This window comes from Phaseolus vulgaris, chromosome 1 (assembly GCF_000499845.2).
Source record: "Phaseolus vulgaris cultivar G19833 chromosome 1, P. vulgaris v2.0, whole genome shotgun sequence".
Lineage (NCBI taxonomy): Eukaryota > Viridiplantae > Streptophyta > Magnoliopsida > Fabales > Fabaceae > Phaseolus > Phaseolus vulgaris.
Window position 1 is genome coordinate 48,265,640 of NC_023759.2, and position 143,464 is coordinate 48,409,103.

At 30.6% G+C, this 143,464-nt stretch overlaps 15 protein-coding genes and 1 non-coding gene across 36 annotated transcripts; 11 read left to right on the top strand and 5 right to left on the bottom strand.

The window, feature by feature from the left end:
• Nucleotides 1–1,945: 1,945 nt before the first annotated feature.
• On the top strand, nt 1,946–4,686 carry LOC137814940 (zinc finger protein 4-like). Of its 5 annotated transcripts, none has more exons than XM_068617904.1 (3): nt 1,946–2,207; nt 3,262–3,407; nt 3,602–4,686. In XM_068617904.1, the coding sequence occupies exon 3, from the start codon at nt 3,706–3,708 to the stop codon at nt 4,474–4,476; it is 771 nt and encodes a 256-aa protein (XP_068474005.1). In that variant the 5' UTR covers nt 1,946–2,207; nt 3,262–3,407; nt 3,602–3,705; the 3' UTR covers nt 4,477–4,686. The 5 variants fall into 5 exon arrangements, with proteins under 5 accessions (XP_068474005.1, XP_068474009.1, XP_068474006.1 ...); XM_068617908.1 differs by having other exon boundaries at nt 2,002–2,567; XM_068617907.1 differs by having other exon boundaries at nt 2,028–2,207; nt 3,266–3,407.
• A 1,680-nt stretch (nt 4,687–6,366) lies between these two features.
• On the top strand, nt 6,367–8,221 carry LOC137814944 (U-box domain-containing protein 21-like). The gene has a single exon (XM_068617912.1). The coding sequence runs from the start codon at nt 6,702–6,704 to the stop codon at nt 8,040–8,042; it is 1,341 nt and encodes a 446-aa protein (XP_068474013.1). The 5' UTR covers nt 6,367–6,701; the 3' UTR covers nt 8,043–8,221.
• A 1,144-nt stretch (nt 8,222–9,365) lies between these two features.
• LOC137814945 (agamous-like MADS-box protein AGL80) lies at nt 9,366–10,743 on the bottom strand. The gene has a single exon (XM_068617913.1). It carries the CDS (start codon nt 10,344–10,346, stop codon nt 9,633–9,635), a length of 714 nt encoding a protein of 237 aa, XP_068474014.1. The 5' UTR covers nt 10,347–10,743; the 3' UTR covers nt 9,366–9,632.
• A 2,036-nt stretch (nt 10,744–12,779) lies between these two features.
• LOC137814946 (nicastrin) lies at nt 12,780–20,297 on the top strand. The gene is made up of 16 exons (XM_068617914.1): nt 12,780–13,111; nt 13,204–13,317; nt 13,462–13,576; nt 13,783–13,865; nt 13,965–14,041; nt 14,465–14,542; nt 15,285–15,356; nt 15,449–15,522; nt 15,981–16,113; nt 16,232–16,303; nt 17,246–17,365; nt 17,523–17,594; nt 17,766–17,906; nt 18,602–18,686; nt 18,797–19,238; nt 19,734–20,297. Exons 1-16 carry the CDS (start codon nt 13,045–13,047, stop codon nt 19,996–19,998), a joined length of 2,010 nt encoding a protein of 669 aa, XP_068474015.1. The 5' UTR covers nt 12,780–13,044; the 3' UTR covers nt 19,999–20,297.
• Nucleotides 20,298–20,894: 597 nt separating this feature from the next.
• Nucleotides 20,895–26,551, bottom strand: LOC137814948 (protein GAMETE EXPRESSED 1-like). Of its 4 annotated transcripts, XR_011081699.1 has the most exons (11): nt 25,973–26,143; nt 25,074–25,591; nt 24,406–24,993; nt 24,203–24,329; nt 23,940–24,126; nt 23,715–23,862; nt 23,018–23,639; nt 21,974–22,063; nt 21,811–21,876; nt 21,430–21,558; nt 20,895–21,355 (listed from the first exon to the last, which is right to left on the bottom strand). XR_011081699.1 is itself a non-coding variant. In XM_068617917.1 (7 exons), the coding sequence occupies exons 2-7, from the start codon at nt 25,547–25,549 to the stop codon at nt 23,387–23,389; spliced, it is 1,779 nt and encodes a 592-aa protein (XP_068474018.1). In that variant the 5' UTR covers nt 25,550–25,591; nt 26,417–26,551; the 3' UTR covers nt 22,856–23,386. The 4 variants fall into 4 exon arrangements, 3 of the variants coding, with proteins under 3 accessions (XP_068474018.1, XP_068474016.1, XP_068474017.1); XM_068617917.1 differs by lacking the exons at nt 20,895–21,355; nt 21,430–21,558; nt 21,811–21,876; nt 21,974–22,063; nt 25,973–26,143 and adding an exon at nt 26,417–26,551 and having other exon boundaries at nt 22,856–23,639; XM_068617915.1 differs by lacking the exons at nt 20,895–21,355; nt 21,430–21,558; nt 21,811–21,876; nt 21,974–22,063 and having other exon boundaries at nt 22,856–23,639.
• Nucleotides 26,552–30,015: 3,464 nt separating this feature from the next.
• Nucleotides 30,016–32,006, top strand: LOC137814941 (signal peptidase complex subunit 3B-like). The gene is made up of 6 exons (XM_068617909.1): nt 30,016–30,211; nt 30,296–30,343; nt 30,719–30,781; nt 31,280–31,333; nt 31,565–31,651; nt 31,741–32,006. The coding sequence occupies exons 1-6, from the start codon at nt 30,086–30,088 to the stop codon at nt 31,864–31,866; spliced, it is 504 nt and encodes a 167-aa protein (XP_068474010.1). The 5' UTR covers nt 30,016–30,085; the 3' UTR covers nt 31,867–32,006.
• A 2,072-nt stretch (nt 32,007–34,078) lies between these two features.
• On the top strand, nt 34,079–40,476 carry LOC137814949 (NADH dehydrogenase [ubiquinone] iron-sulfur protein 1, mitochondrial). The gene is made up of 5 exons (XM_068617919.1): nt 34,079–34,729; nt 35,567–35,813; nt 36,428–36,722; nt 38,412–38,786; nt 39,329–40,476. The coding sequence occupies exons 1-5, from the start codon at nt 34,306–34,308 to the stop codon at nt 40,226–40,228; spliced, it is 2,241 nt and encodes a 746-aa protein (XP_068474020.1). The 5' UTR covers nt 34,079–34,305; the 3' UTR covers nt 40,229–40,476.
• A 544-nt stretch (nt 40,477–41,020) lies between these two features.
• On the bottom strand, nt 41,021–43,111 carry LOC137814950 (uncharacterized). 11 transcript variants are annotated; one of them, XR_011081701.1, is made up of 3 exons: nt 42,806–43,111; nt 42,162–42,269; nt 41,021–41,847 (listed from the first exon to the last, which is right to left on the bottom strand). XR_011081701.1 is itself a non-coding variant. In XM_068617925.1 (3 exons), exon 3 carries the CDS (start codon nt 41,708–41,710, stop codon nt 41,297–41,299), a length of 414 nt encoding a protein of 137 aa, XP_068474026.1. In that variant the 5' UTR covers nt 41,711–41,768; nt 42,162–42,281; nt 42,549–42,790; the 3' UTR covers nt 41,021–41,296. The 11 variants fall into 11 exon arrangements, 7 of the variants coding, with proteins under 7 accessions (XP_068474026.1, XP_068474023.1, XP_068474021.1 ...); XR_011081700.1 differs by having other exon boundaries at nt 41,021–41,850; nt 42,162–42,281; XR_011081703.1 differs by having other exon boundaries at nt 41,021–41,768; nt 42,806–42,907.
• A 669-nt stretch (nt 43,112–43,780) lies between these two features.
• Nucleotides 43,781–43,852, bottom strand: TRNAT-CGU (transfer RNA threonine (anticodon CGU)). The gene has a single exon. It is a non-coding gene; the product is annotated as a tRNA-Thr (tRNA).
• Nucleotides 43,853–53,603: 9,751 nt separating this feature from the next.
• On the top strand, nt 53,604–55,526 carry LOC137814953 (aspartic proteinase PCS1). Its single transcript, XM_068617931.1, has one exon. The coding sequence runs from the start codon at nt 53,842–53,844 to the stop codon at nt 55,180–55,182; it is 1,341 nt and encodes a 446-aa protein (XP_068474032.1). The 5' UTR covers nt 53,604–53,841; the 3' UTR covers nt 55,183–55,526.
• Nucleotides 55,527–62,440: 6,914 nt separating this feature from the next.
• LOC137814951 (uncharacterized) lies at nt 62,441–76,095 on the top strand. 4 transcript variants are annotated; one of them, XM_068617927.1, is made up of 19 exons: nt 62,489–62,741; nt 63,026–63,049; nt 63,704–63,802; nt 65,075–65,262; nt 65,346–65,450; nt 66,984–67,084; nt 68,212–68,290; nt 68,911–68,922; nt 69,072–69,137; nt 70,457–70,525; nt 70,649–70,705; nt 72,798–72,875; nt 73,688–73,785; nt 73,856–73,901; nt 74,052–74,179; nt 74,583–74,691; nt 74,780–74,842; nt 74,954–75,016; nt 75,692–76,095. In XM_068617927.1, exons 1-19 carry the CDS (start codon nt 62,609–62,611, stop codon nt 75,791–75,793), a joined length of 1,620 nt encoding a protein of 539 aa, XP_068474028.1. In that variant the 5' UTR covers nt 62,489–62,608; the 3' UTR covers nt 75,794–76,095. The 4 variants fall into 4 exon arrangements, with proteins under 4 accessions (XP_068474029.1, XP_068474030.1, XP_068474028.1 ...); XM_068617930.1 differs by having other exon boundaries at nt 62,632–62,741; nt 63,704–63,798; XM_068617928.1 differs by lacking the exon at nt 63,026–63,049 and having other exon boundaries at nt 62,441–62,741.
• Nucleotides 76,096–76,864: 769 nt separating this feature from the next.
• Nucleotides 76,865–77,335, top strand: LOC137816106 (uncharacterized). The gene has a single exon (XM_068619200.1). It carries the CDS (start codon nt 76,865–76,867, stop codon nt 77,333–77,335), a length of 471 nt encoding a protein of 156 aa, XP_068475301.1.
• Nucleotides 77,336–78,817: 1,482 nt separating this feature from the next.
• Nucleotides 78,818–82,893, bottom strand: LOC137814954 (glutamine synthetase PR-1). Its single transcript, XM_068617932.1, has 12 exons — nt 82,365–82,893; nt 81,493–81,532; nt 81,295–81,398; nt 81,123–81,171; nt 80,750–80,856; nt 80,575–80,662; nt 80,322–80,450; nt 80,111–80,185; nt 79,976–80,029; nt 79,796–79,833; nt 79,548–79,707; nt 78,818–79,256 (listed from the first exon to the last, which is right to left on the bottom strand). The coding sequence occupies exons 1-12, from the start codon at nt 82,436–82,438 to the stop codon at nt 79,104–79,106; spliced, it is 1,071 nt and encodes a 356-aa protein (XP_068474033.1). The 5' UTR covers nt 82,439–82,893; the 3' UTR covers nt 78,818–79,103.
• A 13,281-nt stretch (nt 82,894–96,174) lies between these two features.
• Nucleotides 96,175–102,753, top strand: LOC137814942 (uncharacterized). The gene is made up of 12 exons (XM_068617910.1): nt 96,175–96,617; nt 96,849–97,052; nt 97,531–97,676; nt 97,773–98,041; nt 98,420–98,517; nt 99,117–99,264; nt 99,340–99,779; nt 100,303–100,817; nt 100,911–100,971; nt 101,091–101,369; nt 101,780–102,041; nt 102,246–102,753. The coding sequence occupies exons 1-12, from the start codon at nt 96,240–96,242 to the stop codon at nt 102,557–102,559; spliced, it is 3,114 nt and encodes a 1,037-aa protein (XP_068474011.1). The 5' UTR covers nt 96,175–96,239; the 3' UTR covers nt 102,560–102,753.
• An 18,710-nt stretch (nt 102,754–121,463) lies between these two features.
• LOC137814955 (nudix hydrolase 18, mitochondrial-like) lies at nt 121,464–123,342 on the top strand. Its single transcript, XM_068617933.1, has 5 exons — nt 121,464–121,789; nt 122,185–122,296; nt 122,413–122,496; nt 122,592–122,720; nt 122,812–123,342. The coding sequence occupies exons 1-5, from the start codon at nt 121,692–121,694 to the stop codon at nt 122,968–122,970; spliced, it is 582 nt and encodes a 193-aa protein (XP_068474034.1). The 5' UTR covers nt 121,464–121,691; the 3' UTR covers nt 122,971–123,342.
• Nucleotides 123,343–127,744: 4,402 nt separating this feature from the next.
• On the top strand, nt 127,745–131,023 carry LOC137814943 (plasmodesmata-located protein 7-like). Its single transcript, XM_068617911.1, has 4 exons — nt 127,745–127,945; nt 129,149–130,140; nt 130,359–130,472; nt 130,561–131,023. Exons 2-4 carry the CDS (start codon nt 129,411–129,413, stop codon nt 130,566–130,568), a joined length of 852 nt encoding a protein of 283 aa, XP_068474012.1. The 5' UTR covers nt 127,745–127,945; nt 129,149–129,410; the 3' UTR covers nt 130,569–131,023.
• The last annotated feature ends 12,441 nt before the right edge of the window (nt 131,024–143,464 follow it).

The following is a 143,464-nucleotide window of genomic DNA, read 5'->3' on the forward strand; positions in this document are numbered from 1 at the left end:
GCTCACAGAAGTTTTTGAGTGCAAAACAAAATCAATAGAATATTTGCTTTGAATTTTTAATCAATTATACTATACCAACTATGCACCGTGTTGCTCCTTTAAAGATTACAATGAAGAACAAAATCCTATCACCCAATAAAGTTATACCACACAATAATCTTAAAACCATACCTTCAATGATAAAAAAAATACGTTAATTTACATCACTAATGTATCACGTCAATTTATATTGCAACAACTTTACGAATACATTATCAATTACAAAGACGTCGATATAAAAATCTTGATTACTGTTTCCAAATACAAATATCAAGTTTTGGATTTTTTTTATAATGAGAATTTTCGAAAACATGGTATTATAAAACAATTTTCTTCAAGAGCTAAACTACAATAGTGTCAAAATTTTCACTTTGTATACATTAGTTATTAACTAACATTATTTTTTTTTTACTTTTGCTTAGTCAATGTTATGTTTGGCTATGAGTGAAGTCTCTAGTCTGGATCACAATGACTAATGTTATCATTTTTTACAGTTTAAGTTGGGTAGAACGTCTAAATCTGTTGATGATGTTTGGGTAGTGCTGGATTATAGTAGTGAGTGAGATTTGGAAGCATATGAATAAAATTTAAAGGTGGTGTGGTTGATGTCTCATAAATTTTGCTCTTGCCTAGTCAAAGATTTGGTCATGGGTCACATCCAAGACATCTTCATATTTTTTCTCTTATTCTATTTGATGTCTTGATTCTTTGTTTTGTATAAGGTTAGTTAATTGATGTGTTTTTGTTTCTTTGTTGTTCTCACGAGCTTGCTTTTATTGGTTGGAGGCTTGTTGGTTATGTTAGAGGAAAGTTTATTAGTACGTTTTAATTTTGTATAAGGGTTGGACCGTTTCTGAAATGGTTTATATTAATTTATTCTTTATTGTTGATAAAAAAAATTTACATTATATATGACTAAAATAATTACTTTTAACAACTACATATAGACTCATATTTCAGTAAATAATTCTCCTTCTAATGTAAGTTATCAAACAACCATGAACGTTTTGTGTTTGAAGAGAAAGGAAAGAAAAGATGTGATTGGTTCCATGACGTATGTAAAAGGGGTAAAAAGATGAAGCAGGTTGATTGAACATAGTATGGGGAAGAAATGAGAAGAAGCTTTGTTCCCACCAAAGATTCTCTTGTCTCTCTTTTTGTTTCTCTCTCTTGCCCACTCCAAAAGTGGTTCAGATAAGTCCACAATGCATGGGGTAGAAACTCCTTTCTTCATACTTTCATTTCATACTTTTTTTTATCTTTTTATCAATAAAAATAAATAAATAAATAAATAAATATGTTAATTCTAATTTAGAGTTTATCCTTATACAAAATTAAAAAAATGTATATTGTTTGTAGTTTTATATGAAGAGTCATAATACATTTTTTATGGTAGTTTGAAAACTTAAATTAAAAAAATAATTATTTATTAAAATATGAATCCATGTGAATTTTTTTTTATAAATTAGTATCTTTATACTTGCGAAAGTAACATTTTTTTTTCTATTCAGTATTATCTTAACTATCCAAAACTTCAGCATTCTTTTTCTCTCCAAAACACATGCTAGAATTAGATATAATTATTACAATGTTATGAATAATATATTTCTTCTCTAAATTCTCAATATAAATGTATATTCACACTAGAGTCAACATTATTGGGTAGATTAAAATAAATGGACAGATTAGATACCATCATAATAGAAGATTTAATAATTTATCTAAAATTAAAATTAGTTCAACAAATCTTGTAGAAGAAAAAACTATGAATCCATTATACTCTTTTAAAATTTGTTTTTTCCCACTACCTTTTGTTCTGATTTCTCCGTCTCCCAATCCACCAGTCCCATCTTACCTTTGTTTTCCCATAATTAAACACCCACAATCTCACTGTCTCTGTTTACTCTTTTTTATTATTATTCCTTTTCACTTAAATTGCTTTTTAATGTTAGAACATAAAGCCTCTTAGCTCTCACTCTACCATCCCTCTATTAGTGTTTAAGGAACATGAAAACCACATAGATTTGTTTTTGTCTTCTCATAATCAACCACTCCAAGAGAAGCAACAAGGGAGATGCACCATACATGTCTTCAATTTCAAAGCAGTTTTCATTGGTGATCTTGGAAGCAAGCTACTTTCACTTCATCTTCAAACTTACTTGAGAGAGGTTATGTGATGTTTGCTACTTCTCTTCTTGCTTTCGTTTTCTGCTTGTTTCTTGGTCTCTTTCTTGGTTTCTGAACAAGTTTCAATCACTGGAAAGACCACATGTTTTATGGATCCTAGTATCCTACCTTCAAACGTTGCATCAACCCTTCTGTGCTCTACTTTTGCCTTGTTTACCCCATCACCAAATTCTAAACTGACTTTCCTTTCAGTATATACTATTACAAGTAATTCTTATTTCCCTCCAAGAATTGGCATTGAAGAAAATGAAACAAGTATCTGCTTGCAACTCTGACTTGGGATATGCACAAGTTGTTATTCCTCAATTTTTTATATTTTGGTTTTTCTTAACAATAACATGGTAGCTACTCACTCACCCTATCTTTTACTGTCTTAATGTTACTCATCGGTGATTTGGTTCTTGAAAATCTGCACATAGAAAATCTTTAATAAAAAATCCAGATTGATATCAGATCATAACTGAGGAGCTTGTTACTAATTAAGTAATAGGCATTTGATTTTATGGATTCATGATAGTGCTCAGTACAAGGTGAATATAAATTCACTATTTATTGGTCAACTTATAGTTCATGACATGTCTCCTATCTACCTTATTCCATATTTTCACATACTTACAAAGAAGTGGGCCAGATAATAAACATATGCAGGCAAGATTCAATCAGGAACAGTTCCTTGCATGAAGAGTTCATGGGAATTTCCAAAATAAACTAGTTATAAGTATCTAGTTCAACTTTAAATTTCAATCATACATTTAGGATTCTTGTTTTATTGGCTTTTTCTTTCTTAGAAGAGCCACAAAGAGCAGAATAGGCTAGGGATAGATAGCTCTATCAACTGAGGGAGACTACAAAAAGAAAAAAAAAGGAAAAAGAATCTGGTTTTGTAGATTTTCATCAAATCATAGATGAGTCCCATTTGTTAGTAAGAAGATGAGGTACCAGGGGATTTTATTGTACATTTCTGTGTTCAACCAATATACCAAAAATTTCGAATCATGATGCATGATGTTAGTACCTGCTTCTTTTACTATTTAGGTAGGCCAGCATAACGCAAAACGAAGTGTCCAGTACAAATGCTTTTTAGCAGAAAGTAGACTTATCAAGGCACTTGAATCACAAAACATGCCATCATTTCCATGTCAATGAAAATGTGTATCTGTGCCAGGCTGCCACCACTAAGCGTACGTTCTCCACAAAGAAAAAATAAAGCATAGCATGTTTGTTTCTCTCCCCATAGTGGATAACTAATAATCTTCCGCAGGATCAAAAAACCAACATACACGGATGAGCACTTTTATCTGCTTATTGTCAAACTGAGTCAAGAATTCAGAATTTCATTTTATGAGGCTTACTAGCTGTTGGATTTTCATTGCAGGACCAATCAATTATTTCACTGCAAACTCTTAAATGGATCTTATTGTGAGGGTGGATTGTTTCACTTGTTTGGTCAACTAGTTTGGAACTTAGCTCTGCTAAATCATGAAACAACACTTTGATCTTGAACTGGTGGCCTCAGCAGAATATGAATCTGAAGTTAACAGCCAGGTTGCTTCCAACATATCTATTCAAGAAACCTATGCAGGTCCTTGCAGTGACAACCTCACCAACTCTTCCCATGTCACAAAACCAATAGAACTTCATCTCCATTCAGATGCTATCTCCCTTGACTTAACTCTCAACTTCAACAACAATGAGTTGGTGGTTGCAGATTCATCAGGACTCTCATCCTCAAGCACTGCTAGCGAGAGCAACAACGATCCTCCCCCTCAAACCATGCCACGGGTCTTCTCTTGCAACTACTGTAACCGCAAGTTTTTCAGCTCTCAGGCTCTTGGAGGCCACCAAAATGCGCACAAGAGAGAAAGAACATTAGCAAAGAGAGCCTTGCGCATGGGGTTTTTCTCTGAGAGGTATGCCAGTCTAGCATCTCTCCCTCTTCACGGTTCTTTCAGGTCCTTAGGGATAAAGACACACTCTTCACTGCACCACGGCTTTTCACCAACAATGAGGCCTCCTGAGATGAAAAGCAGTGCAAGATTTGAGCAAGGATATATTGGTCTTCCAATGTTCTTGGAGGAGGATGAGGCAGAACTCTTGTGGCAAGGTAGTTACCATCAGGTTCCCTATAAGGGAGGCCATACTCATCAGAATTTCACACTCAGTGGAAGCTCTAATTTGAGTTTTATTGGGGTGAATCATCCACCGGCTGACATAGAGAACTCAACACCTGAGTTGACATTGAAACTTTGAAGCCATATTCCTGTACAGTAGGACATGCATGAAGGCAATGGTGTCAGATTCATCACTTTCATTATCAAACTTGCTGATCTCATGTAATTTTGTTCTCAGGTTTTCGTCTTACAAAATCTTAGTTTGCTGTTTTTCTCTGTATAATTACTGTGAGGACAAGTTTCCAGGTTCTGTGTTTTCCAAATAAATCATGTTTATTTTCTACAGTAAGTTTCTGACCTTCAACCGTGATTTCTGTATCATTTTTCACGTAATGAACTATTTTGCTTCTTCAATCATAAGAAAAACAATTTGAGACTTATAAATCTATATCTTCTAATTAAATATTCCTAGAGATGTCCAACACATCCCCGAGAACCGAAACAAAGTCAACTTCAAATCAAATTTTTACATTCACAAGGGTGTGAGAGTTACACTAAAGAAAACATGTATCAAAGATTCTTCTACAAGGATGCACCCAAGGGTGTGAGGGAACCATTAAAAGATAAAATGAATTAGAGGTTCTTTCAGAAGGGTGTGGATACACTATTGAGTGTGAGAGGCTAACTAAAAGGAAAAATGTATAAAAGATTATCCTAATGGTGTAGATAGGCCCAAGAGTGTAATAACAGATGCACTGAAAAAGAAAATACATCAAAAGTTCTTTCATAATAAAGATGTGGAAATGGTCATAAGGGTGGGAGACTATGTGAAAATCATAAATTCTACCGCATGATGATTATACTTTGTTAATAAAAAATAGGTTTAATTACCTTTTCCGTCCCTATATTTATAGTCAATAGTCAATTTGGTACAGTGATTTTTTAAAAATTCAATTTGGTCCTTAAGTTTTTTAAAATGTATTCAAAATTGTTCTTTCGGTTAAATATCACCAAACGGCGTTAAGTGGTGCTTATGTGGCAGACACGTGTAAGTTACGTGGATTGTGCTTACATTACCTTGGTGAATACTGAATTAGGGTTTAGGTTATTCAAATTGGGGATTTCGAATTTCTAATTTAGGGTTTCTGATATGAGGATTGCTCCCCTGGTTGGATTCTGTGGTGCGCTTCCCTGCTTCGATTCCATTCGGAGGTGTGCTCCCCTCATTCGATTCTGTGGTGCGATCGTGAGTAACGATGGTGAGTTGCATTCCCATGGTCGATTTGGAGGAGCAATTATATGTGCGGTCCAAAGGTGGTGAAGGGGAGCGATTGCGATCCATTGTGGTTGCTCTTTTATAAGGTTAGTAATTTTTGACTTAGTTTCATAGTGGTTCTGTTTTTTATTTCACTCGCACCACAGAATCGAATGAGGAGAGCACACCTCCGAATGGAATCAATCGAAGCAGGGAAGCGCACCACAAAATCTAACCAAGGGAGCAATCTTCGTATTAGAAACCCTAAATCAGAAATTCGAAATCCTCAATTTGAATAACCTAAACCCTAATTCAGTATTCACCAAAGTAATGTAAGCACAATCCACGTAACTTACACGTGTCTGCCACATAAGCATCACTTAACGCCGTTTGGTAATATTTAACAAAAATGATATTTTGAATACATTTTAAAAAACTTAGGGACCAAATTGAATTTTTTAAAAACTACTGTACCAAATTGACTATTAGCTATAAATATAGGGACGAAAAAGGTAATTAAACCTAAAAAATATTTCTGGAATAATATTAATTTTTGGGAAATAAAATATCTATAGATAAAAATAGGTTAATTAAGTTGATTTTGAAGGTAATTTGATAAATTTATATATAGAAAAGTTGCTGCGCCTACACGGCTACTATAACGCGCTACAGCGTTGGCACAACGCGCAGTGCTACACCAGAAAATTCTCTGTTCTGAATCTAATCTACTTTCAGCTACTATAATATCCTACAACTACTACTTTGTTAAGAGCGTTTAAATCACACTTCTCCTTCAATCCCAACCTTACCCTCACACGCCTTCAAACTTTCAACGGTCAACGTGGAAAAGCTCTCTGACACACCAAATATATAGAATAGATTATTATTTGAGTTGAATTGATTTGAAACATTCGTGGTTGAACCACGCATCTCACCTAGCTAGCTTTGACCCGTGTGCCACCTTTATGACCCTTCCTTATCTCACACCCTCCTCCACGTATATATACCAACCACACAACCTCCTTTTTGTTCATATCAAATTCTAATTCACACCAAACCAAGGAAACAGAGAAACAACTTGCTTTGTTTGTAGTAAGATCATCATCAAAATGGTGTTGTCTTGGACTAGAAGAAACGTTTTCCGTCGTGCCAAGAAGGAGAAGGGACAGATTCAAGGTGATGGTTGTGGTGGTGAGTTGGAGGTGGAGGTTGTCATCCCCAACCACTTTCGGTGTCCGGTGAGTTTGGAGTTGATGACGGACCCGGTCACTTTATCGACCGGCATCACCTACGACAGGGTCAGCATTGAGAAGTGGATTGAGGGAGGGAACAAGACCTGCCCCGTCACCAACCAGGTGCTCACAACCTTTGACACCATCCCCAACCATGTCATTCGTAGGATGATTCAGGATTGGTGTGTTGAAAACAGCTCTTATGGGTTTCAGAGGATCCCCACTCCTCGGATTCCTCTCTCCAGCTACGACGTTTCTCAGACATGTACGAGGATCTTGTCGGCTTCTCAGCGTGGGGATGATAAAAAGTGCCAGGAGTTGGTTGGGAAGATTAAGGTTTGGGGGAGAGATGAGAGGAACAAGAGGTTCATAATTGGGAATCATTCTGGAACTGATGCTGGCAATAGTCCCGATGCAGTTCTTGCATATGCCTTTGATTGTTTCTCAAGGGGTGACTCTTTTGACAAGCATGTGGTTGTTTTGGAGGAGATTTTGGAGGTGCTCACATGGATGATCCCACTTGGGGAAGAGGGTGTGTCTAAATTGAGTTCAAAGGCTTCATTGAATTGCATGGTCTGGTTTCTAGAGGGGAAAGACCTTGCATCAAGGCAAAGTGCTGCTTTGTTGCTCAGGCAAGTGTGTGTTCAAGAATTGGCCAAAGTTGGAAAAATTGTTGAAGCTTTGGTTACTATGATCAGGGAGCCTATTGGGAGTGCTTCCACCAAGGCTTGTTTGACAACAATTTTTAACTTGGTGTCATCTGCTGAGAACAGAGGGGAAATTGCTCAAAAATTTGTGGAATTGGATTTGGTTTCACTTTTGCTAGAGGCTATTGTTGATGGAGAGAAAGGGGTGTGTGAGAAGGCACTTGGGGTGTTGGATTGCATTTGTGATATCCAGAAGGGTAAGGAGGTTGTTAAAAACAATGCTCTTACTTTGCCTCTTGTCGTTAAGAAGCTTTTGAGGGTGTCACCATTGGCTTCAAGTTTTGCTGTCTCTATTCTTAAGAAGAATTCTGACAAGAAGGAGGAAGAGGCTCTGATTGAGGCAGTTCAACTTGGAGCTTTTCAAAAGCTCTTGGTTTTGCTGCAGGTTGGTTGTGATGAGAGAACAAAGGAGAATGCTACAGAGTTGTTGAAACTGTTGAACGGTTATAGGAACAAAGCCAAGTGCACTGACTCATCATCGGATTTCAAGTATCTTAAGAAGTCATTCTGATTTTATTCAAACATAATTCTTTGATGTAAAAAGATACACACACAAACAAAGCATAGAAATTGTAGGCTCAAACATTCAATTGATTCTTTCAGTTCATTCTTTGGAAAATTGATTCCATGTAATTAGTTAGAATACAATAATCATTATTGTGGCAAATACAATTGTGTCATTGTGTTTCATATGGTGTATTGCATTTTTTCCGATTGATTCTGAAGCAACTTCCATAAAACCAACAAGCAATTGAAAAAAAGAATAATCAAATGTACAAAAAGACGCAGTGATGAGAAAAATTACACCATTCAATGACACTGCTAAAGCCAATTCAAGCATCTTTATGCTAAAACATGTTGATAGTATTTAGGGTAAAACTAAAAAGTACTTCACTCTTCAAATTACTAGGCTAGTTGAGCTTTTCACTCTTGTATATTAAAACATGAACATTACACTGTAATTTGACATCATTTGTTTGCAGCTACTTATATATGAACATTTCATGATTGTTTCCTGATGCTACTTATATCCATCCTTTGCAAAATGAGCACCAGTCATAGAAGAAGTCCAAATTAAAATATACTCAGCACTCTATTTACATACTGAACCATGTTTTCAAATAGCACCAACGAGAAACATCCCCTTGCTTACATGAAAACTGAGTCCTTGCATATGAATTTGAACTGCATGAGAAAATTATCCCCAGGTATATAGAAGCTTGTCCTTCCTACACATCAGATCCCTCACATGCTTACCAAGGTGTCATTTCTTTTTTGTCTGAGCAATGCTTTCTCACTTCACAAGGTTCCAATTGGTAGAAGACTGAGAACTACCCTGCCTCGTAAAGTTCCTGATACAAGAGTTTATACTATCACAAACTTCCTCTGAAACTTAAAAGTTTTGCAATATAATATGGAAGAATAATAGTTAAGAGGCATGCTGAAAATAAACAAATGAAGGAAATTTGTCATAGTCCTTGGGACATTATGAGGCCAAAAATACCTTGACTTGGGACATGATTTCTATTATAGCGGAGGTGGTGGTGATGATTAAGAGTGGAAGTAATGATGGTGTGGTCACAATCCTAGTTATGATGCATGAAATCTTTTTTTTAAATAAAGAACATCCCACTGTGAAACAAAAATATTCCAATAAAGTTTGCATCCAAGCACACCAATCATGTGCTTTATATCAGTGGCATCATATCTCAAACAACCAGCACTTACTATTACTTTCAAGCTACCTATTTCTGTATTTCAATTTTAGATTCTGCTAAACAAGTAAAGTGTATTCATATTATGAAAGGTGATGAAATTTTTTCAAGAACATGATAAGAAACTATAAATTAATTTATGGGATAAAGTAATTTACAACTTTTCTGAAATAGGTTTACACATCGGAAGGTAAACATGCTTCCTTTTCTAAATAATAATTTTAGTGAATACCAAATCTTCAAAATAAACAGCCACACCAGAAGGTGTTTATTCTATTTAACAACCCTTTTTGACCATGATTCCCTGGTCACTTATTCTCATGCCCAGACACATATAAAGTGAATGGCAATGATAGCAAGACATCAAACCAAGCACGTGACATCCTTCAATGGAAAAATGGGTTTGGCCAAAAGCCATTTTGGTGATTAACATCTCCAAAAGGCATAGTCTCATTCCCACCACCACCACCACTATTCATCAAATTCATAAACCAGTTCTGTTTGTGCATGAGATCCATGTTGATGTCAAATCCCTGACCATTATGACTCCCTTGTCCCTTGTCTTCAATCTTGGCAACAACATCAGTCACCGCTGGTGCTGCAACTTGGGTTTGACTCTGAGTATTCTTAGTCAACACCTCAATCCTCCTGTTGATGTCCTTCAAATTTTGATCAATCAGCCATGCCAGATCATTCAAATCAACCATGCTTATATTGTGCATAATTTTACCAGCACTGAGGTACTGAAACATGAGCTGAGTCATCTCTTTTTCCCTATTATCCTTCCTTTGTTTCTTCAACTGGTCTTTGGCCTTTAGGATTCTCTGCCTCAGAAAACTCTCTTGGTTCACCATCTTCTTGCTTTGCTCCAATTCAGGCATTCTTCTGAACTTGGCAAGCACCCTTTGGACCCCCATTGGGGATGGCCAAACCTCGGGTTGAGGATCATAAGGACTATAAACTATAGCACATGCATCAATCCCACAGAGGGTGCTAAGTTCACTCACCTTCTTCATTAGACCCTTCTTCCTCTTCTTGAACGTTGCCTTCCTAGCTGAGTCATTGGCTATGAATGCCAACTTCACCTTCTTTCTAGTCATGCTGCTGATGAGAAGACAGTTAGAACTATATGAAACTTGAAAACGTTGTTGTTGTGGTTCCCTTGTTCTAGCATTCTCATCTTTATATAGATCACTTTGTCGTAACCAATTTTATTTTGTGTTGAGTCACTGTTCGCAACATTGACATGGACCATTCAATACCAAATATATGTTACCAAATAGGAGATGTTGAGTTTAAGTGCCTTTCCATCAATGGAGGATACAGAATTTATTTCTTACTAAGATATTCGAACGGAATAATAAGTGATGCAAGTGTGCAATTTAATGGCTAGAATCGGAATGCATTGGAAAAACATATTCTCAGTCAATACAGTAGTAATGTAATTAATAATTCAAAAATCTTAAATTCATTGTCATATATTTTTACAAGGCAATATCAGTTAGTTAGATGCCACAGTTCTTGTTTATAGAATCAAAATTATGACATCATTAAATCACTTTATCCCTATGATATTTCTATTACAGAAAATACCTTTATCTGATTAACTGTCATTAATCACTATTATTGCTATGCCTTGGGCAAAGGGGCAGATCTTCATCAATTATGCATGAGAATATGAAATTATACACGAGTTAAAATATTGGAGAAAAAAAATACTGAAGATATAATATTTTTGATAGTATATAAATAGATATCGATTAAAAATAAGAAGTTTTCATATTATATAAGTAAAATCTTATCTTATAAATTAATTTTTATAAGATTGAGTTAAATTTATAATTCACTGTTTAATATAATTTTTTTAATATATCATACAGATCTAACATAAAATTAAGCCTCAAGTATTAATAATTGTTTTAAAAAGGTTGAGACATATCCTAAAAACACCTATATCAAATTTAACTAGATTATGCTTAAGTAAATATGATATATTTTTAGTCGTATTAATAATCATCTTTTGGCTATAATTTTAATACAGCTTTATGTACGAAAATATTTTATTTAATCTAACATTCATTCGTGGTTACCTTTCCCGAATGAATCATAAACAAAAAACATTACCAACGTATATAATATTAAATTTAGTATGAAAAAATGGATTCAACAATAGAACACAACACATGAAATTGTATATTTAAAATTATTATTTATTATTTTGATTTTAATAAGTTAATTTTAATAAACTAAAAAAAAAAATAGTGATGAATCCATCAAAATGTAAACCTATCTTACCATCAAATCCTTAATTACTTTTATTATTTATGAAAATATATAATAAAAGGCATAAAAACCAATTTGGTCCACCATGGGCCAAGATTATTTGAACTAGTAAAAATTCAAATTATATTAAGTGAAATTCTTTTTACACCCAACATTTTTAACCTGCACTCTACATATTTTTTAAATTTCCAAAAACACCCTTCATTTTTTAAAATATGAAAATCTAAAATTGGAAAAAATACATTCCTACAACTTTATAGTTTCTCTGACACTCATAGTTCATACGAAAATCTTATTTTGTTTTTAAAAAATACATTTTGAATTGAATTATAGAATCTGTAATATATTGTTGGATATGCAAATACCTTACAAATTTTACAATTCAAATTTTTTTTTTTCTATTTAATATCCCAAATTACAAATTTATAAGATATTTCTGAATTCGAAAATACTTTTTAAATTTTGTAATTCAATTTTTTTTTTAAAATACATTTTAAATTATAGAATATATATTGTATTTCTGATAAAAAATACCTTTTAAATTCTATAATTTAGAATATATTCTTTTAATTGTATAATTAATTGATATTTTGATCCAATTTTTCTTTATGAATTATAAATTTAAAATATTTTTTTCTTAAAAAAACACATTCTAGTTACACTTACAATTATTTAAATATAAATATATTTAACATGTAACTGTACTTGAAAATATTTAAAATTACAATAACTCATTTAAAAATAGTTATAGAAACAAAATCATACATAAGGAGTAAAAACAAAAAGAACCAAAGTTTTATTTAATCTATTATTTTTACGAATGATTATGCATAAAAAGCAATTAGTATATAAAATAAGTTTAAATGTTATCTGATGTGAATTTAATTTTTGTCATTGAACAACAAAGTAAAATATATATCACTTCTTGGTGTAATTATCACCGTCACAGATATAATTAAATTATAATCTAATTTGTCTTGAACATCACTCCTCGTATTTAATTTATCTCACTAATTAGTCAATCCTAATAGCTCATAGATAATTAAGATAATCATTAATAAAATTATCATATATAATGCTTTGTAATTAAACGATAACACGACGATTTGTAATAAGAGGACAGCTTAAAAAGTGAATATTCTATTTCTTTTATAAAATATTTCTTTTATAAAATATGTGAAATATGTATCTACAAATTAAATTATTGTGTAAACTATATACTATAAATAATATGTGCAACCAGTTAGAACAAAAATCACGAAATAAATTTATAATTTTGTATTGGATTTTGATGAAGTGGTAGAACCAAGTACCTAGCACAAAGCAGTTGTCCTTTGGAAGCAGAATCTAAACCGTACGTTGCTTCATTGCTACTGATCTCTCTGAATTCTGAGAATGCAACCAATTCCAAATCAGAGAAAGGAAGCTGAGAAGACGGCATAGAAGAAAATCCACACTCTCTGCACCCGCTAATGCACCAGCTCATGCACCATTCTCACTAGGGTTTATTCATCCATGGCGCTGCTCGTTCTCTCTCTCTGCCTCCTCCTCTTCACCTTCCACCTTCCCTTCCGCTCATCTGGTACCTCGTTGACTTCACTCTTCGATTCACGATATTGTCACTAAGCGTCGTTTGAACTGTCATTTCTCACTGATCGCGTTTTCTTTCCGCAGGACAATCGAGCTCCATGGAATCAGTTCCCGATCTTCAGAACACTATGTATGCTTCCATCGAAGGATATCCTTGCGTGCGGCTTCTGAATCTCTCTGGAAACATCGGTTGTTCTAGTGAGTCACGCTCTGCATTCTCTCTCATTCGCGTTTTTTTATTATTAACTGCGATTTAGGGATTAATTGCGAGTTAAATATAAACGATGACGATGTTTGCTGTGCCGGTGAATTTTCCTTGCTTTATTGTTTTCGAATTGTTAGATCCTGGACGGGATAAGGTTGTGGCTCCTATTGTACGGTTCGAAAATGTTGACAAAATAGCTGAGCCGTCTGCTATACTGGTGTCACTTGAGGAGTTTCCAATTCTCTTTACTAGGTATCATAATTCAACGTTTCTGTTTCAGGAGGTGCTGTAATTTATTGCATTTTAGTTTTAACTGTAGTTGCGAAATCTTTGTAACTTCGCGAAGAAATGTTATCCGTGCTTAGTTATTTTTAAGTGACGCTGGTTGTTATTACTCTATATTCACTTGTGATTAGTCAAATTGTGCTTGTTTTCTGAATACGTATTTTCCCTTTCAGAATATCAGATGACTCTAGATTTGCTAGTAAAGTCAGCGGTGTACTTGTGGAACCAAGTACTGATTTGCAGAATAAGTTAAATGGTAGAAATCATTGATTTGCTCCTCGTTTGTTTTCAAACAAGGATAGACTGATCCTTGTTTATAGAGCTGTCAGTGATACTTTTTTTCTGTCATGTTTAGGATTTTCTCCCGATCAAAAGTTTCCACAAGGTCAATTTGCGCCTTACCATAATACCGGCTATGAATGGAATCCAATTGTAAGATATGAGCTGCCCTTTTTCATCAAGTTTATTGGCATATTTATAGCTCATGACATCATCATTATTTGTCCTTTCTTTTTTATCCTTGCTTGTTACCAATAATCATTTTCCAACTTTGATTTGATCATGCAAATTAGGTTTTTATGAAGTTCTTAATTTTAATGGATATACATTGTTAAAACCTAGTGTCATAGAGCTATTATTTAGTAAGTAAATAAATAGACCAAAAATGCCTTGAATTATGTTCTGAAGCATATATATATTAGATGAATTCAAAAGATCTGTGGTGGAATTTTATCAATTATTTGTTGGATATTAGCTAATCCTATTGCTTTTACAGTCTTGAGACATCAGATTCAATTTTTTAGAATGATTAATATCTTTATGTTTTTATTTTTATTTTTGGCTCAACTTGTGCAGGGTTCGGGTATTATGTGGAAATCCTACAGTTTTCCTGTGTTTTTACTCACTGAAAGTGGGTCAAAGACTCTTAAAGAGGTACTGCTTGGTTCTCTCATGCTCTTATACTTGCAAAAGTACTGGTGATGATTCATTGTACTTTGAGAATGTAGTGAGTCAGTTAATTGATCCATATCGTTGTCAAACTCGAGAGTCTGCACAAACTTGTTTAGATTCCGAAGACAAAAATTGTAAAATCGTATAAGATTACAGCATATTAAAAATTGTTGATGACATATATGCATAAGATAATACTTTTAATATATAACAACAATTCAACATTTTAACTTCATAATATAGCAAAGTGGTAAACGACCTAAAGTATGATAATATGTCATGAGTAAATTAATGAAAACATAAATTCCTAAAGTGCCAACCTTTAAGAAAGGAGCCAACTTCAAAGCATTTGAATCTTAATAAAACAATCATTGTGGGGGCAACAATTATATTTGATTTCAAACTTAATTACTTGCTTTTTTATTTGAGATTTCATGCAAGTTTATCCAAAAAAAAAGATTGATGAGTTAACTTGTTATCTGTACCTAGGATCTTAAACTCATAAAAGTAGTTAACTTGAGAATTTGACCCGTACAGCCAACTGCCCCTAGGAAAAAACTTGGTTGTATATATATATATATATATAGTAACCTACACAAATCTTCACAATTTTTTGTGGTATTGTTAATTCCATTGCCATTAATTTTGTAGTGAACTGATGAATTCTGTTATTTCTTGTATGTAAAACTTAATTTGATTGATTCTCTCTTTACTGTTTGTACAGTTTGTAACAAAGAATGAGGACAAAAAGAAAGCTTATACTTCTAATGTGGCTGAGTTTGATCTGGTGATGCAGGTGTTATTCAGATTCTTGTAAAAAAATGTTTTATCCATCTTATGAAGAAAAATGTTTCATTATTTACTTTTTTTTTTGTTACCTTCAATTAGACGGTGAAATCTGGGACACTTGATTCAAAGTCTTGTTTAAAAGAAGAAACTTGCCTTCCTTTAGGTGGATACAGGTGAAGTTTCTTGGACTCTACTTTATAGTGATACTAAATTAGATTCGTAGTTAATCAGGCAACACAGTCAAGACACCAAATTTTCAGATTTTTCCCTGAAAATTTCTCTTGTAGTCTTGAAAGTAATCCTTTTATCTGTGTAGAATATTGGCATATATAAAATATGATCAGCTTTGAGTTTATATTGATGTAAGAAAGGCTTATTTATGTACTGTACTGGATAAAGAATGCAGTAAATTGCCCATGTGAATATGGTGTCCATTATTAGATTAGATAAATTGATTCTATCTTTGAAAAGAAAATATTTAGCCTCACATTGTTCCCGTAGTGGAAATGGACTGTCCCGGATCCATATGAAGAATATTTTAACATCCTTCACTTCTCATTTTTGCTGATAAAATTATAATTTTACTGTTATATTCGTTGTTAATTTTGTGTATGTTTCGTATGGAAGGCAGTGTCTGGTCATCTCTTCCTCCGATCAACACTTCTTCCTTACAACAGTCTAAGCCCATTTTATTGACAGTGGCCTCCATGGATTCTGCTTCATTTTTTCGGGACAAAAGCCTTGGGGCAGACTCCCCTATTTCTGTGAGTGAAAGTGCATCTACTAAATTCTCTCCATTTCTTCTGGCCACATTTTGTGTTTCTTTATGATATGTGCTTGTCCTTAAATCAAATTATAGTCTAATGTATTGGATACGGACAGGGTTTAATTGCATTACTAGCGGCTGTTGATGCACTTTCTCATTTGGACGGTCTTGGTGACCTTAGTAAACAGGTGTGTTCGGGATGGTCCATGGATATTAACTTTTTTTTTTAATTTAAGTTTTTTGGTCATGTAAATCTATCCTCAATTTGTTCATATTATCATTTAGCTTTCAGTTTATCTAACTTTTTTTGTGTCTTCAGTGTTTGGATGGAAAAAATTTAGAGAACAATTAATTTTTTAGATAATTTAATATGCGTTATTGAAAATTATTTTCTTTCAATATGGTATTTTAAAAGAAATTGAAATTCTATAATTTTTTTATGAGTATTTGGATTACTTAAACTTGTAAAAGTTTGAAATTCCACCTACAAGATAGGAATTTAAAATTCTTTATGTTCTCTCTTCTATATTCTTCTCTTACATTAAATATTTAAAATGAACTGATGTTTAACATTAAAATTTCAATTTATACTGGTAGAAATCGAATGAACCTATCCAAAATTTGAAATTTAAGAAATTTGAACTGATTTATCCAAACAAATCATTTACAAAGTATAGGAATTTAAACCAAAGCAATTCAATTTCAAAGCATTTCAAAATCTCTAAAATTGTAAAATCCCTCATTTAAGCACACCCCAAGATCTTCGTGGTGGATATTATCCTGATAGGTCAATATCTTAATTACTGGTTATCTTCTCGGGGTATGGGAGATAATTATCCACTATCCTTCCCTTTTGTTATGAGATTTTAATTATTTGTGGAAGTGCACTAATTCACTAATGGCAGGAAACTTACTGTGGCTATCATACCAGGGTGTGGGTATATAAACGAGTAATTGTATGAGGTTTATCATACATAGAAGCATTATGGTTCCTATTGTTTGGTGCTTTATGCTTTTCAACTTCCAGGGTTGCTTTTTAAAATCTGTTAATGCTCTAAAACCAAGTACTTTACTGACATATTTCCCCTAGTCTACACTTGATTGCTGATAAATTCTTGAACTCAATGCAGCTTGTTTTCGCAGTTTTCACTGGAGAGGCATGGGGTTATCTTGGAAGTAGGAGATTTTTGGTAGAACTTGACTTGCACTCAGATGCTGTTCATGGTCTTAATCAGGGATTAATCGAATCGGTATTTCCAATCTTCCTTGTAAATATGACTGCTGGGAAGTATTGGTGGGGATCTCCTGTGTCACATTTAAATCTATAGGCCAGACTTTTTATAAATGCTTCTTCTTGATTATTTTTTCTGCTAATAACCTTACACTTTCCTGAATGGTATTTCACAGGTCATTGAAATTGGTTCTGTTGGAAAGGGTCTCAGTGAAGGTGTTAACAAATTTTTTGCTCATACAGAAGGGGTGAGTAATCTTGATTGATATTTCAACTATGTGCACATTCATTGCTTTTATTATAAATTTTGAAATATTAGTTGGATAGTGTGTATTGTTACATAGTTTCTGTGTATGCACTACCAGAATTAGAGAAATATGCCAAATCTGCTTATGACTAACACTTCATCATCAATGCAGGATTCTTCTGCCACAAATCAGACATTGGCTGCCTTGAAACGTGCACAGGAATCACTGTTATCTGAAAACGTAAAGATAGCATCTGCAAGTTCTTCAAATCCTGGGATACCTCCATCATCTTTAATGTCCTTTTTGGAAAAGGTACAGGATAGATAATACAACTTTTTTCCTGCCCCCTCCCCTAAATAATTATATTATGAAAAAAGTACAGCAATAGCTATCAGAAAATTAATAAATGGTAAACAACTCATAAGGTAAGGACATGGTCAGTTGGTTGAAGTTATTAAATAGTGTTTCAGAAGTTCTAAGGAGCCTTCTTGATCTCGTGATTCTTATTTATGCTATCTTACATTAGAGATCATAAAGTTTCATCAAGTCACCTTTTTCTATACATAACAGTCATATTCCAAGATACTTGCACATTTTCTTTAAATTAATTTGATATAAAGCTCATGAACTGTCCTTATTTGGGTATACAGATTCTCAGTATAATAGTGTACATAATATTAGAAATGTGAACATCACATCTTGAGTAGTACCGATGCTCAAAGAGCGGGTTGACAAATTGCAATAACATGCTCTAATAATAAAGGTTATAAAAACTGACTACTTCAATAAGTTACGTGAAAGATGTAGTTGACCCAATGTGCCATATTTGTATAAGCGTAATTCATTTTTTTTATGGATAATTCTCACATCATTCATATTGGCAGAATTTGACTGCTTTTTTGAAAATATTTTGTTGAATAACTTCTTTTTGTATATTGGCATATAATTCAAAAAATCTCGGTGGTCATTGGTCTTTTTCTTCTTTTTCCCCCTCCTCTTTTGATCAGAATCCTGCAATCTCTGGTGTTGTTCTTGAAGATTTTGACTCTGTCTTTGTCAACAAGTTCTACCACAGTCACCTTGATGACTTATGTGAGCCAGTCAATGCTCTTGACATTATTTCCTTTTACTTGCTCGATTGTCCTACATTTTGATGGCTGCCTCATGTCACATGCATTCTTATTTTTGTATGATTGATGCAGCAAATGTAAATTCGTCAGCTGTAGTTGCTGCTGCTTCTCTTGTTGCTCGAACCCTTTACATACTCGCTAGTGAAATTGAAGATGTTCAAGATCCAACTTTGGCTGCTATAAATGTCAATGTCTCACTTGTTGAACAACTTATGGGTTGCTTGTTGGACTGTGATCCTGGTCTCTCTTGTGAATTGGTGAAGAAATATATTTCACCCTTGTCAACCTGTCCAAGCCATTATGTTGGTGTTATCTTGGATGAACCTTCATCTACACCATATACAGGATATATCAATGATGTTCCCAGGTTCATTTGGAATTTTCTGGCTGACAGAACTTCTATCCCTAGGGAGACTAACAGCTCAGGTTGTCAACATGGTTGTAATGGTAAAGATGAAGTTTGCATCAAAGTAGAGACTGATGGAAAGGGAGTTTGTGCTCTCTCCACAACAAGGTATCTTCCCTCTCAAAGGCTATGTTTGATTCAACATTTGGATGTTTTAGCTTATAAACTCCTCTAAAACTAAAACTTTTGTTTGTTTGTTCCACTTTAAGTATTTCTTGATGATAGAGAACGAAAGCCTAAGCCACTGATGTGTGTAACTCATTTTTGGAAGTTACTCCACTTGCTTTTGACACCTTCAAGCTAGGTACTAACATGTTCACACACATGCATAATCACCACACTAGGTATTAATATAGATTTGTCTAGTCGTTTTGTACTCCAATGGGATGGTGTCATTCGCTTTTGTCATCATGTTCTAAATCTATACCATATGTAAACTTTACATCACAATTGGCACCATGAAGTATGTACATATGGTGTACGTAATTTGGGATCTGCAGTTAATTCATATGGGGGGTTTCACCGTGCATGTAATGCGCCCTCTCTTGGTGGCTTTACATGTGAATAAATGGGTAAATGGATGTGATGTTTAATCTTTTACAGGTATGTTCCAGCATACTCAACACGGCTAAAATTTGAATCAGGAGTGTGGAATGTTTTGTCTCCTAATTCCTCTGAAAAAATGGGGATTGTGGACCCTGTCTGGACTGAGAGCAACTGGAATTCAATAGGTATGCGGGTCTACACAGTCCAAAATGCTGCTTATGATCGGTTTGTTCTATTTGGGGGCATCACTTTGACAGTCTTCTCATACCTTGCAATAGCAACTGCAAGAACCTTTTTTTCCAAAGCAATGAAGAGGGATTGACATTTTACTTCAGGGATCTGACTAGTAGTAAATTGTGAAACTAGGTTAAAAATATTATATAGGGGATTGGGGGGAGGGGTCCTTTGATAGACAAATGATCCATTTTTGAAGAATTTTCAAGGATGTGCATTATTTGGGGCCGCATTCTTGTGCTCATGAATTCTATTTCAGAAATTTCTCTATTACACGATCATTTTTGTCAATTGTAGGTAAGTGTGTAAGCAAATATAATGAAAATAGTCTAAATTAGCTGGTGCTGTAAATGCCTAGTCAGTACTATACCATTTTTATTTGGTTAATATTTTCACTTTTATTATCATTGACAGATGGTTCTAATTTATTTGTGGTCATCTAGAATCATCGAAGGGTTTAAAATGTTTAATTGACGAGTAGTGAAACAATAGTTTCTTGTTGACGATCAACATTGTTTTTTTTTTTCTATTATTTGAATTAGGATTTACTTTTGTAACGTGTTGTGTAAGATCAACTTGATAGCTTTGCATCTAAAATTCCATTGCACCAGAAACGTAATAGCATCAAGCAAAATGTTTTATTTGAACTAATCAGTAGGCAAGTTGGTGTTTAGACAGAAGTACCATGGACTATGTTATTGCCATTTGATGTTAAATGGGATGAAATATTTTAATAATTCGATTAAGAGTTGAAGTTTCATTTAATCCTTCGTTGGCACAATTTGGTGAAGTTATTAGAAGTTTGGAACTTTTAACATTTCGTGCTATAATGCAATTAAAGGGGATGCTATTTTTTCTTCCAGCAATTAAAGTCTAAATCTACCAATTTGATAACTGAATACATAATTAAATTTATATTTAGAAAATTAATTAATAAGTATTTAGAATTATAGCAATTTGAATTAATATTACTCGATTCTTATTAGTGACCTGTCTAAGAATATATTAAAATAAAATAATATCAGGTTTTTCTTTTACAAATCTTTCAAGAATTGTTCACATTCTTGAGATCATTTTGTTTTGATCAACTCTCCTATCACAAACCTCCATTTCAATTTATATAAGCTTCCACGAACCGGGCTTCCCACGTTTCTTTTGGTCCTTTTCTTCATAACTAGCAAGAGCATAATCACCAGGATATAAAACATGGTCCAGATGAGTCTTGATGCTAAATATTGTGTTGTTCGTACCAAAATCTGTACACAAGCAACTTCAGCATCTGAGTGATATTTTGTGTCTCCAAAGGTAACCTCAGACCACATCAAGCCTTTAACAAGTAATCTATTCTTAAAGGTTGAATAATTGATCAATTACATACTTCAAACTCGAAGGGAATAACACCCTCGCAATACATCATGAGTTGGGAGTGGAAATTGAGGCAACTTCTGCATCACATAAGAAAATATAAATTTAACACAGGTTATTCACCAATAGTAAAATTTAATTAACTATTAATCACCTGAAAAGGCACAACCCCCATAAGATGGGCAAACAGAACTGAGGAAGCCCATACGCACCTGCAGCCATAATTACCAGAGGCGCTTGATAAATTAATTTGAAGAAGGCGACCCATATCTCCCAAGAAAGCCTTCAGATATCAACCACATTTTCCATTAATGTAAATTTGGACTTAAGCTATTGAACAATATCCATAAAAACAACTAGTTGTTTGTTCTTCTCGTTATTTAAAGGATTCTCTTTGTTTAGGAACAGGTACTACCACATATCACGTCAACACCTCCCTAACACCAACACGCATCATAATCACACCAAACCTTTAAATACAGTTCTAAAAAAAACCGTACACAAACTATATGGAACTTAATGACAAAGGCAATACCTTCCACTTGAGACCTTCAATTGGTTCCCAAGAATCCGTATCAGGTCTATAACCCTTCCAATGAACCTAAAAAGCAATATCAATGGGAACAAACTTAGCTGACAGCTAAAAGAAGTTACAATTACATCCTGAGAAGAAGAAAAACTAGTGGCAAGAAGACTACCTTAAAGTATAACTCTTGCTCATATATCCCTCGATTGGATGATGATTTTGAGCAAGTTCGTGGAGAAATCTTGGACAAGGAAGTGACCACCTAATTTAGAAGAATGTTATCCATTGATTTGGAGAGAGGCAGTCCAGTGAACAACGTTAAAACAAAATATATGATTTCTGTTCTCACAACTATGATGACAATTAAGCAAGGAAAGCAATCAAAAGGTTTCGAAAAGGGTAACTACAAGTGTATAAGGATGGACGCACATGCTATAAAATCATCGGATACTCCCAAGTGGTGGGATCATAGTCAAACATCCAAGAAGTATTCAAAAAGATCATAGTCAAACATAAAAGGTTCTCCTGGAAAAGGAGTTTTGTTCAAGAAGAACTCCAACTCCTGGAAAAGAAGAATGTTTGTATCTTGTATACTTCTCCAGAGTATGTAGGGTATGCATATATGCATCCCATTCAAATATATTGTGATAATAAAGCTAGACGACATTGCTTACAATTCTGACCAATATGACCATATGAAACATGTAGAGGTTGATAAAAATATTTTGGAATTGTCAAATAAGATCAGTTGGCATATATTCTTACTGAAGTTGTGACAAACCATGTTTTTGGGTGATTATTAAACAAGTTGAGAATGTGCATTCTTTTACCAAACTAGGGAGGGAGTGTGGAGATAGAGATATTTGATTAGTTAAGTTATAGGTTTATCCTTAATTATGTACAAAGATCCTTAATTTAGTCCTAATTTGTAGGAGTAAGTAAAATACTATAAGAAATATTTGAAAAGGAAGTGAATAATAGATTCTCCAAAGAAATAGAGAAAAAAAGAGGGTGCCAGAGAAAGAATTAAGTAAATCAAAGTAAGGAATTCGGTGCATGAACTTTTTTACTTTTGAGATAAATTATTTGATTTAACAAAATCGAAAGAACTAACATAATCATGGGTGCAGGTATGCCAGCATACCAAAATGGTCACATAATGAAAATGTGTTTCCACTGAAGCAACTATCTTGCACTGAGGCAGCAATAGGTTTACCTCAAACTAAAGTAACTTGGAATTCTCCACCTTTGCTCTTCTCGCTTCCAAATTTTGCATCACATAAACATCAATGTCATGCATCTCTTTGTGAGCAAACACACTACCAAAAATCAATTTAGCACACTGGTGGCACCTATTTTAGTACCACTCTAAAGGAAGTACTTTCCCATAAACATCTCAACCAGCCACCCTTCCCCTAGTCTCAAATCTTAACCTAAATCAAAATTTACAAGAATCTTTGCAAAAACCTTTACATACACTAGTACACAGATAGTCCAGAATCATGAAATAAATTAATGGAATAAAGTGATGTTCACTGGTGGACTTCAAAGTTCTAATTACTAAATTAGTATGGAGTGGTTACAATCAATGAAAACGACTGCGAGAGCGTAGGTTATAATTTTTCATAGCTGTGATTGAATCCTCTGCAACTTCTTCTGAAGGTATGTAATCAGGATCATCAAAGCAATTCACATCATCGGGTAAATCAGCATCTACCCATTCAGACCAATCCTCGTAATCAGTATCCACGTCCCATGACAATTCCTTTTGTTTTTGCAGGGTGTTAACCTTATTTATTAGAGTTAACAACATTTGATGGTTCAAAGTTTCATAGTTCCTGCATGATTAACAAACAATTCTGAGATATAAAGTTTATATCCAAAATAGCATTTTTTAATGTTTGTCAACTTACTTGTATGTGCAAATGGCATGTAACAGTTGAACTGAAGCAGCTACCATGAATAATAATCTGGCCACATTTATTATCCAGGTTTGGTGCTCAATGTTGTCACTGGTTAAACGAATAATGAGCACTTCCAGAAAGAAAGTTGCAAAAAGCTCTGTAAACAACCAATACTATTTAGTCAAAAATATATAATTTGAGGTTTATAAACTCATAGCACTAGTCGGTACATACCAATATATAGGAACGGTCTCATATTGTATGTTTGCTTCGTACTAGTCAACATGAAGATGACGAAGATTGATATGGAATAAACAAAGAAAGCTTTGATCATTCTTGATTCAAGTAACAAGGCATTTTGCAAAGCAAAAATCCTGTCTAAGACAACAAACATGGAAGCCTGCTTTGATTCAAAAGATTCCTGTAAAGTAGAAATAGAAGTTTTGGTTAAAAATTCATTAAGTACAAAAATAAGTAGTCTACAAGAAAATGCAAACCTGAGAAGACAATATTGATTTTGAATTTTCCATCAAACGATCATGAAATCCTTGAATCTGTTCCTGACGCTGAACAAGCTCTTCATGTTGCCTATGCCCATATTCAGCAAAATACTGTAGTGTTTTCCTGCAAAATACACCAAGGAGCTAAACTTTTTCGGAATATAATCTATGTTCAAATTTATAAGAGTTAACTTGTCTACCTGCTCTCTTCTAGTGCTTTGGATTGAAACTCAATTAACGAGTTTAGGGACTCAAGTGATGTGGATTGCCCCTCTAAAAGTTGTTGTTGCTTATCTAAGGAAAGCCCAGCCATATTCCCAATATCTTCAGCTTTGCTTTGCAGGGTGTTCATCCTTGATGACATGGCATCTCCGACTTTAATTACCTCATTCTCTATCTCAATGGCTTCATCCCTTAACTTTTCAATTTCTTTTCCCAAATAATTATAAGATTCTTTGAGCATTGTTACCCCATCGTCCAAACTTCTCTTCATATCCTCTTGACCTTCTTGTAACTGTGATTGTGATAGTGCAATTTTTGTAGTCTGCTCGTAAACATTCTGTGAATGAATTAACACAGAATCTATGTGACCTTCTAGATTTCTAGCATTTTCAGCTACTTTTTGAGTGCGACTACCAATTAAATCAAGAGAACCATGAATCCGTTTAGAGTCTTGTAATAGAAGTTCTGATTTCTCTTCAATGTTATCTAACTTGTCCTCAACATACTGGGCTGAACTTTTTAATTCAGTCACAAGTCTCTCCGTTTCATGTTTGAATGCATATGCCCTATAAAAGTGTACAAAACATTAGTCAAGTTGAGACACACACATAAAAAATATGAATTGGGAAAAGGAACTGCACTTAACTGCAACTGATAACAAATGGTGTTGGTTTCAAGGTAGAATTCAAGGTAAACCTTATGGGCAAGGTCATCTAAGGTTCTCAAGCATGAAGCAATAGAAGCTTTGGGGTCACAGTGGGGAAAAGGAGATCTTCCAGAATCCCTCTGAAAGCAATCACTTAGGTGCCAAGCTAATCTAGACCTTTTCTCATCAACAGACAAGATCTCAGAACAACCAGCAAAAAGATGTTGATACGCATTTTGCCAACAAGAGTTTGAGCTAATCATTTTCTTCTGAGCATTATCTATTAATTTCACTCCCTTTTGATCGTTGAAGGCCTCAATGGAGAACTCGGCACTAGAACCTCTAAAATTGCCTCCATTGGAATAGGTCCTGTCACTTGAAGGAGTCTCCTTTGATGATGAAAACCATCCCCACGACTCACTTCTTAGCAAGAATGAGAACAAAATAATAACCAGAAGAGGACTCCCACCACCCATAGGAAAATATAATCACAGAATTTATGTCCTAGTTTCGCAACCCTGCATCACAAAACAACATAAGATAATCAACTTTTGCTACCAAAAACAATTACGAAATTCAGAATATTGAAATAAATTGATAAACTAAGACATTCCTTTGACAAGGAAATAAAGGGTGTAAGGCTACACTATGAATTATGACAGTTGGTTCTAATATAATCTACTCCTAATTATATTCAATTTTGTTTTAATTGCAAAATTGGTATTTTTCCTATCCTTTTCTTCTTGGACAACACCTATTTGTTGCATGCCACTTGTTTGTATGAAGACAAAAAGAAGCAAAGTTTGGATAGTATCGAAACTCTTAATTAACAACATTAGTTCGGCTTTCTATGCCAAAACCACCCTAACCTTGAAAACTTTCGGTTCAGAATCTCAAACCTATACAGTGAACGATTGATTAAATCCTATCTTGGCTTTGCTATCAATTCCTTCTGTTTCCTACTTTCACAATTAAATTGAGAAACAGAGAGAGAGAGAGAGAGAATGAAAATTTATATGGAAAGTGTAATTGTGCAGATCCTCTATTCTCTACAAGTTGAGTGTGACTATAATTTGGGCTATGGTTGAAAGTGATATATAAGGAAAGAGAAACTTGGGATGCAAGAAATATAAAGTCGGCACAAAGCAAAGTGAACCAGGAAACTTTCCTTTTATTCAAACAACAAATCACAAAAGAACAAACAATTTCAGATAATTCATTGTTTTACAACTTCACATCATGAAAGGGACCGGTTGTATCAATATAATAAGTTGAAAGCAACAAAAAGTAAAATTAATCAAAAGCAGCATATATTATGTTATTCTCAAACAAATGGGACAAACCTGAAGGTGGAAATGGTGCTTTTGGTGTTTGCAAGATTGTGAAAATGAAAAGTTATAAATAAAGCTTATGTAGGAGAAGAAACCATTGGACACAACTCTTTCACGCTCTGCAGTTAAGGAGGCACTAACAGTTACAATGATTCTTAAGGAGGAATCTCTATCTTATCACACTTCAAAATTTCAACACACTACTTTCACCAGAAAATTTTTAATAGAATTTCAAGACATGATTTTTCTGAATTTTGCTAAAAAAAAAGTTTGAGTTATATATATAAAACTCAAATTTTTTTTTGCAAAATTCTTAAAATTTTTTCCTGATGAAAGTAGTATATATATATATATACATATATATATATATATATTATTGAGTTATTTTAAAGGAGTGTATAATTTTATTGAATTTTGTAATAAAATGTTTATAGTTAAATTATTGAACTACTTGTAAAACTTAACAAATATTAACTTTGACTAGGCTGTGCGTAAAGATTTGGAAACCCAAATCAAATAAAGGAATATGTTTAATGCGATGTTTATGAAGTAAATTCTTGAATTCATATAATTTTAAAGCAAAATTTCATATTTTAACAAAAAAATAGAATTGTCATAGTTTAACAAAAATTAACAAATGACAATTAGAGAGTAAATACCTATTTATTTTCTAAAATAAGAAGATTCCATAAAAAAATTAAGTGAAGATGTGTAATTAAAAATTCAGTGAAATCAAAAGACTTTAAAGAGTTATTTAAATTAAATTAACTTTTAGTATCGAAATAGTTTTCCACTTGTAGTAATCTTATTACCATTGATTTGAGAAATAAAGTTTATTTATTAACATTTACTAATAGGTAGGACAAACTTATCATGAATATTGATGTAATTATTGATAACTTAATTTTTTTTTAAAAGAGACAAATGCTTCCTTTTCTGATAATAATTGTTGATGGATAAAATAATACAACATATCGACACAACTTGACTTTGGATTGGAAGAATGTTGTGAGTTTTTATGCTGATGTTTAATTTGGTGACAGTTTTTATCCATTCATGTTTTTATAAATGTTGTTAGCAAAAACCAATAACAGTGTTGGTAATCTCCCAATGGAATCATATAATGGGCATATAAAGGCTATTGGCTCTGAATTATGAGCAATCAAATCAACACTGACTAAATGCATCCAATAAACTATCTTAACACAATATTTAATTCTTATAAATATCATGATTAAAAATTCATCCAATAATTACGTAAATATTTAATTAAATATACATAAAATAAAATTTTACATAATTTATAATTAAAAATTATAAAATAGAAATAATCCAACATTTTAAAAGCAAAGATAAAAATTATAGTTTTAAGTTTTTTTACTTGAGTGAAACTTCTCTTATGTGAGCGAGATTGAACTAAAAAGCATCCAAAATTTCATATAGGTCTCATCTCAGCGAGATTTTTTCTCGTTTGAACAAGAATTATCTCGCTCGTATGTAAAAAAAAATTATGCATAATTCTTTTACCTGTTATATTTTTTAACTAAAATTCCATTCAACTTATAATTTTATAAATCTACACATTCAATTGAGAGTTTTCACTCATATATGTTCTCTAAATCAATCATCATCTAAAATCAAACAACCAATTTTTATCAAACATCACATCTCATGTAATTCAACAAACTATTCAAATACAATTCAACTCATTTATATTACCATTCTAGCACTTTCAATAACTTATTCACTCTAAAATCAATATATAATATTCAAAAATAACCATTTCAGACAATATATTATCTTACTCTTAAAAAAAGACATTCCTACGAGCAAAAGTGGAACTGGTAACCACGTCACCCCACATCCGGATCTTATACCTTAGGATTCTATTGAAAATTTGAACTAATTTCTCTTACCTGAACTTGAGCAAATGCTCACTAGGAGCTCCAAACCTACCAAAAGCTCAATGGTAACTTGCACCAGAGTTCTGATAAAAAATCTAACTATATAATTATGACCCTGAAGTTAAAGGAGTCGCATGCAAAGCATATGCAGAGAAGAACAAAAATGAACTTACTCTACTAAATAGTCTAATGCCGGACTCCGATTGTCAAATTGATGAACAAGAAGATCAGAATCTTAAAAAAAAAACAAACAAAAAAAGGAAAAATGAGTTTTTAGAAAAATGATGATTCTTTTAAAATAAAACCTGAATAACTGAATTTCTATTTACATACTCTTTTAACTTTAATAATAAAATATTTAGTTGTTATTCTAATTGTATCACTCCTCCCTTAAAACTATTTGATCCTTATAACACAAACGGAAAGATATGGCATTGTTCACATAATTTCTTGCCAAACATAAATCTATACTATATATATTTGGATAGAACACAAACAAAGATAAATGACACGGTGTTGTAAAAAATAAATAAACAAAATTTATCAAAACAAGAAAATGGATATGTGACACGAAAACAAAAGATGTATATGGCTGGTTGTATTCAAGATATTTTTCCAACACTTGGTTTTTTCTTTGATTATATTTGTCATTAGGATAAATAGCCTTTTTTGAAACCCTAATTTACATTTTTTTTCTGATTTTTTTCCTCTCGAAAACCTACACCCAAAGACTTTTGATCCACGTTTTGCTTTCTTCAAACACCAATCCACACTTTCTCTAATTTTTCTCCTCTGCAGAAACCTACACCCATAGACTTCTGATACACTTTGTCTTTCTAAAATACTAATTCACACTTTCTCTAGTTTTTCTCATATGCATAAACTATGTACTTTTCTGTCTACTCACATTTTGCCAATCATGCTATAAGAACCTAAATGTTTCTTTCTATCTCAAATCATACTACTTATAAGATAAATAAAAACAACCTACAGTAAAATTGTAAAAACTATTTGTATTTGTTTTTATAATTTTCTTTTATGAAATTTTTTATTTATTTAATAATATCTTTTATTTTAATACCTATCTATAATAGAAACAAAGAGAGGATACATTATTTTTTTAACTTTCTTTGGTATCTTCTTTTAGTTAAATAATTATAATCTCTAACAAATAAAAATAATAATTTATTTACTGTTGGAGATCTCACATCGATTAGAGATAATGACATTTTATTGTATATAAGTGGGTGCAAATCTCACCCCATGAGGCGGTTTTATGGGGTTGAGTTAGACTTAAAGTTAACTTCATAACATGATCTCAAAGCCATTTTCGAGTCTATAGTATTTGTTGGCACTCTTGGCGTGAGGGGTGTCTTGACTAGAGATAAGGTTTTATGGGGTTAGTTAAGCTTAAAACTCACTTTGTAATATTTACTTATTTAATATATATATATATAATAAAAAAATAAATACACTGAAATAATTAGTAATAAAAAAAATCATTAATCTTTTTCCGTCTCCAATTTCAATTATAAGCAACATTTTTAACTAGTGACTAAAATATAATTCAACTTTAACTATTTTGATCTGATTAAAGAAATAATTTTCAATTAACTGAAATTCCATTTTATTCTTGATATTAAAAATTCCAATAAAATATATTAATTAATAAATAAATATATTTTTTAAAATTGATTAACTGAGCCCATTGAGCCCAATGCGCAGCCTCCTCCTACAATAATCCCTTCACTCCCCTGTTTCTGGCTACACAGTGAAAATGCATTCACTGGGGTACAGAACGAACGCGTTGCTCACCTTCGCCGTCACCGTTCTGGCTCTTATGTGCGGCATGGCCTCTCTCTCCGACAACCTTAATTTCCCCTCTCCCTCTGCCCAAGTCAAGGTCTCTTCTCTTTCGATTTTCATTTCTTCTTTAGGGATCCATCTATGCCTTTTACTCACTCACTCACTCTATCTATCTATCTAGGTCTTGAACATAAACTGGTTCAAGAAACAGCCCAACGCCAATGACCAGGTAACTTATTCATCTTTCTTTCTCCTATTTTGAATTTCACATTTATGATATCATGTGAACATATCGTCGTGTGTTTGAATGAGCGATTACAAAATTGATTTTGAATGAAATCATTAAATTTTATTTTGGTTAAAATTGACTTTGAAGTTGTGACATTTTTGTTTGGATGTTTTATTTTATTGTGAAAACAAGTTTGTAGCAAGACTCGGTATAATTTTTTGATCAATGCAAAAGCTACCTAAAGTTAATTAATTATGGATCCAGAATTGGAGAATTCAAAGTGAAACAGCTTGCATGTAATCCCTTTCGCTGATATTCAAATATCATCTTTAGTCGTTATTTAATCTGAATGTGGAAGCCTTTCAATTTTTGTAGGTCAGCATGACATTGAATATATCAGCAGATTTGCAGTCCCTTTTTACATGGAACACAAAACAGGTTCTTCCCTTTAATTTTGATTTTTCATTCTAATTTTTTGTCTTTTCACCCTTTGCCTCTCAAAAGTAAGAAGGATGTTCTTCGTTGGTAGGAGCTAAAATGAAAATTGATAATGTTTTCATGTCTTGTCATGTTATCAACTTTGCCCCCCGTGTTTTGGTTCAATTTATTCTTGAAAAGAAACCCCTCTGAGAGAGAGCTTTTAGAGAAAATAAACATCATTTCTTGAACATAAATCCTTACGAAATGTGTGTTTGTTTTCTTTTCTATGCCTCCCAGCATAATGCGTGTCTTAATGTTTAAATTGTCTTGTCTATTATTATATCATGTTTCATTTTTGTGTGTACAAAGTTGTATTTCTATGGAAACCTTGGATCTGCTTTATTTTAATTACCCATTATATTCTTATTTCTCACAAGTTATTATTCTAAATATTTTGGAAGCTAGAATTTCAGGGTTGTCCAGGACTTAGTTTTGTTTCATTTTGTATGGTTGCAGGTTTTTGTTTTTCTTGCTGCTGAGTATGAAACACCTAAGAATTCCTTGAATCAGGTAACAGCTGATTTGTTGGTTTGTATCTACAGTTGAAATATAATTATTTCTATTATAAGTTTTTCAGCTCCTTTTTATAAAGGGAAAAAACAAAAGGAGACATAATAATGTTTATTGATTTTGTTTATATTATTCATGTCACTCGGATGCCTTGCCTTGCTGTTTATCTCCCCTCTTGGGTATATGTTGTGTCATGAATGTTGCTTAGGTTCTTGAAATTCCCTTTTACAGATATCTCTGTGGGATGCTATCATTCCCTCTAAAGAGCATGCCAAGTTTTGGATTCATACATCAAATAAGTACCGCTTCATTGACCAGGTACACAAATCTAAGCATGTTGTATGACTAATTTATGATTTGCTTCAGATTTCGCTTTGCCTTAATGTTCTTATTTTTTTCATGTTTAGGGAAGCAATTTGCGTGGCAAAGAATATAATCTGACTATGCATTGGCATGTTATGCCTAAGACTGGCAAAATGTTTGCAGATAAAATAGTTATGCCAGGTCACAGATTGCCAGAGGAATATAGATGATGTCTTGTGATGTTATTTATGTAGCTGTAACTCTAACCCTTTCTATGACGGTTAGTTCAAAGAAAATAATCATGAAGTTTGTGTTTTGGAAAGTGAAATCAATAGCATTTGAATGAATACCCAAACATTAGAAGTTTGAATTTAGTCTTCAATTGTCTCTTGATCTCATCCTTTTCAATTCCTCCTGAAAGAAGAGAGGATATTTATCTAGAGTTTGCTTGAAAATTTTGAAATTGTTAATCAATTAAAAGCGATGCCTCACTATCTTGAGGAAAAAAAAATAACTTTATTGAGGTAGCTTTTGCAGGGCAGTTGAAAATTTATATTAAGATTTACAACTTTTGAAAATAAAAGCATACAAACATAAATACCATTTCGATTGATAATCATTTTTATAAAATTACTTGCATCCAAAATTAATATTAACGTTGCACTGATTCAATCTGTAACCTATATTTTGGGTGTTATTTATTGAGATAAAATCTGAATTGTCTAGATTTTGTTGAATGATTTTGATTTTGCTGGTTGATCCATGAATTCACTTAATTGGGATGGATAATACATATAACTTGAATTGAGTGACTAAAATCTTTTGACACTATGATCTGTTATATGAGATAGATAATTAATTATAATCAATTGTTATATCATTGGAAAAAAAATTGTTAATAATTGGCACGAATTCTTTAAAAATGAAGTAATAATTATTGCTATATAATTTGCGAATGTATTTTAAAATTGAATATTATTTTGATGAATAGTATAGAGTGCACTTAGTAATCATAGGAGTGTACGAAGAAAAAGCTTTAGTTGATTCATGATTTTGTTGAGTGGGCTATTAATGGGCCTGTTTCTTTCCCACCCTAATAAATTTCTGACAGTTTCTTCATGCATCCCTACATTTTTCTTCTGCACCCCACTATGTTTTGCAAAGATCAAACTGTCCCTATTATTTTTTAAAAACTCTAAAATGCACTTGAACTGTATTTATTTTTTTACTTTATGGATTATGGAATCCAGAAATTTTTTGGATTGACCATTTCTGTAAAATTTTGGATCCACCAATCCGTAATTCAAAATATGTATTTCACATTAAAAAAAAAAGACATTCTGAATCCACCAATCTGTAACAAAATTAGGCTTCCGGATTCAGCAATCCATAAATCAATAATTTATGCAAAAATTGTTTCCAGAACATCCCTCATCCGAAAAAAAAATATCCAGTTTCGGATTGAAGAATCCATAACACACTCTCAGATCCTTTTTCAAATAAGAGGTCAAGACCAGTTTCAAAATTTAGAAAATTGTGGGGTGCAGGAAGAAAAACGTAGGGGTGCAGGAAAAAGAACCCTAAATTTCTTCCTTCACCCCATCATGGCAAATTCTTTCTGCACCATATCAATTTTAACCTCCACCATATCAATTTTTTAAATTTTCAAAACTACCCTCCTACACCATATCAATTTTTTAAATTTCTAAAATTACCCTCCTGCACCATATCAATTTTAACCTCCACTATATCAATTTTTTAAATTTTCAAAACCATCCTTATTCCAAAATAATAATTATAATTGAGAAATAAAAAAATACATGCTGGAAAAAAAATTCTGAACACAAAACTAAAAATACATTCTGGATAAAAAATTTCAGAATTCAAAAATATGTTCTGAAAATTGAAATCCAAAATATTTCAAATAAAAGTTTCAAAAATAATTTTTCTCATTTTTGTGTAAGGTTATTTTCGTCATTTAAGAAGGATATTTTTGTCATTTTCTAGAGCTGATTGGATGCATGCTGAAATTGATATGGTGGAGGGAGAAATTGCCCCCATCATTTTTCAAAGAAGTTTTGTTTTTTTAAAAAATAACTTCTCTTTCTGAAATATTTGCACAACATATTTTCCGAAACACATTTTATTATATCTGAATTTTTTAATCTGGAAATAAAAAAATTATTCCAGAAAAGACATTTCGTAATTATTTTTTGTCTTTTGGATTTTCTATTTCATAAATATTTTTTACTTACAAAACTCTTATTCTGGACTGAACCTCTATTTCAGAATCACATAAAACTGTAAGAAGATAATTTCGGTATTTTAGAGAATGTAGGGGTGCAAGAAAAAAAATGTAAAGGTGCAGGAAGAAACTCCCCCAAGATTGGAATCGGAAGTCCTCAAAGCAGTTTTCATTCATTTTCAACCATTTATTATTTTTCGGGTCGGGTAAAACCAAAACCGAGTATCGGACCACTATACCCACCCAAATCTGAAAACCATTCCCTTCTCTTCACCAACAAACTCACTCACATCGCAGCTTCAAAAACCGAAGATTCCTTCAACGATCTGCGACCCTCGCGTGTTGCATCCCCATCTCCCACTCCAAGCAAAGCCATTATCTATCGAAGCAAAGAGAAAGCGAATCAGAAAATAAAAAAGAGAAAATGGGGTTTGGTTTGTTAGCTTCGAAGACCCTCAGACCCACCTCCAGGTTCCTCCTCTCTTCCCAAAACCCCACCATCTTCCTCCGAACCATCGTCTCCAAGCCTCCGCTTCGCAATCCCGAGGCCTCCGCCGCACAGCCAGAGCAGCCGCCGCCCGTCGATCTTCCGCCGCGGACCCCGCTCGCCGGCGCGCGCGTTCACTTCGCGAACCCCGATGATGCCATCGAGGTCTTCGTGGACGGTTACCCCGTCAAAATCCCCAAGGGAATGACCGTTCTCCAGGCCTGCGAGGTCGCCGGCGTCGACATCCCGCGATTCTGCTACCATAGCAGACTCTCCATCGCTGGCAATTGTCGCATGTGCCTTGTCGAGGTCGAGAAATCGCCCAAACCTGTCGCCTCTTGCGCCATGCCCGCTCTTCCTGGTTAGCTTATACCGTTTATGTTAGAGTGATGATTTCGGTGTCTCTTTTATGATTATCTTGTATGGTGATGATTTAGATCGTTAGATTTTGATATTGTTGGTGATTTGGGTGATTCTGTGTGTCGTGACTTATTTTCATTTGATTATTTGAGTCTGGTTTCCGTAGGATAGAGTTTTAGATGAGCATTCTCGAACTTAGTTGTTGAGTTTCAGGTTACTTGGTGTTGTTCAGTTTTCTAATTCGTCGGAATAGTTGTCATCTTTTATCGGTTGATGTTATATGAAAATTATAATTTGTGATGATGGTGATGCTCGAGAAATTCGATTGAGTTATATTGAATACATCATTTAGTCACCAGCTGACATATATGCATTCTGTAATAGAGTTTAATTTATATGCAGACCTTTAAAGTTTTATAGATAGTTAATCAGTCAGAAATTCTGATTAGATGACTTTTAAGGTAGTTATTGTAAAATTCAACAAACTTGTCCTACATGACATTTTATTGCTCATTTTGCAGTTTTTTATATGATGTAGTTTGTGCACAATTTCGTTAGTTTAGTTTTTCTCTCTTTTTCCTTATCTGCACTATAGCATATTATTATTTTTTAAATGTCAGAGACATTTGTTGAAAAAAATCATAATTTGCCATTCGGTTTTGCTTGTGGTATCTTCATTTTCTTTATCAGATATTACTTTGTATTCATTTAATATTCATATACAGTCATATACACAAAAAACAGATAAGCATCCTTGGATTTTGTTTAATGAAGTTTTTAACCAGTTGCTATGATTCTTGTTAAAGATGTAGTCTAATAAGATAAGATGTTCATTTAGGGATGAAAATTAAGACTGACACACCTGTGGCAAAGAAGGCTCGAGAGGGGGTGATGGAGTTTTTATTGATGAATCATCCATTAGATTGCCCAATTTGTGATCAGGGTGGGGAATGTGATCTTCAGGATCAGTCTATGGCATTTGGCTCTGATCGTGGGCGGTTTACTGAAGTGAAGAGATCTGTGGTAGATAAAAATCTTGGACCTCTGGTGAAGACTGTGATGACTCGGTGCATTCAATGTACAAGGTCAATATTGGATTAAACTTTATAATTTTTACCCCAGCAAATCTGATTATTGTGAATGCAAATTTAATATTCTGTTTTCTCCTGCAAATCTTTTTACTCTGAATGCAGATTTTAACATTCTATTTTTCTCTGCACATCTGGTTATTGTGAATGCGATTTTAATAAAAAGCTATACATTGGAAGTCGTATTTATGGCTTCTTTCTTCTAAAAGAGTTATGAAATACATTGATTTATATAATGTTTAGTTGAATAGTATTTTTGAAAAATTTAAGGGGCCCCTGTGTTGTATAATTCTATTTAATAATGAAGTAGTGGTTATGTTGTTATGATTGTTAATGAGAAAATTCACGGGTCAATTTAACTTGCATATGATGAAGCGACCTTTGTGAGTAATAATTTTGTCAGATTGTTTTGTTACTTTTTGCTATGTCAGCAGATGACCATCTTTGGTTTCTTTTATTTCTGCTTTTGGCATTTGGCATGTGTTGTTAATTTTTTAAACACAACCTTTGACATATGAGAAACTCTCCTTGCTATCAGTTAATTTGCCTGGTAAACAATGTTTTCTGAGTGCTTGAAAGGGCTCTGGTGGAATGTTTCTTTCTTGCAACAGGTGTGTTAGATTTGCAACTGAGGTCGCTGGGGTTCAGGATCTTGGAATGTTAGGTCGTGGCAGTGGAGAAGAGATTGGGACATATGTTGAAAAACTTTTGACAAGTGAGCTTTCTGGAAATGTCATAGATATCTGTCCTGTGGGGGCTCTCACTTCAAAACCGTTTGCATTTAAAGCCCGAAATTGGGAGTTGAAGGGCACTGAGACCATTGATGTTACTGATGCTGTTGGCTCCAATATTCGAATTGATAGCAGAGGAGCTGAAGTGATGCGCATTGTTCCTCGTTTAAATGAGGTAGGTTTTCTCATGGAAATATTTTGTTGAACTGTTTGTGATTGCTGCTTCTTTGTGGTTTTTAAAGTTATTTAATTTCTGTAAGAAAGACGATTGTCCCATGTTTTCTGGTGCTTGAGAAATACTTCTCCCTTGTTTTATGAGTTTGTTTAGAAAAATATTTATTGTTCGGAAGTTGATTATAACTTAATAGGAATTGATGCACATCAAAACAATATACTGATGAATTTTGGCCACGGTCTATTTATTTTTTCTCATTTCACTATGACAATTACTACTTTTTCTACCTAGTGGGATATGGTTTCTGTTGTTGTTATTTTATGGTAATTACTTTTATGGCATGAACAAGATGGTTTTCTAACATTCTTTACTAGCAGCCTCTGAAACACATTGTGCATGGTTTAAAGGAACTATATGTAGTACTCAAAAAAATTGGTATTGTTTTTTTATCTTAATTTCAATTTGATTGCTTTATGTTAGTAGAAATAAAGTTTACTTACTCATGTTGCCCATATAGTTGAATTTTTTTTAATCCTTTAGTCCCTTTACTTAAACATAATCTATTTTAGTCCCTGTAGGCTGTAGACTGTAGGAACTAATTAAAAATGATATGTATAGGGATTTAATACAGTATGTGTAGGGACCGAATTATATAATTTTTAAGTGTAAAAACTATAAGGTAAGGTTTGTACAACTATAAGAATAAATGAGTTTATAAACCTAGAAATAAGTAGAATTTTGTGGTATTGAAAATTAAAGAAGGAAAAGAAAACCTTCAACAAGGACCAGGTTGGCTAGGTCTACTAGAGATCAGAAATTGTTGACAAAAGAAACATCTTGCTCTTTCCAGGCAATTGGAAAAGAAAGAAATAGTGAACTTATTCATGATAATTATGTACTTACAAAATATCGTCTCAATTCATCCTATTTCATACTATGAAGGATGTTGTAAAAAATTATCATGATCTAGTGGGATCAAGTAAACCGCCAAGTGGTTTTCTGATTATTTCTGACTGGATAACCATACTTTCAAAATAAAATACATGAGTTTTAAACCTATGATATTACACTCCCATTTACAGGCAGTTGCTTTACTAAGATATTTGACTGGTCTTATGTTTTTGTGAGAGGGTCGTTGGAGGGAATGTATGAGATTTTGAGTGCTATTGACCATGAATTATGGAGTAAGTCTTGACTAATTAGTCGTACAATGTTAATGTATTTTTACAGCGATTGAGATCCTCTCATTTAAATTTTAAGATAGGGCCATGCAGGGAGAGAAGGCTTTACAGAGTCCCGGATGCACTGTACTAGGCCATGCAAATTGTGATTCAAATAATTTTGTGCCTTTCTCCATATTAATATTCATATGAAAAGCTCACATGAGAGAATCCTAATCTGTGTTAAAATTTAAGAGAACATTGTAATTACATGAGCAACTAGCGAGGATCCCCAAGTAAGGGTTGATCTTTTGGGACCAAGGGGTTTCATTTATCATTTTCTGAGTTGAATTTATAGTTCTTAAATTCCTTTATATTTTTATGCTTTTGGGAAAACCTTGCTCTATTACCAATGGGGAGATCTTTATCTTTTTTTCTTGAACAAAAAACCCCTTCTCAAGGAGAGAAGAGGTTGGTTTCTGTTCTTATGTTTGCTATTTTTTAGGTTTGAACTGCTTTCCCATTGCAGGATATAAATGAAGAATGGATTTCAGACAAAACTCGCTTTTGTTATGATGGTTTGAAAAGGCAGAGGTTAAATGACCCCATGATTCGTGGTCCTGATGGACGATTTAAGGCTGTTAACTGGCGTGATGCCCTTACTGTGGTAGCAGAGATTGCCCACCAAGTTAAACCAGAAGAAATTGTTGGAGTAGCTGGGAAACTTTCTGATGCTGAGTCCATGATTGCCCTAAAAGATTTCTTAAATAGGATGGGGTCAAATGATGTATGGGGTGAAGGCATTGGTGTAAATACTAATGCTGATCTCAGATCAGGATATATTATGAATACTAGCATTGCTGGTCTTGAAAAAGCGGATGTGTTCCTGTTGGTTGGTACCCAGGTATTTGTCATTATCTCTAATTTATTTTAATAATATCTCTGTATTTTAATGTCACAGATGGTCAAATTGTTCCTGTGTATAGACTATAGATTTTCTTTCAGTACTTCATCTCATAATGATTTGACAATCCACTTACGTAAAAGGAATCCCATGTTTTGGCTATTTTCCCATTATAGAGTATTCTATTATGTTGTCAATTCTCTTAACCTTCAATTCTCTTTATACTTTGACAGTATCTATGAGAAGTCGGTCTGAAGTCTTACAATGACATGCTGCTTTAGAAAATGAGTTTTTCCTATCATCAATTTTTTTTGGCAAATATTCTCTTTCTGCACTGGATTTTATTTTCATAAATGTTGTTTTGGGCATTTTATGGCATGGAGGAGCTTGAGTTATTCAACAATTTAAACTTTTTGAAGTGTTGTGTTTTGACTTATCTCATCTATTGGTTATATATAGGCTGGGATCTTCTATGCATGCCTAATTTTTAGTCGCTTCTAGTTGTCTTTAATTATCTTATGTGTTCATTCTCAAATTTGCAGCCACGGGTAGAAGCTGCAATGGTTAATGCCAGAATACGCAAGACTGTCAGATCAAACCAAGCCAAAGTTGGGTACATTGGCCCTGCTACTGATTTCAACTATGACCACAAACATCTTGGTACTGACCCTCAAACCCTTGTTGAAATTGCTGAGGGTCGCCACCCATTTTTCAAGACACTTTCAGATGCCAAAAACCCTGTTATCATTGTTGGTGCTGGGGTTTTTGAGAGGAATGACCAGGATGCAATTTTTGCCGCCATTGAAACCATTGCACAAAAGGCAAATGTTGTCAGACCTGACTGGAATGGCCTTAATGTATTGCTTCTCCATGCTGCCCAGGCTGCTGCACTTGACCTTGGACTTGTTCCGCAATCTGAGAAAAGCCTTGAGTCTGCAAAATTTGTATTTTTGATGGGTGCTGATGATGTGAACTTAGCCAAGATCCCAGATGATGCTTTTGTTGTTTATCAAGGTCACCATGGTGACAAGAGTGTTTACCGTGCAAATGTTATTTTGCCAACGGCAGCATTCAGTGAGAAGGAAGGAACCTATCAAAATACTGAAGGGTGCGCGCAACAAACGTTGCCTGCAGTTCCAACAGTTGGTGACTCCAGAGATGATTGGAAAATAATTCGAGCTCTGTCTGAGGTGGCAGGAGTGCGTTTGCCCTATGATACAATTGGGGCTATTCGTGCCCGAATCAGGAATGTAGCCCCAAACCTTGTGAACGTGGATGAGAGAGAACCAGCCTCATTGCCATCTTCACTCAGACCAACCTTCACTGAGAAGGTAGACACAACTCCATTCGGGACTGTAGTTGAAAATTTCTATATGACTGACGCCATTACCAGGGCATCAAAGATAATGGCACAATGCAGTGCTATGCTTTTGAAGAAGTGAAACATGGATTTTTATTTTTTGGTTTCAATAATGAAGATTCACGTTTATCAATCCTGGCCATGCAAGACTTTGCTTGCCAAAAACTTATTGGATGTTGGAAGTAGTATCCAATAAATTAAAACTAGGATTTATCTGTTCCATTTGTAATATGCGGTGTGAAAGCACCACTATTTAGAACTGTTGCCGTGTACAATTTGAGTTATCCGACTGATTGTGAAAAAGTTTACTCGACTCATTCATTTTCCGTAGTCAGGAGTCAAATTTTATTGCAAATTATTTTCGTTTGCTGTATCAAGGATGAACAGTTTAAGCCCAAGTTAAATTCGACGTACTAGGTTACTGGGGTAAGCAGAAAGATAAGTTGAAAATTGAGTTGGAACTTTCTAATCACCTAGTCTAAGGTTACATTGGGGATTTGGTAGAAAAATGATTGAGTTCGAACGATACAAATGTCACTTTTTTATGCTGATTTATGGTTTTGATTTTATTTTACCATTTGTGTAAATTCCTTTAAGTTCATGACTTGGACTGCTTCATTCCTCTAACATGTTGTCAGGGATATTGTTAGTGGTAGACAATTCAGTGAAAGCTCCATATTCTTACCTCTCACTGTTTTATTCAGTTGTCTTTTATTCATGAATTATTTGCATTTATACACAGCACGAACATCTCTCATCAAATATCAAAGAATTTTGTTTTTTATATTGTCATTTAGTTAAAATTGTTATATATAATAAATTTGTTGAGTGTTATAATAATTATTTTGAAAATTATACTTAAGATAATTTGTAATTGAGTAATAGTATAGAAACATTTACTTTGATAATGTGAAAATTAAACTTGAGAAGTTCTCTCTTCATAGTTCTTGAAGACATGTTTAGCATACAAAAGGGAACCTTGGACTAGAAGCATAAACACTCCGAAATCCACATTTTTATTATTGCATTACATCAGATTTATCTTTTCCAAAGCATTTGCAGTAGCAACACAAAATGAATCTACGGAGTGAAAACTTGACGCAGGAGGACAGCTAATGAATCTATTTTTTGCTCCTGGATGTGACGACAGTTACTTCTGCACCTCTGAATATGAGGAGATACCTGTCTGATTATATGCGCTGTCCCAATTCTTCCCATCAAAATGTCTGATTTCAACATGGGTCAATGTTCCAGGGTCAACACATCTAAATGTAACTGCAACCCCATCTGGATTTGAGCGTGGATAATAGAACGAGGTTATGCCACAGATTTTACAGAATGTGTGCTTTGCAGTCTGAGTGCCAAAAGTGTAAGTTGTGAGAAACTTCTCAGAATCTCCCAAGAGCTCAAAATTGTCAGCAGGCACAATGAAGTGAGTATTGGCTCTCATGTTGCAGGTTGAGCAGTTGCAATCCCATGCCACAACACTGGAAGGAGCAACCACTTTCCACCTTACACTCTTGCAATGACAACCTCCAGTGTGTACCACTTTTTCCGCATCCATTTCAGAGTTCTGAACAGCTGCTAATTATGAATGAAATGTTGGCTTCTATAGTCACAGGCTAGTCAAAGAAGATTGAGATCGGTATCAGAACTTCAAATTAAGTAGGGAACAAGTTGGAATCATATCCATCAAAAGGCCTTCTGATACAAATTCAGTAATAATTAGATTATGAGTTTGTGACAAATACTCATTCATGCTGTTAACAAATTACAGATTTTGTTTCCAAAGAGAGAAAGAAAAAGGGGTGGGGGATTTTGAAAATCAAAGTGAGGAATTCGGTGAGGCTCCATCAATTAAACATGAACTTCTATTGTTAAGCTGAATAAATCTTTGATTTAACAAAATGAAAAGAACTAAAGATTTTGAAATATAATTGTGCAACTCAATCAGGTTTGATTCAATATCAGGACCTAATGAAAGTACAGAGTATGCACATAAAAGTTCAACTTACAATCAGATAAATGTTAAACTTATTATCACTAATCGTCCTTATAACATGACCGAAAAGCTTGGAGAATGCACAGCAATATCACATTCATCCCCTGGCTCCATAAGGATCCTAAGCAGTAAACTTCAAGAAAATTAGAAGACAAAATCATGGTGCAGACATGCAGCATACCAAAATGGTCAAACTACGACATAAACATAAACATCAATATCATATTATCACAAATCAATTAACAACAGCGGTGGCACCGTGTTTTGATACGAATCTAAGAAAGAACTTTTCATAAACATCTCGCAATTGTTTCATGCCACAACCAATCTCCCCTCATATCACCTCTTACCCTCTATCAAATTTTCAAGAACTTTATGAAATTTCCAACTACCCACTTACGCTAGCAAATAAAAAACCATGGAAAAAGCGTTGTTGGTCTAAATTTCGAACAAATAAGGAACATTGATCAAGGTGCACGCAAGAGAATAACAAAGCAGCTTAGTTGGCAAAGGTATTCTCATCAACAAAAGAGAGAAGTATTAAGAAGTACAGCAAAACCCTTTGCAAGAAACAGAATTAAATCAAAGATTCTCAGAACCCTTTCACGGTTGCATCAAATGGGTATTAAATAAATAAAAAATTGAAACATTTCATACCAGTTATATGGCCTTGCAGGTATTGAACTGACTACTTTTCTTTTGAGGTAGCAATGGCTAAATTTGCCACTACCTTCTGCCCATATGTCAGAATTAAATATTCTTTATTATTTTGCATTCTTTTTTTTAATAAAAGACACATCAAATTTTGTCCACTAACTAACACTTTGTTGGTATTAATATAGCGCTAAATAATGAAGATTTATTTATCTTTAATCTCATCAAATCACAGTCCCAATGCACAATCCATGTTTTTTCTTTATTTTCCGTCAATTTATACTTTTAAATTTCGGATATAATTTTACTACATTCCTATATCATTATTTTCTTAATACTCTTCAGGTTTAAAATATAACTCTTATATTAAATATTGAACCATAATTTTATTGATAATTATTAGAACTAATAATTAAAATATCTCTCGTTAATATAAAATTTTAGATATTTTATTTATTTGAGATTAAGTTATTTATGCATCTTAGATAATACCAAGTTATGTAAAATCCATTATTTATAATCCATTCATGGACTCTTTCATACATTACTATGTCTATTGTCTGGTTAAGAAAATAGTTCATTCATAAATCCGGTACAACTTTTCATTCATCCTTCCAGTCATGCTTTCAATCTATGATCCAAAATACAAATCCATAATTCAAAATATAAATTTTATATTGTGCACACAAAATCATAAATGTTATATTCTGATTCTGAAATGCGGAAATTCTTTCCATTACAAAATCTGGAATTGAAAAAACAAAATTGGATTCAAAAGTGTATTTTTAGAATTTACAAAATTATGGGGTGCAGCAAGAAATTCCCAGAATTGGATACCCAACACAGGCTTGCAACTGTTTCTTCTTGCACCTCCATAAATTTTTTAATGTAATCAGAAGTCTAAATTTCAAAAATTGAGATTAACTTCCGGATTATATAATCCAAAATATAAGGGGTGACACATTAAAATTAAAAGCAAGCTCCCGGCGAGGATCGAACTCGCGATCTTTCGCTTACGAAGCGAACGCACTACCACTATACTACGGAAGCACCGATATTATGTATAAAGTTGATCTTTATTGTGTGCTATATACAAGGGTTGAACACTCCTGAAGTGGTTCGTATTTATTCATTTTTTATTGCTGACAAAAAAAATAAAAATAGGGGTGGCACAAGAAGGATGAAAAGGTATTTTTATATTTTATATGCGATGACAAAAGAACATATTGAGGTGTAGGAAGAAGTCAGACTGGCTTTAATTGTACGTAACCCATGTTGTTGGGCTTATCCTCCAGATTTGAGGCAAATTCTTTCTGCACCATAACAGTTTGAACTTGTACCCAATTTTCAGTAGAATAACGAAAATGACCTGAAAAGAGGTGCAGATAAAAAAATATTTATAAAATCATTTTTTCGAAAAACATTTTTGAATTTGGATTTCAAGAACACATCTATGAATTCTGGAAATTCTTTTTTTCCAAAATGTACTTTTTGCATTCTTAATTTTCTGATTAAAAATGAGATTTTGATTTTCAAATTGTACATTTTGAATTCTGAATTTTCAAATGTTAAATAAAGGGTAAATTTGGAAATTTGAAAGATGATAGGGATTCAAATTGGTATGGTGTAGGTAGAATTTGTCCATATTCCTTTGCTTATGAGTACACACAGAGTAAAAGCAAGAGTAAAAAAATATGTCAAAAACAAAATAATGAAGTAAAAAGGTTGAATTTCTGAGTTAAATTTATTATATAATTATATAAAAAAATTATATAAATTATTTATTTTAGTCTTCCCCATTGAAAAAAAAGTTAAATATTTGATTTTCTCCTATTGCAATGCATGAGATGAAGGCACCGAATCCGCATTTATTGAATATCTATTAGATCATACTAAACGTACTCGATTCGCTTCACCTCTTCTTATGTCCCCATGCACGTGTCCATGCATTTAAACATTTAGATTTTTTTGTGGGAATATTTATAATTTTGAGACACCTCATCTTCTCTACAGTTTAATTAATCAAAACAAGACAAAACATAGTTTATTAATTCATTTAAAGTTTAGAAGGTGATATTACATCCTCCATTTAAAGTTTAATTCACCATGCTTCAAATGTGTATTCAGAACAACTGTGAGAAGCTATAATAATGAATATTTGTTTTTTATTTTCTATTGTTATAAGATAAAATTATTTTTTATTTGGTGACACGTACTGCAGAACTAAAAGAGACCATAAGGAATTTCTACTCAATGAGTAACATTTTTTTTTCAAATTTAAAGTCTTTAACAAAAAATAGTGTCGGTAGATTTATTGTTAGTTTTCATTAGCCTGGTAACTTTCTTTCAATTGATGCAAAAATTGTTTTAGTTAACAGAGAAATTCATTTTTTTTATTCTTCCTTATTATAAATGTTTTGGAATAAATTTATGGAAAAAATGATAAATGAGTTGCAGAAGAGAATAAAAATGGTAGCAGTAATTAGTTTAGGTGAATGATTGTAAGTATGGTTAGTTAGGAATGAGGGTTGATGATTATGGTTTTGTTTAAAGGTAAGAAGAAAGCGAAAGAAAAGATGGGTGATGGGTGATGGATGATGGGTGGGGGAACAGCTCCATGTTGTTTGAGGACCTTCTCAAACAAATCACATGTCAATCCAAACACTTCCTCTCCTCCACAAAATTCATGCTGCCATTTTTATATTCAAGTAGGTCACTCACCATATTTACTTATGCTACCATATAATAACAAGTGACCTTAAGTTTCACTCAATTTTATCAAACCAATTTATAAAATAGATAGTTTTATTTATAGTTAATGTAAATCTTCAACACTATATATTACCACAAATCTAATAATTATTCAAAATTTTAATAAAAAAAATCAAAATCGTTATATCACTCATAAATTTTAATAAATAAAAAATTACATATTTATTTTAATATACATTAGTCCAAACATATTTATTTTTCTTACAATTTTATCTCAAATTATCGTATATTCATTCTCTCAAATTCTCACGTGTTATCTCTCCAGTTCAAACACATCTTAAGTTCAATCACGCACTTATTTTTCATCCTTCGTGTCACTTCTTTTTCGTTTTTTTCCCTTTTCCTTCTTTGAAACTTCAAGTCTAGGGATCACAAAACACAATATGGTAATAAATGTGTACTTTATCCTTTGTCTAAAAAGAAAATCTCTCTGCCAACTCTCTTGTTCATTAGGTATTTGTAAAAGTATCATTGTCACAACTTTAAATCTATTGAGTTATCACTAATTACTAGATTCTTAGTTAGTTCAACATATAATATATTAAGGGGTCCTTGTGAAAGGGAGTGTTCTTCTTTGTTTGCTCATTTTTTGAAGATTAAGGTTTTGGCTTCAACTCTGTTCACTGCTTGGAGGGTGTTGGGTAACTCGATCGCTTTTAAGGCTAACTTGGTTAGTCGAAGGGTTGAAGTTGGTAATACGTCCTGTTGTATATGTGGGAAAGCATATGAGACAACAAGGCATCTATTTTTTGAATGTACAATTGCTTGGTTAGTTTGAAACCAGTGTTATGAGTGATTTGGGGTGGCGTCAGTTGATCATAATGATTCTATTTCACATTTCTTGCATTTGAAATTGTGCAATACTCAAACCTTTGTTAATGTTGCTTGGGAAAGTATTTTTTGATAAAATATTTGTACTTTGTATTTTTATTTAGCTACATACGAACCTTTACTTTGTCTTGGGGCTTTTCTGTTTGGCACCGTTTGGGCTGCCCACCTCTATTATTTTGTTGCTTTTTATACCCGCTTGTATCCCTTGTAACACACACTGAAATACAATACTCTCTTTCTCTTTACAATTCTTTTTATGTTCCATCATATCCTCTCTCCCTTTCTCTTTACTATGTTAGGGTTTCTATGGATTCTTGGTTCTCCCCTTTCAATCTCAAGGGGTGTATTGCTCTTTCTCCTTACTCTTGCTTCCGCAAAATCTATCAAACAATACCAAGGATATGCATCTACTTTGTTATGGTATCAGAGCTTTTCCTTTGAAGAGCTTTGTTGCACGCTCTTTCTTCTTTCTTTTTCTTCATCTTTATGATTTCTTATGCTTACGTTATGTTTCTTGTTCTTTCTTTTAGCAAAATGGCGGAAGAACGAACAACAAGATCGGCTACGTCGGAACTCTCTACAAATAGCTACCTCTTTCTTCATCATGGTGAGAATTTTGCGACTTCATTGGTCTCGTCGTTTTTCGACTCGACGAACTATCATCTGTGGAGTAGGTCCATCATAACGGCGTTATGTGCGAAGAACAAAATGGAATTCGTCTTGGGCACTCATCTTTGTCCACCAACAAGCGATCCCACCTATTCGACGTGGGTCAGATGCAACAACATGGTTGTGTCATGGTTAGTACTTTCGGTCTCTCTTCCAATTAGACAAAGTGTAATCTGGATGTAACAGTTGATGTTGGAACAATTTAAAAACAAGATATTCCCAAGGTGATCTCTCTAGGATTTCCGATTTGCAATTAGAGGCATCTTCCTTAAGTCAAAATGATTTGTTAGTAACTGACTATTTTACAAAACTCATAATTATTTGGGATGAGCTTGAAATTTTTTGACCTAACCCTATTTGTGTTTGTCAATATAAGTGTTCATGTTCTGTGTTTTCTGTTATTGGTAAAAGGAAATGTGAGGACCAAGCTATGCAGTTTCTTCGAGGGCATAACGATCAATTCAACAACATTTTGTCTCTATTTGGAACCATTTGGGTTGCCAGCCTCTATTATTTTTCTGCTTTTTATGCCCACTTGTATCCCTTGAAACACACACTGAAATACAATACTGGTTCTTTTACGTTCCATCATATCCCTTCTCCCTTTCTCTTTATTGTGTTAATGTTTCTCTGGATTCTTGGTTCTCCCCTTTCAATCAGGGGGCATTGCTCTTTCTCCTTACTCTTGCTTCTGCGTAATCGATCAAACAATACCAAGGATATGCATTTACTTTGTTAAATGTTGCTTGGGAAAGTGTTTGGATTGCAGTTATTGGTGAGATTTGGAGGCATAAGAATAAGCACATCTTTAAAGGAGGAGTGATTAACCATTATGAAATCTTTTCCTTGGTTCAACTAAAGGTTTGGTCTTAGTTAACATCTAAATGTGTTTCTGCTTGTTTTTCTTTTTCCTGATTGGTCACCTAATCCGTGGACTTATTTGTTTTTTATCAAGAGCCTTTGATTGTTTTGAGCAAGTGATTTTGTGGTGTTGTGTTTTCTTTAGTTGTCCTTGCTGGTTTTGAGTTGAGAGCTTTTGGTTAGTTTTAGAGTTTCTCTTTTGAATTGGGTTATAATGGTTGAATCATCCCTAAGTGATTCATATATTCATGTCGTTAAAAAAAACTAATCACTAAAGTCAAATGTTGTATTTGAAGTATTCTATTTTAGAACTCAAAATTTACAACAATTTTACTTTTAAAAATATTAAAAAATTATAATATATTTAAATTATCTTTCATCTATACTCCTAAAGTATACGATAATACTGAGTTATGATATTTATACTTTTACTTGTGAATAAACGAATAATTAAATATTTGTATTCGTAACTAACTATTATATATTATAAAATATTATTTAGCCGTAAACATCTCGAATTACAAATTTGTTTGCCATGTTTTTGTACTGGGAAGTTGCAGAAGAAAACGTTAAAAATGGAAAGGACAAAAAAAAATAGTGTGCTGGTTGACCCTGGTCCATGAGTGTGACCATACATTATGAATTCATTCACCATCTCTATCTCAAAAATCAACTACTTACTCCCACTTACCTTCTTATATTTCATGTTTTATCTTGCTAATTATTTTCTAAATTATATAAGTAAATAAAACTATATTATAAAAAAATATTTGAATGATCTTTACGTTTTTGTTAAATATCAGCTATGAATTGAAAGATAGAATTGATAGAAAAGATAGAGTGTTGTGCAATATATTAATTATGAGTTTTTTGTGATGTCCCACGAGATATCTGGTGATCTAAGTTTCTAAAGAGGAAGGATTTATGAGTGGAAATGGCTTAAAGTGGGTCTCTTCAAAGTGGTCCAAACACATGAAACTACCTTCATTCACTTTATAAATCCAATTTCACTACATGCCTCACATGTACCTATATCTTCCTTTTCTTTCTATATATTCTTTATCCATTTTAAATAAAAAATTCATTTCATTTTACACCTTTCATAAATTTAAATATTTTTAATTTCATTTTTATTAAAAGATATTTTATTAAATATTAAAAAAATTGAATTTATATCATTATATTTAGTTGTTAAATAGGGTGACGTCGTTCCTTGACATGGACATTGTTTATGTGTTTTTACATAAAAAAATTAATTAAGTTGTAAATCCCTTCTAAATTTAAGCATGTTTATTGAATTCTATTAAAAAATGTTATGTTAAACATTTAAAATATTTATATTATTCAATTTAATCTCTATAGTGAATTGGAATGACATTGTTTAATTTTATAGTATTATGTACAACACAATGTTTTGTATGATACACTGACGTAATTGTTTAATTTTATTTTTATTTTAATATTTAATTTATAAAATGAAATAATATATTTTTTATAAAGAATTTAGGTTGTAAAGTTTTTTTTTTATTGTCGAGTTCATTTTTACAAGACTATAAAATTAAAAAATTATTATGCCACTCTAATTCATGACAGAAGTTCAATTAAAAAATATAAACATTTTAGATATTTAATAGCATAAACAAAACAAACAATAAATAGTTTAAATCCACCGATTTTTATTTTGTTGAAACTGATTGATAAATGAGTCAATAAATTAGATTAAGAGTTATCAACCTCTGCTGGATCATACTCAACCAAAATGGATAATCCATTCTCACAAACTAAAAAAAAAAAAGTGCAGGTTGTAGTATATAGCTCATACCAATAGTTTATGTTAATCTTTCTTGTTGGATGTTATATTTTATCATCATACTTTGGTTCTTCCTTTATTAATCTATACATATTAATAATATATTGTTTTTTTACAAATATTTTATAAGAAGTAATTTAAATCTAAATATAATAAGATAATATTAAATGTATGTGTCGATTTTAATAGAAACTCAAAATTCTTGTTCGTTTTGTTTATGCTATTTTTCACAATGACATGTTAGTAAGAATACCGACAAGATGATGAGTCTGCTGAAATCGGTGATTCTTAGTCAAAAATGTTTTTGTGTGACCCGTGAATTAGTTTTTTATGCATTTACATGTGTTTGGGAATTTGATATCCAACATATTTTGTTTCATGTTCAGTGAATATTCAGTTCATTCATAAAATTAAATAAAGTACATTTTGTTTTCGCGCAAACAATTAAATAATCTTGCATCCAGTTAATTATTTAAGTGTGTGTGGGCTGTTGTATTTTGTTTCTTTATCTGTATACATGCTCCTTTCATCAATCTCTACAGTGGAATGACATGCTTGATTTGAATTATTCTCATCTAAGATGAAATTTGACTAAAATTGAGCAAACTTTTGTATGATAAGCATCGAATACATTTTCAGTAATATGTTAAGCAAGAAGGAGAATTTATAAAAAAATACATAATTATTTGTATATCTCATGTTAATTAGAGATAAAGACATTTTATATTGTATAAATCGGTTTAAACTTCACATTATCAACTAGTTTTATAAGGTTAAGTTAAGCTTAAAATTCATTTTTTTTTCAATATGGTATCACATTCATTTAGAATTTATTCTAACCAGAGTTTATTGACTATATCAAGTCATCATTATCAGACTTTATCAGATCATCCGTTATCGGATTCTTATCGAATTACTTATAATATATAGTTTCATGCACGAGTTCGATATACTTCGGTTATTCCTAATAATCGCTTATTATTTTTAGGTGTTAATAATATAATCATTTATAGAATTGTTTCAAGATATTTGCCTAACTTGTTTAGATAGCTATCAACTTGGATGGTTGTTTTATGTAGTGACAAAATATTAGATAATTTGCAAGTTTTTGTCGGATAAATTTTCAAACGCGTGCTCTTTGGGAGACATGATCTGTGAGCTCTACAGTGTAAAATGCAACTAAACAAATTTTATAATGTAACAAAATATGCAAAAGTTATAGGATTTCCAATTGGGACAAAAAAAGATTGCGCGGCTCAATAATTTTAGACAACAATTTATTCGTACTTTTTTTTAATAAGAAGTCGACAATTTATTTAAGTTAAAAAAGTACTTCAAATCTCCCATTAATATCCATATTGTTTAGGGTTTAGTTAAAACTAAATAAGATTTCATTGCAAGTATGATAATCATAAAAGAAAATTTTAATAATTATTTTTGCTAATAGACCGAAATAATAAATAACTACTAAGAAATTAGCTTTCAAGATTTATAATATTAGTTTAAGATCGAGAATGAAAAAAATAAAACAAGCAAACTAGTTCTATATTTCTTACATCATAAATGTATATAATGTTATCTAAAGGAATAGCTTTTAAAATATATCAATACTTCCTAATTTTTTCTTGCTAAAAATATTTGTCTTACATGTGGACAAGAGAATAATACATAGTTAGAAATTTCATCACATGAATTACCAAAAGGACAAAACCAAACTTATTCACACATTATTCAAATTCCTATTTTCTAGATTGTTTTTGTGAGTAGTCATTCAATGCATAGTCTCCGTATTATGAAAAGGGTGAAATTGCTTTTGGTGGCATCATCACCATTAACTCGCCATAATCTCATTTGAATTTATTTCTTCAAAAAAAATTGTAAAATGTTTTGTTATGTAATAAAATAATATAAACAATATGAATACATATTAAAATTTGTAATAAATAATGTGAATACATATTAAAAATTATAATAAAAAAAATAGTTTCCAATTTTAATAAAATAAAATATATTTATGAGTAATATGATTAATTTTAAAATATATAATACCTTAAAATATAGCGACTCTAGTAAAATTTAGGGTTTAGTAATATTTAATAATGGTTAGAATATTGGTGTGGCAAATAAAAGAACTCACTCTACTCCCTTAATTTCGAGTGAAAGAGATATTCTTATACACTAAAAAAATTAATATCGAATTTATATTCACTCTACTCTCTAAAAAATTTATGTTTCTTATTTTATAGCCAAGACAAAAATAAATATAATTACCTTTTTATTAAAAAGGATAGAATTACCAATATGTTAAATCTAAGAAAAATATTGTTTGGTGTCAACAGATATTTAATGAATATGTTTATATCATAGGAATACTAAATCCGTTCATCACTTATTTTTTAAAATAATTAATTATAACGAATAAGACATGAGATAAATATAGGGTTTTTAATATTTTTTTATACATTTCTCTGTCAATTTTTAAAAAGGGTTTTAAGATTTTTTTATTGAGTGAGTGAGCAAGAGCCTTTTGGATTACGATATACTAAACCGAATTAATAAATGAAGCATTAAGATAATAACTGCGGAAAGCGTAACTGCTTTAAAAGCTGGGATCCAATCGAATTATAAAAGAATAAGGTTAAATAAATTTTGGAAAATCTAAAACTAGTGAATAATAAAATTCACACTTCCAATTTATTTTGAATATTTAATAAATATAGGAATTTAATATTAAAAATGAATTTGTTACTTTTAAATTATTTAAGTGTAAAAAAAGATTTTGTAGGGGATGTAACAGTTGAATAGTTTGTTTTTTACTCAGTGTGAGTTGACCAGGCACACGTCACTTTCTGTGGTACTAGCACAGTAGCATGATGTTGGGTTACCCACTCCTTCTTCTTCTTCTTCCAAGCACCAGCTGTACTTCACCAAATCAACGTCTCAAGTCGTATCTCACCCTCCTTCTTTTTCTGTTAATTCACTCTTCAAATGTTTTATCTAATTTTTCAAAATTTCACACACCACTTTAACTTGTTATATACTATGTGTTTAAAAACATTATAATATAATAATAATAATAATAACAATGTAGTGTCATGCTGATAGTGATTGGAGATAGAATAAATTTGACCATTTTTTTCATTGATTATTTATGCATGAGGCCACATTAGAGTGTTCCATTGATTGTTTAACAATATTAGGTATAAATAAATTGTCTATTAATATTTATATTTAAATATATTATTGTCATATTAGTCTAAATTAAAGAATTTCGGATAATTATTAATGTCATATCGGTATAAATTAAGAGATTTTAGATAATTATCCTTAAAAGAATACAACATTTATTATTAATTAGTTCAATGTCAAATATAAAAGAAATAGGATGAAGATTTTAGTATATATAGATAATACAAAGAAAGAAAGACATATTACATATTAGTTAAGAGTTTTCATATTTTGGTTACACTAAATGTTATATGTTTGAGGTCGTTAATACTTTGTATCCACAATTATATCATTTTTAGAATGTAAATGATAGGAAGAATAATAACACAAAAAATAAGGAAAACAACTTCAACATATAACAACAATACGAGAATAACAACTCAAACAACAATTAACTGAAAACAATTTTAACTCGTACTTTATATTATAATTACTATATTGTTATGCTATTAGTTACTTAAACAACAAGTAATGTGAAGTTTCTTCACTTGAAATCAATTTATGAAGTTTAGAAAGAACAAATAATAATAAAGAGTTAAGGAGTAGTGTATTTGATTTTTGAAAAAAAGTGGTTTAGGTGTAGTGAAGTATGGGAGCGTAATAAAGAAGGAAAGAGAGATCATAAGACAGAGAGATATAAATGAAATTATAAAACCATCTGAGCAAGATACACCTTCCAACTTTAAATATCTCACCCTAAATTCAATTGGGTGGGATCATAACATAACGTAAGATACACAGATAGATCTGAATTACCCAATTCAAAACGCGTCTTCTTTTTCCCTTCCTTTCTTCTTTTCTTCTCCCTATATATACAACATTTCAACCTAAACCCACAACTCTCGCACAACACACTAACATCATCACCATGCCTCCACTCTTCTTCTTCTTCTTCTTCCTCTTCCTTTCTCTTCTCTTTTCTCCACTCCTCTCCCTGCAACTCAACCACACCTCATTCTCACTCTCTTTTCCTCTCACCTCACTCCCTCTCTCCACCAACACCGCCTCCAAGATGCTGCGCGACTCTCTCATTGCCTACTCAAACCGCACCACAAACCACACGCGACTCACTTCGCCTTCTTCTCCATATAACTACAGGCTCACCTTCAAATACTCCATGGTTTTAATCGTCAACCTTCCCATTGGGACCCCACCGCAGGTTCAGCCTATGTTGTTGGACACCGGAAGCCAACTCTCGTGGATTCAGTGTCACCGAAAACCACCCAAGGTGCCTCCCCCAACCGCCTCCTTTGACCCTTCTCTCTCCTCCACTTTCTCCATTCTTCCCTGTACTCACCCCGTTTGCAAACCACGAATTCCCGATTTTACTCTCCCCACTTCCTGCGACCAGAACCGCCTCTGTCACTACTCCTACTTCTACGCCGACGGTACCTACGCCGAGGGAAATCTCGTCAGAGAAAAGTTCACTTTCTCCCGTTCCCTTTTTACCCCTCCTCTCATCCTCGGCTGCGCCACGGAGTCCACCGACCCCAGGGGCATTTTGGGAATGAACCGTGGACGCCTCTCCTTCGCTTCACAATCCAAAATTACCAAATTCTCCTATTGCGTCCCCACCCGAGAAACCCGACCCGGCTCCACTTCATCCGGTTCCTTCTACCTTGGCCACAACCCGAACTCTCTCCGGTTTAAGTTTGTCCAAATGTTGACTTTTACTCAGAGTCAACGCATGCCAAATCTTGACCCCTTGGCTTATACTGTCGCCTTGCTGGGGATAAGAATCGGGGGCAGAAAATTGAATATCTCCCCGGCGGTTTTTCGTGCTGACGCTGGCGGGTCGGGTCAAACTATGATTGACTCCGGATCCGATTTTACTTACCTTGTTAACGAGGCTTATGATAAGGTGCGGGCGCAAGTAGTGAGAGCTGTGGGGCCCAGGATGAAGAAGGATTACGTGTACTCTGGCGTTGCGGACATGTGTTTCGATGGGAACGCGGTTGAGATCGGACGGCTGATAGGGGACATGGTGTTCGAGTTCGAGAAGGGCGTGGAAATAGTGATCCCCAAGGAGAGGGTTCTCGCTTCCGTGGAGGGTGGGGTCCACTGCGTCGGGATTGGCAACTCTGATAAATTGGGTGCGGCCAGTAACATCATTGGGAATTTCCATCAGCAGAATCTGTGGGTGGAGTTTGATCTCGTCAATCGCAGAGTGGGTTTCGGTGCGGCTGATTGTAGCAGATTGGCTCAATAGAGGGAACGCTTAGATACGTGTTGGTGCATGTACCTTACGTGTGTCAGCTGTAGGTGATTAGGGATTTTTGTACGAAGGACAACCTGTCACGTGTCCGATGAGTGTGATATCGGTGGTGATAATGATGATGATTATGAAGTTGAAACTAATCACACGGTCCAAGAGCGATGAAGAAAAAGAAAGTTCTGCAACTGTTGCCATGATGAGACGAAAACGTGGATGGTTTAAGATCGACGTGTGGGGCTGGTCTTGGAGGATGTGTGAAGAAGCCACATAAGTAGTAATGCTGTACACTGTAATATGAAGAACACCGTGACACATTGTATATATACGAGGATTAATTAGAGGGTGTGTATTATATTATATATCATATTTAATATAAATATATGAACCATTGCTTTGTTTTTTAAATATAATATTATATATAGGAAAAAAAAAAACTTTTGCAGGTTGCAGAAATATCATACACATTGCATAGGTTTAGTAATTGCAATGCAGCGTATTTTGAAGGCACATTAAAAGAAGTTAATGTTAGGGCGAAAGAAAGTGAGTTTGTGCATTATTGGTGATTAATGAAAAGTGTATTTGATTGAATCACATCCATTAGAATCGGTTTGAACAATGGCGATAGGTTCTTGGAATTAGTTGGCAGGACCATGTACCAAGTTTTAGAGTGCCGGTCTTAAGGTTTGAATACGACACCTCGTGGCATGCATCACACACAATGTTGCAACTTGCAATTACTAACTTCTTTCTCATGTCAAAAACTCATCTACTTCAAACACACTTCTCTATCTATGTGCAAATATATTAACTTAATATTTATTTTTTTATATTTTATTTGAGACAAAGAAACTTACTTTTTTTTCCCTTTAGTTTATATTTTTTGTTTTTGACAATTTAATTGATTTTATTGATTCTCTCTGTCTCTTTGGCACGTGCTTGTCTCTCTCACCTCCATCTTTATACATCAATCTCAGGTTCCCAACACAGGCTAATCTGTGAGCAGAGCCAAAGTTGTGTTTTTCTTTTTTTTATTGATGAATCTTCAAAAAGAGGGAATGAGCTGGCAATGACAACTATTACCCAAAAAAACAACTACAACTATCCAATTAAATGGAAAAGGTACATAATTTAGGAATGGCCAATTAACGTGATTTTTCTCTCTCTACTTAATGCAGATTGTGGAATGGTGTGAGAGAAAATAAGTTAAAATATAGGAGGCAAAATCTTAGAAACATATTTTATGTTTAAATTTTGACCCCTAAAACATTGACTAGTGGTGGTATTAACCAAGTTAAGTTCTCATGCCGCCACAAAAAGTGGTTTCAGCAACAGTATAATAGTAGTTTAAAATAAGGTTTGGCCGAAAAGGTAAAAGGGTATTTATTGGTTTGATAAGAAGAGGACAAAGGCATTAGTAGTAGAAGGAAGAAAGTGAAGGAACAAGATTTTACGATTACGAAGAAGAAACGAGGTTGGATGGGACAAGAACAGCTACTTTCGACTACTTCACCTCCCAACACACTTCTAATTCCCGACAGTATCTTTCCTATGATTAAAGTTCTTAACAAAATAATGTTATAGCCTCATGGGAATAAAGTGAACCCCGTCTTAATCAAATTAAGCAAACTTAATACATTACTAAACTCATTTTGCATTGTGAACACTTTTTTAATCTCACAACGTAAAATAGTTTCTCACTTCATCATCTTAACACTTCACTTTACTACTATTTTGGAAAGGGATTTGGACGTAAACACATTATTATAAAAAGGCTTTAACTAATACTTATAATGCACAGCCTGTAATTATTATTATAGCAAAAATAAATTCAAATGTGAATTATAAAGGAAATACAGTAATGTTATCCACACCACACGCATAAAAATATCTGCACACATGTCCCACAAAATATAGGATGATCAATGCTTGAATTCCTGTTACCCTATTCCATATACACACCTAACGTGTTTTTTGTCATCAAATAAATTTCATTGGTACAACAATTAATCATCTAAGCAAAAGGTTTTCAACTTTTTGTTTTCCAACACACTCATAAACCAATCTACTTTCTCTTGCAATTTTTCTTTCTAAATATGTTTCAATAACTCGCTTATTTGGTTTGTTGGGAGTATAAACTATAGTTGCCTTAATTTGCATGCTACACTAGCTAATAAACGAAACACATTCAAATATTTTCTCACACAAAAAATCTGAAGGATCACACAAATTAATGATACCCGATATGAAGGGACATTTTGTCCTTGGATATTTCTATTTATTTTAATATATGTTATTTAATTACTTTTAAAATATATTTTAATGTATTGATATATCTCATAAATGTTTACTTCCTTTATTTATATTATTATTTCATGGTATATATAGGCTTGCATAATCCTATCCTCCCATTGGGTAGTCAATGAGACCCTACCACACCCTCCGGTTTTCCTCCTACTCATTATTGCAAACAAAATGGTTGAAAAATAGGAATGAACGACAAAAAAAAGGTGAAAATTTAAATTTATCAGTATATTGCATAAGTAAGAAAGAGAATAAGAAAAAAATATATAAATTAATGTAAAAAAAAATATTTTTTACTTTAAACAAAATTAATATAAGTGTGGTTATCTTACAACTCAATCTGGCCTATATTAATTGAAATGGATTGAATTGAGTTTGAATTTAACAATTCCTTTAAATAATTTTAACATATTTATTGTTCTTACTGAAAGTGACTTGGTTAGAGTTTATAGTAACGAGATTTTAATTGGTCTATAAAGAGATGAGGAAGTTTAGCTGTGAGTGACTCTCGGATGCTTAAGTTCGTAGGAGTACAATGGAAAATAAATATTTATAGGTTAATTAGGTGACGTTAGTTTGGTGGACCGTTATGAGTCTTTTGAATTAGTCACATAACTTTCTTTATTTGTTTCATCAATAATCGTTCATCATTTAAGACTTATTAATTAAGTCGTTTTATTAATGATGATCATTAATAACAAATAATGACCCAATTACAAAGTTGGGCAGTCACCCAAGTTATTAGCCGATCTAGAGACGGCATGTACATTTATCATCTTAGAAAGTTAAAAAAAAATATTATATTTTTAGTAATTTTTTTATTTATTAGCTTTTCAATTAAATACTTAAATGAAATTTTCAATTACACTTTAACCTTTTTAATAATTTATTTTCGTAAACAAAACTATTTTGTTCTATACAATTTGAAGTATAATTAATACTTTTCTATAGAGTGTATGCTAAACGCTAGCATTTATAACTGGAAAATTGGAAATAAAATATAAGAGCTTTTACAACATTTGTGTGGTTAGAATGCATTGGTCTACTTTGCTTACTTATCTACCTATTCTTTAGGAGGTCAAAATTTTAATTAAATTTTAGTATATGTAGTTCACAACTCAAGGTGAACTAATTAATTATTAAATTGATCTTCAAACTGTATTTTAGATTGTTTACCTAGTGAAAAGGGTTGCATGGAAGTAAACAAGCTCGTGGCTTTAAATCATTTTGTAGCAAATATTAAGTATTAAAATACTATAGTAATATATTTTTCATATATTATTCTGATTCAAAGGTTTTTCTGGGTTAGAATATATAAATAAAAAATCAATCCCTTTTCCTTGTGATTTTTTCTATATTTTTAGATATCAAATTTTCTAATTAGGTGAGTCATAGACAACTAAATCGTTCTTTAATTACGATATCTCTTCTTCTTTTTTGGCAGATTTAACATGCATTAACTCTCCTTTTCCATCAAAATGAAAATTGAGAGAAGGAGACACGTCTGTGAATAAATGGCAGAAGAAAGAGAGTGGGGCATGTTAGTGATAAGGGTTATAATTAGAGAGTGGGTCAAAAGAAGCAAACATGGAATGGCCCATGCCCTTAAATGACTTACAACCTTATTAAATACAATAGTCCCTAGATTTCAAACTATTTCAAGTTTGATTTCTAAATTTTTTTTTATCTTAATAAAAACATTTTGCATTTTTGTATTTTCCATTTTTTAAACACATCAATAAGGGGTTATTTTTATAAATCAAGAAATGTAAATAAATAAAAGTTGTAAAAAAGTGATATAACAGTATAATTGATAGAAAATAAATTGTTATATGTTGTGGAGTATTTTGTGAAGAAAAGATGATGCAGGAAAAAGATGTTGAAGCAGGTGTAGTAGAGAGTGAAAAGTTGTTGCAGGGGAGAATGGAGAATAGGTCGAAAGTAAGTTACGTCACAGTCACAACATTATTATTTATAGGAACCAGCTGGCCATAAAATCCTGGAGCAGACTTCACCAAAAGAAAAGTGCAATCCCAAGGAAAATGTTACGTTATTTTCTGACCCAAGATTCTAGTAATAATAATTACACACTATTTATTCTTTCTTTATTTATTTTACAGCTATGGCTAAGTTGGAGATGATTGGAATCTCTGATTTTGGCCAAAAAAGAAACAAAAGATGTGGAAAGTTCCCATATTATATTCCACCTCGCTACAACAAACACTCCCTAGGACCAAAATTTAAATTTGGAATTCAAGGGAAAGGAAGGGTCAATTAGGTTAAGTTATGGCCATGGAAGTAGGTGTAGAATAAACTTTCTTATTTGGTGTACTATTTGTTCTACACGTCGAATAGTTTTTGGTATTCGAATACTTTTTTTTTTACTCGAGTTATTCAAAGTATATTATAAGTTTTCTGATTTTGTTTTTAATGTAGGAAACCAAGAGAATTATTATCATTTTCCTTGGTCAATCAGTGTATTATTTTTCTTTTTTTTTTAAATAATTTTTTTGTGTTTCTCCACTTATCGTCTTCGTGATCTAAAGTTGGAATTGTATCTGCAAAAGACATTCTGACACTTAAGTGAGAATTCAGTGTTCGGCATTTGGTCTTATTAGTACTGGACGATGACGTACATGATTCTTGAAATATGTGTCTATTTATACGATTATCATATAGGTCCTTTGTTATTAGGTCGGATTAGGAATTTGGATCATGATTAAAAGTGTATTATCTAATGTTTGATCAATGATTAATCTTGTTACTCCTCTATTTGGGTGTAATGATTTTGATCGTGTCGGTCGACCTTAACCAAGTACTGGACCTCCAGATGCCATACGGTCCCGACTGTGCAACTTCATAATCTCGTTATTTAGTAGTATATTATGAAATCTCAATATCATATTTGAGACATATTTGAGAATATACTATAAAATCTCGATATCTTGATATTTGGTATTAGATATTAGATGATATTATAAATTGTTATTATATATTTTTGTTCAAAACTCATCCATGAAAAATTGATTGAACTTTTTGATAAAATGATGTGAACACTGGTTTTGACACCTATGCGATGTGGTGCTTGGTTGCTTTAGCCTTTAGTTGGTGCTTGGTTGGGATGGAGGCAGACAAAAACAAAGTTTGCTTTAGTGGGAACTACAACTCATGGGACCTTCTTTTTCTCATTCATCCATGTCAAACAAATTGCTTTTAACACCTTCGTTTCACATTTCCAATATTGGTCAAGCATGATTTCTATTTTTCAAAATTTCCCACCTTTTCAAATTTCAACTACCAATTGCACCCCTCCCTAGTCATTTTCTTTTTTAAACAAGGTTCTTGTTTTTATTTATCAATCACTTGCTTTTTCAATAAATGTTATAACTTATATTTGATTTTACTTCCTTACCAGATAATCGATGTAAATTTAATTTTGACTTTGATATAATGATTCAATTAAATATTTATCACGGTATTATAAATTATATTTAATAATGTAAATACACATTTTTTTTACTTACAAATAGCAATTTAAGTATCGTGATTTAACCAACTAACCTCCCCGTAGGAGAATTGATGGAACCTAATATAATTTAACTTAAAAGTTATTACAAATTATAAAATAATAAGTTAGGGATATGGTAAAAGAAGTGAAAGTAACATAATTTAATTTTTTAATAATTTTATCTTATAAAAATCAAAGAATATTTAAAAGAGTTTCAAAACATGTTGCAAGAATTTTGCTTATAATGGGAATAATTTTATTTAAAAAATATAACTTTACCTATACCAAAAATAGTGAAAATATAGAGTGAAATTTGAAAACAAAAAATATACAAACAAAGTGAATGGTAGGTAACATGATTCTTTTTCTAATTCAATTTCTGGTTTCTTTATTTCAATTGCAATTATGTTGCAAGACTTTACGTGTAAATCTTTTGAGAGGAAAATTTACATTATTTTTTACTTAATCAATTTTATTAGCTTTTATTAAAATACAATTAAATTTTAATTTTGTACTAATTTGACGATTGAACTCATAAATTATAGTTTTTTTAAAACAAAATAAAATATTTTGATTATTTATTAAATATTTTACATATCCTTATTTCTATGTACATCAAAATCATCAGCGTACAACTTCAACTATAAATTAATCTAAACTTCAGTGACCTATTACTAATTTTTTTTCTTTTCTTAATTTACAATTTAAATGTTTTTTAATTATTCATTGAGTTAATATATATTAATATGTTAATATATATATATATATATATATATATATATATATTTATATATCAATTTATATAATGATAATGTATATACATAAATAAATATGTATGAATATACATTTATATATAATTTTATCTATTTTTTTTAATTCAGTAACACGTCCATGTGTATATATATATTACATATAAAATATTATATGTAATAATTTTTAATAATTTAAAATTTTAAAGGTCATAGTTGCATTTGTAGAATAATATTTAGGAATATTATTCCTCATGTTAATCTAATGTTTGCTCATTTCACATAATGGTTCATATCAGAACTATTTTCAGTTTATATTCATTATATTTATTATTAATTACACATTTTCAATATGGTAAAACACAATCTTCTCCAACTAATTAATTTTGAGTTTGTATCGCAATTACACAACTTAAAAGTAAAATAAAAACACAATGATAATACAAATTATTATTTTTTATTGAAAAAAGTAAAATTCAAAAATACAATTTTTTATTATAAATTATATATTACAAAACTTAAAAAAATATGTTTAATATTTCAAATTGTAAATTTGTTTGATAATCTCGGATTTTTCATCCAACTCTTGCAGAAATCACAAATACACCAAGAACCATCACCAAACACACCACAATATTCCTACACGTATACAAACTCTAACGGAATGAATACCCATTGTAATGAATTTAATTCTACACAGGTAAATTTGAAAATATTAAATTATTGGGTTGGAGATTGAAACCTTTTCGGAAACGGGTAAAACCCAAAACCCATTTCTTTCTTCACCAAGAAACTCTTCAACAAAGTCACTTATTCAACGATCTGCAACCCTCTGGTCTTCCATACCCAACTCAGAGAGAAAATGGAGTTTGGTTTAATGGCTTCGAAGGCCCTTAGACCCACCTCCAGGCTCCTCCGAACCATCGTCTCCAACCCTCAGCTTCGCAATCCCGAGGCCTCCGCGGCGCAGCCGGAGCGCCCGCCGCGGACTCCTGGTTAGCTTACACCGTTTATGTTAGAGTGATGATTTCGGTTTCTGTTTTGTGATTATCTTGTATGATAATGACTTTGATCGTTAGATTTTGATATTGTTGGTGACTAGAGTGATTATGCGTGTGTATCGTGACTAATTTTAATTTGATTATTTGAGCTGGAGGTTTCCGTAGGATAGAATTTTAGATGGACATTGTCGAACTTAGTTGTTGAGTTTCATGTTTCCTGATGTTGTTCAGTTTTCTAATTCGCTTTCCTGCTTCTTGTGCCTTCCCTGCCTTCACAGGAAACACCACAGATGTATTTTCCGGTAGGCAAAACCATGCCTACTCTCTCATCTTAAATCTCTTAACATCACTTTTGTTGCAATTTGATGACACCCCTCACATTTTCTTATCACCTGTCTCTTTTGGGTTTGTTTATTTTTCACATGTGTTCAACTCTTATGGTGACTGTGATCATGCCTCTTTCTTTTTAAATTTTAGATGGTGGGTTTTGTGTAAATGACTGGCATTTTACGTATAAGAAAGGGTTGTGAAGGTCACTCTTATACCACGATGATGTTAATTTATAGGGCAAGTTTGTGGAAAATTTAAATGGCAACTTTGGTGCACTGCATCTGTTCTAGTTTGTGCTATTTTTTAGAAAGACGTTAACTTCTTTTGTGCCCGTTTTGACTTTGGTGTTTTTTGGAATTGAAAATAGAACAGAAATTTTTTCTTCAGATTTTCACAAAAACCCTTGCACCCACTTCCTAATTTTGAGGAAAGGAATTATTTTTTTCTCTTTGGCATTTAAATTTTACATACTAACAGGTTTTTTGCATCTCTCATTGTTGACTATGCTGCACAGGACTGAGGTTGGTTCATGGTTATTAATTGTGCATGGAGAATGATTTTATTATCCTGCAAGCAAGATGATATTTGCCCACTCTTACTTTCTTATTGTTTTTATGTTATTCCAGTTAAACTCAAAGTTTGTCGTTGGTACCAAACTGGTGCACATGGTTGGAGGATAAATCTTTGGGATCCCTGTTTATGGATTGTTATATCTGGACATGTAGGTGTGTTTTATAACTAAAAGCTACTGTCATTTAATCATTTTCAAATTGTAATGATGCTATCTCTGTAATTCTGTTATGATTATTTCATGTTGTATTCCAATCTTTTGCATCTAATTTTTGCGGAGAAAGTTCTTCCAAGTGACACGCAGATAGCACAGTTGAATCCTTTGGATCAAGGGGAAAGTTCATTATCTTTTAAAATGTTAATCCCTCACTTTTTTTATTCTTTGCCTATCAAAATTTTTGCTATTACTGGCTGCTATTTCACATGCTTATAGATCAATGCTGAAAAATTCTTAATCAACTTCCCTTCCTATATTGTTAAAGAAAACTGGTCACTCAAAAGGTTAGGAAGATGACCCTTATTAAAGACTTCAAGCTTGAAGCAAGGATAAGTCTTGCACCCGCTTCTGTGTCAGCATTAAATTTAGTTAAGATAGTAAGGATTGAAATATTTTGTCAACTCTTTGATAATACGGTGTAAAAGAAACTAAGATGTTAAAGCATGGAGTGTGATTTTTTATGTTTGAGTACACTATCACTTAATACATTCCCTATATACTAAATACACTCTTGGATAACTTAAAAATGTTATTTTGATTGACCTGTCTATTGGATTGGATAATGAGATAATATTAAATTGATTACTCCAACACACATTTAAGATGAATTGAATACTTGGAAGTACAAAAACAAAATGTTAAGGAAAATTAAAAATTAAAATAGTTTGTTTCCATTTACTTTTGGAAATCACATTTTACATTAAGCTCATGATATTTTGTTGGAATGAAGTTAATGTGAAATGTCCTGTGCCAATTGTCTCAACTCGAGCTGAAAATGTTTGGTGAAAACACTGATGATTTTGCTTTAACATGTCTATTGCACACCCTGGGTTACAACACTTACAACCACCTTGTATTGAAGTCTAACTTTTTATTCGGAGAATGGGTAGAACAAGGATTTAGCTCTAGATCACTTGGTCATAGATTTTTTGATACCTTGTCTTCAGCCAATAATACCAAAATCTTTAGCAGTTAAAGCTGTTAAGTCAAGATACATGAATGATTGTATTTTGGCTTCCCTAAGGCTGCAAATTTTTTTTAGGGCACGGTCTACTTGATGAGATTTATATCATTTAACTCAATGAATTTTTGCTCAAAAACTTCATCCCATGGACAGATATTTAATATTGTAGCACACGATATCAACATTGAAAATGGATTAGGCAATACTCCCACATAATTTAAGTTGACTAATCTGATTTTTGTGCAGCAATGACTTTAGGAATTAGTGCCGGTGTCGCATATGCAGAAAATGTGAGAACTGAAGCATCTTCTAACAGTGACCCAGGAGAGGACTTAATTGGCTTGAGAAAGATTGAGGATGGTTCTGTCGTATCAAACTTACATACAGCAAAATGGAGAGTCTTTACTGATAAAGCTAGAGAATTTTTTCAACAGGTATGGTGTTTCTTTGTTATGAAGTTCTTTATACACTCCATGTAGTGGAAAAAGATTGTTGTTGACTATCTATTATTTGCCAGGGAAAACTAGACGAAGCTGAAAAACTCTTCCTTTCCGCCGTACAAGAAGCTAAAGAAGGTTTTGGCGAGCAAGATCCGCACGTTGCTTCTGCATGCAACAATCTGGTCATTTTACTTGCAATTGATATTGCTACTTTCTTATTTTATTTTATTTTTGATAAAGGAGTTTTATAGGTGAGACACAAGGCATGAATTCAACTAGGAGAGGGCAAGGTTATCTATAAAACCTAAAATGAGAGAGATCAAGCCACATTATTTATGAATGCAATAAGGCTTTCCAAGCTAAATGCATATCAAACATGATACTCTCCATCAAAATAATCATTAGTGCATTTTGTTAAAGATATGATCTGATTATATTAAAGAGGGAAGTATTATATGATTTGATTACATCAAATAGAGAAAATCATAGAAATATTTCTCCTTATTAGTTATTGATTTTGTTCCTTATTATCGTATCTCTTTTTCATTATAAATAAGAATGCTACCGTGTGTACACAATTACAATTTACAAGTAATCCTTTCAATCCGTCCTCCGTGACTTGTTGTCACTAATCCGCTCCATGACTTTTTCCATAGAGGCACTGGCCCTGACTTTGTGACTTTGACTTTCTTGGGTAAACAATAACCACTGCAACATTTTTTCTCTCTAGCTGCCACCACACCCTGCAAACATTTTTTTCTCTCTACAAGCAGTTGTGCCTTCCGAGCACTTTTACTTGGCAGTTGTCGTGCCCTCTGTGCACTTTTGCTCCTCGACATCTATTGTGCTCTCACATTGTCTTTGCTCACCACACCCTTTGAGTATTTTTTCTCTCTGGCAAGCACTGCGTCCTTCCAATATTTTTTTTTCTCTTTGACAACCACACCCTTTTAGCATTTTTTGCTTTCTGCTATCCGCTGCCCCCTTTGACCTTTGATGCAACCCTAGAACTGGTGCTGCTACTCTTCTTTGTTGACCACTACACCTGCTCTAGTTTGAAGGAGATTGTTATCTATATGATTTGATTACATTAAATAGGGAAATATGATATGATTGATTACATCAAATAGGGAAATATCCTAGCAAATAATTCTCATTATTAATTATTTTGTTCTTTATTACTGTATCTCTTCTTTAGTTTAAATAAATATGCTCATGTCATGTGTATACACAGCACACATCTACAAACAATCCTTTCAATACATTTCATAAAGGATGAAAACACAATTTTTCTTTCCTTTTTTTAAGTGTATTTTTTATCTTCTAGTAGTTCTTTGATGCCTATGCTGCATTTCTTATCCTCAGTTGGGAAATATCTTGTATTTTAATATTTTTTGAATTTTTTTCCTGATATTTGCTGAACTATTTTTGAAGCTTTAAGATTTATAGTAAGAACGTTGGTACATCTACTGTAATTATGTTTTTCATGGAAAAATAGCTTATGGTATTTATATTTATACACAACTTGCAATGGTAAAATCTCACATAATTTGGTGATAGTAATGGTATGCATGTGATCAACACTTTCAGCTTCTAGTCATTTTTATTTATTTTTTGTATAGCAGTTTGGTTGGTTGATTCTTTGTTGTTTAGGCTAGTTGAAAAAGAAAATGACTCTCATAATATGCACCACATTTTGATTATTGTTTTTTCAGGCCGAATTCTACAGGGTTAAAAAGGCATTTGACAAAGCAGAACCATTGTATTTGGAAGCCATCAATATATTAGAGGAATCTTTTGGTCCTGATGATGTACGGTAGGGTGCAATAACTGATACCATCACAAATAATGCTTCATCTACTTTAAATTGTATAAGTTGAGCATCATTACTAGGAACTATAAATTTGTATACAATACATGAATAGGAATTATGATACTGTATGGGGCTTAGGTCAATCAGGTTTAATGCTCATTTAAGGGATATAAAGGATGATCTAGAGCTTTCCTGGACGTGGGTCATGGAAACATAATATTCCGAAAAGGAGGAACAGATATAGACAATACTAGAAAATTTCAACTTAAGCCTATTTTACGAAGTAAATGAAAAATGCTGCTTCAAGATTTGTGGAACAGACCTTCAAATTTGTTGCATTTGATTTCCTAGTTCCTACTTGGTATATATATGATATAGGCAGTCAACTTTGAATCTCTTGTAATCCAGTTTTACTTGGAAAGACAAAACATAAAGAGGTCAAGACTCCTCGGTCCACTATACAAAACAACACATTGGCATTTTCATAAAATCTTTCCGGGGACCAAGAATAATGTATATGTGATAAGTTGGGATGCTAATGATGTGTATGCTCTTGCCTCAGACCTTCAAATTTGTTGCATTTGATTTCCTAGTTCCTACTTGGTATATATATGATATAGGCAGTCAACTTTGAATCTCTTGTAATCCAGTTTTACTTGGAAAGACAAAACATAAAGAGGTCAAGACTCCTCGGTCCACTATACAAAACAACACATTGGCATTTTCATAAAATCTTTCCGGGGACCAAGAATAATGTATATGTGATAAGTTGGGATGCTAATGATGTGTATGCTCTTGCCTCAGAGGGTATGTTTAGATATATGGTATAATTAAGGAATATTAGGGAAATCGTACTTCTTTCCACTATTTCCCTTAATAGATTGTTTCTAATCCCTAAATTCATAATCAATTCTCTTAAACTTGTGTATAAATATGGTATTGTAGTCGTTAAATAAACAATTTTATATTCTTGTCTAAAGTAGGAACCAAAACCAAAATTGAAGTAAATTACAGGGTAAAAATGCCTTTAAGCTATATAGATGTGTGTATGAACATAGATATGGATGGGTATTCATTTGGATTCCCACATATCCATACGTGTCTTTAATTTTGAATATTTGATCGTTTAGGGTTGGAGTTGCTGTTCACAACCTTGGGCAGTTCTACCTTGGACAACAGAAATTGGAAGAAGCCCGTGTTAACTATGAGGTAATTAGTTGAACTCAACAATCTTGGTCTTGGTGTCGTGTCTTTTTCTCCCATTATTGGATAAAGTATAACTTTATTCAACTATTCTAATTAATGTCCATCAATTTTACCCTACTCTCATAAATGTCCTATACTTTGAACTACAGGAATTAAACACTATGAATTACCCCACTTTCTGGAACACTCTAATCTGGTATTGTGGAGCATTTACTTAATTGAGAAAAACACCATTGCTATTATCAATCATGCAATGTTTTTATACAAATTGATAAGATCCAAGCCTTCGTATTTTTTTTGGCCTGCAACAAAGTTCCCAACTGAACACTTGGGTCTCTTTTCTCCTACTCGTGGCTAAAGAGTCTCTTAATCAAGACAATAATGAAGACAAAAGTTAGATACAAATTTCTCTAAGAGAAGGTCCTGAATAAAGGTTAAATGAACCTAAAGAAACCAAAACACTCAATTTTCTAAGCACTTGGAAATCTTCTGAATGTTATGTAATGGAACCAATTTTCATTATTTTTGGATCTTGATGTTGGTATACATTTTTGTTTGTAGTTATTCCTACTCCTTTATGTTTTTTCAGTTCTAGTGACCGCCTTTTCTCTTTTTTTTAACAGCGCGCTTTGAAGGTATGGACCTATTATTCTCAGGGAGAGACAACTATTCTCCTGTGTATCACCTTGTATTTCATTCTTATATCTTGACATCCTTTTTGTGTTTGATGATTGAGGCTTTATGTTGTCTTGATTATAGCATGTGGTAATGTCTATTGATTCAGATAAAAAGGCGCGTTCTGGGGTTTGGCCATTCAGAATGTTCAGATACAATGTATCATCTAGGAGTGGTAATTATTTGTCCTTTTACACTACTATTTTTTATTCTTGTTTGTTGTGTTTGTTAAAGTAGTCTAATACTGTATTAAGAAAAAAGAAATTTAGATTTTGGAAGATTGATCTTGGGGTCAAAATATAAAACAAAGGTAATGTCTGGTTAATTTTCAGTTGACATGCTTCATTACTAATAATTACAAAAATTCCACCTTCTTTTTCTGTTTACTACTTTTAATAATTTGGAAAGGAAAATGAAAACAACAAAATTTGTTTCCATCATTTCCTTTACTACAACATCTTAGAAACCAGAAGTATTATGAAACAGTGGCCTTTTTATCTCCCACTAGATTGAAAAAATTAAGAGTTGAAGATATAAACAACTTTTTGTGGATGGAGTCATTCACTACTATTTTCACATAATTTAGACATGCTATAGCTACCACAACAGATTAACCCCAAAAATGAGTAAAAATGTGGATGGGAAGCGGTTTATTTGTTTTGGATGTAGGGGAGAAACAAAATACTGATTTGTCATAGATATTCTTAATACTTGCTCTGTTGTAAAGCTATGCGGGAACTTTTATGCCCTAAGTTTTACATGTATTTCAAATTTTTTTCTTTATTTTGACATAAAAGAGTATTTCTACTTTCTGATATTTTAATAAACATCTTTTACAAGTTAGTAAGGTAAGGTTTGCTTCTACTTATATACTGTAGATTGGTCTTATCTCTAGTTGATGTGGGATCTCCAACATACCCTATCACACCAAGAACATCGTGCGTTTACGCCGAGGACATCGAGCGTGAGAATCAAGGGGGGCCCGATAGCAGGTGGTACGATAGGCTCAAATCTCAACTAGAATATACTTTGAATGATTCTGATACCATATTAGGAAATAAAATTTAGGCATAACTTAACCTCACTAAACCGGTTCAGTAAGATGAGGTTTGTCCCCACTTAAATATTGTAAATTGGTCTTATCGTAAGTCAATATGGAATCTCCAATAACAAAAAAACAAAAAAAGTTGTGAATTAAGGTGATGCTTGAAAGAGCATTGAAATAAGAAAGTTTGTTTATATATATATATATCTCTAGTCTCTGCTGTGAAGCAATGCTCTATAATATTGTGGTAGTTATTAAAAAAAAACGAGTTTTAAAAGGATAACCTATGTAATTTCTGTGGGGTATAATTGTTTTCTTGCCTCTTTTAGGTGTAATGCTTACTAGAGGCTTTGAATGCAATTTGCCTCATTGTTGAATTATTTTTCTCTTTGATGCTTCTTGGAAGTTGGAATTTTTGTTGGATCTTATTCTACAATAATTGTGTTCAGGTGTTGTATCTTCAAGGAAAAGAAAGGGATGCTGAGGTCCTTATTAAGGACTCTATAAGAATGCTAGAGGTATGTGGAATAATTTTATGTATCTTAAATTTCCCCCCACAGTGGTAATTGGTAATTGCCATTATTATTATTATTATTATTATTGTCATTCTTGTGCTTAATCTAATTTGTTTACGAATGTAGGAAGGTGGTGAAGGAGAGTCACATGTATGCATTAGAAGACTACGATACCTCTCACAGGTGGCCCCTTTTAAGTCTTTTTCCTCCCAAATCATCTTTGATAATGTGAAAATAACGTAAAAAGAGGTATATGATTAATCCCTCGCGTATAATGAACACATGGTTATGTAGTTATAGATAAAAAACATATGGGTTAAGCCTGTTACATCTAATACTCTCCCTCAAGCTGATTCCTCTAAATAGTATGTACCAAGTTTGTTACAAATATAACCTATTCTAGGTCCATATAAAGATTTAGTGAAAATATCTATTAATTGATCATTTGAATTAACAAACTCAGTTTGATCACGGACATGTGAATAATTATCAGGAATATAGTAGATAACATGAACTTTGACTTTTGGTTGAATTCTTTAGAAGGAGTGGAGGTAGAAGGCAATAACTCATTGAAGTCATGAAGAAGAGCATGACTTTTATCAAGATATTAAGCCATTGTACCATCAAGACGTTCAAGAGCAACAATATTGAGGAGATTTTCACAAACACCATAAAGACATTGAGTATCATTGGTGTACAATCATTCGGCCTGTTCCCAAACTTCTGAACATGTCTCATAAGCACAAAATGTTTTTTTTAAAGATAAGTATATAGTAGACTTGAGAACAATAATTTTCAACCAATGGGAAACCTCATTTTCAGCAATAATGGCCACACTCTAGGTAAGATGATCAACATAACGCTGACTCTTAAGCCATAGTCAATCCAATTAGTTCCATCCAATTTATCAATGGATAGATATACATTGACATAATTAGTATAGATGGACGGATCATGCACAGTGGCAGCAGAAAAGGCCATGGATGAAGAGGAGAGGGAAAACCCTAAAAAGAACAAATGAACTCCGATCAGGATGGCAAGGGCAGAATGAAGACGACAAGGCGATCCCGACATTGGTAATCGCCATTGAAAAGGGTTTAATCAAGCCAGCGGAAAGCGGTGATGAGGCTTGGAGAGGCGTATGAGGGTGCGTTGGAGCTCCGATCGTCACGATCTTTGTGGTGTGTTGGTCATCTGGCGGGTACAATCCGAACATATGTGTTGCTGGTCCAAACGACGACAGCGGCGGAAAAAAAAGTAATCGGTGAACAAAACTCAAGGATTTTACAGTAGTTCTAGATACCATGTGAACTTAAGATAAAAAGTGGTATAGAATTAATCCCTTGTGTATAATGAACACAAAGGGTTAGGTATTTGTAGATAAAAAAATACAATACGTATGGGTTAAGCCCGTTATATCTAACAGAGAAAAAGTAATATCCCTTCTAGAAAACATGTTTGTATGCACACACATATACATATGTATATATTTCATGCATTGTGAGTGGAAAGATTTTTTAGTGTCAACCAATTAGAAATCACCCAGGTAATTCTTATAGAAGTCATCAATCTTATCATGCATAACTATACGAAAAACCTTTACATTGTATATTTATATATGTTGGCAAGGATGAAATTTAATATTTATCTTGAATATCTTCCAACTGCCTAGGAGGTAGAACCACACAGTGCATGTAAGGTTAATATAAACTAGTGCTATTTCATGGGAATCAATTTAGGGCCAGTTAGTTATTGGCAGAAAGGTGGAACGATAATTTATTATCAGAATGTGTAATAGTAATAGTAGCTGTTATTAGCAGTTTTGTATCATTAGAATATGTTCATCAGCAACTATTGTGCTGACAGTTAAGGGCAGAAAGTTAGGAGCTGTTTGCTTTTTTTTTTATGATGCTGTTGCATAAAACTTATTTCACACAATCCAAGTTGATTTGAAAGGTAAAATATTGTTTACATATAAGTGCTCTCAGACACAACTAGATAACAGATAAAAACTATTATTGTTTCTCCACCAAACAACCTTTAACTTTGAGAAGAGTTGGTTTTTGGCTCTGTATAGGATTTTTTTTAACCAATCGGTAAGGAGTTTGATATTCTTCACATCCTTCGTAATATAATTATGAATTCCAGCATATAAAGCCAGAATGAGTTTGTGCGTTGTTCATCCCTCAAAGTGGATCTGTTCCTACTTTTCTGTTTTTTTAATTTCCCATATTATCTTTCTTAATTATATCTACTTATTGCTATACTTTTTTAGATATATATGAAGTCACATCAAGTTGCTGAAGCTGAAATGGTCCAGAGAAAGATCCTGCATGTTATGGAATTGTCAAAGGTTTTTTTTATGAACTTCTTTCCTTTGCTCTGTATCAACTTTCTTGTTAATGATGATGCATGTATATTTAATAAAATATGTAAGTACTGAGTAAGGGGATAACTTGTTTTAGGAAAGTGGTCAAGTAAGAGAAACTTCTGGTTGATGAAAGTATCCTCACTAGTAAAATACAATTTCTCTAAGCTGGTTGAGTTTTTCCATCTGAGTGAACTGGTGGTTGCGTCTTATTTGGTGTTTTTTCTGCCACTTTTAATGTCATGCCATTGTCATGGTTTAGGGGATGCAAGGATGTCCTTGGCAAGTTGGTTTCTTTTCCTGTTTCTTACTGTCACTGTATGAGCTGGCCCATAGATTGGGTGGTTGGGTGCTATTATTTTCTGATAATAAGTTCTGTCGTGATAGAATGCTGTATCTATTCTTGCTGAATAATAGTTAAAGATTCAATTTATTCTTATGTAGATATACTTTTTATTATTAGCATATTTAATTTATTTCATCAAATAGCAGTGGGTGATAGTAGATAAATGGACTCCAATTTTTAAACTTGTTAGGAGTTGCATTTCTTACAAAACAATCATGATTTGATTATTCATAAAACTATTATTATTACTTAACAATTGTGGAAAGAAAGTAGCATAAGTGGCACTGATGTCAGATTGATATTTTATTGTGTTCCTTGGTAGGAATTTGTAATCTTCTTTTTCCATTTGCTACTTTCTGTTTTCATTTAGAATTAGTTGTGGATCTTACTCAATGAAATTAGAAAATGTCGCATGAATTGTCAACATCACGATGCATTTGGTGTAATATAGGGATGGAATTCCTTGGCCACAGTTATTGCAGCTGAATCTCTGGCTTTGACCCTTCTAGCATCTGGCAATACAAAAGATTCGAAAGATCTTCTTGAAAGGTTGTAGTACTTAAACCTGGGAAATTAATTTAATTTTACACAAATGAAATCCTCACTTTTTTCTTTTCAGATGTCTTAATGTCCGGAAGGACTTGCTTCCCAGTGACCATATTCAGGTATGATTTTCTTTGACAGGAATTTTGGCAGTTCCAATTATATTTACATTTCAAATCCCTAAAATTGATTGCCAAGCTGGTGTTTCTTACACAGATATTGTTCTTATTTTAAGAAAAATCATGACGTTCTCTTTCTTTTTCCATGGTCAGATTGGTGCAAACCTACTTCATCTAGCAAGAGTGGCATTGGTTGACTGCAGTCAACATAAAGAGTTGGATGTTTCTAGAGCTAAAGCTGAGCTTGACATTGCAAAGAATTATTTGCATAATTCCATAAGGTTGGTATTAATTTGACATGCCTATCTCTTTCACAACTACTTTTGAATATCGAAACTCAATCAATTTATCAAGGAGCATTCAACTGCTAAACATTACATTGGGCTGTAACCTGGTGGACCTTATTGAATTATATTTGCAGAAGAAAACTCTTGCGTTTTAATTTCCTCCCAATATTATTAGATTACATTAGTAATTTCTTGATTAAGAATTAGATTGGTCTTATATGATTTTTAATTGTAAACATTAATATAATTTGAACTATCATGGATAATATTTGGTTTAAGGTGAAGGCATTTGCTTAGCTTGCCTAGCAATTACTAGCCATCTCCTGAAATTTCAAGAATTTGTGGAGTCTGTAGAATGAAGCACATTTATGATAGGCCATTTCTTGTTCCATCTCAGGATTGCACGTGAATGTTTAAAGAAGGTATCAAAACAAAAGGACAAGTTAAAGAAAAACAGTAAGCCTGGAGATTCTAGAAAGGAAGACCAAGCAGCATTGATCATATTGGTTAGTTTTATGGGATTATTATATTGATTTGCTCTCTTCTGTTATGAATAATTATTGGTTTATTATGATATAAATGCAACCTTTTCAGTTGCAATCACTCAATACATTGTCATCAATGGAGTTAGATAAGCAAGAAGTGCAAAAGATTCAGGTTAGATTACAAGCTTTTATGGCAGTACAACTACGTTCAAGAAATGAGAAAAATTGCAAATATCATATTTGTGCTTGGTTAAGTTAAGTGTTAATGTTCTTTTGTAAGCAGGAAGGGGATACTAACCTCGAGGCTCAGGAGGCACTTCTTCAATGCATTTCTGCTTACAAGGAGGTAAACGTTTGTGATGTTTTTTTGGGCAGCTGTGTATGCTCTATTTTTTCTAGTTAATTAATCGTCATAGATAATTAATGTAGTATTGTGGATATTACTCAGTAGTTGATTTTTTTTTCCTTTCTGAGGAGAGCATTTATATAAGATTTTGTTGATTGATGGTTCCATTTCTGCTAAAAGAAATAGAAGTTATGTTATTGACTCATCAGAGTAATCAAATATGAAATGAAGTTTGATCGCTAATTCTTGCTATTCCAATAATTCCGCATAGAAATTCTGGTGATGAAATATTTGATGAGACAGCATAAATGGATGGGTAGTTTGGGGATGAACTTCATTCTACAATGGTCCAAGATATTAAGAGTCATGTATGTTCTACAGAACAGAGTCATCCATTTTATATTACAAAATGAATGATTTGGATAACTAAACCATCCATGGTCCCTAATATTTTGACTGTCGAAGTTGTTATTGACACGTTTACAAATCTGATGCTTCATGAATTTCATGTAGCATGTAAGGAGACAAATGTTTCATCTCCTTACATGCATTTGAGACCATACAAATGATGTTTCATTAGCAAATCATCATTACGTGAAGGGTGTGAACATCTTCCATGCATTTCTTTCATATAGGATTCTGAAAATTTGTTCTAACTTCATTCTGGCTTTGCAGTTTGTATCTGAGAGGTCAATTGCTGATACCCCTGAAATAAAGAACGAGTACCTTTCATGTTTAAAGCGCGCTCAAAATTTGCTTGGACATAAACTTCATTAGAAGCCAAGCAATGAAACACCATGACAGGAATTTTTTTTTTCCCCTTTTTCTTTTATTTTTTTAATGTGTATGTGCTTACTTCAATTCAAGGGCAATTTTTTTGTTGATAAAGAAAATAATTAAAAATGGAAATAATGTTACTGAGCATAGAAATATAATAAGTTAATCACATTACCTTTATATTGAACTGTTCTATGCTCAGTTATAGTATTATGCTTTGATATCACTTCAATTGTTAGTAGACCCCCATTTGATTGAAGAAATAATATTTTTCCGTTCTGGGAAAGTTGCAGTCCTAAAAATTCTCTTGACGAAGCCATAATTTTTTCACTGAAAAACATGTATATTTTTGTTCTCTATTTCCAAACATGTATGCTTATCTAAGGGTCTAGTCTAAAAAAGTTTCAGTTTGAGAAAAGGAAACGATCAAACTAAGTTTCCAATTGGTTTTTAAGTAAAAATTATTTGAAAATTTTGAAGTTGCAACACAATCTTACATATTAATTTGAACATATGTATCTCATTTATCGATTTAAGAATAATTTTATGAACTTTTATATAAAAAAAGTTAAACTAGCAGAAAGTAAGACTGAGGAAGATGCAGTTTACGGGATCTGAACAAATCCCAAAAGAAAGGTTATGATGGGAACATAAAGTAAGTGGTGATTATGAACTTTTAGTAAGCCTCCACTCTATAGTGGGCATATATACACCACAGAGCTTGGAGTGGTTTCTGACTGAACCTAAAAGCCTCTAAAAAAGGTTGAAGAATAAACTTCTATTGGTGTAGACAAGTCAGAAAAATACATTGCTAAAACTCAAAACAGTTTCTGACAGGAGCCAAACTACCACATATCTTTAAACTTCTAGTAGGTCCGAATACCCATCTTTCATTAAATGAGGTTATTAAAATTCTGACAACATCATTGTGATTTGTGAACACTTGAAAAAAGTTAAACACACCATTCCTGACACGTGAAGCTCTCAACCACAACACACTGCACTGCATGGCGAAGCATAAATTTTCCAAACACATTCACATTTTTCAAAAAACAGTGGTCTCATGTGATCATGTCCTTCAAGCTCTTCTCTCTGAAATCTCTGATTGAGAGAAAGAATCCTCAAGAAACCACAGATGAATTGGCCATTGTGAAAGCTGCTGCACGGGCATGGTACCAGCATGGTTCAGGTTCTAAAGCAAAGGCCAAGAGTGAGTTTGAAGTCACAAGATCTCAAAGTCTAGCAAGGCCTTCACGTTACAAGTTAGAAGCTATGAGAATGGCCAAGGAAACAGCATCAGTTCACACAATTAAACCTCTTCTTGACTCGTATGAAGTTCAATGCATTTCAAAGCAATTGGATAGGCTTATTAAAGAGTCTGGCAACAACAATGCAGATAACAGTGATCGTAAGGATAATGGTAACAGAAGGATGGAGAATAAGAAGAGGATCAACAGAAGGGCTTATACTCCTTTGTCAGTCAAATGTGTACCTGCGGTTAATCTAGCTATTTGTCTGCCAAAGGCCAATAATCATTTATGATCATTATCTGTTTTCCATCACTAGGTTAGTTTACTGATTGATCTGTCTAAATTGCATGTAATCCATGTTGTTATAGAATAAATTTGTTGACCAACATCAGAAATTTAAACTAAGCATACTTGTCTTGTTTGTAAAATTCTTTAAATGAAGTCCCGTTTTTAAGTATTATGGTAAAAAAAACACTATTAAAAAGAGAGATTATGTTTGAAATTGCTAGTTTTTCCAAAAAAGATTAGATTTTATTAAACTCAGTGGTCAACCAAATTTCTTAACAAAGATTAGTCATCGTTAAATTCGGTGGTATTTAGTACAATAACATGAGTATCGCATTTATATATTTAGTACTTTATGTATATTTGATCTGCTGTTCTTAATGTTGTTGTTATAAAATAAATCTGTTAACAAACACATTAAGAAATTTAAGTTAAACATACCTATGTCGATATGTTACTTTTTCTGGACTCATTCTCCTTAAACAAAGTTTCGTGTTCAAGTACTGTGTATGAGAAAAAAGCAGTTGAAAAGAAAGATCCTACAAAAAATGGTTAGTTAGGTTTTGCTGACAAAGACTATAAATTATTAAAAGTGAGTGATCAAACAAGTTTTCAAATTGAAAAAATAAATAGAAAGGGTTTAAGTTGTAGGATGATAATGAGGAGTGAATGTAATTAAACAAGAGTCGGTGAATGGTAGGTTGTGAAAAGATGTTTTTGGAGTGAGTCATGTGATTCCTGAGACTCCTAACCTAACATCCAATGTAGGAAATATAGAACATATGTTTCATAATCTTTAGCTCAGCATGTCAGAAGTACCTAAATCAATGCAGGCTCATATGAAGGCTACTCATTCATTTCTGTTACTGTCTCATTTTGATAACACTGTCATTACACCCAAATATGTTGCCAACATGCTTCCTTGCCCATCATGACCAGTTGTGCCAAAAATTCTAGACAATTTTCTGTCAATCGTCATTTCATGAATAATAAATGAAATCAAAATCTTCTCTCCTTAATTTCACTACAAGTTGACCGAATTTGAAAAGAAATAATTGGGTTTAGCCCATGTTGTTTTAGTTGCTTCTAATCTCATAACAACAAATCAAACTTTTTTCAAATAAAGTAATGATATTAATAATATGTTTTCAAATGGCCAAAAACATTCATTAACCATTATTCGAGGCCATAAAAACCTTTTTCTTTTCCTTTTAAATGTATTTATTAAAAATATATAAAGATGGATGCATTTTCATTATAATAATGTATCACAGTTTCTTTACCCGTCAATAACTATGAATTCTTCTTTCATTTTACCTCTAAACTACAACTAATTTTATTATTTCTAAAAAAATGACCTACCATTGATAATAAGGAATTTTTCACCACTTTTTTTCATAAACTGATATTGTTATAACACATTCACTAAGAACACGGTTGAGGAGACTTGAAAAAAAAACTGCATTTTTAGCTCACAGATAAAATTATATACCATGGGAATACACTTTCATATATTATTATGATTATTAATGATATTATTATTATTATTATTATAACAATAGGAAAACATGGGAAAGAAATGGAAAGCAATGAAGAATCCTTGGTAGTTAGTTGTACCAACCAACAAGGCTCCAAGCAGAGAGCGAACCACAGCAATTACCACAAATCCAAATCCTAAAAAGTAAGAGGTGAAAAATAAAGGACCAAATCCTACTTAGAAAAGCACAAGAGTAGTGTTCCTTGTTTCTTCCGAAAGGAAGAGACAAAGGTGTTGCTCATGGCTTCCACAGAATGGTTGTGTCTGCAATCATGGAAGTGACAACATAGGGGTCCATGTTAGAAGCAGGTCTCCTGTCCTCAAAGTAACCCTTCCCTGCTTTCTCTGTGTCCCTCCCAACTCTAATAGAAGCTCCACGGTTTGCAACTCCCTGAACAATCACCACACCAAATATGATTCAATTTTGTTTATAAATTCCTCTCATGTGTTAAAAACTAGTGAATAAAGAAAGTGTTGATAAAATACATTTGTTACCTTGAAAGTTAAAAGAAAGTGACATTTGTTATTAAAAATGAAAACAAAAAACATGTTCTAGAAGGGGTCCCCGTGTCGTTTTTTGTGTACAGAGGGTCCATAATGCTTGGTCTCACATCGAAAAATGTGTGAAATGAAAGGCAGAGGAACCAAAAGAGCATAGTATGGTGTTCTTTTTGTTGCTTACCCATAGGAAGGTGTTGATGTCGGCAGTTTCGTGTCGTCCTGTCAGACGGCGTTCATTGCCTTCTCCATAAGCAGCGATATGCTCCTTGTGCCTCTTCCCCAATTTCTGTATAGCTGATTTGATTTCTTCATAGCCACCATCATTTCTCATTGTCTTGGTGCTGCAAAAGTATAATACTGTTCCTATTAATATTATTAATTCGATGGACTCAAAGTGATTTAGTTTTAATTTTGTCCTATTAAGGTTACCTGTAGTTGGTGTGAGCACCAGCACCATTCCAATCACCCTGATTTTGACATTAGTCAACAACTCAATATCATTTCAAAAAAGTAAATGAAAAAAGAAAACTTTTACTCTCAACATGCATGCCCATTAAACTCAAGAAATAATTTTATGGCCTAAGATTTTTGAAGGGAGAAAATGTTAACCTTGATTGGCTTGGGGTCAAAGGAAAGCACCACACCAGCAACCTCAGTGATCCTCTGTTAGTACCATAAGAAAGAAAGTTAGTTGAATTGATGAGATGGGTAGAGTAAGACCAGTACTAGTCACGTGCTACCTACCTCCAAGATGTAACGAGCTACCCACAACTCGTCACCAGCTGAGATCCCAACTGCAGGTCCAACTTGGAATTCCCACTACACACACATGATTGATGCTCAATATATAAGAAATCAAATTAGATTAGAGAAAGCAAACACAAGCTCAAAGTGTGAAGGGTAATCAATGATGTGTACGAAAAATAGTGCATAATTTGCACTAATTTGAACTTACCTGACCAGGCATCACCTCTCCATTAATTCCACTGATGTTGATGCCAGCATAGACACAGGCTTTGTAATGTGCGTCAACAATGTCACGCCCAAAAGCCTTGTCAGCACCAACACCACAATAGTAAGGTCCCTGTTCAACAAATAAAACAGCAATGTTATTCCCAATATGTTTGAACATTGATCATTTGAGTAAATGTGTGAAATGGAGAGTAACTATCCTAAGACTAAAAACATCAATGAAAGTGAGTACTCACCTGAGGTCCAGGGAAACCACCAACAGGCCACCCAACAGGCCAGTTCACTTCTTTCTGCAACAAGGTGTATTCCTGCTCAATACCGTACCTAATAAAGAACCATGCAACAACAAATAGTCAGAAAAAGAAAAATAGAAATGGTTACTAGAAACAGCAATGGAAAAACAATATATACCAGGGTTCTTCAGCAACAACATCAGGATTGCTGAATATCTTGGCAGCATTGTGCCTCTTGTTAGTGGGAATGGGTTCTCCAGCTGGAGTGTAAGCATCACACATAACCTAGATTGGAAAACAAAGAGGATTACACCAAGGAACAATTTGAAAGTAATTTAATTATGATACAGTGACTATATAAAGATTTTTTTATACTGCTACCCGATTACAAGTTATACACAGTAAAATTGTTGATTTTTGGTTATTAACGACTACAAAAACCATATCCAAAGTAATTTCTGGAAAGTCATTGGTGTGAAAATTCGCCCCTTCACAGTATCAAAACTAAACTTACAACAAAAACCAAGTTCTATGTGCAAAAAGAAACTCACCAAGATATTGTTACCCCTTCTGAATGGATCCTTGAAAATGGCTTGTGGGCTGTATGGAATCAAACCCAAATAAGTAAAGAATACAATATCAATAAAATGGAAAACAAAAAAAATTCAAATTGCGCATTGGTTAAGGAAAAAGGTGATTAACTAAGATGGTTAAAAACCATACTATATAATCACTTCACTGTCTTGTCCAGGGGCTTGACCTGTGCTGGAACCATCATAGTTCCACTTAGGCAGCTGTGAAGGGTTGGTAACTGGTCCTGGGAGAGTCTATATACCAAATCCATTTTACATTTGGGTTAGTAAACAGAAAACATGCAAATACAAAAAAAAATAAATCAGCTTGCTACATAGAGTGAATTACCCTTGCTTTGCTCCTTAGATCCAATCCTGATCCACCGATCCTACCATAGTAAAAATAAAATGTTACAAATCATCAAGTGAAAAAATTGTATAAAAGCTAGTTTCAAATTAATTCCAAACAAAAGAGCAAGCTCATCTTTGAAGCGATCAAATACTGAATAAAGTCAAACAACGTAATAGTCACCAAAAGACAGAGTAAAGTAAACGTCTTAGATTCAGAACACCCCCACAAAGTAAGCATAAACTATCCCCAACAAATATTGAACAGGGGGGCGAAACATCGAGAGAGAATACAATATATCACATAAACAAGATTATATGAAACATAATAAGGAACACCAACAAGAGGGAGAGGGGGAAAAAGGGAAATCATTGGAGAAAGTATTCTCCTTCTTGCAATATTTAAGTTCATGAGATATCAAGAATTCAGGTCAAAAGTTTCCAGGGTGGTTTTTAAAGGGGATGGAACAAAATCATGTATTGTAGAGTAGAACAGAGTGATGGATCCAATAAAAGATATTTTCTTCCTCACAAGAAAGATATAACAATACTCTTCCAGACACAGTTGAACACTAAAAGCTAATAGTTCAAGAACAGAAATTCAAACATTGGTTGATCATGTCATCCGAGACAAGTCCATTCAGCTGGACCCAATTCTCAACGCTGATCATACAAAGGATCGGTAAAAATAAGTCACGCCCACCATGAGAAACATTTCACCCCAAAAAACGTTTCTTGTAACGTAAAAACATGCAGGTAACAACAGACTCGAATATTTCACACGTTGTCATGTGTGTTCTTGTTCGTACGTACAGAACAACAAACTTTCTCTGTGCGTGAGATATATAAAGAGAGAGAGAGAGAGGGGCTAACCATATGTACTCTGCGATGACCTTCTCGGTGGTGTCGGAGAGGTTAAGGTTGATGAGATCTGAGAGCAGCGACATGGTAGAAATGAAGAGACGAAGAAACAAGGAAAGACCCTTCTTCACAGAAAAAAAAAAATCTCTCTTTCTCTCTCTCTCTCCTTTTCTCTCTGAATCCTGAGATTCAACTCGTACGTGAGCACAAGAATAGAGAAGGTGTGTGGGATTTTATAGTGGGTTGTTCTTGTTCCCCTACAACATTGTACTCCCTCAGATTCAATACGTAATTCACTCTAAAAAAGGCCTTTTTAATTCATTTCCACCCTAAACTTTAACTCTATTATGCTTATTTCTTTTAGATTCATCAAAAGAAAAACATTATTTGGTAAAGAAACAATTATTCAAATGACATGATCAAGATACTCATTAAGATCATGGATTTTTAATATGTAACAGCACAAATTTACAATGAACCATGTGGGAATATTTAATGTTTTTGTTTTTTATTATAGATATAATCATGACTATGATCATATTAGGTGGAATTACTAAACTTTCGTTAAATAATAAATAGTCCAAATGACATGGCCGTTTCAAAAGTGCGTTTGGCAGAAGAATCAAATTGCTGGGGTCCACCAACCCTTCACCGGCTACTGCTTCTTCTGGTTTTCCTTTTATTTATTTATTTAATTATTGTGTCATGCAGTAGGTACTTTAAGGCCTCTTCCTAAAAATATGTATTTTTTCATTCATCATATCTAACCTGAAATTTTTTTATATCTCCTTGTTTCATTTTTATAATATTATACTTTATTATTTTAATATAAGCATTAGATTCTATAAAAGATACTTTGATATATAAATTTTATTTTAATTTATTGTCATAGCTTATTTTTAAAGTCAAATGAATACTAAAATAATAATAATAATTATTATATACATGTGTGTATCATTCTCTTAAAATATAAATTCAGATAATTAAAGAGATTTTTTTCCAATTTCAAAATATATTTGATAAAAATACCTTAAAAATAATAAATTTGTTAAAAATATCTATCGGATAGAGTCGTTGTGTATAATATTATCTTTATTTATAAAAAAATGTACTTTTAGTCTTTAAAAAAATTAAATCGATTAATGATTTAGGTTTTCAGTCAAATATTAATTATTCTGCTTTTAGTTTTTCCTGTAGATAAATTATGTCAATATCTATATTTTTAATTGATAAAAACAATACATTTTAGAGATATTTAATTTTTTTTAGTAAATTTATTTTAATAAGTACATAATTATTATTTTGTTGTGTGCAAAAGTTACAAAATCATTAAATAGAATCTAAATTTATAAAAAATAATAATTAATTGTTATAGTAATTAAATTAAATATTATTTTAAATATCAATCTATAAATTATTTATCGATAATAGAAATCAATAATTTTGTTAGTCTTTAAAATTGTCTTTAATTTAGTTAATATAACAACTAATTTTATTTTTAAAATTAATTTTTATTTAATAATTTTCTTATAGTAAAATAGTATTGATAAGTAAGTATGGTTTTCTTTTCTACAGTTTCTTAAGAAGAGCTTGATTTTGAAAATTATGAACAGTTAGCTTATCATTTTAAAAAAAACATAGAGAATTTTTAAAAATAAAATGTAAATAATTATTTTGTATTAGAAGCTTTTTAACCTAAACAATTTCTACTCCACAGATAACTGATTATATCAAACAAATATAATTTGATATTTATCTCTTTGAAAAGAGTGTTATACACTTCACATAATATAAAAGAATGATAACTAATACTTAACAAGTTATGATTGAAAGTAGACTCTGTTCTTTAGAATTAAAATGTTATTTTAGTCTTTTTGCTTGTGGAAAAAACAATATAAAACATCATCATACACCATTGTCAACATTCTTAAGAAGAATAGTCGAAAGCATAGACAAGTTTAACAACGAAGGATTGAATTAGTCTACTGCCACTATCTGGAGAAGATGAATAGTAGTACTCATACCTGTTAAATTCAATATTTGAAAATGTTAGTTTTTCCAGACTCTAGAATATCATAATCTTAGAATTGTCTTTCATTCAAATTAAATTTTTAAAGTTAATGAATTTTAACCATCGCCTCCATACATTGAAATAACTTTTTGTTGTAAAATTAAATTATATAAAAAATAATTTTCTGAAATATAAAAAAAAAAGTTTTAAATTTAATGTGCCACTTTTTAAATAAAAGAATTAAAAAATTAAATTACAATTTTTGTAATTATTTTTTTTTACACTTATGTTTATTGATTTATAAAAATTTGAAAGTAAAACCAAAACTATATTCCGTCTTTTACGTTTAAGAAATATATTAAGAAATAAATTTTAAACGTAGTTGAATTTTATAATTTTTAAAATAAACTATAATCTGATTTTAATATCAAATTATATTAAAAAATAAAATCTCAATCTTATAAAATTAATTTATAAAATAAAGTTTGCATTTCGATATATTATGAAATATTTTAATATTTTGTAGAAAGGAAATTTCTAACATAATAAATTGATAATTACAATGAAAACATGTTAAGAGTAATCTTTTAGGTGATGCATAGAGGAGACTACAACATTAAAACAAAAATTATAACTTCTAAAAATAATTCATATGGTGATATAAAAATATTAATTCAATTTATATTTTTGAATGACTGTGAACAATTTAAGAAAAACAAATGTAATCGAATTTGAGCACACTTTAATAAAATAACTATAAAATTCAATTAACATAAATTTGATGTTTTTAATGTAAATTTTTCTCTATTTTTTATGGTGTTTTAAGTTTTTCTTTTTCTTTTTCTTTTTTAGATCTTCGCTTAGTTTCCTATCACTTATTAGATTAAATCCTACACTCTTTTAAATTGAACTAAATATTTTTTACTCTAATGTTTTTTCTCTATTTAAGTTTGAAATGAATATTGGTCTAATCAGTTAAAAAAAATGCTTGGATTTTTGTTGTATTTTATTATGTAGTTTTATAGGTTTAAGAGTTCATTGGTTGTTTAATGTATTTATTGAAGTTTTAGTACTTTTTAGGTAAGAGAGATTATTTACAAAAATTGATCATGTTAATCTTAGATTGAAATTGAGGGTTGAAGAAATAAAAAGACATGGTGCTTGCATTAGTTTTTTAATGGTGAATTAAATGAGATTTTGAGATGATTTGTAGCTTATTAAACTGATAAATGTTTGGATAATATGATAACAGTTATTTGTAGTACTCTTGAATTGACTTTGAATTGCATTTAAAATTTGTATGATCATCTAAATGCAGTTAATTTTTTTGATAATTTTTTACGAAATATATGAAAATTTGACAATTTAACTTAGTTTACTATAAATAGTTATGATTAAATAATATTAAGTTACTGTTTTAAACTTATCATGTGTATAATAACTAATTTGGAGAACATTAAAATTTAAACAAGTTTTCATAAAACCTCTCATGATAGAATTTTTTTTAACAGATTCCATCCAGAATCTCAAAAGTTATTCTTGGGTCTGAATTACCTTAATTAAACTTAACAAATTTGCTTAGTCAATTAAAAAAGTTCTTGTATTGGTTTATTTATTTAAATAATTTTGATATTTATGATTTTAATTTTCTTTAGTGGAATTATGAGTACGTTTAAAATGTTTTTACAAAATTCCAAATTTTGATAATTGATTAATACTGTAGATAACTATGATTTAAATGATATGATTTACATATATAAAATATTAAATCACACTTATGAAATGACACGTAAAGATTAATTGAATTATTATTAATTGAATTTGTGCATTGAATAACAGGACTTGTATATAAAGAGAATGTTTTCATTCCTTATTTAAACCGCATACTATTGTGGGGTGAATATATTGTGGGAAGTTGAAAAATAATTTATTGCACATCTTTAATGTTAATAATTTTATATATTAATTAAATGCATTAAACTCTAAATTAAATGGTAAGTATACATGCTACTATATAATAAAACTTACTTAATATAAATATTTTTTAAGTTACAAGTAGATATTAAGTTAAAAATTCATATCTGATAAGATATTGTGTATATCTATCTACCAAGTGTCTTATGAAATAGTATTAACTTTTAATGTGTTATTGAATGACACTATATAAAATTATCTTTGAATATAATATTATTATTTTAATTCAAATAATTTATTTATTTTTAAACTTTTTTATTCAATGACCTATTGTAATTGTATTATGTTTACATAAATTCAATTGTAGGAAAAATCAAAATAATTCATTCTTTTTTAAAACAAAACAAATATCTCTTTATGTGATATTTTATAGATTTTGAGCTTTTAAGTTTCCATAACGTTGGAGACATACCTTATCATTAGATTAAGTGTGAAGTTTTTTTTATTAAAACTGAATAGATTAAATAAAATATAAGTTAATTATGAGTAAATAGATGTAAGAGACAAAAAAAAAAAAAACACATTAATTTACAAATTTTCATTAAAACTGAAGTGGAATCTAGAAATATAACCACAAGTAATAACAGGTTTACCAATAATGAGGTGTAAGATTAATTATTTCAGCACCAAATAATCAATGCTACATCATTCTCATCCTTACTTTTAAAAAGGTTTTATCTTTTATATCTTTTTTACTGATTTTTTTGTTATATATATGTACTTTTTTACTTATTTTTTAGGTGGGAAAAGAAAATAGAAAGAAAAACTCTATATATAGAATGTTATCTCTAATACACTTATTTTCTTTGTTGGTAGGACAGTTACTTAATTTATATATTTATTTGTTTGAAAAAAGATATATAAATTTAGATGAAAAGTGATGAGAAAGAGAAAAGTGGGTCCCTGAGATAAAAGCAAACACAGGGGCACTGTGTCGTGTAGTGTTCCTAAGCATTGGGAATTTATATTTTTAAGTTTTGGTATGTGCACGTGATTGTACGGCTAAGGACGCCACACCCAACGAGGGTTTTTACCGGCACGTGTCCGGTGTTACAACTGGCACCTGCTTTATAAAGACCAACATTAATGAATATAAAAGAAGAAAAGAAGAAGCGCGTGGAATCAGAGTGTCTCGAGATTCTCACCCAATTAAAACTATCTAAAGTAACCTTTTTTTGCTAATCAAACACTAAAGTCTAAAAAGGCTTTTTTTTTTTCTTTAACCCAAATTATCTTAAGTTTTTAATGAAAAAAATAAATAAAATGTAAGTAATTATGGTTTTGTGGCAGACAAGAGAACTATGGTGGAATATTGCGGCTCACACTTCTACCTATTTCATGCAATTAGAATATAGGTTTAGCTTTTATTAGAGTGAAAATTGAAAATTTCTCATAATTGGATTTACCTTGTAAATTATCAAAATGTAAACAAAAAAAGTTCTCAATGAAATCCCTAATAATTAATTAAAATTAAATAAAATTATCAAAATATAAGTAATTTTTCATGTGGAATATTTGTCATGCATAATCTCATTTTGGTAGTGATGGAGAGGGTGAGATGGTGAGATTTGTAAATAAATACATAAAAATGTATTTATTGTTGGAGATCCCACATCGACTAAAGATTAAAGCCTTTCATTGTATATAAGTGGGTGCAAACCTCAATTTCATGAGCCGGTTTTATGGGGTTGAGTTAGGCTTAAAGTCCACTTCATAATATGGTATCAGAGCCATTTCGAGCCTATCCTAACGAGTATTTGTTGGATTTATCGTGTCACCCGCTATCGGACCACCCATAGTTGAGTTAGGCTTAAAATCCACTTCGTAATATTTATAATGACTAACAATGAAATTGAATTTTATAATTATTTGTTCATATCTTTTATTGTTTATTCGTAAGAATTGAAAGAGTTCTTATGGTATAATTACTATCATAATTTTCTAGATAAAAATAAAATATTTTATAACCATACCTACTTTATTATAATTTTATATTTTATATTTCTCACAATTGAGATTTTATATGTTCTAAAAGTTTTCATTATTTAAAAAGTCCTCTAAGTAAAGTATTTATCTTTCAAAGAACAACACTTTACATTTTATCACTAAAAAAATCAAATTTATAACAGATTATTATCTACAAATTTAAATTTATAAATAAATTCAATATTATTTATGAAATATTATAAATGGAGTAAGTTTAATATTACTTATAAATTATTATTCATCATCTTTATTCGTATTTAAATTTTACATTATATAAATTTTACATTATATAAATTTTACATTATCCATAAATTTAAATTTAATAATATTATTAATATAAATATTTTTATTAATATTATTAATAATATTAATATTTATATTATTATTATAATATTAAAAATATTAATAATATTAACAACGTTCATAATATTAACAATATTCACAATATAAATTAATAATTTTCATAATATAAATAATATTAATATATGCATAATATTAATAATAATATTATAATATGAATAAATATAAATAATAATAATGATTAATATTCATAAATAATAAGAAAAGATTAAAAAAAATGAAATTTTTTTAAAAAAATATATGCAAAGTTATTTCTAAATTTATCTACAAATCGTATGAACCCAAATTAATTACCAACTGTTTAAAGCTTAAAATTAATAGATATTATTTACGGACTAAAATTAGTAAGTATGTATATTAATTACATTATAAAATTAATAATATTAGTAATATTATTATATATAATATTAATGATATTAATACTATTATAATATTACTAATATTAATATTAATGATATCATTATTTTTATTAATAATAATATATTATTTTATAATATTAATAATCCGTAGTATATCATGGATTTTTCTTTAAAGTAAATTCAATTTTTCCTTTAGTATATTGCTTATTTGTTATTCAAGACCACTAGTCTCCTAACTCGTCTTCTTTCCTGGTTACTTTATTACTTTGAACTAAGAAGCAGTCGAGTGTTTATTGATCAATAGCACAAGTTGAATAGCATTTTATAGTTACTCACAATTTTGTTTTTGACTTAAATCAATTTTGCTTAAATTTTTTGGTGTTCATTATTCAACACCCATACATCTCTATTTTGTAATAATTAAACTATTCTAAATCATGAATTGTATAAAACTAAAAGAAAATTATGAAATAAAAACCAAATTTTAGAAACCAACATAATTAGTTGCAATAGTAATTAAATTAGAGATCATTTTAAAAACTAAAAAAAAAAAAAAAAATTAAATTAATTTTTATTATTGTTAAATAGTTTCTAAATTGATATCTAGCAATCAAGGTTTTAACTACAAATTATTTAGTTTATAAATTTGGTAGAAAAACCTTGTTCACTAATTAGATACCAATTTAGAAACTATTTAACAATAATAAAAACTAATTTAAAAATCAATTTTTTTAATTTTTAAAATGATATTTAATTTAGTTATTATTATAACTAATTATTTTAGTTTCTATTTGATGAATTTTTTATAGTGTATATATATAAATTTTTAATTATAAAGAAAAATATTTATGGTTATCAATCCCAATTTTGTATTTAAGAAAAAACAATTAATGTTTTAAATCTCCACAAAATAAAATTGATTCATTAAAAGGTTTGTTGAACTGAAAATGTATATGAAAGAATGATATATATATATATATATATATATTGCTCGACATAATAATTGTTCCATTATTTTTTGTTCTAAGTTGTGTCCTTTAATACATATAAAAAAAGCATCTTTATGACATTTGACCAAATTACATCCACACAAAAAGATTTGAGTGTACGACAAAGATTACCCACCACCAACACTGAGCAGTATTTTTTCCTTCTAGATTTCTACAGGAAGCCAGGGTAATAGAAACTTCATTGGAAAAATTAGAAAGAAAGCAAAATATACACATAAACATAGACAAAACCAAATGTAAACCAACGATAATAAATTTGAAGGCATGAAATATTATTTAATGAACATATTTTTGAAATATGTAAAAATAAAATAAATAAAAAACATTTATAAAACTTATTTAATATATAAATTATAACAGCTGTTTTAATTGAGCACATTCTGTATCGTGTTTATCAAGTTGCTAAAGTATATTTTCACTTTGGAGAGGTGGTAGTACGCGCATGGCAAAGTATGTCATGCACTGCATGGAGTGTTGTTAATTTCGTATTCACTTTTCAATTCTTTTTTTGAGTAAGTACGTCATCATATTTTCTAATATGTATTTTTATAGGTTGATATTATTTTGTAGGAACTTTATACTTTTACATAATCTTCCTCGTGACTTTCAATTTTAAATAATTTTTAGATAATAATAAACTTTATTAAAATATCCAGAATTTGTTACTACTTTTTAATGTTCTAAAAATACCACTATTATATAGATAAAAAGATTTTATAATATATAAATAGTTGTAAATTTATATAAAAATGTATTTTTTCTACTCGAGATAAGAATGTTTCAGATTTTTCTCAAGATAAAAAAGTTTTAATACTATTTTTATACTAACAAATATATAAAAAGATTATATTTAATTAGATAGACACTTCCTTATATATATAATTAATTTAATAAAAAATAATGAAATAGTAGCTTTTAAATGTATCTAATTAACTATAATTTAAACTTTCCACTAAATTTTTGGCGTCGTCAAAATATAGTTTTTAATATTTTAAAATATATTAAAAAAATTAATAGTATATTTTTAAACATAGATAACACACAAAAAAAATAGAAAAAAAATCGGACTCAATATCAAACTCTTACTACAAATAACTTTGCATACTTGAATCATCAACATTTTTAGTTCCTCAAATTATTTGAGAAGACATGAAGTTTTTTTTTTTTTTTTTTTTATAGAAAACTTGATTATGCTTTATTCTCTGAAGATTGATAATGTGAAGAGAAAAAATATTTCATTTTAAAAAATAGAAGAAGATGAAAAAAAGAAAATATTTTAATATTATTATGAAAAACAAAAATTATAATCAATAGGTACAATTATTTTGTAAATGATTGATTATGTATGTGCTATAGTTAATGATATTATATAGTGAAAAAAAAAACACATCATCCTTCCTTAACCTCTCTTTGTTCACTTATACAAATGCACATCTATTCACACAAATCACTCCTTGCTTATCTGGAACAAAACTAGAACATCAAAAGTAAACAAAAGCTAAAAATTTTAAAAATGATCTCAGTCTATCAATTTTAAAAAAAATCATCTTAACTATTAAATTTTAGAAACTGTTTTTTTTTTATATATATATTCTGAGATTAAATACGCTTTAAAAGGAAACAGATTAAACAAAATAGGTCCTTAATTAGTGGTTGATTCACAGTATGTAACCGAAGTTATTATTATTGATTCGGGTCAACCGAGATAATATAACGAATCAAATATATATATATATATATATATATATATATATATATATGTATATATGTATTTATTGGGATAAAAATGGACCTTTTAGTTTTTTTATTCAAGTTGACGCTTGTGAATAATTTTTGTGGCATGGTGTAAACGTCATGTATTTTAATTAAAAATATTTTATATGGGTCAATTTGCAATATAGTTATTTATTGGATACTGCAAACAAAAGTTGATTTTATTAATGAAAATAATCATATATAATTATAGTAAAACCAATGTAAACTGAAAAATTAATTCAGATTTTCAGGAAAAACTCTCAAGTATTTTTAGAAGTGAAATTGCTAAAGCAATTTATGTGATTAAAAAGGTTTTGATTAGAAAGAGGAGCAATTTTGAGGACAGAATGAAAGTGTTGAAGATATGGGAAGATATTTCTCAGTTAAATTTAATGATAAAATGCTGTATACAATTGTTGAGAGTACTTTTCTTTGTCAACTGCGAGTAATTTGTATTCTTCAAATCTTAAAATATGTAAAACCTCATGCTAAAATACGTTGAAACATTGGTTCTCTTAATGTTATTTGGTTGTCTTCAAAGGACACAATTGTTCATCTTTCTGATGTGAATTATTCCATTGTCATTGAGCTTCTATTATTGTTAATTTGACAATAACATAAATTACTTTAAAATGTATTTGCTGCGTCTAGTCCTAACATCACATAATTTTTTAGTTATCAATCAAAGAATATACTAGTACGAATTAGTAGACTTGCATGAACTTGCCCATTAGTTGCTTCTTCTTTCAAAACTACCTTAAATAAATTAAAACCACCATTTGAATCTAAGTAAATTATATGATCCACGCCCAATAAACTAACGATGGAATCATGTGTTTGCTTATTTTTTTTGTATGAAAAAATAAAATGTATGCCGTTGAAGAATGTGAGAATCTCTTAGACGTTAGATGCAACATGATTGTGGACTTCTTTTTGAGGATCACCATTTAAAAAAGAGATTGATTTTCTTTAAGAGAAAAAAGAGTTAGTATTTTTCTATAGATTGATGACGAAAGTGATGATGAAAGGATGAGAAAGAGAAACATAATATAATTCCTTAATTACGTAAAAACTATGAGAGAAAGCAGCTGGCTAACTAATAGTTCAATGCTTCCATTAATATTGTCATCATTTATGTTTTCTTTTTTCCACAACTTCTAGTATACGCTTGAATAATTTTTTTTCATATTTTTCAAAAGAGATAACTTTTTTTTTTTATAAAATTGAGATTATCCCACTTATATAATATTGAAAAGTATAATATGAAAAGTCTTTATTTATAGGTGATGGAGGATTCCAACACATTTTGTGAATAACTTTTTCATATTTTTCAAGAATGAGATATACTTTTTTTATATAAAATCGAGATTGTACTGTTTATATTATTGAGTTTTATAAGTTATTTGTTATTTATGTTATTTTTTTTTTAACAACAACGTGTTATATCAGTGTCATCGGTAAAAGAAGTTAAGCAACACAAGAAAGGTTGTTGCACTGTGGTATGAGTCATGGAAACCGGAATACAATATATATAATATGAAAAGTCTTTATTTTTATAGGTGATGTAGGATCTCCAACACATCTCCTCACGGTCAGATCTATGAACTGTATGTGAGACTATATATTATGAGTGGTTCGATAGTAGGTAATCTAATATATAAATGTTCTTATTTCTAGTTGAAGTGGGATCTACAACACCCCTCATGTTGAGACCTTCAAACTCGTGCGTGTAATTTTTGTAAAAAAAGAAAGATCTTTCAACTTGTGCATGAAACCATACATTTATAAGTAGTCTGATAACGACATGATAGCGAATAACCTAATAAGGTGAACAAAGTCTCTAGGATGAAGTTTAAAAGACTTTAATTGGTAAAAAAAACTTTAAATGACTTTAGTATCATATTGCGAAGTGAACCTTAAACCTAATTCAATCTTATAAAATCTGCTCATAAAATGAGATTTACACTCACTTTATGTATTATGAAATATTTTTATTTATAGTCGATATGTGATTGCAATATTTTATAAACAAAAATTAGCTTATATACAAATTAATCTATAAAAAATTTTAATATAATTTTAAAAAACTTTATGCATAACTTTTTTCAAACATATATATTTTTTAAATTGTTTTAAGAAGTAGATATCTTTAAATGAATTTTATTTTAAAAATCAAACGTTCGATAAGATATTGAATAAACTCAGTTATTTTTAGTCTATTTGTTACATGATAATCCATTAATCTCATTTACAATCTGAGATAGTTGTGTTTTACAGACAAATTCTGACACACAGTTATCAAACATAGATTTGTTTAAGTATATATACTGTTATATCTAGTTTATTGGCAACAGCAATCGAATACCATTGGTGTGAAATAAAGAATGTATTTTGTACAGAAAAGAAAAATAATTTATCATATGTTAGTTGGCCTCTCATTTTTTTTCTATCTGGTTATATTGTTGTTATTATTGGCTAGGTCAACATTGAGAATGACGCTGTGAACATAGCTAGCAGCATAGAATAGAACTAGAGCGAGACCATTCATTGTTTGTTGTCTTTATTCATGTTTGTCACTGTGCAGAAAATCAAAGAACCGATGTTGGTTTTTCTTTCCAACTCTTAATATACTCTTATATCATTCAGAATTAAGATCAATAATAATTTATATATTTGTTTCACTTTCAATCTAAATACATTTTAAGAATAAAATAGTAATGAACCACCAAAATAGTTTTCACTCAGAATTAAGATCAATAATAATTTATATATTTGTTTCACTTTCAATCTAAATACATTTTAAGAATAAAATAGTAATGAACCACCAAAATAGTAATCAAACTTAACAATGTTATCTCTCGAATTTGGGTTCAGAGAATAATTTTCATTTTCGGATACAAAAGCTCTGGGTATGTATGCCTAAAGCATTGAAAGCACCAAATGGCTTTGTTCTTATCATTGTTGATGACAAAAAATATAGAAAAAACTTGGGGAGTTGGAGGTGACGAGGGGCCAAAATTATATGTAGCAGATGATAGTGGCTTCTGCTCCTGTTATTGTTATTGGAGTTCTAAATTATGTGGCATCTAGTGCCAATTTGCCAATGCCAGCTTTTGTTCTTGTGTCCATCTACTATGTGTGTTTCACTCTTTTCACATTTCCTTTTTATGCAATGCTATATTTCTCACTTCATAAATTAAAGAAGATGTTTTATTTATTTATTAGTAATAATAATGTTTTTTGGTGAATACAAAATTGGAAAAGTTATTTTTTTAAAAATTTCTTAGAAAAATTATTAAACTCTAAACAAGTTAATCTTAATATATTCCCAAGAAAGCAATAGACTTATATGGCTAAACTAGTAAAACATAAAAAAAGTCAATTTTTGTTTTTCATAAACCAAACTTTCTTTACAACTAGTTATTGCTAACCAGATTCCCATAGAACATATTCTACTACTGAAAATGTTATCCGGTATCTGTAGCCAATTGAAAGTAAAATTTATGAGTGTGTGGATCATGGACCATTAAAAAAGTATCATTTTGGATAAAGCTCATCTACAAAGCATACCTTTTTAATGTGAATTATAAAAAAAAGATGTAAATGAGTTTGTGAATTGTAAACAACCTAGTAGGGGCATATCTACCTGGTTAATATGATCATGCACATTTTAAATGATTAAATTAGTGACAGCTATATCATCATTCATTTTAAATATTTAACTCCTGTTCAAATCTCAAGAACAGACGAGTTAGAAACTGTCCTACTTCTTAGATATTTGGGATTAATGTATAATAAAATTATCATATTGTTAATACGAGGGAATACAAAAATTAAATAAACTGAAATTTATGATTTATGATTAATTTTAACTTGTTAAAAAATTAAACTTAATCAATAATGAAAACTACACTTACAAGTTTTGTTTCAGAATATATTATTAACTTTGTCTTTGCAACAGTTCAATAAATGATACAAGGATTTTGGAGATGAATTCATATGTGAATTGAATTCAATATGTGTATAAAAATATGCAAAGATTTAGTAGCATTTGGGTTAATGTTAGCTAACAATGGTATACATTTAAGATTTGTCATCATTGGATTTTCCTTTATCATAATAAAATTAAACCAATTTTACCTTACACATAATTTTTTGATTGAAGGAAAGTCTACAAAATCTGTATACTTTTTTTGTATATATATTATTTTTAAAATTTTGAGCAAAGATAAGTTGATCTAATTACGAAGAAAGTAACTGTAATAGTGAACTTTAGTATAAGGGACATATATTGTGTGAGGCCCATGCTGATTTAGGCCCAAAAACAAGTCGGACTCTAACTCCCGCTCAAATTCAAAAATCAAAACGCGATGATTGAGATTCAGTTCAGAGTTCAGAATTCATCCACACGCGCATTCGCTTCATCTGCGCCATGGCCGTTCAAGAGGAGAAAGTCATGGAGGAGAACGGCACAGAGGAAGCGAAGCGATTGATGCTGAAAATTGCGGCGATTCTCGATGAGGCTCGAACATCATACGCCACGCACAACCGAAAGCTCAAGGAACTGTCACTCCTCCGATCCAAATCCTCTTCTTCTTCTCTCTTCTTTTCCGCCTTCTCCAGAACCCTAACTCCTCTCTTCGACTTCCAGAGGCGCCTTGCCTCCGTTGAACGCGTCGTATCCTTCGTCTCTGCCCTCGCCGCTTCCGCCTCCGACGAGTTCCTCGATAACTTCCTCAAGTTCCTCCTAGCTGCCGCTACGGCATCCAACAAAACCGCCAGGTTCCGAGCCTGCCAGATCGTCTCCGAGGTAACGAATTCTCACAATTTCCGAAGCAATATTTAATCTCTGATTTTGCTGCATATTAGTATATTTTGCAACATGAAATTTTACGAAATCAGCGACTGCAGTGATGGTTTTATGAATTCTGATACTGAGGTGAAAAATGCTTACAATTTCTAGGTTAGTTATTACAAGAAGGTGAGAGTGTACATTGATTGTTGAAATTAGAGTTAATATCTCGGATTTGTTGAATTGTAGATAATATTGCGGCTTCCAGATGATGCAGAAGTGAGCAATGAGCTATGGGATGAGGTGATAGAGTGGATGATGGTGAGGGTACGAGACAAGATCCCTGTGGTGCGTACTTTTGCGGTTAGAGCGCTTTCACGCTTTGTGAACGACTCTGTGAATAGTGACATCCTTGATTTGTTACTCGAGGTGCTCCTTTTGGAACAGAATGCAGTGAGTGTTACAATTAGATCATGTCGATTTCTTTTTGTTTCCTACTTCGATCTGGATCAATTGTGTGGTTTTCTGTTCAGGATTTTAATAGGTTTCTATTATAATAGGTGCAAGTTCTACTGAGGGTTTTACACGAAAGTATCATATTATGTTGACATTAATTAGCATGGCTTTGCATTGTATACGGCCATACCATTATTTGAGAGCCTGCACCTTTATGGTTATTTGGGTACACTAAATTTTGATTTTCTGTTATTTCGTTGGTTTGACTATAAGGGATATGTATCTTATGATTTTGACTAAAATCATATTGTGTTCGTCGACATTTACTTTTCTTTTTAATCTAATTACGGAGTCTCGGATCTTATGTCTTGTCTTTGAATGGAAAATGTCTGTACTGAACATTTAGGATTGTTGGTGTGTGTGTGTGTATTCAGAGACGTATTATTTCCGTTATTAATTTTGAAATGGCATGCAGGATGTTCGGAAGATGATTGTGCTATCTTTGCCACCTTCTACTGCAACCGCTCAAGTTATCATTGATTGTACTTTGGATGTGAGTGAATCTGTACGCAAAGCAGCGTACTGTGTTCTAGCTAATAAGTTTCCTCTACAAAGCTTAAGGTAAGTTGTCCGAATCTTTCTTCTATCATTTTTCCAGTGGCAATTTACTGAAATACCCCGGCTAATATTTTCCATTTCATTTCCCTGTTTCTGTAGCATTAAACTCAGGACAGTAATTCTTCGGAGAGGACTTGCTGATCGATCTCTTGCTGTCTCAAAGGAATGTTTTAAACTATTGAAAGATGAATGGCTTACGAAGTGTTGTAATGGTGATCCTGTAGAACTTTTGAAGTATCTTGATGTTGAAACCTATGAATCAGTTAGTGAGTCTGTCATGGAGGCACTTCTTAAAGGTGGTTTAGTAAAACTACAGAATGGTTCAAGTATCCAGCAGTACATATCGTCAAATGGTGACAGGACAGAAGGTTAGTAAGCGTTTGCAGTTTGAACGGTTTTTTATTTCTTTTACTTTTGAGTGGTGGTAAATGTTACTTAATATAGATCGATGATATATCCTGTTTGTATGGTGCTAAACATTTAACTAATTTCGTATATTCGACTTCTTAATATTTCACAAGCACGAGCTTAAAAAGCAAACAAAAAGACTTATAGGAATTTTCTGCGTGACTGTGTTCCTTCAGTTTTGTAGTGTGACAACTTAAGATATTTTATTCCCTCCAGAAAAATAGTTTCTTGATTGCTACAACAAGAAGTTGACCTATTTTTTTACCTGCTAGGTGGGAATAAAGGTTAAACTGGCTCTGTTTTGTTGCATACTTTATTGTTTTCCATTTTAATTGTAGGAGATACGGTTGATTGCCCGCTAAGCATTCAGCTGATGGAAGCTGAGGCTGCTCTTTACTGGAGGACTGTTTGCAAGCATTTACAGTCTGAAGCGCACGTGAGTAAAATCCTATTTTCATATTTAGGGTTTAGTGTTCGTCTATAAGTTCAACCCCGGAAAAAGAGTGTATCCTGTTTTTTCTCACTTTGTTTACTATGGAATAGGGTCTGAATGAATGCAATAATTAGAGCAAAGCGGACACAAGATGTCAAAATTAACGCTGCTATGTTAGTAGTATTAAGCAACGTAGGCTAGCGTCAATAATTTCTGCAAAATGCAGTTTATCTAGATTATGTGTTTGCCCTCCAATGTGCTTATTTCAACCTCCTCAAGATCTTTATCGGTCAGCATCATGGTATGCTTTCCGTGAATTTCTGGTAGTGTTTCTTATTTTTCAAAAAGAGAAAAGGATAAAGTTTCCATCTCTAATATGAATAAAGGTACATTTATAATTCTCCTATCACATCAATGCTTATCTTACTGGTACAGAGAATAGGCTATTAAGAAATTATAAAATAAGAGTGCTTTTCTTATCAAAATTCTGATCTCCTAGTTTCATCATGCGCTTATATTTTACCACTTGGAATCTAATTTGCAATTATTAGGGTTTATTCTTTGTTTTTATACCACTAAGGATTATGAATTTACTCCAATAGGCAAAAGGTTCTGATGCTGCAGCAACAATGGGCACTGAAGCACAAGTATATGCGGCAGAAGCATCAGATAAAAATGACCTTTTAGAAAAAATTCTTCCCACAACAGTTAGTGAATATATTGAATTGGTCAGAGCTCATACAAATGCTGGTGAGTGTTTATGTGGATAACTCTGATACACACCAAAAGCGTTTTGTATATACTTAAGTAATCGAAAATTTTCAGGATCAAACCATCGCTTTGCGAGTCGTCAGCTGCTTTTGCTTGGTGCAATGTTTGATTTTTCCGATGCTACGAATAGAAAGGATGCTGGTGCATTTCTGCATGAGCTTATATGCAAGTGTCCTGAGCATGAGGATGACGATGAAGGGAATATAGTTGTTCTTGGAGACGGATTAAGTTTTGGTGGAGACAATGATTGGGCTGAAGCTGTTGCCAGTTTGGCCAAGAAAGTTCATGCTGCTGCTGGTGAATTTGAAGAAGTTGTTCTTGAAATCATTAAAAAGCTCGCCCAACCTTGCAAGGAGAGAACAGCAAATCATGTGCAGTGGATGCACAGCCTTTCTCTAACTGGTCTTTTGCTAAAAAATGCAAAATCACTGCGAAAACTTCAGGGCAAGGCTATTACGCCTGATGAGCTACTCCAAACCTTACTACTTCCTGGGGTAAAAATTGTTGCATCCCTCCCTATTGTTTTCAGGGCTTTAGTTAACTTTATTTGTGTATTAGCAAATTTTAGCATATTTATTTTGACAAGAATTTATTCTTGCACCATCAAATATTTGTTGAAAACCTCACCAATCTATATCATGGGGCGAAAATTCAGAAAAATGTGATTCATAGCTACGTAATAAATATATTGATTTATCCAGTCTTGAACAGTTATTAAATGTCTCATTTATTGATGTAATTCCATCGCTACGGTTCCTTATGGCTAGGTGAATTCTGATAATAATAAAGTTGACAGATTGATATGAAAACAGACTAATTATCAAGGAAACTTAGAAATGATATATAAGCAAATACCTTTTCGTTTTGATTCAATATAGGCTAATACATAGATGCACCACACTATGCCTTTTGCTATTTAGAAAACGGCTTGATGAGAGTCAAATCAGCCCATACTGGTACATGCTTGAGGGTCATTGATTACTAATTGTTTATTGGTGTGGGAAATGAAATGCGCAGGTGAAACAATCTCACTTGGATGTGCAAAGGATTGCAGTCAGATGCCTTGGCCTTTTTGGACTTTTGGAAAGGAAACCAAGTGCAGAACTTTTGAAACAGTTGAGGATTTCATATATTAAGGGGCCACATTCAATCAGTACAGAGGCTTGTAAAGCATTAATTGATCTTGTAATGTGGCATGGTCCTGAAGAAGTTGACAAGGTGTTAAAGCTCAATATTCCATGCCAAATAAACAGTGAGAAGTCGACCTTTTGTCCTGTGAACTTTTCTGATTCAGAAGAGGATTTAGATGTTGAGACGCTTGATATCTTATATGGAGGCTTTGAAAATGCTGATTGGGCGAGTCCTTTGCCTAGCAACGAAGATGAGTGCGTGCATGCTATACTTGGAGAGGGATTTGCGAAAATTCTTCTCCTAAGTGACAACTATCCAAGTTTACCGATTTCTTTGCATCCTGTTCTTTTATCAAAACTCATTTACTTGTATTTCAGTGACGTGTCGGAACACTTGCACAGGTGAGATCTGTTCATTTCCTCCTCGTCCATGTTTGAACTATTCTTTCTCTGTACTAGCGGCACATGAGATTTAATCTGTCTCTTATCGACCAGGTTGAAGCAATGCTTGTCTGTTTTCTTTGAGCTTTACCCATGTCTCTCAGCCAATCATAAGGCAAGTGTTTCTGATATCCTATTTTCTGTGTATTACATTGTCTACCATTCTTAGTTTTTACTCTTTTTTTAATCGAAATGTCAGTTAACGCCTTAATTGTTTTATTTCCAAAAATACAGAGGTGCCTAGCGAAGAGTTTCATTCCAGTAATGCGTTCAATGTGGCCAGGAATTTTTGGCAATTATGCTGGTTCTCCTTTTACGGTGTCTCAGATGCGAAAGCGTGCTGTTCAAGCTTCCCGTTTTATGCTTCAGATGGTGCAAATTCACTTGTACGTTAAAGAGACTCAACCTGACTGTGAAAGTACTGACACGGAACGGCCACAAGTCATAGATAAATGTGCAGAACTTCCATTTGAATGTGGTGAGGAGGGGCTTGCACTACGCATAGCCGTAGAGGTAATCCTCAAAGTTTTGAAGTTATTTAATTGAACGCTAATACTTGTTATTTATTTTTTTCACCCCGCAATTGGTACAGTATACAAAGGCTTCACCTTGCTATGAATCGACAGTGGCAGTACTAGCTATTCCGATTTATTTGCTATGTTCTGAATTTGACACATAAACTACATTTCATAAGCATTCATTGCATACAAACGTCAGTGGACACTATAGTCTGAAAATTAAATTAATGAGCATATTCAAATCTTTTACCCAAGTTATTTACAGTGTTGAAGAAAAATTTCACTAAATGGTTGTGATCTGCATGGATTTAGATAGTTAACAATTAAATGAGAATATTGCATGATTCACATTTAATGAAAGATTATTGTTTTCTCTTTTCGCTTCTTAACCTGTGTTTTCTTAAGGTGGCGAGCTTTCAATCGAAGAAGACAGCTGCTGAGAAGGCTTACGTGTCGGCTTTATGTAGAACACTTGTTTTGCTTCATTTTCGGATATCAGAACAAGGGCCAATAAAATTTATGAGGAAGCTTATTTATCGCGTGGTTGAATGTGTATCTTCAGAGAAAGACCTGGTTAAAGAATTGAAACGTATGTCTGAGCGTCTTAGGACAGTTGATAGCCAACCAGATCAGGAATTGTTGCAAGATGATGTTAATCTTATTTTGGGTAATTCTTTAATTTCCTCTTCAAATATGTTTTTAAAAGGAATGCAGTATTTGGAAGTCAATTTTAATCTTAAATTCGTTGTATAATCAACATTCATTTGCCCATGGTATATCTTTTTAAACCAATGATTTTGGTCCTTGTGCATTGTTGTCCTTTAAAAACCTTTTTTACTGCTGATGTATTTGTTCTCTTACCTTATTGAAGGGAAATTGGAACTTGACTGCGACCTGGATTTGGATGGCCCTGTTTCAATGCCTCAAACACCAGCTGCACCCCTGACTAGACCAACACGTTCCAGGAGAAGGGTAAGGATTGAGGAAGAAAGTTCTGACGAAGAATTACCTTCTGTGGTTCCTACCACCCATCATACTGTGAAAAGTCGCTCAGTGAGAGCAAGCAAAACCGCAGCAATTAACAAAATGTCTTCTGCTGGTAGATCGCTCAAAATTGACGAAATGGGTGAATTAGTGGAAGAAGACTCTGATGTGACATCTGACGATTCTTGTGCATCCGATTAGTACTGTCAATATGTACCTGACATGATACATCTAATAGTCTTTACTTTGTTAACATCATGTTGTTGTATTGTTTCAATACTTAGGTTGCAGGTTATGTACATAAGAGTGCATAAATAGTTTAGCTTGCATTTAATTGTAAGTCAGAGTATATAACAGTACTAGTATCGCAATGAAATTCTTGTGTTTAGGAATTACTTCGTTGGCTTTCTTTTATGTTATTGTTTTGTGATATGAAATGTTGTAGGTAGTTCCATGTCATTGCTTATGCAAATAGTGTACAAATTATTTAAAGCTTCATTTCTAGGCTAACTATCTCCTACAGAGAACAAAAAACTTAGACTAACTGGATTGGTCTCAAGAAGATAAAGCTATCAAAACTATAATTCATAGTTTTCTACCTCAGTCTTAGGAACACTTTTTTTAACATATTCATGTGCATATTCTTTAATTCAAATGTTAGATTAATAGAATGTTTAGAGGTGAGATTTCAATTGCAAAGTATGATCGTCAATTGAATTTTTTCCTTTATAGAATCATATAAAGAATGTATTGAGTGTGAAAGTTACATTGTATATGTTTTAAACTTAACTGTCTATTGATTGATATTTTTTTCATATCTAGGTTATTCTTTAGAGAAGATAAATCGCGTTACTTTGAAAGGAATTTTTGATAAAATGATTTTATTCAATAACTTAAATAATATTATTCACCCTTATTTCTAAAATAATATAGCTATATTACTTTTTTATTTAGTATTAATACCCTTTCAGAAAATGTGATTTTCATCAGTTCTATTTCTTACTTCAATTAAATATCAATTAGATTATTCATGTCATGTTTTGTAAAGTTGAACGATTTAATATGATATGATTTATACGTTTGAACACTATATTATGGCAATTATGAATTTTTCTAACAATTTTCGAATGTAAATTATGAGATGATTTTTAATCTAACCGTGTATTTTGAAATAAATTACTCATCAGAATGTTATCAAGTGCTGTAAGAATAAAACTTTATGTGACATTTTAAACTGTATATTTAATTATAATATTGTGATGTTTTTATTACCACCATAGGATAATTAATCCAATTCTCATTCATTCTACACTCCAATAATAATCTAATAATTGGTGATTGTGTACGTGACGGAATTGTCTGCATAACACGCTGTGTGTGTAGCTAAAGACAAAGTGAAGCTACAAGTTACATAGTTAAATTATAGTTTTGTGTTTTAACCTGTTTAGTTTCTTTAAACAACGTTAGTTGTTTTAAGTTGGAAGAAAGAAAAGTTGCAGAGTACTATAGCTGAATCCAAATATGAATGCAGTAGCAGCAGGATTATAATTTAATGCAGCTTTAAGGTGAATGGACCGAATTGAAGTACCCATGATGCCGTGGTCCCATTTAATAATGTATGTCGATGTTCCACAGATGTTAAACACCCAAAAATAATCACAATATTTAAAATTTCTTTATAAGGTAGCAGAAGTTGGGCAAAAGATCCTCAAAAGAAGTTAGCTAAACCCTTTCATACTGGTGGTCGATGTCATGGAGAGCACATCCAAACCCCATAAAAAGGGTACCTTTGCCCTCCCAACCATTCCTTTGTGGACACCATACCCATCAGTGGGGGCATTTCCCATTTTCATAATGCACCCAAAAGGTGTAAGCTCTTCAAATACCAAATTGTTAGATAAATGAAACAAAATAACGTGGCCTCTCTCTCTCCTTTTAAAATCAACATTATCTCAATCAATCATTCAATGCATCAGTGTGGGCCTATTGACCTATATACATCTATCTAAGTCTTTCAAATGGACAATTTCCCTATCTGCACAATACCTACTGCTCCCTGTGCTTTGCCCTTTCATTTTCTTAAGACATCACTTAAACAACTACATCACACCAAACTGAGTGTAATAAAGAAAGAGGAACTACATTAACTTCTCATCTCAATTTTCTTAAAACTCTTTTCCTACGCATTTTTAATGATTCAAAATATTGTAATAAGTGTTTTAACAAGTGTTAGTAAGATTACCACAGAAAAGTTACCACAGAAAAGCAACCACAAAACTGAATAGTGATTGGTGATGGATGCAATGCAATTTCATATCAGTGTCCTTTGCGTCTAAGTAAGAATTCCATGTTATCATGAATGCACTTGTGATTACACTCTCAATTATTTCCTCCTTGGTAACTGCGTACGTGCATGTCAATTAATGATACTCCAAATGAAGAATTTCTGTAAGAAAAAAAGGGTTTTTCTGAGTATATCTTGCTACGACTTTTGATTCCGTAAACAATATATATGTGGACCAGAGGCCTAAACTTTTGTTGTAGAGAAGGTAGAAAATCATTTTTCATTGAGTGTGTATCTAAAATACCAATTATTATATATTTTAACATAACTTCATTTGCATATATGACCATATGCTGCATCCTTCAAGTAAGGCATGAAATCTCAGCACACACATGGGTTGTCAAAATAGAACGAATTTGGCATGTTATTGTTGACTATTTGTATGTAACACAACATTCATATTTTGCTCAATTGCTTCTGCATTGTCGGGAACCAATTAATAAACATCCAAATTTTATAACAGTGCCATTCAACAGAATAATGAGACATAATACACTTAAATGCTTTGATTCTAGGTGGTCTTCACCTTGGAAGAGTAATTCTAGATATTGACAAAATAATTGATTAGAAAGTTAATTGTAAAGTTTTTTTATTAAAGGTTATGAATATTTATCTAATTATAAAAAATATTATTTGTTTTAAAAGAGTAATGGTATTGAATAACTTCTATTAAAAATATGTTTAAGAATTAAAGGAGTGACCAAACATATCCTTGGATTATGTCACTACTTGGAAGAATCATCCGATTTGAAAGAACAGTTCATGTAACAGAGTTGTAATATGGATTTCCCTCCCTTTTCCGTTCAAAGCATGAATTCATAGAAAAATGAAAATGTTACTTGAGAACTACGTATTGAAAAAGAAAATTTACAACTATATTTTGACTGATAAAAATTTTAAATTATTTTATTTGAACAATTTTTTTCCATTATAACTTGTAGAGATTGTGAACTTATTCATAAAAGAATCCTATGAATGTATTCAGTGAATGCAGTAATAATATTTTAAAGTGGCCACACTTTTCCTCTTTTTGGTGGAGGTAAGCAAGAGAAAAGTTTTAAAGCAAATTAAAAGGTAACTTGGAAACTGTCACTGCCCAATTCACTTCATCATTATCATAAATATTTTTTAATTCAAATTATAATTTCATCTTGAAAAATATTACTACTTAACCCTTAACATGTGTGTGTCACTTCTAATTTCAATAGTAAAACAGTGTTTTTGAAAACCTACACATGATAAACTACGGTGAACCAATATTTCCTTATATTGTCTGTATCAGGTTAGGGAAAACAGTGTTTTTGAAAATCTTGACTCACTAATAAACTATAATTCTCTACCACATATTTTTAAGGATTATTTTAAACTAAATTCAAATTCATGATCCTACTTAAGAAAAAAAGAAGACATGTATTACTTAAAACTTCTCTTAATGTGTTTTTTTCTTGAAGAAAGTGTTTTTGGTTTACAATTTCATGCCACCCTAATTATCTACTACTAAACCCATTATAGTTATCATCCTCCTTAAATAATTCATATCTCTTTTATTTATTTTTTTAAAAAAGATTGGTGTAATTTTTTTTTTCTATTTTTTTAATGTAAGTGTAATTATAAGGGTGACAACAAGTTTGATTCGTTTTGATCTAACCTTAAAAAAAACATAATAAGTTAAATATTTTGGTTCATTTTTTAAATTTTATTTATATGAGATATACTTAATTATGTAAATATTTTTTAAAATAATTAATTTAATATCTTTAATGAAATAAATTAAAATAATTATTAATTTTACATATTAATTTTCATAATTTTAATTAACAATTAGAATTTAATTTATAAATATTAATGATTTAGTTTATAATATTATTATATATTTAGATTTTTCAAATAATATAATTCAAAAAGTTAATATTTTACTTTTTTTTAATTTTAATTTTTAATTTAAGAAAGAAAAAAAAATTAGAAGGTGGACCCATCCACCTTGCCTTCCCTGTAGTCACCGGATTAGTGGGCTTAGCAAGGTGACTCACAGCGGGCCAATGGGTTAAAAGGAAGAGAGAAGAGATTTTTTTTTAATAATCTGTTTGAATTGCTTGATGAGAAATGAGATAATGAGAAAGAAAAGAAAAATTTATAAGTGAAGAGAAAATTGTCTGGATTATAAGAAACATAAAAAAATAAGTGAAAATTAACATAATTTATTTATTAATAGTAATTTTAAATATTTATTATTATTATTATAATAATAATAATATATAAAAACATCTATAATCAATTATAAGTGACACCTAATTGATTATGATAAACTATTAAAATATCACACAATTGATTATGAATGTATAGACACTTTAAAACACCTATTTCTTTTGCAACAACTTGATGATTATGGGAGCAACATAACTTATACTGCATACTCAACACTTTTGCATGTGTCAACGTGTTTATTATGATCAAAATAAAGATAATGATTTATATTAAGGAATTCCCTAAATTTTGTCATTGATTATTTTAGTCATGTTAAATCAATTATATGAAACGATGTTGAAAGTAAGATAATTTACAAATATTTATTAATTGATGTAGAAGGTGGACATTATAGATCAATTAATTTCTAAAACTGTTTGTAAATTCCACATTTGACTAACAGACAACATAAAATGACATTTTCTACATCAATTATGGACTAGAACCAATATAGAAAATATTCACTTTAGCAAATTTAGTTTTAAAATGGTTTGTCTGAGGTTTTAAGTCTATGTTATACTCCAAGACTCAAATTTACAACAAACAACTCATTTAAACAATCAAATATCATAGAAGCTTATAATTATTCAACAAATAGTTAAATGAATTTCAAGGATAGTTTTGTTAGCATACTCATTATATTAAAACAATTTCTTCCCTTTAAAGTACATAATAGAAAAAAAAATGAGAAGACACCATCTAATCTCCTTATTTTCTCTTTCTTATCACTTTAATTTCTAAAAATAAATAAGTTATTTTTTCTCCTATTGCTTTCAATTCTACTTCCCTTAAACCAAGTGAATTATTAAGAAGGTTATTGTAGTTTTGAATTTATATATATTTTGTGCAAAAATCCAAACAATGAAACACACAAAGCTCCAGTGAGGCTGTTACACAGTAGTTCTGCTACCCGCAACAGTTTTATTGTATTTGCTTTTCTGATAGAAACATTTTTTTGTAATTTTTAATAAGTTTTAAAAAACAATAAGGGCATTGTCGCTTATATTTATCTTATATATAGGAATCGGAATAACTAAAAACTCGCTAAATTATAGGAACAAAATTTGTGTTAAACGTTGTTATTATTTATTAGGTGTTTTTGTGGTTTTATATGATAGAGGAAGACGTAAGTGTAGGTAAAGAAAAGTAGTAGTTGAATATATATGGGTGCATGACGAATCATGTCGAAACATCCTTTGTTAGGTTATAGGTAACAAACCCAATGTCCACCACACACCGACCAACTATTTGCGTGGTCTGTGTTCGCGAACCTCAGCAAACAAAAAACACTAAATAAAACAAAAACTTTGCTTATTCATTGCTAAACATGCGCACTTCCGCAAGATTCTGCATTCTTATTTGTAACCATGCAAAATAATCGCATTAGGGAATCTTATTCACAGATGCACGAGCGAGAGCGTTAATCTCGCATTCACCATTCAATCAAAGCTTAATATTAACAATAATTCATACTATTATTATTAACTTCATCCTCACATAAACTATAGTTCCTCCACCACGTACTATTATTATAATCACTGAGCCTGAAAAATATTACTAATATAATGAATACAAAAATCTACGAGATAGATTAAAATAGTATTATTTATCTTGGTCTTTGCAAATTAATTAGCGCCGAATTAGTGGTTAACTTTGGTGGGACTCTAAGATTAATATGTCAAAGAAGAACACCATATATATCATGTGTGAACTTCAACGACTCTGCAATTCGAGAACATTTTACAAATGCAAACAGAAAAAAAAAAAGACATATTTCAAATATAACGGACGTGAGTCTTTTGGTTTGGTTTATCACCGCCATTGTTTTTTAAGGAAGAAACATTCAAAGACTCTTACGCAAGAGAACAGAAGCAATAGTGAAAAGGTATACGTATTTGCACACTTTAAAACGGAAGTGATGAGAGAAATAACAATGAGTATGACTAGTACTTTTTTTATTAGCTATCCCTGAATCGGAGAATGCATGCATGAGTTAAAAATCAGAATATTTTATTTTTCATTAATTAAAAATTACAATAATAGTAGTTTGGTGTGTCGAAAGAAGAATCTTATTGGTGAGAGAGTTGTGGTGGAGTTTGCATAGTGTTCTTGGAAGGTGGGCGCAGGGAGATGCATGGATTGATGCATGCTTTTAGCCAATTTGATACAGTCTTGATTTCGACCATTTCCAATGCTTACTTACATATAAGGACAAATTCATATAACTCTGGAACACACACATGAGGAGAACGAATGCATGCGTCATACTCATTTGAATTTTTAGAACATTTTTTTTACTTTCTTTTAATTTTTCATTTCTTCATTTATAATATAAACTATAGTTATATGTATTACGAAATTAACTTTTAAGTCTAACTCAACCCATAAAATCGGCTCATGGGTGAAGTTTGAACTCAATTATATACGTGCGTGGGATAACATATTATGAGTTATTCGATAATGGTCCGATAGTGGGTAGCCTGATAAGGCCACTAAACACTCGTTAGGATAGACTTTTTAAATGACTCTGATACCATATTACGAGGTGGACTTTAAACCTAACTTAACCCTATAAAACCGGCTCATGAGGTGAGGTTTGCATCCACTTACATACTATGAAAGACTCTAATCTCTAGTTGATGAGATCTTCGACACTATGTTTAACAAAATTATATTAAAATTACACTCTTTCCCAGAATTGGTGCAACAGTTTCTTTAAACAGTGTTTTGAAATCTTAATTCATATTTTGTATAACAACCGTATCAGGTTGTTGTGTAAAAAATATAATTAAATTTTAAACCCTTATCTTGAAATAAGCAGATTACAGTTCTTTTAGTGTATTGTGTAGTCTGCTTGTATTCAAAATAAATAATTTTTACGTAAGTTCTATTTATTTTTAATAAATGATTATTTTAAAAAATGCGTATATAGAAAAATATTTTTTTTCAGTTCTGACCTTATGATTAGTTGACAGCGAGGAGAGAAATAATATTACGTAATAATAAAATGAATGTGCTAAAACAAGTAAAAGTGAATTTTTTTTTAAGAGAAATATAAAATAAAAATGTAATAAATACGTAAAACTCATAAATTTTAAATGTATTTATTCTCGAAATTAGTTATATAGCATACTTTCTCTTAATTTCACCTTCATTATTATTTCTATTATGACTGCCAGGCAGGGCGAACGCGACAATAAAGTTAAATTAATTAGGAAATGAAATTTATGAAAACACTTCATGCCATCACATCTTTATTTACAAATATCTCGAGAAATTTACAAATCACATAATTTTGTCGCCTAACGAACATTTTATTTTTTTGAATTAAAGATATATTTTTTTTCATGTACAATTGTTTTTTTTTATAGCTCAAAATTTAAATTTTATAGTTATTTGTACTAAAAAATTATTAAAATAATTTTTTATTATTTTTCTTATATGATAAACAGATTTTTATAATACAATCAATAAAAATCCATTAATTATATCTTAATAGTTTTCTTATTATAAATATATAAAAAAAGTCTAAAATTTAGAATGAAATTTTTTGTATTATATAATAAAAAAATATTTTTTTTTTAAATCGAAGAACTTCAATCTCTATAAATAAATAAAAAATTACCATTTATTTTCAAATTACTTTAAAACAATTGAAAATGCTCAAAACATGAAAGGTTTATATTTCGAATATTTTCTTTTTAATAAAAAACTATTTTAGTTTTTTAATATAGTTTCATGTTTTTTAAATTTCTTATTTTTATCTAAAAATTTATTTAATATAAATCAACGTGATATTTTTTTCTATAACTCCACATTGGTGCTCCAATCTCTATCCTAAAGCTTCTTCCAAGTTCCATGCAAACTTTATAACGCCGTATAGGAACAAAGCATATCAAAATTCCACAACCGTCTTCCTCCCTTTTACACTTTTTAACACTATATTCTCACTCTCTTTAACAATATTATTAACATTAATTTAATGAAAAGGATAATATTTATTAATTTTAAATACAATTCAGACTGAGTTGTAAACTTTCAAAATCGTGAAATTACATAATTTATTTAACTTTTTATTTTTATTTTAAAAAGTTGTATATTAAAATATTATTTTAGTTCCGAAATTAGATTAGATTAGATTGAGTCAATTTCCTATTCCTTAAGACTTTGTTTGGATTTGGGACAATTCTTCACCGTCCATCCATTTAGTCGCAGTGCGGCGTTGCCTTATTCAAGGATCCCCAAACGGTTGACTTTAATTTTCTCATCACTCATCTCATCTTTCTCCTATTCCATTTTTCTCTTCTAGAAAAATTATTTTATCATTATTACAATCCATTTTTCTTTATAATTTTATTTTCTCAGCAGACTTTTTGTTCCCTTATTGCTTGAAGATGGTCTCATATAATTATATAATGTGATTTTGTATCTTACACAAAAAAGAAAAATGTAACTAAATGATGCTTATCCACTATAAGATCAGTCTCACATTTCTACACAGTTGTTGAGTATGCTAAACAAATAACTTTCATGTTTATACTAATATTATTATTATTGATATTTGATTTTTTTATATATAATTATTATAAATCACAAACTTTTTTAGATCTCACTTCTTATTTAATGATTTTGATAAAGTTTATAACTAATAATAAGATTTTACTAGAAATTTATTAAAAAAATAACATGTTTTTAACAGTCATCCTTCTCAGACTTAAATGGAAACTTCTTAGATGCCCTTGTTTAAAGATGACTTCTAAACATATTTTCCTTTTACATGTGTTATGGTCAAAGTTTTATTGTTAGATGTACAGAAATAAATTATTCTACATTTGAAATAATGTTTCTCAAACATCATTTTTATAAAATGGAGTTGAAAGCAACATATTTAATTGATAGAAGTACCTAACTGTTTCACAGGCTAAATTAAAAAATAATTTTCCACAAAAGCAGATTTAATTGAAAATTAAATTGATCCTAAATTTGTTGGGTTGCTATAATTTTATTTTGTATGTATACATATAGAAAGGGTCACCGATCCACCAACCACGTCCACATGATAGCTAAAGTTTAGGCACCTTTCATGTTTAGGAATGGTCCCTTCAATTCCTGTCTTGCATATGCTCATCATATTATCATTCAATTAAAAGTTCTAATTAAACACACGCCCTTAATTAATTGCTCAACACAGTTTTTCCATATTTTATGACCAAAACCACCATTTAATACAGTTTTTACATGTATAATATTCTTTCCTAACTAATGTATTTAGGACCACTGAGGAACTTGCATAAAATTATCTCGTGGGAGCAATTAACATGTTAGATGTATTCATCTATTAATACTTCAATCTTTTAATATGAATGTACACTTGAATGATTAATTCATGTCTATGGTTTGTATAAAGACAAATAACATCAACAAATAGTATTAAAAAATAAGTTTAAGTTTAATGCATACTTACAAAATTAATTTATAAAATAAAATTTTATATATATATGGTGAATTGACTAATTTTTAGTTGATATGAAATTAATACGTATGAAACTATATATTTGTGAGTGGTGTGATAAGTATAATATGTTCAATAAACTTGATTGATAAAGACTTTGATACCATATTATAGAGTGTGTATTTGAAAATAATTTATTTTTAAAAATTGACTTGTAAGATTTGTCTATGAATATTTACTATAAATTGATTAATTACTAATTAATATTATAAACTAATTCCCAGCCATTGTTTTGAAGGGATATTCTACTTGTTTTGTAACACAACATTCTGTGGGCTTGTTACAACGATGGCAAAAAAAATTTCACTTTGTATTACATGCATGCATGAAAGAGCAGCTTTCGTTTGAAGTGTGTTTTTGAGTGAAAAGTGATTGTCTCATTCTCAGCCATTGTTTTAAAGTAAATCTACTTATTTTACCAGACAAGGGTTTCTATGGGCTTGTTACAGTCGTAGGGAGCCGAAACTGTTTACATTAATTGTGTTACATTCACGATGAATCATTACCAAAACCAGTGTTTGTTTCTACACGTCATCTTCAGTTGAATCAGCACGTTTTTGTAGTTGGAAAAGTTATTCATAGTAATCGTAGTTATTTGAAACTTTTACTTCATTTTAACTTATTATTATTTCTGTACATGCATATAGCAGTTTAAGGTAGAAAATGGCTGCTTTTATTAGACGATGAGACAGTGCGCAATTCAATACACGAATCTTTCAAATTTAAAGAACGTTCACAAAAATGCCTATATTTATTTCACTTAAAAATTAATGAGAAATTAAGTTGAAAATGTCCCTTTTTTGCCCACAGAGATAAAAAAATATTACATCATATTTCACTTACTAAACTACTAGAGTATAAATATATAATATATATACAAACCATTTTATTCGGTCTTGGTATTAGATTACTATTTATCGGTACCAGACAAACTATTGCATTCGGTCTCGGTATTAGATTAGAATACATTTAAAACAGTTATAATAAATAGTAGTTAAGGTAGTAGAGAATTTTTAAAAATCAGGGACACATTTCACCAAATTTAAGTAAAATTCTGAAAAATCAAGAAACCTTTATAGAAATAAGTTAACATTAATATTTGATAGATTTGACTCATCATAACATAGGTTCATGACCAAATACTATAAATAAATCATCTACAAAAGAAATAAGGTATGTCATTATATTCTTTTATAAAAAGTACTTACTTAATCGTCAAAGAACATTTTGTAGGTTAACTCTTGACCAGGTACGAAAGAGCAAGTACAAGAAAGGAAATGAATAACAACCAAAGACCAAAAAGTGAATATGAGAAAGAAGACCAGGAGCAACTAAAGGATCAAAGACAATTATTCCAGAAACAATAACCAATAATAGGTACCTATCTAGACCCATCCGTCTATACAATTACAATATCATTTTCTAAATTTCAATAAATATAAGGACAGCAACATATAGTGCAATTACGTGTGCCTACATTATATGCATTGTGATACTCTTATGGAATAAATCTGTGCAAAATAAAATTTGGGAACTTTGTTCTTGAATTGAATAATATTTATGTGAGAAATACAGCTGTAACAATAAAAAATACTAAGGAGATGTTTACTTGTTTGTTTTCATTATTTTTTTATCTTTACTTTTTTTAAATATAATACTGTCTTGTAATTTTATTTTATTTTTTACAAAGATTTGAGTAGAAAGTACTAAATTTGCTCTATTTTATACCAATATTTAAAAACAAAAAACAAAATAAAAAATATATATTTATTGTAATTAAAAAGTAAACTATACAACAAAAGTATAATTGTAAACATCCATAACTTTCTCTCTAGCGTCACCAAGCTAAAGCCAACACCTTTGTCATTTTTTCCATAATTGAAAATCATCTTTCTAAATTAAATTAAAATCATTTCGAAATTAATATATATTGGACGAAACCTCAATGTTTTCTTTACATTTTTAAGTTATTGTCAAAGTAATATTTTTTGTTTCTTTTGCCTTGCTGATTCTTTAGACAAATTATGATGAGAATCTTGCTTTTGGCTGTTATTTCTTTTTCCTACCGATAAAAAAAATTGAGTTATTCTTATTTTAACTTTTGACCATTTTTCTTTTTACATCTGTATTTAAAAAATAAAATCAATAGCCCACCACTTTTAGTAGATATAATAATTTTGTTTTGCTGGTAATGAAATTTTAAATTAAAAAAAGTCCAAAAATGATTTAATGATAGAAATCTATTTTATGTTGCTAAAGTATTTGAAGTATTAGATTAAAATTTCTTTAGTTGAGAAAAATATAGTATCACTTAAATAAATGATATATTATATTGATTGAAATAACTACATAATTTGTAACATATAGTAAATAATTTATTTAACTAAAATTAAGTAAAATATTTTATTTCATAAATTAATATAACTAATGCGTGACCTTATATATTGGAAAAACTATGCAACTTCACAAATTATTATATCATCAACCCTTTTATATCAATCTAAATATATATTAAGCAATAGCTATTATATATTAACTGGATCGTGTGTACCAAATTTTATAAAAAAAAATAAGAACACGAATGTGATAATTAAAAACTATGATATAATAATTAGAGTAAATGGTTGATGAGATCTCCCATATAATTTGAAAATTCTATCAATTAATTGAAAGATCTCTACCAATGTTCACCCATTTCATGAAAATATAAGGAAAAAATTACAATACAAACCAAATCAACAAGCTAAGGAAATGAATGAGAATGCACTACCTTGAAAAATCAAATAATAATTAATGTTGAACCATTTCAACAAACAAGATATAAAGTAAAATAAAATATTGATTATAATAGTGGTTCAAAAAATGAATCATCGTTTTCTTTGACTTTTTAATTGAGAGGCATAGTCTTACATCACTTAAGAGTCAACGTCAATAACACTTTAAATACACATTCCTCCAAAATAATTTTTTTTTAAAAAATCATGATGAAACTACGAAGTCAAAAACAAACAACACCTCAAATATAATAATTCATCTTAAGAATATTATTTCAATGAATATAAATATAATGATTGATCTTAAGAATATTATTTCAAAATATAAGATGATAAGAATTAGTTTATTCAACTTAAATTTTACATGTAGAATAAATCTTACATTCAAACAAAGGAAAACTTATATAAGAGGAAAAAGAAAATTACTCAAAAACACAGATTGAGTCAACTTGCCTAAACATAATATGAGCAATAACCTTATAATTTTCAAGAATGTGAAGGAAATAAATATAAGACGATAAAATTTGTATACTAAATATAATTTAAAGAATGTTAAAATGATATTTACTAAAGATAAAAACTGAATCTTATTAAAAAAAATCAAGAAATTATTAATCAGTTCCTACGTTACACAACCAAATTGTTTCGTATTGATTTAGATTTTGTCATATTTTTAAGTTGATACCATGATAAAGAAAAGAAAAAAAATATTAAAAAAAGTTTTTTTTTTTCTAAAATTCAAAAAGATGAAATATTTTATATAAAAAATAAGAATAACTTTATTTTTATATATAAATTTTAAAATAAAAAACACTAAAAATATTAATCAAAATTTTATAGACAATAATTATTTATTAAAGTAACAAAAATTAATAAATACATTTTATGATTATTGTGATAATTTAAAAGTAAACATTGATACATATACATCTCTATTTAAAAAATAAAAATAATATATATATTAAATACATTTTTTCAATATCTCATCTTATTCATAATATATCTTATAAATCTACTAGTGTTATTTTTGAATCGTCTATTTAGTAAAATTTAAAGTAGTATCTATTCAAGAGTCAAAATATTGAAAGATCGTCAAGAATTTCGATGCTTCCTAAATCATTCGAACTTTCGGTACAACGACTATAAATTAGAAATAAATCAAATCAGAAAAACTTATTAGATTTAAAACTTCATACGCAAAGATAAAAATAATTTGATAAGGTTCAATACAAATCTTAGTAAGATCCAACATAAAGCCCAATATCAATTTTGAATTCGGACTAATAATAAGGTTTGAAACTTATTGAATAAAATTACAAATAGTAAAAGTCCAATAAAACTAATGAAGTTCAATATTTTGTAGTATAGATAGGAAGTTCAATGAACACATAAGGAGAGTATTTTTTTGTAGAGAAATTACATAATTAAACTTATTTTGACTTTATAATCAGAAACCTTGCAATTATATCTCACCTATCCGACAAACCTATCCGACAAACTGAGAAGTCGTGAACTTAGAAAGAAATGAAACTTAAAGAAACAACTCAAAGAATGAGAAGTAAAAAAAGTAAAAAAAACTTGAAAGATTAATTGAAATTATCTTGATACTAAAGAACAATTTTCTTTCTAGATATTTATTTGATGAGTATTATATATTAGTTAATGAAAAACATTGAAAATCATGTTTAAAAAAAAGAGGATAAGATTTACTTGGAAGGGGAAAAAATGAAAATAAAAGAAAGGATGATAGTTTTGTGGGTTTTATTGGTGGGAAAGAATGGATCCATAATTGAAATGATGGAAGGAATTTGATAAGAGAGGATTAAATATGATGTTGGGGATGATAAGGACATGTGAAGACAGGACCCTAGATTTGGATGAGCAACAGCAGTATTCATAAACACTTTCACACTTCACACACAAATCAATTTATTAAATAATGTGCTTTTCTTTTTAAACTTAATGTGCCACGCCATCTTCAACTGCAAACTCCATGTGATTCACTGGACCCTCTGCTTCTCCATGTCCCTTCTTCTAATCCAATTCCACCATTTCCCTAATTTTTATTTTTTTATCACTGATTAAAACTTATTGTAAACATTATTTAAGGTACATATTTTAAAACAATTAATTATTTTTTATTACTATATTTATCACTATATTGAATAATAGTATAAAACATTGTTATGTTATCACTGTATTTCAATAACATTTGTCACTATATTGAATAATAGTATAAAACATTGTTATGTTATCACTGTATTTCAATAACATTTGTCACACTCTTTTTGCGTTCACTTTACCTTATATTAATTGTTTTTTTAAGTTATTTATGAATTGGTTTGATGGAATTTATAAAAGAGAAGTCATCTCAAGGGATTAAGAAATCATGAGAAATCGTCGACTCCCAAGTTTTCAAAACAAGCTTTGGAGTAAAACTAATTTTACTCGAGTAAGAGCAAGAGAAAGTATGCAATTTTGATAATAAATATTTCCAAAATTATTTAAAGATTAAAACATTTGAGAGATGATGCTGTTTTATATATTTTGAAGTTTAAATATTTGATATTAATTTTAAAAAATAATAAGAAAAATAATGAAAAGATCACACAAAAGTATAAATTGATTGATTACAATGAAAAAAATACATTAAATTATTCCTGAACTTAAATTAAAATACTTATAATACCAAATTAAACTTTTATTTTACAAATATATGGATTCGCTTTTGGACGAAATTCACAATAATATGTTTAGAAAAGAAAAGAAAAACTAATTTATGCATAGAAAATTAGTTTTACACAAGTTAATATTGTAGAAATTTTCTTATATAATTCATTTTAAGTGTATATTTGAACAAATATTTTTAAAAACTATTAGAAAAGATAAACAAATTCAAACTTTTACTAAATTAATATTAAAGTGGTAATATTTAAGTTTAATTAAACTTCACCTATCTATTAAGATCAGATATATTTATAATTTAGGTGTGAGATATCATCGCATATAAATCTTCGTGTCTAATACATCAAATGTTCATATTGAAGACATCAACATGAAAATAAAAGAGATTAATAGTAGGTAACATAATAAACTCAACTAATCTTGATTAGTATAAAATTTTAATGACTTTCATACCATATTAGAATAGAATTTTTCAAGACTAATTGAAATATCACAAAATCGATATAATAAAATGAGGTTTGCATATATATTAATTAATTTGGTCAAAATTATAACTTCTGTGAGATTTTTAACACATTTTCTCATATCAAAGACATTGAAGATGAAAATATAAAATAACACTTTAAACTAATTTAAATTAAGATGAACTCTTAATGATCATGCTATCATATTAACACTAAATTAATTTCTATGTTAGAGTAAATATAAATATTCTATTATTTTAAAAATTAACCTAAACCATGATTTAAACAATTTATATAATTCTAATACCATAAATAATAAATTAATTTATAACTTAGAGTAATATAAATATTTTATTCTTTTAAAAAAATTTAATCATTTGATTTAATTTTTTGTGAAATAAAATATATCACCTTTTCTTCTATATACTACATTTATATATTTTTATTCTATATCTTTATTATACACACTTTTATTTATATATATATATATATAATTCTACTAGTAAGTTGTATTTTGATTATATTTAAAAAACAAACTGATCAAAATGTATAATATATAATGAGTTAATATGAATAATCGTTGTAAAAATTGTGAATGTATCTGTGATGAGAAATAAATTTTAAAAATAAAATAAAAATTAATAGAATTAATTAATGTTATAGAAATAAAAATTTAAAGTACAATATTGACGTAAAATTGTCAATAATAATAATAATAATAAAGATTATTTCTACTGTTGTTTTATTTTTATGCAATGTCTTTAATAATAATAATTAATAAATAAAAGCTTTTAAAATATTTTTAAAAAATAAATTTTACAAAAAATTATAATTTATTTGTAAAAAACTATTAATATAATAGAAAATTGTAAAAAGTGTGGGGAGTGATGGCCCTCTGTACGGTGCTTCGTAGGTTTCAATGTGATGTTTGTCCCAAAAACACTAGACAATGATTTGCCACCGCACAGGGTGGTTTCCGGTCGATTCTCTAACATTGTTCTGCCCTCGTCAGACAGCTGGTAAGTAACTGAGCTCGTCGTAGCCAACCACACATGCCAATGTTGTCTTTTCATTGTTTGAAAACCTCTAGGAACACCAACAAACTTTGTTGTATCATCAAATTTCACTCCTTGTGCCAAGTTTAGGAGAACACTGGTTTTCTCACATTGTTGGCTACAGAACCAACTCATGGATTAGATGTGATTAGAGCGCAGTTCTTTCTGATCATGTCAAATTATTCTCAAATCATTCAGATATTTTTGTGTGAAGGGCTCCTTAATATACATGGCCGACACACGGAATGCGTGACTAATATCAAACTGAAAAATATAATCTAGCACATTTCAAAATTCCGATTCAATTGTTTAAAAAATCTGATTGCCATAATTAGGGTCTATAAAATATTTGATTAATACAAAAATTAACTAAATTATATGTGCTAATTCGAATTCGAAATTACCAACAAGTCCTATAACCTAATCAACACATAATTTTTTTTTAAATAACAATTAATTTAAAAATAAAAAATAATATATATATATATATACTCTTTTTTCATTTTTAGAGTAAAAAAAATATTTTTACATCTACAACAACAAAATACAATAACTAATTTAAAACATTTCACATTAATTAAACTCTAGAATTAAAACCAATTCATTTTTATTGTCTATAAAATATTACATATTATTTAAAAATTTGATATTAATCAAACTTAAATACTAACACCAATTCATCTTTAAGATATGTCACAATATATATTATTTAACAACTTGACTTGTACAATAAAGTAATATTATATTTTATCAAATATAAGAGGAAATTTAAAGATCCTATAAACTTAACCAACAAACAAACACACCATTAGAGATTTAATAGATTAATAGAAATACATCTGCTGGATTGTGAGACCACATGTAATAAAAAAGAGAAGAAGGGACTCAAAAACTAAAGAAAACATAAAATTTACTCTGATAAAAAATATGTTCAGTAAGATGAGTTACTATTATTAAAATTATTTATGTACTGCACAGAGTAGTTATATTTCAGTTAACGTTTCTTCGAGTCTTCTAGATGAATTTTCAAGAAAAATCAACAACTTTTTTTAAAGTATGTATTGGTTATTATTTATTGATGTCTAAAAAATTATTTTTTTATGGAAGTTCAAGATAATTTTAAAATTTGGTAATAATTGGAATATTTTATATAAATAAAAATAATAATAATAATATTTAACAAATTCAAATTATCTTATTAAAGCAAGCCGTTTAAAAAAAAAACATTTCCATTCAATATATTTAATATTTCTTACAAATAATAAAACTTCCTATCTAATTATACTATTAGAATTTAGTTAAAACCGTTCATTTTTATTAAATCATACATATACTATTATTCTATTCTCATCCAAAAAGCTAGGATTGAATAAATCTTTCTATATTTCCAAACAAAGGTGTATATTAAAATATAGTTATGCGCCTAATGCAATTCCCATAAGTTCCCAACTTGTCATTATTTATATAAAATTTTAAATAAATCACGATATAAAGTTTATTACTATATTTTGTTCAAATATTCATTAACGTCTCATTCATTTATAGTTTAATTGATTTTTCTATTATTATTTATATAAAATACGAATAAAAGTAAAATTATTAACAACAAAATTGTTAGTTGCTAACAAGAAATTGTTCACCAGAAACTGCGTCAATCACGATCAATGAAGTATGAAAAATCACAAAAAAGAAAAAAAGAAAATCAACCGAGCTAATGACAGCTTCTAGTAGCTCAAATCAAATTACAGGTCTTCTTCACATCTAGATAAACACTGCAGTTTTTTTCTTTTTAAAATTTCTATAATTTTTACAATTATTTTCAGAAACAAAATGGAAAGTGTTATGAACTTTAGCGAGCCAGTGGATATTGACAGCCACGTAAGAAATTATTTGACACGTAATCAACACGTGTCATAGGGTTGCATGCATTTGCGGCAGATCTGCTGCTAAGTGAGCCCCAACTCCAATGTCACTACCCTTCTCTGTTTCTTTTCTTCTTCTTGTCTTTTTTTTTTTTTTTTTTTTTTAAATAGTTTCAACATAAAATAAAACATTATTTTCTCTCTCCTACGAAGACACACACTCTCTCTCTAACCGGTAACCACTATTAAAAGGTCTCCCCTCCTTCACCTCCTCTCAGGCTAGCTACTGAACACAATTTGCTTTTGTTTGTTGTTGTAATTTCTGTTTCTGTTCTTGTTCCTTAAACACTTAGTTTAGAAAGTTCCTGAAAAGGGTTCAAAAGGAGAAAAAAAATGGTGGCTGTGGTTCCTCAGGAAAATGTTGTAGCATTGGTTTCTCGTACCGGTAGGGAGTTGCAACGTTATAGAAAAGGTCGTCGCCAAGTTGTGGGGTTCGTGTCTTCCTCACTCTCTCTTGTTCTTTAATTTTGGGCAAATGGGGTTTCATATAATTTTTTTTTTTTCTTGTTCATGCTTCTAAGTGGGAAAAAAAACTGTTTTTCACAGTGGGATTTTGGTTTTGTTGAATACCGAAACCCTTTTTTATTCCTTGAAACTTTGTTTTCATATGGGTAAGTTGTGTTTTCTGGTTAAGAGAAGAGTAAAGCAGTTGAAGGTTATGGGTTTGTGGATAATGGATAATAGGAATTTGAAAATGAGTTTCTAATGAGGGAATTGAAAGTAAATTAGTTTGTTGAATTGGGGATTGCATTGTTTCTCTACAGACTTTCATTTCCATTGTTACTAATTGTTTTTTTATTTTGTGTTTGCAATTGTGTTCATGCAGATGCATACCGTACAGATTTAAGATTGGGGAGAAAACTTCTTTGGACGTTTCTGATGAATTGGAAGTTCTGGTTATCAGTTCTCAGAAAGGAAAAGGGATGCTATTTCCAAAGGTAGACCCATAATCCATTATTAGTCAATAATCAACACCAACACCCAAATGGGCCAAGTTACACATTTTTTGGATTTATCTTATTCATTTGTATTTATTTTGGTTGACCGATAACAGGGAGGTTGGGAATTAGACGAATCAAAAAAGGAGGCAGCTTTGAGAGAAACCATAGAGGAAGCTGGGGTGAGAGGCATTGTTGGGGTAAGCCATTTAATCATGATGCTGGGCTAAAAGTATTGATTACAAAAGAATGCTTAGTAAATTTAAAAAAATGTTCTATCTTTGTGGTGGTGCAGGGTAAATTGGGTAAATGGAGTTTCAAGAGTAAGACTCATGACACTTTCTATGAAGGCTACATGTTCCCTTTACTTGTTCAAGAGCAATTGGAGTTCTGGCCTGAGCAAAACGTTCGTCAAAGAGTATGGGTAAGTAAGCAGATGAACAAATTGAATGAATTTGGTGGGGTTGTACTTTTCTGAAAGGGTCACTGATTTTTGTTTGAAACTTTCCCTTTAGATGAGCGTCACTGAAGCAAGGGATGTTTGTCAACACTGGTGGATGAAGGAAGCTCTAGACAGATTAGTAAACCGTCTCGCGGGTCAAAAAGTTGGTCGAGATAATAAGCAAGTTCTTGGTTCTATGAACTGCACAAGAGATGCCAAATCTGACTTGTAATTAGTGTAATCATGAAGGGCAGAGCTCAACTTCTTTGAGTTTCTCCGACGGCACAAAGTTGAGTAGGATCCAAAAGAATTGAGCCAAAGTCGTAGTATATAAATATTATAAACTAGTATTAGTAGTAGTAGATCCAATAGAAATTGGTGATTTCCCAATTTTTTTCCCTAAGAAAAGGAATTTACATCTATCTGTGGGAATTCACTGTATCTGTATTATTGAGAGACTTGTGGAAATCAGTTAGTCCACAATCGAATTGCTATGTTTTTCAAGCAAGAGAGTTGTGCTAATGTCAAGCAACACAATCGATGAGGCTGTGTTGAGAAAACAAAAATGAGAATCTGCAATAAAAAAAGTGATATGTTAATCGTATATGGACTTTGTTCAAATAAAACTTTAGGGCTATTATCTGGCGCCATTAAGTACAAATGTCATTATCAAGCGTGATTAAATGTCCTTATCAAGGGTGAGGGTGATTACTAGATCATATTGCCTGACCTGTTGTTTGAGATCATACCATCTTGCATTTTGGAACACTTTTTCTTGGGGACATTTGATCTGAAGATTTATCTGACGTTAAACTTGGATCCTTAATCAGTAGGAAAGATTTAAAACTTATATGTTCATTATTCACAGTGCTGTTTGAGGAATGGCAATTGAGAGTTTCATAGAGGATATAGTCTTGGCATGACAGAGTGCAAGTGGTTTTAGAGTTTTGAAATGTAACTAAACAGGTTGTGGGGCATAGAGTTAGCATTAATATTGAGCAATGAAGTTGTGGTTGTAATAAATGGAGGAAGATGATTGCATTAGCAATAAGACCCCACGAAAAAGGTGTTGCTGAGTTGGGAAAACACTCAACACCCACTATATATATATATATGTGGAGGAGCATCAAAGGAAACTCTTGACATATTCCAAAAGCCAGCTCAGGAAATTTACACTTTAAAATTTGAATATTCTCTCCTTTGTGAAGAAAAAGAATCAGTTATGAGTTGACCTATTGGTTAAGAATCAAATTAGTCTCCCTGGGCACAAAACGGATTATACCAGCTCAATAAACTTTTAGGACCATGACATTCAAGACTCAAGATGCTCCATTTTTCTGTCCGACAAGTTCTGTTCTGTCACAAAACGTGCTTATTTTAATGGATCACCAAATAACTTAGTCACTTAGCTTAGCTAGAGTGCCTGCTACAAGACCCTCCATATTCCAGTTAACAAGGATACATTACATACTGATGCAAAAGCACGAACTCAGATAAGGTCCGGTTAGATCATTTGAAGTTCAGTCTCAAACTTGTTTTGCACAGCCATATTTTTCACCTTTTTGGATTACGTTATTTTTTATTTCTCCAATTGTAAAATCTGGAAGTGTTTGTTTTGGGAGTAGTAACTTCTGATTATGCAATTCGGAACTCACTTCTAGATTTGAAATCTATTTTGACTTCCATAATGCACAATCTGAAAGTTAAATTTTTTTTTTTCTTAAAAATGATTTGTGTAATCCATTATAGATTTTTGAAATAATTTCCAAATTCTGAAAGTGATTTCTGGACCTGGAAGTCTATTGTATATTGCACTATCAGGATGTTATTTTGAAAGTTATCTTGAAAGTTATCTGAAATTTATTTTGAAAGTGGTGTAGATCAATCCATAAAATATAATTACTATCTAAAAAACAGCCGTAGAGTTATTAACTATAGGTCTAAGCTAAAGAAGAGGAGCGGTATTCTGAGTTGCATAGTTTGAAAATTAATCTAAAAATTTATTCTAAAATTGTATAATCTTAAAGTTTTTTTTAACATTCAGAACGTGCAGAAGGCAAGCATGGGGTGTGAAAAGACTTCTTCCTTTGCTATGTGATTGAATACTAGGGTCCAACAATTAATGAATTGGACTAAGCCTAGTAGTGCTGAAGTTTAAGGAAGACTTGAGTTTGTGTTAGATCCTTTCTATTGAAATCCCCCAATTTGCTATTAAGCATTTAACCTTTCAAAACACTCCTACAACACTTCAATTCGTTATATCTCTCTATAAATATAAATATGTTTCCTTTGTATAGTTTGATTTTTTTTTATGAAATATAAAAAAAAGGTTATAGGCAGTTATTTTGAAAATATTTTCTTCAAACTTATAATTTTTTTTTTTTAATTTCGTAACTTATTTTTACGTCATTCATTTAATAAGTTTCTTTATAATTATTTGACTTTTATTTAATTATTATTTTTTATTTTTATTTTATATTTATTTAATTATAATTTTGTTATATTTGATATTAGAGAAAATAAAATATATATAATTTTAACATTAAATACTTAATAATATTATCATTTTTATAAAAAATAATTAATATTTGAAAAAGTAATGGATATGTACAGCTGACAAAGATGAGATGAAACAAAAATTCATATGTTGAGTATAGGGATGAAACGAGAGTGAATTTTATTTGATAAGATAGTCAAACTCACACCCACTCTATCTCATTGTCATTCGTACATATATGAACTAAAATATTCATGTGAAAATCCGTATAAAGTTGACTCATGGATTAAAAGGGTTAGAAATTTATTAGTTTATAATTTTTTTAATTAATTTTATCCTATTTATTTGACTTTCTTGTCAAAGTTATCTAAGTTAGGCTAGCAAAGTAAATTTTTATTATACTTAATTAATTTTAAAATTGTTACGAGTATCAAGATTTTTTAGTATTCAGCAACACCGAACACAAACACTGTCAATCAAAATTAAAGTCTAAACACATAATTAATAAATATGGTACAATAAATAACTTATAAATTATTATTAAAGACCTCAAAACCTATTTGGTAATACTCTTAATACGTTTGATTTGATATAAGAAGATAAACACAATAAGGTAGAAGATAATAAATTTTTACCTATTGTTATATATCATTTATATTAACAAAAACTGACTTGAAATATAATCGTGAAATATAATCCTGTACATACTAAGAACAAAGACTAAAAATTTGAGATAGAAGACCTAAATCCTAAAAAAAAGGAAAAACATTAAATATAAGAAATTATGCGGTTCTAGAGGAAGATTTATGTTTTAAGTTTTCTTCCTATTTTTATTTTCCATATTTTGAATTTGTTGTTACGGATAAGTACAATTTGTTATTGAGCTTGTTGTCTTTTTGTTTTCCTATTCTTCTACATTTTTTAAAAATTAAAGCTAACCAACTCATAGGAGTCAATTAACTGAACCCACAAATTTGATGAGTTAAGTACAAATATATTTTTTTTTCTCAAAAGAAAAACATGCACTGAGCTGGATGGACTCAGTTTTCTTAAGTAACACAAGATAAGCCTATCCAAGTAGGCTCACACATTTGTCTCTATCATGTTCGGCCTTGAAGAGATGTAAGCTATCATAAAAGGTGTGTATTTGAACAAAAATTTCCATAGAAAAGAATAAAAAAAGAAGTTAAATGAATTTGGTTACAAGTTAAAATTTAGCTTATACAAAAATTAAAAAACAACAATTTAAAGAAGTTATATTAGAGAATTATTTTTTACGCATGAGTTAATTTCAGCTTTCTCTTTTAAAAACGTTAATGAGGAAAGTTGTTCGAACAAATACGCAAAAGACCTTGTGATTTAAAATGGTGATCTCAGGCATACTGTGTTGGGTTTAGTAAGTGGAGATGAAGAAAGAAAAGGTGAAGAGGAAGAAGAAGGGTGTGATAGATGTTTGGATATATGAATTAGAGGGTTTGGACTCTTTTGGGCCCATGCATAATTATGGGCTGGCCCATATGATTTGAAGTTGTGGTGGGCACTAGAAACTATAAGAAAAGAGACCAAGACAGCGCAGCATAAGTTATGTTATGAAGACAAAATTGAAAGTTACGTTTTCCTCTCATATCTCCCTCATTCACTGTGAGAGGCACCTGCACTTCATCATACACATAACATGGTGGATTGGTGGTGGCCAAGGAACCACACTATGAAAATATAATGAGAAGAGAGAAGAAAAGAATGAAAGACACTAAAAACAATTGGGTCTCTTGTTCCCTAGTGAGGGCAAGACCTCACAATGCATTAAATTTGCAGTGTCTGCTTCTTAATTAACCGTCTAGTCTATTGATTAGGATTTGACCCGAGTGAAAAAGAGGGAACATCAATTGTCATCAACTTAATAATTACCATACTAAATGCCCTTTTGTTGTGATACTAACAGTTCAGCCTAGACAGATTTTTTAGCTATTTTCGTTCCAATATTTTCTGACCTATTTGATTGCATCGTTTTCAACTTTAGTTCTCCAAAATATATAGCTTGTTTGTAAATTCATTTTTCAGTTTTTAACTGGACAACTTACAGATTGCTTTATTTGGATTGTCTTTATTTACTGCAAATGTGAAGTTCTTGCATGATTTATTGGTGGTAAAGTCAAATTTCAGGTTAAAATAAAATTTCAAAATGCATGCATTGTTTTTCTTATCATTTTCTCTTGAGATGAGTTCCAAATATTGTTTAAGGCAGAAATTTGATAATGGTTGTTACTAGGGACCTATTGTTTTTTGTACCTTTATATGTTGGAAGTTAAAGGTGATATCAGTAGGGGACCATTTTGAAATTGGAAACTGTAATTCACTAACTGCAATGGACATGGTGGAAAATGGGAATAACAGGTAAAAACCTTTTTGTGATTTTGCCAGTATTCTAAACCTTCTCGTGACTTTTTCCTGTAGTGTTCTCAACAGTTATGCCATTATTTAAGGCCCACTACGTTTCTCTTTCAACTTCACACGAGAAACTAGCTTCTATAACTCTCATGCTGCTATACAAACTCGATGTTCAGTGCTAGCTATTGCAATCCTCAATAATTAAAGCTACACTAGATTGAATACTGTAGCTATAGTTTTGCTAAACTGAAGGTGAGATCATGAAGATGTGGTGTAGTGCGATGTCACAGTTGTACTCTTGCGTCTTCACTTGAAAAAAAAGGTATCGTGTGCCAGTAGGGCAAAAAGTGTTAAAAGCTCGTTCCTATGTGAGTGCATAGCCTTACTTTACAATTAATACATATATTAATCTATGATAAAGTGAGTAACAGGGAAAGTTTAAAGCCCCTTCTTATGAACTGTGTTGGTTTCTGTTCTTTTTCAGAGACTCTGGATTCCATACATGTCAATGCATATCTATATATGGCATGTCCACAATCGGAGATAAAATTATTTTTTAATATTTGTCATTAGATTTTAGAACTTGGTTTTAGTGCGTACGTACGTGAGATCTTGGTAACAGTGAACCGACTTCATCCTTGGCTTTTCTTGTTTTCTCAACCTTCCTTAGTAACGAGAAGTCTAAGTTATGTCTTGCAAATTTTAGTTTAATATGATGATATGATTTTTATCATACAACTACGAGCCATGCTGTGTTCGTCACTTTGTTTCTGGATACGTAGCATGTACCTTTCTCTTTCTCTTTCTCTTTCGACTTTCGACTTTCGACTTTCGCTATCTTAATCCGCTAGTATATTCAAACTCAAAATACTGATAAAGGTTACACTTAAAAAGCTACAAAGGGTTTAGTTTACCATTATTCTTTTAATTCAAAAAAATGGGAAAAAAGTTACGTTGGATTAAGGAATGGCAGCAAAGTAAGGGGATCAAGATAAGAAAAAAAACATATAATACTTATTTTTCACGTCTAGATATGGTGATTTTCTCTGCTTTTAAACTTGATTATATAGACCTAATTTACTTTATGTAACAATATAATAATATTCCGTGTTTTTTATATATTATTATTGTCATATAATTTAAGTGGTTTACGTAACCTTATGACAAGTGTTAATTAACATTGCTGGGTTTAATTTCCTTAAATAGATATAAAAAGCAAAATAAATGTGATCACTGTTGACAAATTAGTAATTTAAGCTGCTATTATAATCATTAATACCCGTAAGAATGAACTCATTAATAGGATTCTGTTGTTAATACGTGTGTTGTATAATTTCGAACTCTTTTATATTGTCTAACATCTTCTTTCAATAATCAAGAACCATTATCTGAGTTTTCATTTTAAAAAAAATCATTTTATTTGGCACATGAAATGACAATGAAAACTATTGTTGAAAAAGATAGATAGAGCCCACATGGTGGCAGTAAATTAAGATGAAAAAGTTTGATGTTTTATTGAGCACAGAGATGACATGGCTATGGCGTGGAGGTGGTTATTTAAAGCAACTCCTTCTCCAACCTCACAGCTCTTCCACACTTCACTTCTTCATTCCCAAGCAATACCAACCCATCATTTATATCACAAAATCAAATCAAATGAAATCCCCCATGACATACATGCACAGAACATCATCATCTCTGCTTCCAACATACCCATGCATTAACTAAACACAACCTCGTCAACCTCGTACGTCAACCAAACCAACCCAGTACTTCTCAGAAAACAAATGGCGAAAACAAAACAAACCCTAACCCTCTTGTTAATCTTATTCTCTTTGGCCTCCTTCTTCGTTCTTGCTTTATCCTCTGCCGCGGACTTCTTCCTCTACGGCGGCTGCACGCAGCAACGGTACACCTCCAACTCGCCCTACGAGTCAAACCTGAACTCGCTCCTCACCTCGCTGGTCAACTCGGCCACGTACTCCTCCTACAACAACCTCACCGTGGTGAGCTCCAGCCAGAGCGACATCGCCTACGGCCTCTACCAGTGCCGCGGCGACCTCGCTATGCCGGACTGCGCCGCCTGCGTTGCCCGCGCCGTCGCTCGAGCAGGCCAGCTCTGCCCGGCGGCGTGTGGCGGCGCGGTGCAGCTCGACGGCTGCTTCGTGAAGTACGACAACTCCACGTTCCTGGGCGTAGAGGACAAGACGGTGGTGCTGAAGAGGTGTGGGCCCTCCCTGGGGTTCGGGTCGGGCGCGACGGGCGAGAGAGATGCAGTGTTGGGCGGATTAACGGGTTCGGGTGGATTTTTTCGGGTTGGCGGGTCGGGTGAGGTGAAGGGCGTGGCGCAGTGTTGTGGGGATTTGAGTTTTGCGGAGTGTCAGGATTGTGTGGGGGATGCGATCCGACGGCTGAGGAGTGAGTGTGTTGCTGCGGACTATGGGGATGTGTTCTTGGGAAAATGTTACGCCAGGTTCTCCACCAATGGGGCTCATGCTTACAACAATAAGGCCCATGGTTAGGCCCAACTCCTAAAAAAACCAAAGTTGAAGAAATTTTGTGGTGGTGGATTTTACAAACGCCAGAAGTAAATTTTTCATAAGTGTTTTTTATTGATCACGTTATTCTTGCTAAAAAAATATATTATTTGAATTGAATAAAGTTATTAAAAAATGTTTAATATATTATGTCATGATTTCTGAATTTATTAATGCTTGTGAATTGGTGTTGAGCAGGAAAATCAGACAATGAAGGTGAAAAAACATTTGCAATAATTGTTGGATTATTAGCAGGAGTGGCTATACTCATTATTTTCCTTGCATTCTTGAGAAGGATTTGTGAGGGACAGGGTAAATAAATAACTACCAATTTTTTATCTCCACTTTCTCTTTTATCTTATTCATTACTCACATGTTTTTTTTCTTTCTCATCATGCAGGTAAATAAATTAATTTGAGTTTGTTAAAATCAGTGGCACGACACTGAGCTGCTGAAAAATTCTCAGCCTTCTCACTGATTTGCTTTTGGTACCTCTTTTGTTTTCCTTTTTATCTTCACAACGTCTTTTTCTTTTCTTTTCCTTTTTTTTTGTTGCCCTCTCTCTTTATCATTCCCTTTATTACAAACTTCAATTCAAAAGTGGACCTTGATGAGGATCTCATATGGGAACACTCAGTCGAATGCAAAAGGAAAAAGCGAAAGATGAACAAAAGGGATTTCAAAGATTCTGTTTTCCTCACTCCACTTCACAACTTGCTTTGTCTCATCTCCTTGCAAATAATTATTTATATCATTTTTTTTTTCATTTTTAAGTTACATGAGATTTCTCACTTTGTGTATGGTTAGTATATGCACCCATGGACTTTTGGTTGAGTATATTATATACAATATTTTTTGTGTTATTCTCCTTTTGGTAAACAAATACTTTGACTGTTCATCATATCTTTCTGTTTTTTCAAAGCCATGCTTAAATCTTTGTTTGACTTCACCAGGAAAACTAAACCATTATCTTCAAGGAATCCAAGAATTCAACTAGGCTTATTCTTAAAAGAACAAAAGTACTCAACTAGGACTAAATAAATAATGAGGGGGAATGAAAGAAAATTGAGGAGAAAGGTGTGTTTATCATTATTTTGTGACTTTTAACATGGTAAAAGAAAATAATAAATGATATTATTTTTCCTTCTTCTAATTAAGAACAAAAGATTGAGAGATTATTGGTTCCATGTAGGTGTTGAAACCCTTTAATAAATCATCAATATTTCATATTTTAATTTCTGAATGTGAAAAAATAATCAATTTTATATTTCATACTGGTTAGAGATATGAACAAATTATAATATATATAATTTGTGGTTTTGAATTTGTATATTGAAGCATGTTAAAAGTTTTCATGGAAAAGACTTCTTATATGATGACAATAAGCATACTAAAATTGTTGTATGTTATTCAAATGCTGATTATAAAATATTTACTCTTGGATATTGTGTTTCTATTGATAATAGTTTAATTTCTTGAAATAGTAGAAAACAAAATGTTGTGTGGCAAGATCGAGCATAATATAAGTTATGACCCCAACTACTTGTGAGCTTATTTGAGTGGAGACTCAAATGAACAAATATTTTTACTAAATCTGTATAGGACCTACAATTGGTTATATTTGTAACCAGGAAAATTCCTCCTGCACCTCCATACTAATTGTGAAAAATCGGTTTTAAAAGTTTTAAATAACCTTAAATGAAAATTTGATTTTAACCTTTTTAAATAACCTCAGATGCACCCCTACACCCTATACCTACATTTCATTTCAACCGTTGAGAGAGTAGTTTTGTCATTTAAACGTGTGTGAGAGGGTTAACAAGAAGATTCGTTGGATACGACATTCTCAAGTGAGAAGATAATTATTTTTTTCAGTTTTAACTCCTTTTTGCACCTCACTTTTTTTTATGAGTTTTGTGGCTTTCAAAAAAATGTAAAAATAAGCAAACAAAAATACAGTTACCATTGATAAAAATACCACAAAAATGACCTCAACCACTAATATTCACCACCAACCATCACAAGCAACCACCACCACTTAAAAATGAAGAAGACACCACACTTTCCACCATACTCAGAAGTGTATTATTGAAATTAGAAAAAAAATTTTATAAAAGTGTCTAGGGAAGACATGGAGATAATGGAAGAATTTGTCTTGTAACAAACTTGGTACATTTTATTTATATACATCAATTTTAGGATAATGTTGAATGTAACGGACTTAGCCCATATTAATTTGTTGTTATGTTATTTTGTTAATGTTTACATAATTTTAAAATATTTATTATGAAAATCAACTACAAATTAAAAAAAAAAACTACATATTTTACCTTTTTTAAAAATTAGAAGACTAAAAGCATATGATTAAGATCTTCATTTTATGTAATTATGAAGAAATAATCTCGAAAGAAAATAAATGAATGAAATTTAAATATAAATGATTAAAATTACATTAATAATTTATTTTATGAAAAGAAAGAACATTCTCTACCATGGACTACAACAATGAGAGAGTGTTTTATAAGGTTTTAACCGTATTATAGCAAAAAGTCGTTAACCTATTATAGCTCTCAATTTAATTTAATAAAATCTTGTTATCTACTTATATTTTTAAGTAATTTTCATATAAAATTTAAAAAATTATTCAATTTATCTTCCCCGTGATTATTTTAAAGCAAATATTCATCTTTCTCTTTAATTTAAAGATTTAAATTGTTCTTTTTAATCTTTTATTTTGATCTACCAAACAGATCCAAATCTGACTGAATTTCGGTATCATCATCAAATGCTTTTTCGATTGACGTGTAGAGACAGGTCCAAGTAGACTTCATGCTTCACAAAAATAGAGAAAAGTGGAAAAAAAAAAAAAAAGTGATTCCTAGTGTTCCTTGCTCAAAAGACCAAACACGTTTCACTTTTTCTTTTTCTTATTTATGTTTTTGACATTAGCTTTTTGACAAATATGTACTTGTAAAGATAAATTCAACACTGTGTTTGCATTTTTAAAATTTAAATTTTCAGCAAATAGTAGGTATTCATGGATGAATTACACATATAAGGATAAAAAGCATATATCTATATTTTGTCATTTCTTTCTCAATCATATATCCACAATTAATTTACCAACATATAGGTTTCATCTTGTGAAAGGAATAGCTTCTTTATGAGAAATCAAAATTTAATACTTACTCATATAACTATTCAGTATTCCATTGTGTTTCAATAAAATTGCTCTTAAAAGAAGATATGCTCGAGAAATTAAAAAAAAAATCCACAACTAGTTTATTTTGAATTTTTTATCAAAAAGGTCTTGAACTTCACAAAAACAAACGTGAGATTAACAAAACTCTATTTCATTTTTGTTTTCGCTTATTGTTTGGTCTCTTTGATTAATGGACCTAAAAATGTTAGATTGTACTTATATTTTGGCAATTACTTCCTGCGCACCAATCAAATTTGAGCTTGTATCCAATTTTTACGTGAAATGATAAAACTATCCTTAAATAAAAGGGGTATGGGAATAAAACTACATTTTGGAACCTTATTTTTGGAATATTTTTTTTATTTGAATTTCTATAACACTTTTTAAAATTCATTTTCTGATTTTCCAGATTTTGTTTTCTATAATTTTTTTTGTAACATTTTTTTGTATTTTGAATTGTTTGTCAGAAATAATATTTTGATTTTCAAATTCTATTGAAGAATTTCAATTTCAGAACAGAATAGTTTATTCTAGATTTTTTTTAGAAGATATATTTTTAATTCCGAATTTTAATAATTTTAATTTTCAAAATGAAGGGTATTTTTGAAAATTTCAAAGTGTATACAGGGTGCAAGTTAAAAAATGTTGGGTATAGGAAGAAGTTGCCCTGTATTTTTTGCTTTCCTAAAATCATCAAGTAAGTGGGCTTGGCCTTCATTATGCACTCCTGTTTTCAAAAACTTCGTTAACAAATCTGGGCTGGGCTTAATTACTTTTAGTTGGTGGCAAATTCTTCCTGCACCATATCAATTTTAACTTCCACCATATCAATTTTTTAAATTTCCAAAACTATCCTTATTCCAAAATAATAATTATAATTGAGAAATAAAAAAATACATGCTGGAAAAAAAATTCTGAACACAAAACTAAAAATACATTCTGGATAAAAAATTTCAGAATTCAAAAATATGTTCTGAAAATTGAAATCCAAAATATTTCAAATAAAAGTTTCAAAAATATTTTTTCCCATTTTTGTGTAAGGTTATTTTCGTCATTTAAGAGGGGTATTTTTGTCATTTTCTAGAGCTGATTGGGTGCATGTTGCTTTTCAGGTTAAATGTTTTAATAAGGGTAAATCAGTACAATAACAAATAAAATTAACTATCAAATTCAGCATTTATAAGAAAAATTATAAATACGAAATAAAATCAACTCTCAAGATCAGGTTTTATAGAAAAAAATGTAAAACTGAATTTCCAAAAATCTATATATGCAAAAGGGTATAGTTTACTTTTAATTATCTCCGAGTTTAATTCTCAAAACTCACTTTTGCAAAGTAATTTTACTCCTACCTTCTAAACTACCATTTTTTTCTCCATGCATACACTGACAAATGAAATTCACTTAAGGTGAGTAACATGATAAAATATTGCGTGTGCCATTTTTAAAGAAACTTCATCTCTAAATTACATTGGAATTCATTTTAATGCTTGCAAGTTAACAACTGGCTAATTAGTTTTACAAATAGCTGACAAATGTATTATTTTTTGTCACATCATGAATCCGAATTGTATCACATTTGCTACCATATTTTAAGAAGAAATATACTTGTACAAGTTTATTACAACAATAATATGACCAATACAAGCATACACTTTACAACGAAACAAATACATTTATTTAAAATTCTACCCAAAACATTCAATAAATAATTTTAAAAAAACTAGCAAATAAATTTTAATAAGATTTAAAGTAAGTAAAACATGGTGTAAATTCTTAAACATAACTAAACAACTTAATTAAATTGAGCACATATTGTATTCTTAACTTTAATCAATAATAAAATATGTAAAAAAATTGTTGTTATCACTCGATCATGACTTAAAAAAGCATATCCAAAATATGTGTAGGAAAACGATGTAGAAAGTCTATATACGTAAAGTGAATTTGGAGTGAAGTGAGGCATATTAAACCTAAGGTTGTTCAAGAATCTTGACTATTTACCTAGTATTACGTAATCAAAATGAAATTCTTTCATTTCTGGTGCATGTTTATAAATAAAACAGAGGGAGAGACAAAAATAATAATAATAATAATATGACCTATGGATAGACATAACTTTCCCATTTGAAATTCGTATATACCTTTAATTTCTGATGTTGGTATGTTGTATGGCACAGTAGTTTGCATACACCAGCCATACGTGAGGATGACCTCATAACTTTAAAGAATGAAAAAAAGAAGAAAGAAATCTAAAAATGTGCATGTGGGATTGGTTTCTTCTACTATTCATAGATGTGTGGGTGGAAAATTAAATTAATCAAATCAGATGTAAGGTGCCTCAATTTAATTAGACAGGAAAAAGTCAAATTTCACCAATTAAAACTATAATCTTTAAGGCTACTCACTCAAATAGCTTCCTCATGCATTGCTTCCTATATTAAGGTATTTGTTTAAAAACTTCAACCAAAATAATTTTTTTTGCATATTCTATAAATTTGCACTTTACATGAAATTGATTTTCGTTTTTAATTTAAACTTTTTTTTTTAAATATTTATAGTAAAAAAATTATTAAATATTTTTGTTGTTATTTTTTATATGATAAATAAATTTTTAATATAAATTTAGATGTTAAAATATTTCATATTTATTTATTATTGACATGAATAAACAATGGAAGTTAAATAAGTACGTAAAAGTTATTGCAAAATATTGATATTTCAATATTTGAACTAAACAATGGAAGTTTTTCAACCCCTAAAGAAATAATTTAATTTTTGCTGGCGTTTCTTTCATGACAATGAACTTGGAACAAAACTTTTGTTGCGTAAAGTAAAATGAACACTTATTTTTAAGGAAAATGAATATTTAAGTAAAATGGCATTATTTTTAAATTAATCTCAACTAATTTCATCTTATTTAATAAAATATTTTCATCTAAGCAATATTTATCATGTCATTTCTGCTTTTAATTTTTTAACAAGTTGAAAAACTTGTTAATTTTATTAATAATGTATGGTAAAAAAAAGTGCTACTTATAATATTTTAAAAAACCTAATTAAAGTGACATTTCTTAAATTGCCAGCTTCTATTTTTATATTATAGTTCCTCTTTTTTTACGCTATTTTTTTGTACAAGGTTCAAATTTATTATGTATATTTTCTTTTTGTCTCTGGTTAAAGGGATGGGATATTTTTTACATAAGTTAATTTTCTTTTACTATCACCTCTCTGTGACATAATGTACTGATAATAAGTTTTTACTTTATTTTTTTCACACTGTCTATTTTAACTATTGTTCTTATTTATTATATTTATGTTCTTATTTATTATATTTATGTTTGCAAGAGCTGCCAATAGTGTTCAATGTTACATTGTAATTACATTATATAATTAAACGGGGTGATTAGAAATGTTGATCTCATGCAAAATAAAAAATAAAAAAAATATCGAAAATACATGGTGTTCGTATCCCCAGAAAAAAAAAGTGATTTAGACTTTTGGCATGTGTTGGATATGATTACCGTTTGAAATTTAAATTATTACAATTCGAAAGTTTTATAAGGAGCATGTGAAAAACCCTAACAGATTTATCTGTATTAATAACTTTTGTTTTCTGTTTTAAAAAAGTTTCAACACATTTGACTTACAAACTAATTTTATTCCTCACCTTCTGAAACAAAACATTTGATTAATCTTTGATGAAATAAACATGGTTTGTTCTTATTGGAAGCTTTCGTTGTCTAATAAATAATTTATCAATGGATTAAAAATAAATAAAAAAGATATAATGAGATAATAGAGTGATAATTAAACTCAAATTCATTATTATTTTTTACTTACATAGCCTTTTATTTGTTTTAATTTATTAATATGATATTTTTTAAATATGATTATTTAATATTTATGAGTTAGATTAAAATCTCAGGGACTTTTCTTTATCATGACATGTGTTAATTTTTTAAAATTTATTTAATTTGAAATAATAATCAATACAACGTTTTATTTATTTAGTTGTTCTGTTAATATAGACCTTATAAATCTATGCTAATAGTTAGATGCATTGTATAGATAAAAATTGTTATAAAGTGCTAAGATAGACATTAAAAATCTTTATGAGCTAATAATAACATGCATTGTAATGATAGATAAAAGTGTTATAATATAGAAAATTATATACATCTATATCATACATTTCGGGTAATACAATTTGTTTTTAGACTCACAATGACTATATACTTTATAATCACACACTTTCATTTTCTCTGAGAAAAAATCTATATTAACTGGAGCTAACCAAATAATATATTATACAACCATGTTATATTTTTAATTTCTCTCTCTTCTATATTTTGGAATTTTTTTTCTTTTTGGTGCTTAATACTCTCTATTCGGTATCAAGTCAAGAAACATTAGACAAAGTTCTCTTTATCAAATTTTAATGGAGTGAATCCTGTTTCTAAAGACTCAAATAGAAATTATTAAAGTTATCAACACTACCATTACAATACAAAGGAAGTCATTAAATAAAAGTTAATTTTAAAGATTAAAATAATTAATTATTATTTGATTAAATTAGAAATTATTTTATAAGCTAAAAAAGTTATTAATATCTAAATAATTTTTATTATTAATAAAAATTTATAAAATAATTTTTAATTGATATTTAACCATTAATTACGAAAGTTTTAACTATTAATATTGTAGATTTTGAATTAATCTCTAAAAGACTAATAGAAACTAATATAAAATAATTAGTAGCTAAAACTTTAGTAGTTAATGGTTAAATACCAATTTAGAAATTATTTTATAAATTTTTATTAATAATAGAAATCACTTTAAATACAATTTTTTTTTTAAATAAAAGTTTTTATGTTAGGCATCACTATGCAACTTAAGATCTGAGTTAGGCTGACATCTTAAGTAACAACAATCATTTGCCATCACATGAAAAAAGTATTATTAAACAAAAGAAAAAAGAAAGAAAATACAAAAATATGGGGAGACTAGACCAAAACCCATATGTTAACAAAAACGATACATAGATAGACTATACCTATTCATAAAGAATTCTAAAAACAGACAATGTGGAAGCCTATTATACCAAAAAAAAGATTCTTTATGAAAAAAATCCTAAATTATCCAACTTATCAGCACATGCATTTCCTTCACGAAAAATATGAGTAACCGTAAACCTAATTTTCCCACAGTAATTAAGACAAACATTTCATTGATTACGAAGCATCCAAGGAACATTTGTCCTAGCAGTAAACGCAGCACAAACCAAAGCAGAATCACATTTCAGCCAGACATTAGTAAGCCCCATCTTTTGAGCTTCCTCCATAGCATGTATAACCCCATAAAACTCAGCAACCAGAGTAGTTTAAACTTCAAGAAATGCAGAAAAAGCCCCAATAAATTCTTTCATACTTCCACGAAAAATACCTCCGCAAGTAGCAAGACCAGGATATCCTCTAACAGTCCCATCAGTGTTAATTTTAACCCAGCCTGGTGAAGGAAACTTCCATCTAACTGGAAGAGGACGTAGAACTTTACCAGTACGAGTGTTAATACCAAAAAACTTAGGCACGTTGAAATCGAGCATATAATTCTTCATTGAAGCTTTAGACGAATTACCCACTAGACAAGTTAAATCTGATAAAATAGTATATAATTTAATCAATTAATTTTTATCTATAAATTTAGTTAATATTTAATAATTTTCTTGTAATAAATAACAATATTAATTCTTCTGTTAATTTTTTTATCAAGTAATAATCATAAGATTGCTTAAAAAAACTACATTAAGTTGGAGGAGAAGACGTGAGGAAAATACATTTCATTTTAGCATATTTAAGTTTGACCTTTGGTTAGCTGACTCCACAATATTTTTGTCTGTTTATATATATATATAAAGAAAAAGAAAAGACTACTAGTGAATGTCTCATTGAAGGTATATCATCTGCATGGATTACGCAAGTATTATGCAATATTAGATCGTTCTCTAGATTCGATAAGAAAATATTAAATACCATGCTTTCAATAAAATAAGCATAGACAGGGTTTACGGGTAGGAATTAATTGGAATATAATTATTAGATTTAAGTTTGATTTTTGGCTACCTGTAATTTCTCATAATGGATATATATATATACACATGTTAGTTCAGTAGAAACGTTTTTTTCTCTGTTTTTGTTTCACCTCCTTATTCTATAACTTATCAATTTGAATTTGGGTTGTTACCATGTCACAATCGTAGAAAATAAAATTAAAAGAAATCAGATTATCTAAGATTGAATTGTAAACGTAGACAAATTGACTTTCAGAAAAAAGGGCCCTCCATAATATTTATATATAATGTGATCATATAAATTGATAAAAAAAAAACATACTATTTACATGCCATTTGCTTGAATAAAATGTTAGGCACATGATTTGATAAGTAACTAACCCGGATTTAACGTTCGAAAATATTGCAAATATTAATAAATATAAGTGAGATATTATGCTTCAATTTAATAAAATAAAACCATAACCACGACCTAAATGAACTAATATAAAATTATTTATCTTAAATTATAGTTTAAATTTGACACTTGTACAAGGAAAAATAACCATTTGTGTATTTGTTTGTATGAATGTGACTTTGGTAGGGGTGGGTTAGGGTCCTTGTTGGATGGGATGGCTAGGTTTTGCGTAAATAGATATCATCTCTTTTCATACATTAAGGTCTTTTTCATTTTACACATGTAAATAGATTAACACACTAAATTTTATATATATCAACACGATAAAAGGTTAACACACTTAATTATAAAATATAAACTTGATACAATATAATATAATCTGTTTTATTAATACTCTATTTTTTATCCTAATAATTTATTTTATTTATAATATGTGGTTTATTTATTCAAATATTATAAAAAATTATTTAATAACAATTAATTTTAAAATAAAATAATGATTCATAATAAATAAGTCAAATACTATTTTATAAATTAAAAAATTATTGATATTTCAAATACACTACAAGCAAAAACATGAAATAGAAACCAATTTTATAGACAAAAATAATTAGTTGCTATAGTAACTAAATTAGAGACCATTTTAGAAATTAAAAAAAATTAGTTTTTAAATTAATTTTTATTATTATTAAATGGTTTCTAAAAAATCTTGGTTGCTAATTAGATACCAAATTAAAAACCATTTAACAATAATAAAAACTAATTTAGAAACCAACATTTTTTTAACCTCTAAAATATCTATAATTTAGTCACTATATATAGCAACTAATTATTTTTGTCTCTGAAAATTATTTTTTATTTATAATTTTCTTGTAATGTTAATTTTTAAACTAATATCTAATTAATTATCAATATTTTAACTATTAACTATATTATATTTTAAATTAAAATTTAATTTAAAATTTAAATCGTTATTAACTAAAATTTTATAACTAATATTACTTTATAAATTATTATATAATTTTTTATTAATAACAAAGAATATTATCAATATAAATAGTCTTTTAATTTATAAAATAGTATTTGAATTATTTATTATGAATAATTATTTTTATTTTAAAATTACTTTTTAATATTAAATCTAAAATAAAAAATAGAAGATTATTTATAATTTGATTTTATATTTTTATTCAAAAGTTATGAAATTAAAGATATTTTTAATAAGATTAAGTTTATTAAATTTTATATTTTACACTGAAATTTATTTAAATTTGTTTTTTAAAAATCTAAATTTTTTATTAATATTTTATTACATAAATTTATTTGCATCTATACTTTAATATTGTTTTTTATATTAATTTATATTTCAAATAATTGTGTATAAATTAAAAAAAAAATCCATCAGAATCCTTATAAATATAAAATAATTTGTTTTTTTGAAATGGGTAGCAATAGCAGGGTTTATTTTTTTAAGGAGTGAACAGAAGGCGACTGATAGGTGTTGGTGTTTTGGGGGTGCAGTCTTGGGGTGGGGACATGTTGGACTCCACTTTAGTTCATTATTATTCCTCAAACCATTTTATAACAAAATATTATCTTTGGGGTGTGCATGTTTTTAGACTTTCACATCCACAATATGGCCTGTTTCACATATTAACAATGGAAAACACCTAAAACTTGATTATCATACCCCCACTTTATTAACAACAATAATTATTATATTTTTAAAAATATTTTTATTTGTTAATAAACATCTTTTTTTCTATTAATACAGTCAATAATTTGAAAATAAAATAAAATTAGAAAATAATAGTTTATTAGAAGTACATGTCAACTTATTGTTTTTTAAGAAAATAAACTTATGACACTACAAGAAAAAATTGAATTATAATAAAATTTATAATAATACAAAAAAATTTGTTTTAAGTAGTGGTTAAAGTTTTTTTTACAGACGGAGTTTGATTTTGGATCTTATTCATTACATAGAATCCATATATAATTAGAGATTTTCTTATAGTTTGAAAGAAAGTATTGTTGTAGTATAATTTGATAGTTATATAGTCAACTTTTGTTTTTTTTTTTTAAATCATCCTTACATTTGAATTTTTTCAAGTGATTAAAGAGAAATAAAAATAGTGAAGTGAGTCAACTAAAAAGGAAAATGAAAATAAAGAAAAAAAAAGTAATTTGTGATTATAGTAGAAGATTTAAAAATCTTGTTTACCTGTGTATAATAGTAAATCAAGCATTTGAGGATCACACTTGTTGAATACCGGAACATTTCCTGTTGACTAACAAGTATAAAAAAATTAAATCATTAAATTGACCTAGTGTAGGGTGGTGTCCTTACTATAATGTGTTTTAAGTGTCTCCTTGGACTTAGAAAACTACTAAGGGCTTCCTTATAATTTACAAAGAAAAACTAGCATCATATTTTACAGATCCAGAGGGTAAAAGACACAATACTCCCTGTGGAAGTTCAACAATACCTATTAGGGAACTAAGATTCTTCCCAATAACAAACAAAAAAAAGCTAAATATGTATAATCCTATTAATGATGGGTCAAATTGTGTGTAAGGTAACAATCTAATAGTTGGCATTTCACCAAATAACACTAAGAATCTGTTTATGATTAAAATGAATGCTACTCTCAATTTTTATTTATTTATAGATTATTATACCAACAAAGTTAAAAATATAGTTGACAAATATTTCATGTTAATCATATTTCAATTCTAGCATGATGATCCAAAAATAGTCATGATGTTATTGAATTAATCTTTATCATATATAAATAGTCAAACGCAAATAATAATTTTTGACTTCATGCAAATTCATTATGAATTGAATTTAAATTTTTACAGTCAAAAGTAATTGATGAAAATGTGAACAAATAATTAAAAATAGTAATTTATCATTACTATCTTGTTATAGAAGAATATTTATTACGTATAGGAAGAAATAAAAGATCTAACTCTCTAAAAATTAATATAGTGCAAATCTTCCTACAGTGATAATTTTCAATTATACTTTATACTGAAAGTTGGAATCTTATATTTTATATAAATAAATAAGTATATATATATATATATTAAAAAAAGTTTTATTAACATATATACGGTTTAGTTAAAGTTTCGTTTGTATTTTCCTTTTTCTTTGATTGCTAAAATAATAATAATCTCAAAGTTAATAATTAATATTGTTGAACTATTTATTTTTACATTTTTTTTTAATTTGAACTAGTCTATAATGTATAATTTATATAGATAGGTAGTTATCTTTATAGTTTAGTATGAAATCTAGCTACTTTAAGGGTGGACTGTAGTAGCTAGGATATATACATGTGAGGTTGACAACTATTGTGAATAGATTTGGTAACTACTGCTAAAGAAAATCTACATCAATCATAACCTAAATTAATTAATGTTGATTGATGAGCATATATTTATTCACACACAATAGCCTTAATCATAGATTATTGGACTATAATAATAAATATATCCATTGTTTTAATTAATATTCTTATAATTGGGTTTATTTGGACCTTAACTATTATTATTGTTAATTTTGTCTTTTTAGAGTAAATTATCCAGAGGAAGCATCTACCTTTGTGAATGGGCCAAATATGCAAAAG

What these genes read in the sequence shown, in the direction of transcription:
- LOC137814940 (XM_068617904.1), top strand. Translation starts at nt 3,706, where the DNA reads ATGAAACAACACTTTGATCTTGAACTGGTGGCCTCAGCAGAATATGAA.
- LOC137814944 (XM_068617912.1), top strand. Translation starts at nt 6,702, where the DNA reads ATGGTGTTGTCTTGGACTAGAAGAAACGTTTTCCGTCGTGCCAAGAAG.
- LOC137814945 (XM_068617913.1), bottom strand. Translation starts at nt 10,346, where the DNA reads ATGACTAGAAAGAAGGTGAAGTTGGCATTCATAGCCAATGACTCAGCT.
- LOC137814946 (XM_068617914.1), top strand. Translation starts at nt 13,045, where the DNA reads ATGGCGCTGCTCGTTCTCTCTCTCTGCCTCCTCCTCTTCACCTTCCAC. An exon ending in AGTTTGATCTGGTGATGCAG is followed by an intron (nt 15,357 to 15,448) that starts GTGTTATTCAGA and finishes ACCTTCAATTAG; the next exon opens with ACGGTGAAATCTGGGACACT. An exon ending in GGGCAGACTCCCCTATTTCT is followed by an intron (nt 16,114 to 16,231) that starts GTGAGTGAAAGT and finishes GGATACGGACAG; the next exon opens with GGTTTAATTGCATTACTAGC.
- LOC137814948 (XM_068617917.1), bottom strand. Translation starts at nt 25,549, where the DNA reads ATGGGTGGTGGGAGTCCTCTTCTGGTTATTATTTTGTTCTCATTCTTG. An exon ending in AATCAATATTGTCTTCTCAG is followed by an intron (nt 24,127 to 24,202) that starts GTTTGCATTTTC and finishes TCTACTTTACAG; the next exon opens with GAATCTTTTGAATCAAAGCA. An exon ending in GAGACCGTTCCTATATATTG is followed by an intron (nt 23,863 to 23,939) that starts GTATGTACCGAC and finishes GGTTGTTTACAG; the next exon opens with AGCTTTTTGCAACTTTCTTT.
- LOC137814941 (XM_068617909.1), top strand. Translation starts at nt 30,086, where the DNA reads ATGCATTCACTGGGGTACAGAACGAACGCGTTGCTCACCTTCGCCGTC. An exon ending in AGCCCAACGCCAATGACCAG is followed by an intron (nt 30,344 to 30,718) that starts GTAACTTATTCA and finishes CAATTTTTGTAG; the next exon opens with GTCAGCATGACATTGAATAT. An exon ending in TTACATGGAACACAAAACAG is followed by an intron (nt 30,782 to 31,279) that starts GTTCTTCCCTTT and finishes GTATGGTTGCAG; the next exon opens with GTTTTTGTTTTTCTTGCTGC.
- LOC137814949 (XM_068617919.1), top strand. Translation starts at nt 34,306, where the DNA reads ATGGGGTTTGGTTTGTTAGCTTCGAAGACCCTCAGACCCACCTCCAGG. An exon ending in CGGTGCATTCAATGTACAAG is followed by an intron (nt 35,814 to 36,427) that starts GTCAATATTGGA and finishes TTCTTGCAACAG; the next exon opens with GTGTGTTAGATTTGCAACTG. An exon ending in TCCTGTTGGTTGGTACCCAG is followed by an intron (nt 38,787 to 39,328) that starts GTATTTGTCATT and finishes TCAAATTTGCAG; the next exon opens with CCACGGGTAGAAGCTGCAAT.
- LOC137814950 (XM_068617920.1), bottom strand. Translation starts at nt 41,710, where the DNA reads ATGGATGCGGAAAAAGTGGTACACACTGGAGGTTGTCATTGCAAGAGT.
- LOC137814953 (XM_068617931.1), top strand. Translation starts at nt 53,842, where the DNA reads ATGCCTCCACTCTTCTTCTTCTTCTTCTTCCTCTTCCTTTCTCTTCTC.
- LOC137814951 (XM_068617927.1), top strand. Translation starts at nt 62,609, where the DNA reads ATGGAGTTTGGTTTAATGGCTTCGAAGGCCCTTAGACCCACCTCCAGG. An exon ending in CAATGTATCATCTAGGAGTG is followed by an intron (nt 69,138 to 70,456) that starts GTAATTATTTGT and finishes AATTGTGTTCAG; the next exon opens with GTGTTGTATCTTCAAGGAAA. An exon ending in TATTTGCATAATTCCATAAG is followed by an intron (nt 74,180 to 74,582) that starts GTTGGTATTAAT and finishes GTTCCATCTCAG; the next exon opens with GATTGCACGTGAATGTTTAA.
- LOC137816106 (XM_068619200.1), top strand. Translation starts at nt 76,865, where the DNA reads ATGTCCTTCAAGCTCTTCTCTCTGAAATCTCTGATTGAGAGAAAGAAT.
- LOC137814954 (XM_068617932.1), bottom strand. Translation starts at nt 82,438, where the DNA reads ATGTCGCTGCTCTCAGATCTCATCAACCTTAACCTCTCCGACACCACC. An exon ending in GAGAGGTGATGCCTGGTCAG is followed by an intron (nt 80,186 to 80,321) that starts GTAAGTTCAAAT and finishes ATGTGTGTGTAG; the next exon opens with TGGGAATTCCAAGTTGGACC. An exon ending in TTGACCCCAAGCCAATCAAG is followed by an intron (nt 79,834 to 79,975) that starts GTTAACATTTTC and finishes TGTCAAAATCAG; the next exon opens with GGTGATTGGAATGGTGCTGG.
- LOC137814942 (XM_068617910.1), top strand. Translation starts at nt 96,240, where the DNA reads ATGGCCGTTCAAGAGGAGAAAGTCATGGAGGAGAACGGCACAGAGGAA. An exon ending in TTTCCTCTACAAAGCTTAAG is followed by an intron (nt 97,677 to 97,772) that starts GTAAGTTGTCCG and finishes CTGTTTCTGTAG; the next exon opens with CATTAAACTCAGGACAGTAA. An exon ending in GTCTCTCAGCCAATCATAAG is followed by an intron (nt 100,972 to 101,090) that starts GCAAGTGTTTCT and finishes CCAAAAATACAG; the next exon opens with AGGTGCCTAGCGAAGAGTTT.
- LOC137814955 (XM_068617933.1), top strand. Translation starts at nt 121,692, where the DNA reads ATGGTGGCTGTGGTTCCTCAGGAAAATGTTGTAGCATTGGTTTCTCGT. An exon ending in GGTCGTCGCCAAGTTGTGGG is followed by an intron (nt 121,790 to 122,184) that starts GTTCGTGTCTTC and finishes GTGTTCATGCAG; the next exon opens with ATGCATACCGTACAGATTTA. An exon ending in GGGTGAGAGGCATTGTTGGG is followed by an intron (nt 122,497 to 122,591) that starts GTAAGCCATTTA and finishes GTGGTGGTGCAG; the next exon opens with GGTAAATTGGGTAAATGGAG.
- LOC137814943 (XM_068617911.1), top strand. Translation starts at nt 129,411, where the DNA reads ATGGCGAAAACAAAACAAACCCTAACCCTCTTGTTAATCTTATTCTCT. An exon ending in TTACAACAATAAGGCCCATG is followed by an intron (nt 130,141 to 130,358) that starts GTTAGGCCCAAC and finishes GGTGTTGAGCAG; the next exon opens with GAAAATCAGACAATGAAGGT.